General features: G+C 44.3%; 2 protein-coding genes and 2 long non-coding RNA genes across 6 annotated transcripts; 1 reads left to right on the plus strand and 3 right to left on the minus strand.

Moving 5' to 3' along the window:
- Nucleotides 1-34,391: 34,391 nt before the first annotated feature.
- On the minus strand, nucleotides 34,392-44,249 carry ERI1 (exoribonuclease 1). Of its 3 annotated transcripts, none has more exons than XM_082205184.1 (7): nucleotides 44,054-44,249; nucleotides 41,234-41,408; nucleotides 39,474-39,684; nucleotides 38,414-38,497; nucleotides 37,421-37,530; nucleotides 36,361-36,475; nucleotides 34,392-35,591 (listed from the first exon to the last, which is right to left on the minus strand). In XM_082205184.1, exons 2-7 carry the CDS (start codon nucleotides 41,356-41,358, stop codon nucleotides 35,352-35,354), a joined length of 885 nt encoding a protein of 294 aa, XP_082061310.1. In that variant the 5' UTR covers nucleotides 41,359-41,408; nucleotides 44,054-44,249; the 3' UTR covers nucleotides 34,392-35,351. The 3 variants fall into 3 exon arrangements, with proteins under 3 accessions (XP_082061310.1, XP_082061308.1, XP_082061309.1); XM_082205182.1 differs by lacking the exon at nucleotides 44,054-44,249 and adding an exon at nucleotides 43,809-43,935; XM_082205183.1 differs by lacking the exon at nucleotides 44,054-44,249 and adding an exon at nucleotides 42,750-43,019.
- Nucleotides 44,250-45,583: 1,334 nt separating this feature from the next.
- On the minus strand, nucleotides 45,584-49,239 carry LOC309522377. Its single transcript, XR_014215081.1, has 3 exons — nucleotides 48,608-49,239; nucleotides 47,827-47,881; nucleotides 45,584-45,822 (listed from the first exon to the last, which is right to left on the minus strand). It is a non-coding gene; the product is annotated as an uncharacterized lncRNA (long non-coding RNA).
- Nucleotides 49,240-53,528: 4,289 nt separating this feature from the next.
- Nucleotides 53,529-107,757, minus strand: MFHAS1 (multifunctional ROCO family signaling regulator 1). Its single transcript, XM_082204596.1, has 4 exons — nucleotides 104,396-107,757; nucleotides 63,962-64,244; nucleotides 61,739-62,144; nucleotides 53,529-56,656 (listed from the first exon to the last, which is right to left on the minus strand). Exons 1-2 carry the CDS (start codon nucleotides 107,709-107,711, stop codon nucleotides 64,114-64,116), a joined length of 3,447 nt encoding a protein of 1,148 aa, XP_082060722.1. The 5' UTR covers nucleotides 107,712-107,757; the 3' UTR covers nucleotides 53,529-56,656; nucleotides 61,739-62,144; nucleotides 63,962-64,113.
- Nucleotides 87,992-93,978, plus strand: LOC309522104. Its single transcript, XR_014214834.1, has 3 exons — nucleotides 87,992-88,130; nucleotides 88,248-92,046; nucleotides 93,556-93,978. It is a non-coding gene; the product is annotated as an uncharacterized lncRNA (long non-coding RNA).
- Nucleotides 107,758-116,868: the final 9,111 nt, after the last annotated feature.

A 116,868-nucleotide genomic window follows, 5' to 3' on the forward strand; every position in this document is an offset into this window, starting at 1 on the left:
CTGATTCTTAGCAGCTTGTTGGAAGGTTTATGTCGTTCCTTTATTGCTCTCATTTCCTTGAGGTGTATTGAAAGCTACAAAACACCAAAGGCCAAGGAAATGAACGACTTGGAATACGGAGGCAAGTGTTCATCCCCAACCAAGCCTCAACAGTGAGATGGATTTTGTCTTTGAGGCAACAAAGCTTGAGCTACCTTCAGCATCTTTTCAACCATAAAATAAAAACCATTGCAATGGGGATGTTGTGGTGTCATGCAAGTGAATTTATGGCACCATCTTTTGTATGACTAGATTGCTGGTTAAGTGCTGGCTGCTTGTTCTTAGACCTGGTTCTAGAATTAGACCTGGTTCTAGAATGGGTGGCTGCTAGCTCTGGAACCTGTGAGCCAGCTGGTATGATCCTGTTCATATTCTTGACCATTGGGCCTCTCTAAAAGTAAATCCCATTGGTGAAGTGTGCCTCTAATTTTAATTCAGAAAACGTTGGATGCCTCAGGTGTCAATACCCTGTGAAAACACAATGCCCACTCACCCCTTCCCAACAGGTGGGCAGAGTTTGTGACCCCGGGCTGAGCCACCTGGCCAGGTGGCACCCACCAGGTAACTGCAGGCTTGGCCCACTCCCACATGGCAGACCAATGGGCTACCGGTGGGGGTGTGGCCTGGGAATACCTTTAGGGGCCGTTCCTGGGCAAGACTCACTCGTCTTTCTTCTCTTCTAGGATCAGGCCAAAGGGAATTTATTTTCAGGGGCTTGTGCTGTGGAGGGTTGTGTTCAGTTGTAGGCGAGGCCCCTGGGCCTCGGGTGGCGGTTTTGGGCCTTGTTAGATATCCTTTAGTCTATCTTTGAGTGAAAGGGGGTGGCATCTCATGCACCCCCATGCGGCAGCGTTTTTGCAGGGCCCGTTAAAGGGTTTTGTGGGAGTCCCTGGCCCTAGAGCAGCGGCAAGTAGGTCAAACTCCCAATCCGGTGCTGTGTGTGGGCATGCTGTGTAAGTTCACGCTTTGCAGTCCCCTCACACGGCACCTGTCTCCCTGCACATCCTCAGCCCCTCGTGGGGTTGAGAAGGATACCTTCCAAAGCTAAGGCCAGGTTTGCCTACATCTGAAATCTGAATTCCATAAAGTTGTGGCCAATTCGAACCCATACCTTGTTGTCTGGTCTCTTCCTTTGTAGGGGGGGAGGCGCCCGCGAACACTGGTGAATACGTGAAGGTTAAGATATGGGCTGGGAAGGCCTTGCTTTAAATTCTACCTTGGCCATGAATTCACTAGCAGGCTTTAGCTTTGCTTGCCATTTCTATGCCTCAGAAATGTCCCCACTCTGGCAACATACCGATAAGAGTACAGTGGTGCCTCGCAAGACGAAATTAATTCGTTCCGCAAGTTTTTTCTTCTTGCGAGTTTTTCGTCTTGCGAAGCACGGTTTCCCATAGGAATGCATTGAAAATCAATCAATGCGTTCCTATGGAAACCGCCTTCAGACCAGGTCCGGGGACAGTCTGTCCCCCGACCTCTTCTGAAGGCTGGGGGGGGGGACAAGGGCTTTTCTTCCCACCGCCAGCCTTCAGAAGGCTGTTCTGAAGGCTGGCGGTGGGAAGAAAAGCCCTTCTCCCCACCTCCCGCCCCGCAAGCTCCGGGGACAGGAGCGCTTTGCTGCCGACCGCCAGCATTTTAGAAGCCCCCGCTGTCCCGGGGCGATTTAAAAATGCTGGCGGGCGGCAGCGAAGCCTCCGCTGTCCCGGGACGATTTTAAAATGCTGGCGGGCGGCAGGGAAGGGTTCGCTGCCGCCCGCCAGCATTTTAAGATCGCCCGGGACAGTGGAGAAGTCTCCGCTGTCCCGGGAAGGCAGGCGGGGGGGGGAGCAAATACTTTTGCCCCCCGCTGGCCTTCAGAAGAGGTCCAGGACCTCTTCTGAAGGCCGGCGATGGGCGAAAGTCTTTGCTCCCAACCGCCAGCATTTTAAAAGAGGTCCCCGGAGAATTCCCTATGGGCTTTCTTCTTGCGAAGCAAGCCCATAGGGAAATTCGTCTTGCGGAACGACTCAAAAACGGAAAACTCTTTCGTCTTGCGAGTTTTTCGTTTTGCGAGGCGTTCGTCTTGCGAGGCACCACTGTACTGGCCTATTTTACAGGGCTGTGGTAAGGATGGCTGAGAAAATGAAAGCAATTTGAACCTTTTTGCTTGCCTCAGCAGCATGCATGGGGGGCGGGGACACACACACGCCTCAAACCTGAATAATATAAATGTTCATTATTAACAGAAATCTTCTTTTTTAAGTTTTCAGAGAGTGTTTATGCCTAGCTAGGTTATAAGTAAAAGGAGTCATCAGAGAGATGAGCATAGAGTGGTGTCTGAACAGAGAGCCATGCTCTCACCTCATCCCCCCCCCCATCAAAGTTCCCAGGGAGAGGAATGCTTCTGCCACCCAGTTTTTCCCACACCTGCCCCCTCTCAGGTCTCATTCTGACATGCTTAAGTAGGTACGAGTGAACCTGTGGCACTTCTCCAAGCATTGATTGTGGCCTCCCTCACCACAGTAATCCAACGAAGATCACTTCTGTGATACGCACGGACTCAACAATGGCAGTGCTACTGAGTGGTGTGCCGTCACAAGCTGTGGTTGGCAGCCGTCAGTCCCGAGAGACAAGCTAAGACTGCATTAACTGGTTTCTTCTTGCAGTACAGATTGCGTTAAGCTATAGTTCCTGCTGCAGCTTTGGGTGACCTTGATACACCCATTCTGATGAGGGCTACGGTTATTACATTACTAGCCACACACAGACATTTGCCATACATTTCCTCCTCCGTGCTTCCCCTCAGAATGGATTATTTATCCTAGTGGCTTCCAAAGCAAAGATTCTTCTCTCTTTCTCTTACTCAGTAGATTTATTTTCTTTTCTAATTCTTATTCTTATTTTCTAATTTCTTATTCAAATTTAAAACAAAACACATTATCCAGAAACATATCATCCTTATTTCCCCCTTTTTTCCTCCCTCCCCCTCCCTCCCCCCACATAACCCACCCACCCCCACCCCCAACTTCCCTCAGTTCCAGCCTTTGATTTCTCTAAAAATGCTGTTTTCTGCATGTTACACAGTTGTATAGATCCTCAAACTATTTAGCTGATAATTATCAATAAAAAGTTTGTGAATGTTTATTCAAAGCTAGCCAAGGAGTCCAGTTCGCTTTGTTGCGTCTTCAGATACTTTGTAAAGGTTTCCCATTCATCCTTAAAGTCACAGTTATCCTTGTCCCGTAGCTTATATGTCAGTTTTGCCAGTTCTGCATAGTCCATCAATTTTTCTTGCCATGATTTAGTTGGGGTTTCTTCAGTCTTCCATCCTTGTGCTATTAAAACTCTCACGGTTGTTGTTGCATACATGAAGATGTTTTTCAGCTTTTTTGGCAGATCTTCTCTTCTCTTCTCTTCTCTTCTCTTCTCTTCTCTTCTCTTCCCATGCCTTCATTCTTTTCTATCATCACCAATTTGATGTTGCCTCTTCCTGGCTTCATATGCCAAGTGCACCATTAATATATATATATACTCTGTGTGTGTGTGTGTGTGTGTGTATTGGTGCCTAGTGCAAATAACATTGTAGAGGAACAGCCATACAGTCTGTAGCTCTCTGGGTTCATTAACATAGTCAATACATAAGGGCGATATTCATTGTCGACCAGATTTATAATTGGAGGTATGGACGCCTTCCAGAGTAGATGACCTTCTTTTGCTGTTGCACTCTGTGGAGAGCACATTCTTGGTGATGGTATCTCTTCGTCAGCATAATTTGGGACATTATTTATTGTAATTCCAAATGTGGCTTGAAAGGCTCTCATTAACTTGAATGTGGAGGTGGCTCACCGCTCTGGGACTCCCGATGAAAAGATTCATTGTTGATCCAGCAGCCAAATGACTGCTGCGCTGCCCCTACGGTGACTCCAGAACAGGGGTGGTGGTGGAGGCCGGTTTTAACTGCTGGACCAGAAAGCAAGACTGGATCTCTGCCAGGCTTCTCTTAAACCTGATTCCCATGCTAATATCCTTGGGGGTCAAGCTGCTTTTTCAGAAGCATGTGCAAATAGGTTTGAAAACTGTACCTTTTTAATTTTTTTTACCACTCTGACATTTAAACCAGGACTCTGGCTGATAACAGGATTTGGAGTTTTGATCAAATATTTAATTACTGTGTTTAAGATTAATTTAGCATATTTAGTATTTTATCTGTCCTCATCGGTTGACATTACGAAATTCAGGCCATCTTCAATAATTCTTTATTTGCCACCAAAAGAACCAATGACTTTCCTCACCTTTTTGAAAAGAACATATTATTTGAAACATATACCGGTAATTACAAATAGTACTGCTTTTTAAAATACTGTTGAGCTTTTGACAACTTGCTGCTTTGACAATGTGAAATATTGTTTCATTCTCTCACTGTGTTCTTTTAGCTATGCCGGAATTACTTCTTTAATGGGACTGTAATTCTGCTTACTTCATTTATTTTACCAATAATATGTCTCTGAAACATGTCCTTAGTATTTGTGGACATTGCCACCATATGTGCTATCGTAAGTTTTTCCAGCTTGATATCCTTCAGATGTCTTGGGAATACAACTCCCATCAGCTCCAGCCAGCAAGGTCAGTGGCTGGGGATCATGGGCGTTGTGATTCAAAACATCTGGGGACGTTAGGTTGGGAAAGGCTGTGTTATTATGTCTTTCCCTGCATGACTTCATAGGCAGTAAGATGCATCTACATTAGACCATAGCTGTCAACTTTTCCCTTTTCTTGTGAGGAATCCTATTCGGAATAAGGGAATTTCCCTTTAAAAAAGGGAAACGTTGACAGCTATGCATTGGACTGAACGTTCTTCAGCTTCTGTGGTGCAAATAGTATTAGGTTTTTCATACAGAGGGCCTTTTCAAAATCTCCCCATCAGTGTTGCGCAGCACTGCTGTGGTCGGATCCAGAAGGGCTTTTCTTGCAGTACTGCAAACTCGCAAATAGGTGCACAATAAGTTAAATGTTGTTCCTCACTATGATTTTTGTGAGTCACGACTTTGACCTCTCAGCTGTTTTTATACTCCTCCCATTGTCTCTGCTGTTCAGCGTATAGGCTTTCCAGCTGGCGTCATGAGATATTAACTTGTGACCGACTCAGAAACTTTTATAGTGAAGAAAATGCGTCGGGCGTAGGGGAAGCAACAACTCCACCGGTCTGGCCAAAACATGGAAGGGGATATGTTTTTCTAGCCCTGAGTTCCAGGGTGGGACTGGGCTGCCTGGCCTGGCCTGCTCTGGGCTAGAAGCCCATAACCATGAGGAAAACTCCGAAACCAAATTAAGAGCAAGAGCCTGCTAGCATAACAGCATTTTCTACTCCTAGGCAGAAGAAGCCAACAGGATGTGACATTGAGTAGAGGGAAGGAAGAAAACAACAACAACAACAACAACAACAACAACAACAACAACAACAACAAATCCCACAGACTGTGGGAACAAATGTTTCTAGAAGAATTTACAGTCCCTGCTGGCATATAAGTGAATAGATTAGTTAGACCTCTGGGCTACAGAATGCATAAAAAAAGACCTAACACAAAATCCCAGGGAGAAAAAACAGTAGTTGAAGGGCATCTGTCCCTTGTACACATTTAATATGTGTACATGTCCTATTGCCATGTCTGGTAATAAATACAAACCAGTCAGCTTGCAACATTAGAAAACAAATCGATCCTCCAATTTTTCAAAACCGGCAAAGCTTTTTGGTGGCACAGGAGTCAGGGGAGTGTTATAAATTTGTATCGGGCCAGAAAAATAATGTTTGGAACTGGTCCTCTGGCACCCAGTTACCCTGTACAAACCACTTTGGTAAGAAAAAGCAGCCGACTTGATCTGTTTCAGCAGTGAACAGAAAAACCAGACCATATCTGGAAGCCTATTCTGTTTCTGCTAATGCAATCTCTTTGTTGTAGCCAAAAAGCCCCATGGGAATACTTTATATTTTATTTCCTTTCTCTTTCTCTCCATTGCCATGAGCAGAAGTAAAACACAGCACATGATCTTTATATTACTCAGCGTTATTTCGTTATTACCTCAGGCGACACACGCGGTTCTAAATAATATCATAGTACAGTAATGACAAGAATTCGACCTGTCATGTTTGGAAGGCCCAGCCCACTGAAGGCAGCCGAGGCCACCCTGTCTAACTCCGATGTGGTCACTTGATCCAGTGAGCACGTGGATCCCAAATGTGATATTTGGCACTCGTAGACCATCTTACTCTATTGCTACTGCATCAGGCTTGCAGCGTGTCAGGAGGGCTTCGCCTCGTGCAGCCAAGGGGCCGTCAAATAAGTCACAAACCAATTTTAGACTTGGTCTATTGAAAATTAGCAGCCATCGGCCGGTCTGTTATTTGACAACATAGCTCAGCTGCCGAGGAAACCAAGTCCCTTCACAAAGGGCAGCGCTTGGCGCCACTCGGCAGCCCTTTCATTTTAGCAGGTGACCCATGGATTAAAGGACCCTGAGTGGCAGTTGCTTGTGCTTTTGGCTGTAATTTGAAGCACACCCTTAATCAGTACCCACAGCAAGGAGAAAGGTGATAAGTTTTAATGTATCTAATATCTTGTCTCTGGCTTTCTTCTGGCACATCTCATTCCTCTCACCTCTGCACAGGACTTCCTGTTCTCAAACTAGTTCACTTCTCTCATTGTCCATACATGTAATCCTTTTTCTTAGAATCATAGAGTTGGAAGAGACCACAAGGGCCATCGAGTCCAACCCCCTGCCAAGCAGGAAACACCATCAGAGCACTCCTGACATATGGTTGTCAAGCCTCTGCTTAAAGACCTCCAACGAAGGAGCCTCCACCACACTCCTTGGCAGCAAATTCCACTGTCGAACAGCTCTTACTGTCAGGAAGTTCTTCCTAATGTTTAGGTGGAATCTTCTTTCTTGTAGTTTGGATCCATTGCTTCGTGTCCGCTTCTCCGGAGCAGCAGAAAACAACCTTTCTCCCTCCTCTATGTGACATCCTTTTATATATTTGAACATGGCTATCATATCACCCCTTAACCTCCTCTTCTCCAGGCTAAACATGCCCAGCTCCCTTAGCCGTTCCTCATAAGGCATCGTTTCCAGGCCTTTGACCATTCTGGTTGCCCTCCTCTGGACACGTTCCAGTTTGTCCGTGTCCTTCTTGAACTGTGGTGCCCAGAACTGGACACAGTACTCCAGGTGAGGTCTGACCAGAGCAGAATACAGTGGCACTATTACTTCCCTTGATCTAGATGCTATACTCCTATTGATGCAGCCCAGAATTGCATTGGCTTTTTTGGCTGCCGCGTCACACTGTTGGCTCATGTCAAGTTTGTGGTCAACCAAGACTCCTAGATCCTTTTCACATGTACTGCTCTCAAGCCAGGTGTCTTAATTCCCTTCATTGATTTCCTCTTCACTTCTGCATCCAGCACAAACAAAAGTGAACGTGACAGGTCCCGGGAATTATGAAGATTTAAAGACAGTAAACGTTCTTATGCATTATTAAGTCTTAAAAGGAGTAAAAAGAAAAAGAGTGTGAATGAGGAAATGCCTCCATAGCTAATAGGCAGAGAAAGAAGATTACAAATGACAAAAATGGCAGAAGAGAAGGTAAGGTAGGATTGCTACAAACCTCCTAAACAGGCCATTTGTTTTCTAATTTTGTACTTTGCTTTAAAAAGTACAAACAGAGACATACATTATGACTCCAATCCATCAAAATCTGGGCTCATGGTTTGTCTCCCCCAAATTCCCACAAGCCATAAACCAAGAACAAACCTTGGTTACAACTTGAGGTTTCTCTGGAGTGAGGCAAAGCACAAAACCAGGTGTGGATGTCACACTAAGCCAAACCAGGGTTTAGCTTGGAGAAGTGCAGCAAGAGCAGTGCTGGGAGAGGAGTATTTATAGCAGCCGCTATTTTCTCTCTGGGAATCCACACCTTGGCTGATTTGTGCTAAGCCATTGTTCGGCTTAGCATTGCATGTGAATATCTTATTTCCAGCATCTTCACTGCAGCAACCATTCTGGCAGCTGCAGCTCAATCCCTTGTGTTTTTCCTCAGAAGGTAGTCCCACTGACTTTAATAGAATCCCACGTGAACATCAGAATGCAGCTTTAGGGTGCAAACCTATTGGCCTGTTGAGTTCGGTGGGACTTACTTCCAGGCACTGGGAGTTACTCCTCACTGGGTAATAAAGGACTGTAGCCTTAGTTGTTTAGTCAGGATGGGAAACTTCAGCTCCCAGATAGGTCTCTATCTGACCTTTGTTGGACTTTCCCCAGGCTACATCCCCTCTTCTGCTACACCATGTGCCTGCTCTGCTCCTTGAGTACCTTTACTGGGCCAAAATGTGTCCTTGATCATGACTCTTGCTTGCCTGAAGATTAGAGAGGTATGTGTGGATCTAATGGACAAAGGTAAAATTTACCTTTGTGGCCCTATCTATCTTTGCCTCTGGCCCAGCCCACTATCAGCATGTGGCAGAAGGTAAAGGTAAAGGTAAAGGGACCCCTGACCATTAGGTCCAGTCGTGGCCGACTCTGGGGTTGCGGCGCTCATCTCGCTTTATTGGCCGAGGGAGCCAGTGTACAGCTTCCAGGTCATGTGGCCAGCATGACTAAGCCGCTTCTGGCGAACCAGAGCAGCGCACGGAAACGCCGTTTACCTTCCCGCCGGAGCGGTACCTATTTATCTACTTGCACTTTGATGTGCTTTCGAACTGCTAGGTTGGCAGGAGCAGGGACAGAGCAACAGGAGCTCACCCTGTCGCGGGGATTCAAACCGCTGACCTTCTGATCAGCAAGTCCTAGGCTTTGTGGTTTGACCCACAGCGCCACCCGCGTCCCTTTGTGGCAGAAGGTAATGTGGTCCTAATTTGAAAAAGATTCCTTACCATCTTATAGGAAAAAGGCTGAGGTCAGAACTCATAAAATTATTTCCCAACCAGAGTAATGTATCCCTGGCCAGCAAGAGGTTTAATAGGAAAGGCTACTTTCAGGGGAGAATGGGAAATTGTTGACCATACTACCCATCTTCTGAAGTCAACTACTAGCTTGTCCTGTTGCCATAGTCATCACAGTTATCATGTGCCCCACTTTTCGGTGGGTTGAGTACTTCTCAGGAGGACAGATTTGGCTTGGTGGCATGAAAGGACTGGGCACATGCTCACGCCACCCCTCTTTGGCTTAAAAATCTTCAGCGCCTGTGTTAATGAATGGAAATTCTATGATTCCATGAATGCTGAGTCCCAAATGACAAAAGGGACAGTGGCAGTTCCCATGAGTTTGGAAGATCTGGCACTCTTCTGAGTCTCCTGGTGCTTGCACACTTCCCAATAGGAAGAGGAGGAATACATGCAAGAGCACGTGTAACCTGGCTCGCTGCTGAATGTCACCCTGTGGGGATGCCCCAGAGAAGTATTTACTTGGCAGCAACAACAATGGGCCTTTCACAAACTGCAAAAGAAGCAGAGCTCAGACTCGCTTATTATACCGCTGTTTAATGACTCTGCAGCTTGGATAATTAAACAGCATTGCTTTCCTCTGGAACGCTGGTAAGCTTTGCCTCAAGAATCCAGGATCTCTAAAAGGGTAAGTCAGCAGGCCTCTGCAGTTCTCTGGGGCCGCAGAGTTACTGAACCTGGCTTCTAATAATAGGCCAGCAAGACAGTGTCTTTGACCTCAGTGGCCACAACCCAGCAACTTAGTCATCATAATACGCCGGCCCTGCTGAAATCCTGGGAAGTATAAAACATTGGGGGGTGGGGCGGGTAAATGAAATGAATGGTTAAGAATTTAACAAGATCTGCCCTGAATATGTTCTATAATAAAGCTGAAGAAGGGCGTTCAAAATGTGGGTAAGGTTTATCTGAAAATAAAGTCCACAGTGTTTTATCTTTATATACCGTATTTTCCGCCCCATAGGACGCACTTTTTCCCCTCCAAAAATGAAGGGGAAATGTGTGTGTGTCCTATGGGGCGAATGCAGGCTTTCCCTGAAGACTGGAGAGTGAGAGGCGTCGGTGCGCACCGACCCGTCTCGCTCTCTAAGCTTCAGGGAGCTATCCGCAAGCCTTGGGAGCCCGGCGGGAGTTACGTTGTTACATACATAAAACAGCTCAATCATTATTATTTTTTTAAAAGGCTTCTGTCACTATATACCCTAAGATAAGAGCTTCAGAGGTGTTTTGTTTTGTTTTTAGTATACTGTATTTTTTGCTCTATAAGACTCACTTTTTCCCTCCTAAAAAGTAAGGGGAAATGTGTGTGCATCTTATGGAGCGAATGCAGGCTGCACAGCTATCCCTGAAGCCAGAACAGCAAGAGGGATCATTGCTTTTGCTGTGCAGCGAACCCTCTTGCTGTTCTGGCTTCTGGGATTCCAATTTTTTTTTTCTTGTTTTCCTCCTCCAAAAACTAGGTGCGTCTTATGGTCTGGTGCATCTTATAGAGCGAAAAATATGGTAATCACTTTGAACATCTTTTTTAATTGCTTTCGTGGACTTTTTATCCTTGGTTGCAGCATCTTCCTCTGCTTCAGTAAGTCACACAGGTTACCTTAGCAGATGTGCTCCAAATATTGTTGGTCTACAACTTCCACCTACCCTGTCCATTGGCTATGTTTGGTTGAGGGTGAGGGACTCCCAGCAACATCTAGAAAGAACCATATTGACTACTCCTGCCCTAAGGCGATTAGAGAACATGCAGTTAGCAAGAAGAGTGGCTTGCATTATTTAGCCAGTAAGATTTGGCAACACAATTGCATCACTGAGGGCAAATGAAGTCAAACGAGAGAAAGGGCAATATAAACAAACAAACAAACAAACAAACAAACAAACAAACATGAGTGGTGTGTTAGCACTGCAAAGACAGAATATTTTTTCCCTCCAGATTGCAGAAAAACGTTCCTGGGGAAAAAACCTAAGTAGCTGTGGTTTAGCCCTACAATTTAATGTTCATGTCAGTTCTGTTTGGCCAGAACAGGCAGTACATTTTTTGTGGTGATACTGCATGCTCTTGAGCTCTTGCTCATTTGAAAATATGGCCCCAACCACGTCCCTGCAGAAAATCAATTATATGCAATATAAAATTTCCCATGAAGTAACCATTTCAACAAGTCAGTATTGCCATATATAATCATAACAGCTCCAATACGTTCAAGTTTTTAATATCCTCGAACCGACCTCATCTAATTTCATACGTCATTTTAAAGCAACTGATAACAACCCAACATTGCTTCCCTATTTTTAAATTGACTTTTTAAAGTACAGTGGTACCTCAGGTTACATACGCTTCAGATTACATACGCTTCAGGTTACAGACTCCGCTAACCCAGAAATAGTGCTTCAGGTTAAGAACTTTGCTTCAGGATAAGAACAGAAATCGTGCTCTGGCAGCACGGCGGCAGCGGGAGGCCCCATTAGCTAAAGTGGTGCTTCAGGTTAAGAACAGTTTCAGGTTAAGTACGGACCTCCGGAACAAATTAAGTACTTAACCTCAGGTACCACAGTAGTGTTGAGCTTTTGGCAACTTGCTGCTTTGATAATGTGAAATATTGTTTCAATCTCCCGCTGGATTCTTTTAACTATGCCAGAATTACTTCTTTTGTTGTTGTTGTTGTTTAGTCGTGTCCGACTCTTCGTGACCCCCTGGACCAGAGCACGCCAGGCACTCCTGTCTTCCACTGCCTCCCGCAGTTCTTTAATGGGACTGTAATTCTGCTTACTTCATTTATTTTACCAATAATATGTTTCTGAAACACATTCTTAGTATTATTGGACATTGCCACCAAATGTGCTATCCTCAGTTTTTCCAGTTTGATATCCTTCAGATGTCTTGGGAATACAACTCCCATCAGCTCCAGCCAGCAAGGTCAGTGGCTGGGGATCATGGGCGTTGTGATTCAAAACATCTGGGGGCGCTAGGTTGGGAAAGGCTGTGTTGTTATGTCTTTTGTTACGGCTAAAATCTGGGTGCGGGGTTACTCTGCCACCCAGCTCATCGGACTAAGTCCGTGGGTCCCTGCGGAAGAAAATGAGCTCAGCCGGACACAGGAGCAAACTGCAGAAGGTCCAAGTTTATTGCGCAACAGGTTCAAGGCGGGATTGAACAGCCAGAAAGGGGTGACATGAACTTTTGAGATTTCCCTCCATATCCCAGAATACAGTGCATGAAACGTCACGAATACATTATGGGAAGGTTGGGTTTCACAAGTTACATCATGAATATACTTTACACGTCATGAATACATTATGAAAAGGTGGGATTACATTAATTAGCATTTTCGGATGAGGGAGGGGGGATATGCGGAGCGGGAAATATACATAGATACACATTTATTGAGTACCGGTGGTGGCAAGACAATGGGTCAGAGATATGCATCGTCTGCCACCTAATATTGCCCGAAGGAAGGATTTTGCAAGACTATCTGACAGGATTAAGAAGTTCCTGTGTACGTGACCTGCCGCTTCGGGGATTATGGAAGTGGGGATAGCATCATGGAGTCCAAGGGGAACTGAGTTGAATGGCACCGAGAACGAGCAGATCAGAACCACGGCTGATTTTATATCAATTTTTGAAGATTTCAGTGATTTCTAAGCCACTCTGTACTAGAGAGCAAAAGCAGAAACAGAGTGGATACATTGTAACAGGATTTTGACAGTATTACTTGAGAGATTATGGAGGACAGGGGAGGGGTGATGGAGTCCTAGAGAAATTGAGCAAATATATTGTAGTGAAGAAGACATTGCCCCCCCCCCGTTCCGTATCAGTCCCCCATTCGGAGATAGATTTGCATTAAAGTTCTGTAAGAACTTGCAAATCTTTTCTCCGCACCCTAAATCTCGGTGAATGGGATGTGTGGCTTTATGCAAACCTGAAAGGGACTTGCAAGCCATGCCTCTTACGGTCATTTGCAAGTATATCAGTGCAGGTAGCTGCATATAGGGTATTATATAAAGAACACCTCTTGTATTTTGTTGCTAAATTACTTGTGGCATTCTCAGTAGTGTTTTATGCTTTACACCTAGCAGGAAGGTCTAATTGACTGAAAAATGCAGTTGGTGTTTTGTCCTTCGCCATTTTTGTGTATTTCTCAGGTGTCAAGCTAGCTCTTCTGTGGTCTCACACTGACATAGTGCTACAGCAACACATCCTGTCTGTTGAATCCCCTCAGGGCTTTCATTTAACCATGTCGCCTGGCATTCACCATAGCTGGCACAGGTTTGGGCATCTCTGAGGGAGATGTCTTCGCCTTGGCCTTTAGCTATGGGATTTTATTATAGGCTGTGGTTTTGCACGCATGGGGGTTGCTCACTTGCACTTAAAGGACCAAAAGGCTAATTGCAGCCTGGATACACGTGCCCAATTCAAACTGAGTCCAATTTGAATTTATCTTGCCCCATGGTTCTCAACTCTTCAAACCAATCTGTTAAAAGAAAACCATTCTTAACAAGGGCAGTTGTCCAAATAAGTCAATTTAAGTCTATAAGGAATCATTCCTGCTAAACCAAAGCATATCCACCTTCATGTTTCTTAGAAGCTTCTCCTTGGTAAAGCAAGTTTTAGCACATTTTTAAAATGGGTAGGGAAGGTTGGCATAGTGCCAGGTGGGACAACGAATTGTGGTTATCTAAACATTGGACTACACAATAGTGTGAGCTATTAGAAAGTATAAAATGCATGAGAATTCTCCACTGGTGTGTAAGGAATAAGACATTAAACATAAAAACAGTTACACACAATAAATTGCCCCCCTTTGTGGAAATCACACTGTCAGACACATTTCAACATTCTTACATAATAACACATAATACAAAACAAAATAATTAAATATCTGTTGCATATCTTGACACCATTGTGATCTTTTACGTATGTATCTTTTGAATCTTGGAGCAGAGGCTTGAGGTTCAAGTGAAAAAATGTCCTTGCAATTCAACTCCTCCCCTTAGCCATGAGGGGTTGTTGCTGCTTTTCATCATTGCACATCTGTAGAAGTGATATCCTGTAAGGGGCAGGGTTTTGGGGCGACTTAAAAACACAGATAAGGAAGGGGCAAAAGGCAAAAAGGATGTCCTCCAGTTTCCATGGGAAGCTGCAAATAATAACAATCTTAGTGGATTAAACATTTTATTCATTATCACTTTTCCACATAATTACTGTTATTGTCTGCTAAGTTTGTTTGCTTTCCTTTACTTAATTTTTGTTGTTGTTGTTCTTTTCATATTATAAAATAAAAATTACTCCACATGTATAGAAAGAGAACTGTAAAAAATACAAAGGTTAAAAAATAAAAGGAAAGCAAAATTAGATTACCAGTTAGATGAAAATGGACTTGACACAAAGACATCAGATTCAGAAAATAACTATTATTAAATAGTACAAAGATATTATCAAAACCACACATATTACTACTGAACTGAAAAAAAATGGGAAAGCAATGGGGAAAACTTAAAATTCACCATGTGCTATCCAATAAAAGAACTTCATGAGACTGACTTTCAACATGTGATGAACATGTCCCCAAAGTAAAACACAAACACACAAAATGAGCTATGAGGAACCAAAAATAAATAAATGCTAAGACACACAATTAATAAGTAACCTGAAGTAATCTGTTTTGGCATTCTAACATCCCAAATGAAAATAAAAGTGTTTCTTGATGTGACATCAGCTGTAATGTTAATAGTGGAATACTGGGAAATGAGTTAATACCAAGAAAATGAATGGCAATTTAAAGTTGTGCAAGTACCTTGCACTAGCCAAAATGACAGAATTAAGAAATGCTCAGGCAAAAAGGTAAACAAATACCATTCCACAAACAATGTTTGGTTGTGCTTCGATTAATTTCATATATATAATGGAAGAACTGATAAAACGAACTTAATAAAGGAAAACAGATTATTTGTAACCTAAAAAATAATGTCAAAGCCACAAAGAGATAGAAGGAAATCAACTAATATAGCAGGGATTCAGACTTGTTTTGCTGAACAGAAAGAAAGTGACTGTTTGGCTTTAAGGGAAGTAAGACAAAAGGAAAACAAATGCAATTACTTTTTATAGAGTATTTAAATCACTGTTTGCATCCCCTCAGAAAGGACACTCTGTTAAAAGGGAAAATTATTTCATGTGAGAGGTCTGTCAGGAAATGCTGTTCCTAAAATGCATAGGCATATACACATACACACACAAGAAAACTGTTATAAAATTTAAATCCCATGGGGAAACTACTCAAGAGAGGAACTCACAGTGGGAGTGCTTTGATATTTACCTGTGAAAAGAATTTGGCATGTCCAGTACTTAACTCTATTGTCTTAAGTAGCCCTGGAGCAAAACACATTAAGGATGATTTCGCTCAATGGTTCCAAGTTTTACATAAGGAAATTTGTATAGGTTTCACGCTCTCCAAACCTTCTCTCTCCCCCCTCCTTTCTCTCGCTCTCTCTCTTTTTTTTTTTTTTAAAGCTGATCTAGCCTCTGTGCATGTGCAGAGTTCATGTCTCAGCAAACCTTTTATACCATTGAAAATGTTGCATCCTTTGGCTCAATTAGAATAAGGAAGGGAAAGGTAAGGAGTAGATTTTAAAAATAGGGTTAGATTTTAAAACAACAAAAAAGAGAAACTCAGCAATTTAAGTATTCACCAAAGCTAGCAATTTCAGCCCCAGCAACAGGAGTGCTTCCTTTATGTACAGGAAAGGACTATCATTATTGGTCATTTTATCTGGTCATTCGCGGAACAATCAACCGCTCTCTTATTTATGAGTAAAATGGCCAGAGAGTTAGAATTCATATGATTTTTTTTTATTTTTTTTTTAACATTCTCAGCCTTACCATCTGCAGACAAATTTTACTGCCCTTTATTTACAGGATGGATGGTCAAGGCTAATTCTACTTGATTATATGAATTTTTATGTGCTTAAACTTTTAATGGACTTTTAAGTTTGATTTTTTTTTAAAATAATAGACAAAATGATGAACACTGTAATCACTTAAATGCTTGATATTACCAGTTGGGCTTCACCTCTCACCTTTTAAAACTAAAGAGCATAGCTAGGTTGAATTTCAACTCCATCACGTCACCAGAATTTAAGAAGTACCCTCCAATGCTTGCAGACACATGTCCTTCCACACAGCCACAAATCGGGAGAGTTGAAAGGGGACCCTGGGGTCATCTAGTCCAACCCTCCAAAATATAGGGTTCACAGCAAGATTTTGCAGCAAGATTTGTACTACCAAAGAGGCATACACATTTAAGTACAGATTTACAGCTGGGAAAGGAAACATCTATGCTCCTATCATGTACTAAGGAAGAGGAAAATAAAAGTACATAACTTTACACAGAACCCTTTTTGCAGATCTTGAGATAGTTTGAGTGAGTTTGAAATGATATTTAAGGAAGATTGAAGTGAACAGTTTTCGTAAGATAGGGAGAGGATCTCTTATAAAGCACAGTTAAAGCAGCCCTAGATTTGATTTTTTTTTTAAGGGAATACACGAGTGTTGCCCCCCTCCCCTCTTTGCAGTTTCCTTTAAAGGAAGCTTACTCGGGAGTAAATTTACCTGGCACAGAAGTAAGAAGGGGGGAAACAACTGAAAGAGGCAGAGTGAAACAAGGGGGAGGGGGGGCATTTTCTAACAAAAGAGGCCATGAAGTCTTATAGAGACTGATATCAGGAGCCTTACAATAACTCTTCTGTCCAACCAAATCAAAGTTAAAACTGGATTCAAATATTTTTCTTTGAATGAACACCATACTTTCATAGGCATATACTTAATGAAGTACATACACTGCATTTTAGCTTGAGAGAGCAGTTGGCTCAACTAGGCTTTTGCAGCAGAAACATTAGGTTATCAGCACCTTCCAAAATAAGACTGTAGACTCACAATCTCAAAAGTTGGGGCAAAGCAAGAGGTGGGGTAAACATTTGCACACTTCATTCTCAATTTTTTGTCTTATTTAGGACTGCTAAGATCCAGCATGGCTTCCTTAGATTTAAATTTTGAAGCAAGCTTGCAGTTTAAACTATGCACACTTAAGAAAGGCAGTCTGCCAGAGACAGAAGGAACAGACAACACACATAACAGACAACATGTAAACATACATCTTCTCATATATGTATTAACAGACAACACACATAACAGACAACATGTAAACATATATATTCTCATCCTTTAGTTGGTTATTGCAAGGAGTTGGGCCACTACCTTTGGCTTCATTAAGTGAAATTAGTAGGAAGGTCCCACATGGTTTTATGAGCCTCCTTGCCTCTTCAAACACACCACCAGTTAATCAAACTGGTAGGGCTCACAACGCTTGGTTGACTGGGTACCCCTTTATAGATGCATGCGTTGCTGTTGTTGCTTTTTTTGCTTTTTTCTTTTTTTTGGGGGGGGGGTGTCTGGGATAGAGAAGGGGAAAAAGAGGGGTTGATTAGGATTGGTATGTCTAGGGGTTTGGTATGCTTAGTACAGGGACGTATAGTAAAGAGGAGAAGGGGCTTCTAGTTGCCTGGCAACTTCCTTAGTGGGTTTTAGAGAGCTCTAGCTATCCGGTTCCTTGCGTTCCATTTCCTATTTCCTTATTTCCTTATTTCCTGTAACCTGGGGTCTCTTTCCACTCTGCCGGTCCTGCCCAATTCCTCATGGGCTATCCCTCCTGGCAACCTCCTACCTATCGTCACATCTCAGGAAAAGGGGCCCTACTGGACGCCCGCGCCATGCAGTGCCAGATCGGGTGGTCCCTGGATAGAATTTCGGGTCGAAAATCCCCCTTGCTTTCGGAAGCGAGCTTACAGTACACGTGGTATGTAGCTCGACCGGTGCGGCTGGGATTGGGATAGAAAGCAAGACCACTTCCTGCCCCCTAGAAAGGACGCTCGGGAAGATCGGAAAGAGAGCTCCAACCCCTTGCTTTCAACTGGGATGCCCGTTGCAGAGAGTCGGCTATCTTTCAAGTCGGGTCTCTCCGTCTTACTTTCGGGCTCCCAATTGGTGCGGCTGGCTGGAGATTTTAAGGAAAAGGGATAGAGCTCAGAACCCCCCTTTCGGGTTGAGCAGCGGTCCCCGGTCTCTCTCACTAACCGGACCAAGAGAAAGGCAAGAAGGAGCGATAGAGAGGAGGGCAGAGAATTCAGTTGCCAGGAGACTTCCACCCCCTTCCCACCAGTGCACTGGATTTTCCTTTTTCCTTATACTCACGCGTCTTCTATGATGATCCCGGGATCGATGAATAAGCCGGCTGGATCCCTCTTTTGCTCCCCGGCTGAACTCCTAGGGCTTTTGATTACCGCCCAGAAGATGGCTGGGGGTCCAAAAGGATCTTCCCAGGCAAAATGGCCTGGAGCCGGCTGAAGATTTCGGGGCCCCCAGTCAGCAGCTCGGGAGAACCGCAAGCCCCACGTTGGGCAGCCAACTGTTACGGCTAAAATCTGGGTGCGGGGTTACTCTGCCACCCAGCTCATCGGACTAAGTCCGTGGGTCCCTGCGGAAGAAAATGAGCTCAGCCGGACACAGGAGCAAACTGCAGAAGGTCCAAGTTTATTGCGCAACAGGTTCAAGGCGGGATTGAACAGCCAGAAAGGGGTGACATGAACTTTTGAGATTTCCCTCCATATCCCAGAATACAGTGCATGAAACGTCACGAATACATTATGGGAAGGTTGGGTTTCACAAGTTACATCATGAATATACTTTACACGTCATGAATACATTATGAAAAGGTGGGATTACATTAATTAGCATTTTCGGATGAGGGAGGGGGGATATGCGGAGCGGGAAATATACATAGATACACATTTATTGAGTACCGGTGGTGGCAAGACAATGGGTCAGAGATATGCATCGTCTGCCACCTAATATTGCCCGAAGGAAGGATTTTGCAAGACTATCTGACAGGATTAAGAAGTTCCTGTGTACGTGACCTGCCGCTTCGGGGATTATGGAAGTGGGGATAGCATCATGGAGTCCAAGGGGAACTGAGTTGAATGGCACCGAGAACGAGCAGATCAGAACCACGGCTGATTTTATATCAATTTTTGAAGATTTCAGTGATTTCTAAGCCACTCTGTACTAGAGAGCAAAAGCAGAAACAGAGTGGATACATTGTAACAGGATTTTGACAGTATTACTTGAGAGATTATGGAGGACAGGGGAGGGGTGATGGAGTCCTAGAGAAATTGAGCAAATATATTGTAGTGAAGAAGACATTGCCCCCCCCCCGTTCCGTATCACTTTCCTTGCATGACTTCATAGGTAGTAAAATGCATCTACATTAGACTGAACGTTCTTAAGCTTCTGTGGTACAAAATGCCAGCAAACTAATAGTTTATAATTTTCAGGCTAATAATTTAATTCCCTATGTTCATAAATATTGTCATATATTTTCTGAGATAATTTCCCCCCAAACCTTTTCCCCCATCTAGTGCACAAGGAAGTCTTCTTTGCACAGTTTATTTATTTTATATAGCATCTTGTAAAATTTGGAATTGCCAGTTAATTCCTCAGAATTAGCCTGCTCTCTTGAAGGATTTCTGTTACTGTTTTATAAACCCACTGCTGTAATTGAAAGGGCTGATAACAAGGGAGGCAACGGGTTTCATTTAAACTGAGCTTGTAGATCAGATCTCTCTCCACCTAATGATGCCCCAAATCTATTGCCGCACTGTGGTGACAAACCTATATATATATATATATATATATATATATATGCAGGTTTTGGTGTCTTCGGGTGTCTTCCCGTGTAAGAGTCGGGGTGTCTGTGCGACGTTTCGACGAGGTCTCACTCGTCATCTTCAGGCTGGTGCTTTCGGCTTCTTGTTACTGGAACAGAGCAGAGTCTGGTGTTTGAGTTCCTATAAATACTGTTGAGGGGTGTGGTGTATAGCCTCCAACGTTCTGGGTAGAGAGGAAGTTCCTAGATTAGTGTGCCTTTTCTTCTTTTGTTCCTTAATTACTTGAGGGATATCTTGGGTGATTTCATGAGTGATATTCTGAATATCACTGGGTGGGTCATTAATTACTTGAGGGATATCTTGGGTGATTTCATGAGTGATATTCTGAATATCACTGGGTGGGCCATTAAGTGTAGATTAGATTGCTAAAGCTCTCGTGTCTTGACCTCTTGAGCTTGTGAAGAGTTTTTCTGAGAAGATGGCTGTGCTGCATTTAGTTGTGCTCTGGCTTGGCTTCGTGTATAGGGGCGAGCTATGGTTTTGTGCCTTGTGCCAGCCAGATCTGTGTAGGGATTGCAGGGGGGTGCAGCATCCGGAGGTGCCACTATAGTTTGGTTGCTGGATGGAGTCTGTAATATGTCTGTGGAGAGGGTCTGGGTTTGGGTCTGGTGTGGTTGATTGGTGACGGCGTTCTGTGTGCCTCTGGTTCTGGTGTCGGTTTTTGTGGGGAGGGCTAATTTCCAGATGTCTGGCAGGCGGGACGTGTCGTCACGCTTGTTCATGTTGTGAGGGTGTTTCTCTATCTCGATGGCTTCCATGATTATTCTCTTGTGGTGATGTTCCATGTTAAAGAGCAATTTGGAATCTGCAAAATTAATTTCGTGTCCTGTTTCTTTCATGTGTTGGAAAAGAGAGGAAGTTTTTTCTTCTTTTTTGACGGCATTCTTGTGTTCTGCGATACGTGCATTTATTCGTCTGTTTGTTTGTCCAATGTACGTGGCTGGGCAGACTTTGCAGGGTATTTCATAGACCCCTTGGTTTTCCAGCTGGATTTTGTCTTTTGGGTTTCTGAGGATATTGGCTATTTTTTGGTTGGTGCAGAAGGCTGTTTTGATATTGTGTTTATGGAGGATTTTGCTGATTTTGTCTGTAGTGCCCTTGATATAAGGAAGGAGGGCCATGCCATTGTTTTCTTCTGTGTCTTGGTTTTTGGGGGGTGTTTCTTTTTGGATTAGCTTCGTAACCCTGTTTTTCTGGTATCCATTGGCGATTAACACATTTGAGAGATTCTGTAACTCAGTTGTCAAGTGGTCTTTGTCAGCCAGGCGTTTGGTTCTGGAGATGAGAGTCTTGGCTACGGAGTTTATTTGTGCAGGGTGGTGGTGTGATTGTGCATGTAAGTAACGGTTGGTGTGTGTTTTTTTCCGGTAGATAGTGTGTCCTAGGGAGCCATCAGGTTTTTTGTAGATTAGGACGTCAAGAAAGGGGAGTTGGTTGTTGTCTTCTATTTCCATAGTGAATTGTATTTTGGGGTGTAGGCTGTTGAGATGTGTGAGGAAGCTATCTAGTTTTTCTTTTCCGTGTGGCCAAATTACAAAGGTGTCGTCAACATATCTGAGCCAAAGTTTGGGTTTGTGTTCTGACTTGTCTAAAGCATTGGTTTCAAAGTGTTCCATGTACAGATTTGCGATGACCGGTGAGAGGGGTGATCCCATGGGTGCTCCTTCTATATATATATATATAGAATATATATATATATATATGCTTTCGTAGATTTTCACGGGTACAGGAATGCAGGTTTTGGTGTCTTCGGGTGTCTTCCCGTGTAAGAGTCGGGGTGTCTGTGCGACGTTTCGACGAGGTCTCACTCGTCATCTTCAGGCTGGTGCTTTCGGCTTCTTGTTACTGGAACAGAGCAGAGTCTGGTGTTTGAGTTCCTATAAATACTGTTGAGGGGTGTGGTGTATAGCCTCCAACGTTCTGGGCAGAGAGGAAGTTCCTAGATTAGTGTGCCTTTTCTTCTTTTGTTCCTTAATTACTTGAGGGATATCTTGGGTGATTTCATGAGTGATATTCTGAATACCACTGGGTGGGTCATTAAGTGTAGATTAGTTGCTAAAGCTTTCGTGTCTTGACCTCTTGAGCTTGTGAAGAGTTTTTCTGAGAAGATGGCTGTGCTGCATTTAGTTGTGCTCTGGCTTGGCTTCGTGTATAGGGGCGAGCTGTGGTTTTGTGCCTTGTGCCAGCCAGATCTGTGTAGGGATTGCAGGGGGGTGCAGCATCCGGAGGTGCCACTATAGTTTGGCTACTGGATGGAGTCTGTAATATGTCTGTGGAGAGGGTCTGGGTTTGGGTCTGGTGTGGTTGATTGGTGACGGCGTTCTGTGTGCCTCTGGTTCTGGTGTCGGTTTTTGTGGGGAGGGCTAATTTCCAGATGTCTGGCAGGCGGGACGTGTCGTCACGCTTGTTCATGTTGTGAGGGTGTTTCTCTATCTCGATGGCTTCCATGATTATTCTCTTGTGGTGATGTTCCATGTTAAAGAGCAATTTGGAATCTGCAAAATTAATTTCGTGTCCTGTTTCTTTCATGTGTTGGAAAAGAGAGGAAGTTTTTTCTTCTTTTTTGACGGCATTCTTGTGTTCTGCGATACGTGCATTTATTCGTCTGTTTGTTTGTCTGTTTGTTTGTCCAATCATCCAGATGCCCCAAACTCTACGGTCTCCCCAAGATACACAAAGAAGGAACACCACTCAGACCAATAGTCAGCTCCATAGGCTCACCTCTACAAAATCTCGCTAAATTTCTCGCTAAGCAACTTCAGCCCTATGCAGAATCCATCGCTTCACACGTTACTAACTCCTTCCAGTTCATAGAAACAATAAAGAAACAATACCTACATCCCGATGACCTACTTGTGAGCTTCGATGTTGTATCTCTCTTCACTCAAGTGCCCATTAATGAAGCCTTGACAGCCATTCAAAACAAATACAACCCCCCCAAATACATCCTGGACCTGACCAACCACTGCCTAACCAACACGTACTTCATCCACAATGGACAAAGATACAAACAGATAGAAGGAGCACCTATGGGATCACCCCTCTCACCGGTCATCGCAAATTTGTACATGGAACACTTTGAAACCAATGCTTTAGACAAGTCAGAACACAAACCCAAACTTTGGCTCAGATATGTTGACGACACCTTTGTAATTTGGCCACACGGGAAAGAAAAACTAGATAGCTTCCTCACACATCTCAACAGCCTACACCCCAAAATACAATTCACTATGGAAATAGAAGACAACAACCAACTCCCCTTTCTTGACGTCCTAATCTACAAAAAACCTGATGGCTCCCTAGGACACACTATCTACCGGAAAAAAACACACACCAACCGCTACTTACATGCACAATCACACCACCACCCTGCACAAATAAACTCCGTAGCCAAGACTCTCATCTCCAGAACCAAACGCCTGGCTGACAAAGACCACTTGACAACTGAGTTACAGAATCTCTCAAATGTGTTAATCGCCAATGGATACCAGAAAAACAGGGTTACGAAGCTAATCCAAAAAGAAACACCCCCCAAAAACCAAGACACAGAAGAAAACAATGGCATGGCCCTCCTTCCTTATATCAAGGGCACTACAGACAAAATCAGCAAAATCCTCCATAAACACAATATCAAAACAGCCTTCTGCACCAACCAAAAAATAGCCAATATCCTCAGAAACCCAAAAGACAAAATCCAGCTGGAAAACCAAGGGGTCTATGAAATACCCTGCAAAGTCTGCCCAGCCACGTACATTGGACAAACAAACAGACGAATAAATGCACGTATCGCAGAACACAAGAATGCCGTCAAAAAAGAAGAAAAAACTTCCTCTCTTTTCCAACACATGAAAGAAACAGGACACGAAATTAATTTTGCAGATTCCAAATTGCTCTTTAACATGGAACATCACCACAAGAGAATAATCATGGAAGCCATCGAGATAGAGAAACACCCTCACAACATGAACAAGCGTGACGACACGTCCCGCCTGCCAGACATCTGGAAATTAGCCCTCCCCACAAAAACCGACACCAGAACCAGAGGCACACAGAACGCCGTCACCAATCAACCACACCAGACCCAAACCCAGACCCTCTCCACAGACATATTACAGACTCCATCCAGTAGCCAAACTATAGTGGCACCTCCGGATGCTGCACCCCCCTGCAATCCCTACACAGATCTGGCTGGCACAAGGCACAAAACCACAGCTCGCCCCTATACACGAAGCCAAGCCAGAGCACAACTAAATGCAGCACAGCCATCTTCTCAGAAAAACTCTTCACAAGCTCAAGAGGTCAAGACACGAAAGCTTTAGCAACTAATCTACACTTAATGACCCACCCAGTGGTATTCAGAATATCACTCATGAAATCACCCAAGATATCCCTCAAGTAATTAAGGAACAAAAGAAGAAAAGGCACACTAATCTAGGAACTTCCTCTCTGCCCAGAACGTTGGAGGCTATACACCACACCCCTCAACAATATTTATAGGAACTCAAACACCAGACTCTGCTCTGTTCCAGTAACAAGAAGCCGAAAGCACCAGCCTGAAGATGACGAGTGAGACCTCGTCGAAACGTCGCACAGACACCCCGACTCTTACACGGGAAGACACCCGAAGACACCAAAACCTGCATATATATATATATATATATATATATATATATATATATATATACATTTACCTGGACGTAAGCTCCGTTTGTTTGGGCTGACCTCTAAGCAGACATGCTTGTATATGTCTCCAAGTTGAGCCACTTCTGTCAATGAGAAGCAAAAACCATATTTTAGTTAATCTTTGCAAGGGCAAAAAGCAAACATTCAGAAGCGTGCACACAAAAGGAGGGCCTGGCAGCAAAAGCTATTCTCAGGCACTGCTTTGTAAAACAAACAGAAGAGAACTAAACTGTAGGCAGGCGGACCTTGCAACCCCTTTGGCTTGTTGCTGCACAGCAAATAGCAGCTCTGGAACTCTTTTCATTTGGCAAAGTTCTCATCTGCACTTTTGTAGCCTCTCATCCAGAGAGAGGCCTAAATAAACTCGCATCACAATGATGTCTAGAAGGAAGTCTAGACGCTGTGCTTTTCGAAGAAGGAAGTGTGACAAAGCATGATAATGTCTATGCCATGGGCTGGCTGCCCTCCATGGAACCACGTGGGCTGCTTTAAGTCAGCCTTCTACAACCTGGTGCCTTCCAGACACTGTGGACTAAAACTCCCAGCCAGTGGCGTAGCGTGGCGTAGCAGCACCCGGGGCAAGGCAAGTAATTTGCGCCCCCTAACCCGTGGATTTGCGCCCCCTAACCCTAACCCCCAGATGTAGCGCCCGGTGCGGCCGGCCCCCCCTGCACCCCCCACGCTACGCCACTGCTCCCAGCACAGCCATGCGGGCTGGGGCTGTTGGGAGTTGTTATCCAAAACATCTGAGAAAGTTATTCTAAATGATGGAATAGGAAGAAGATGAGATGACAGTGTAGAAGAAGAAGAGTCTGGATTTGATATCCCGCTTTATCACTACCCTAAGGAGTCTCAAGGGACACGGGTGGCACTGTGGGTTAAACCACAGAGCCTAGGGCTTGCCGATCTGAAGGTCGGCGGTTCGAATCCCCGCGACGGGGTGAGCTCCCGTTGCTCGGTCCCTGCTCCTGCCAACCTAGCAGTTCGAAAGCACGTCAAAGTGCAAGTAGATAAATAGGTACCGCTCCAACGGGAAGGTAAACGGTGTTTCCGTGCGCTGCTCTGGTTCACCAGAAGCGGCTTAGTCATGCTGGCCACATGACCCGGAAGCTGTATGCCGGCTCCCTCGGCCAATAAAGCAAGATGACCGCCGCAACCCCAGAGTCGGCCACAACTGGACCTAATGGTCAGGGGTCCCTTTACCTTTAAGGAGTCTCAAAGCGGCTAACATTCTCCTTTCCCTTCCTCCCCCACAACAAACACTCTGTGAGGTGAGTGGGGCTGAGAGACTTCAGAGAAGTGTGACTAGCCCAAGGTCACCCAGCAACTGCATCTGGAGGAGCGGAGACGCAAACCCGGTTCACCAGATTACGAGTCTACCGCTCTTAACCACTACACCATACTGGAAACTATGATTTAGAATGGGGCATGAGTGGCAGATCTTGCGGTGTCATATTTCAGTGGCGCCATGTGCAACGTTAAAATGTGGTGCCCCTCCGCCTCTCACGCCCCATTCTAAATAATAGTTGCGGAGTCCCCAGGGGCACCCCCAAGGCTCTGCACCAGTGCAACCGAACCAGGTGTGCTCCCCTAAATCCTTCTCTGGGCAGTGGAGGTCATGGAAGAGTAGGAGGCGAATTGAAGCAGAGAAGGCCGGGAAAAAATCCCTAGAAACAAGATGGGGGGCATAAAAGTTAACCAATACTGAACCCTCCCCCCTAAAAAATATTATACAGTAATAAAATAGTTCTGCTTTGTGCTTGTGGAGCCAACAAACACACCAGGAGAGGCTGCCAGCAGTCGAGGGACTATGTCTGGTCCCTGGTAACTTCTAATCGGGCTACTGGCGTCCGTCTCCCCATAATGCAACTCAGTGGATTGTTTCCAAGCTATGAACAGCAGCAGAGGCTCTGGCAGAGTTCTCCCTTATTTCTGCACCCCAACTGCTGACACAACAGAGAGTAACTGACAGATCTCCATCAAAGCCTGAAGTTAGCATAGACCAGGGGTCAGCAAACTTTTTCAGCAGGGGGCCGGTCCACTGTCCCTCAGACCTTGTGGGGGGCCAGACTATATGTTGAAAAATAATAATGAACCAATTCCTATGCCCCACAAATAACCCAGAGATGCATTTTAAATAAAAGGACACATTCTACTCATGTAAAAACACACTGATTCCCGGAACCATCAGCGGGCCAGGTTTTGAAGGCGATTGGGCCAGATCCGGCCCCTGGCCTTAGGTTGCCTACCCATGGCATATATACAACGCAGCACTAGATCAGGGGTTGTCAACCTGGTCCCTACTGCCCACTAGTGGGCGTTTCAGGATTCTAGGTGGGCGGTGGGGGGCTCTACGGCACAAGCTGAATCTTCCTTCCATCGAGTACTGGTGGGCAGTAAGGAAATTTTACCATCAAGAAAGATGCATTAGTGGGCGGTAGGTATAAAAAGGTTGACTACCCATGCACTAGATCAGGGGTCTGCAACCCGCAGCTCCGGAGCCGCATGTGGCTCTTTTACACCTTTGCCGCGGCTCCAGGGCGGATACTAGCGAAGGGAGGAGGCGCATTGTGCGCCCCGACACTCCCCACTGTGGCGGGCGCTGTACTGGCTGTGACATCACATGGGGGCAGTGCGTGCGTTAGTCACGCACCGTCCCAACGTCACCTTCCCGCCCACCCGCCCGCTACATTGTAAGGGGCATGTATGCTGGTCACTGCATTGAAAGGGGGCATGTACGCTGGTCACTGTTTTGAAGGGGAGTGAACACACACACACAAAAAGGGAACTTGTTAATTTAACGTTTATTTCTATGAGGAGGAGTAATTCTGAGGGGTCAAACAAAGAAATAATAAAAAAGTGACAAAAAAGTTATTTTTATAATGACGAGTTTTGCGGCTCCCAGTTTTTGTTTTTTCCCCGGAAACGGGTCCAAGTGGCTCTTTTTGTCTTAAAGGTTGCAGACCCCTGCACTAGACGGACCATTGGTCTGGCTTCGTATAAGGCAGTCTTCTATGTTCCCACATTAGTAATCTCTCCTGTTCCCTCTCCGTAATCCTTAGCTGCTGCTGTCCTGGGCAGACTGCAATATGCTCAGCTACGCCCCATAACGGGAGGTTTCCTGAAATATACTCAGAGTCGCAAAGTGATTTCATGCTCTTTATTCAGCTCATAGTGGTGAGGAGGAATGAATGAATGTCCCCTCAAAGTATCTGCTTTATATACATTATTTACACAATGGGCTGCACATGATTGGTTAATTCTGGAATACTACTGTAAGCCAATCAGGTTGTGGATTCACTTATATCTGGAGCATGATTGGGTGGTTCCTGCCAACCAATTATACTGCTGCATTGTTCTTGGACCAATCAGACTGCTGCATTCTGAATCCTATTGTTCTAGGACCAATCAGACTGCTGCAATTTGGATCCTATTGTTCTAGGACCAATCAGACTGCTGCAGTTTGGATCCTATTCAACTCAGTACATAACATTTCCCATACAGCTATCGAAAGGCCTGCTCCTCTTCATGTAGGCATGCAGCCTTAATCACATTCCTCCTGGCAGTAGCTTGTACACTAAGATTTAAGAGGCAGCGTTGTCCATGGTGGCTTGGAACAAGACAGTGTCTAAGGCTCAACACTGCCCTGCCTAGTTGTGAAATAGGAAGGTGCAACAGTCTGATGCCTCCACAGATGTAGCCCACGTGTGTAGGAATGGGTGAATCACACCCTAAATTTACTCAGTATAATCATGCTAAAAAAAGGAATCGCTTAACACTTTTACGAAATAAAGTGATGCAACTTTCTGTATGAAACTCCTGCTAGATCAAACATGGATTTACCAACCATAGATCTTTTGCTTATGCAACCAAGGTTGTTGTGAGGGCAGCTGGGCCATGACACTGGTCAACCTATTGATCGCCAGGGCTGATTTGGCTGCTCTGGCTGGCTAGGTGGGCGCACTCTCCCTCCTTGTGTGTCCCTCCTGGAGCGGCATACCTGGTGGAAAACTATCTCGGACAGGATAAGATGGTTTTAAATTGTGCTATGTTTAGCTTTTGGGGGGGATTTGATTTGCTATTGTAGTTTTGCCGCTTTGTGGCTTGAATGCCTGGATATAGATCATGGGTAGGCAAACTAAGGCCTAGGGGCCAGATCCGGCCCAATCGCCTTCTAAATCTGGTCTGCGGACGGTTCTGGGAATCAGCATGTTTTTACATGAGTAGAGTGGCTGGGGAAACTCAGCCAGATGGGCGGGGTATAAATAATAAATTATTATTATTATTATTATTATTATTATTATTATTATTATTAAGTTTTTAATGACTGTTTTACTATGTTTTTATATGTGCTGTATGCCAGCCAGAGTGGCTGGGGAAACCTAGCCAGATGGGTGGGGTATAACAACAACAACTCACGTGAAGAGAGATCTATGAATACAGCACAGTTCTCAAGAAGCAGAATAAAAGAATTCCTTCCAGTAGCACCTTAAAGACCAACTAAGTTCTTGGTATGAGCTTTTGTGTGCATGCACACTTCTTCAGATACACTGAAACAGAAGTTGCCAGATCCTTCTATATAGTGTGAAGGTGGGGAGGGGTATTACTCAGAAGGGTGGTGGGAATGGGAGATTGGCAGATAGCTGAGATGAGCCTGTTGACGACTCTTAACGACTGTAAGACCTTCTCACTATATAGAAGGATCTGGCAACTTCTGTTTCAGTGTATCTGAAGAAGTGGCCCCCCTTGCTTCAAAAGAGGGGACAGAGCGGCGCTTCCCCTCTGTCCCCGGACGGTCTCCATAGGAACGCATTGATTGATTTTCAATGCATTCCTATGGGAAACCGTGCTTCGCAAGACGAAAAACTCGCAAGAAGAAAAAACTTGCGGAACGAATTAATTTCGTCTTGCGAGGCACCACTGTACTGAGTTAAATGGCATCCCCCTTCTAGGACTAATATTAGGATATTATTCTTCGACACTAGACAAAAAGTCTTCCAAACTGACATGGAGGAAAACTTCCTAGACAAAGTGGCATGGCCATTTAATTGCCAAGCTGATGCAGATATCAATGTGTTTATTGGCTTTCCAATGTTATTAACGCCACTGTATTGCTGCAGCCATCGTTTTGTTACATCTCTCAGTTGGGCAAATGGGCGTTAACACCGCAAGTACAGTTTCATGTAAGCAAGTGAGTTATGATATATTAGGCAAGTTTATGAGTTTCGCAGCATTCTTCCTCAGACATGGTGAGAAAAATATACGTGCAGTGCGTGTGGCTACAGTGTAGGTCATAAGATGTTGTTTTCCTGTTTCCTGTTTCCTATGCAGACAAGATTGTGCAGATCTCAGACAGATAACAGGTTGGGCTAGAATGAAGCACTGAAGATAACAGACTGTGAAAATATGGAAATCAACAATAATCATAATCTGTCTCTCATTGCTTCTGTTTAATTAGCCCTTCCATGTACAGTGGTACCTCAGGTTAAGAACTTAATTCGTTCTGGAGGTCTGTTCTTAACCTGAAACTGTTCTTAACCTGAAGCACCACTTTAGCTAATGGGGCCTCCTGCTGCTGCTGCACCGCCACTGCACAATTTCTGTTCTCATCCTGAAGCAAAGTTCTTAACCCAAGGTAATATTTCTGGGTTAGCAGAGTCTGTAAACTGAAGCGTATGTAACCTGAGGTTACATACTGTATATGCACCATAATTAATATAGTGACTTTATTATACTTTGTTTTATATCCAGCCCTTTTCCTAATAATTTCTAACACTGAAATGGTTTCAGTTTTGATCATGTAATTTAAGGTTCTCTTCCCTGGATTGGTTAAAGCCAATTTAGATCTGGATAACGTACTTTTTTTTTATTTGTGGCACTGTACCTTACAGAATATCAGTGACCCAAAACAGGCAGTTTCGTTGCACTGTGGAATGCCCTTCTATTTGCAACGCATTGTGTCAGACATCTTGTAATGACATATTCTCCCCCAACCTATCAGATTGGACCGTATTATTATTGAATTCTTGACTTTTATCTGTTTTTTTTCTAATGCCATTGTACTGGTTATTATGATGTATCTGTTTTTATTATACTGTTTTTATGTTGTATTTTTGTATACTGCTTCGAGTTTTTTAAAAAAATGTATTAAGTGGTTTAGAATGCTTTAAAACAAATAAGCAGCACAGTTAAAATTAGCAGTGGTGAATCATACTTTATTAATTTTGTAATAGAGGTCAGAACATGGTATTCAGTGGAATTGTTTGCGTTGCATTGGCTATTGAGTAACCTGGCTACTAGGACTTTGCTACTGCAGTGGTAAAGTAAATAAATCAGGTAAGAGACAAAATAAGCATAAAAGCAACCACACTTCTTAAAGAGCTTTAAAGGGAGTGTGTTTTAAAGAGTCCCAGGAGTGAAATAGAAGCCGTGCTCAAGCTACAGTCATGGGCCACTGGTAATGGTGCCAGTTACAAATCTCCATTTGCATCCACAGATGCATCAGATCAGCAGACATGACTACTGCTATTTCAATGGGGATGTGCGTTCAGTTTATTGGCATTTGGACCTGGAGATGTGACTCAATGGCCTGGTTTGCTTATCACTTTACACCAATTAAGTTCAACTAGGACTTCATTGTGACTGTGTAATGTGCTGCTGAACAGGAAGAAAACTGTGGCCACTCCTGGTGCTACCACACTAGTGTAAACTAAGCCATGGGTTGGCTTAGCTTTATATCCCAATGGGGCTTGTAATAAACCACAACCAGTAACCATGGTTTGTTCTTGACAAACCATGAGCCTAGGCTCAGACATAATACTAAACCAAACCATGACTTAGCACCTTGTAGTGCAGCAGCTGGAGCGGAGCGGGGACAAAGTGACTGCAATTTCAGCAGCATGCACTATCACACTGGGCATTCACCTTGAAACCACAGTTAAGTTGAAACCATGGTTTTAAGTGAAGTGTGAATGAGACCATTGACTCATGTTTGTGGCTCTATTGAAAATTTAGGACACATTCCCAACAAAGTTAGGCATTTTTATATCCTTCTAGATGCCCTCATTCACTGAAGCCAGTGGGACTTAAATGCTTAACTTTGGCTGGATCAGAACCCAAAAGATAAGAATTTTGCAACAGATTACATAAAGACTACCCTGTGGCAAGAGTTCTTTTTTTAGCCTTTATCCCATAAACCTTCCGCAGGCAGGTGTTCACATTGGCAGTCTATTACCTTGTTTACCGAAGTTTGAGAACTTTGTGCTTACCCTGAACATAATTTATTGGGAATGTCTGATAATTCCCAGTTGGCAGTCTTGTTCTCTTGTTCCTCCTGCCTTAATACTGTATGTTGCCATGCGTCACTTGAAAAAAATTAAGTCCCCTTCATGCAAGAATGTTCAAGTGAACATCAGGGGCTTTACACTGTAAACATAAGAACTCAAGGACATAAGTAGGGTCTTGCTAGAGCAGTTCAAAAGTCTAGTCTAGCATTCCACAGTGGCCAACTAGATTCTTCCAAGACCACAAACAGGGCATAAAAGCAATAGCTATCTTCTATATTAATGAATTCATTATCTGAGTTCGATCCTAGCTAAAACAATGCCATTCATGCACAGGAGGGAGGTATCAAGTATTTAAAAAATGGCGGAGAAACCCTGGTGGGGGAAATCCCAGGAACAGCCTAATGAGGACTGTGCATGCTTAGTGGGAATGGGATGCTAATACTGGGATGGGGGGAAATCAGAAAGTCAGGAAGAGGGCAATGGCTGGCTGGGGCACTAAACAGGAACACTGCACTATATTTTGTTGCTGGTCCCCCTTCTCATGCCTAATAGCCAGTATGTCTATCTCTCCCGTTAAAAGCCATTTAACCTAGAGGGCATCACCACATTTTGTGGCATGAAATGTACAGTGGTACCTCGGGTTACAGACACTTCAGGTTACAGACTCCGCTAACCCAGAAATAGTTGTTGTTGTTTAGTCGTTTAGTCGTGTCCGCCTCTTCATGACACCATGGACCAGAGCACGCCAGGCACTCCCGTCTTCCACTGCCTCCCGCAGTTTGGTCAAACTCATGTTTGTAGCTTCGAAAACACTGTCCAACCATCTCGTCCTCTGTCGTCCCCTTCTCCTTGTGCCCTCCATCTTTCCCAACATCAGGGTCTTTTCCAGGGAGTCTTCTCTTCTCACGAGGTGGCCAGAGTATTGGAGCCTCAGCTTCAGGATCTGTCCTTCCAGTGAGCACTCAGGGCTGATTTCCTTCAGAATGTAGAGGTTTGATCTTCTTGCAGTACATACCTTGGGTTAAGAACTTTGCTTCAGGATGATAATAGAAATTGCGTGGCGGCGGCAGGAGGCCCCATTTGCTAAAGTGGTACCTCAGGTTAAGAACAGTTTCAGGTTAAGAACGGACCTCCAGAATGAATTAAGTTCTTAACCCGAGGTACCACTGTAATGTGAAAAGAAATATTTGCTGGAGCAATAGCAGACAAGCTTCTTTGAATCAATTTATCAACATCAAAAGTCAATAGCTGGTAGTGTGATGCATCTTTAATGATTTTAGGGCTTGAGATGGGTTTTTATTTTATCGGCTTACCAATGTCAGTGTTAGCTATCATATTTGATCTGCAACTCAAGGTAACATACGCCTCTCATGAAGTGGACAGCAAACCAGGACAGCTTATGCCATAATAAATTGGGCTAGTCTTTAAGGTGCCACAAGACTCTGTTGTCTATGAATTCATAGCAGATGATGAGTACCATATTTTCCCGTGTATAAGATGAGGTTTTTTGACTCAAAAATCATGTCAAAAAACTGGGGTCATCCTATACACGGATAGTGGGGGCAGGGAGCTGCACGCCGCCAGCCTGCAGGTTGGTGTGCATGCAACTCCACCCCATGCTGCTGCGGGAGGTGCGCGCTCTAGGGAGCGTTTCCCGCAGCAGTGTGGAAGGGAATCTGCGCACAGCCAGACAGCCTGTTGGGGGCCCGCACCCCGTTTCCCGCCCACAGTGGGGTGGGGAGGGGGGGGAATAATGGCTGCCCACTTTGCCAACCCTCCGCAACGGCCCTGTTGGGGTGATGGCACACATGCAATTACCCTAAAAAAGCTCAACAACTTTGGGGCAGCTCTCCTCATTTTCTTTAAATTTAGTCCCCCAAGATACGGGGCGTCTTATGTACGGGGGCATCTTATACACAGAAAAATACAGTATTTATGGTATTACTGTGACTATGATTTAGCTTAGAGTTTATTTGAGGACTTTTATGTATTTTGCACAAGAAGATAGTTATAGCCCAGTAATATTTTGTACAGGATATGCATTATCTTTTGTTTTGGCGTACAGTAATCTTGCAACTTATGCACGTTTAACTTGGGCACATTCAGCTTTATGTGTTTGGTAATCAATCAATCAATCAATCAATCAATCGCTAGCTAGCAGGCAGAAAAGAGCGGGCATCCAGGAAAAGACTTTGGCAATCCCATCTGCTATTGAACCCATTATTTTTTTACTACACACAATCTTTGCTTTAGACATTACCCCTGGAATGTGACCCACATGTAAGTTGCGGGCTTACTGTATTTTATTGCTTTGGATGGTCTTTCTAATTTTCTTGAAGTATTAAACAAATACCATAGACTGTTAAACATTATTGTGAGTTTATCTACATGTAGAACCAAAAACCCACTGCAGGGGAATGGATAAGTGTTGGAAACTGAAGATATGGGTTTGAATTCATGCTCAGCCCTGAAGAGCCTTATGAAATCTGAGCTACTCAAACACTCTTTCTGGGTTGTTTTGAAGATAAAATAGAGCAACGTGCATATAAGCAAATCAGAGCTACTTGAGAAGGGGAGGATAGTTCAAAAGACAAGCATCCACTCATCAACACAAGATAAAAAAGATGTGCACTTTTATGTAATATTTTATGTACCAATAGAAACTTGACTTGTATTTATTATGTCAACATCAAAGCAAAGCTTTATACACTTTGCAGGCTGTTTGGCATAGTTATATATGTAAGAGTTTGTCTTTGGTCATAGAAATAAACTTATGCAATAATCACATCAAATCCAGATCTTATTAAAATATTGTGGAAATAAGCTTCTCCACTGATCCTTTTACAACAGAGGTAGAGTAGTCGAGTAATCAAACCAAACTATTTGATTCATAATGGAAGGAAGAAAAATAAACAGAAACCTATTCCAGCCAAAATCAAGCCCTTTCTAGTTCCACTTATTTAAATGGGAGAGCATAAAGCCAACAATTTAAGGTGTCTAAAAAGTGCTTAATTTTGGCCAATTAAAGGCCTAAACATTTCTGAAAACGAAAAAGAAAAACGTTTGTTATTACTGTATGAAATTGCTATTACTTGGGCTAAAGCCAGGCAAACTTAAAAACTGAATCTCCCTCTCCTGGAGCAAGACTTGCAAAAAGTAACAGGTAAGTTATGAAATATGAGCAGAAGGTAAAGTCAATTTGGCCACTGTTTCACAAAGTCAAGCAGACCCTTGTATGCTACAAAAGAGGTACAGCACATTCAATGGTGTTGTTCAACAGTGTTGCAATTACCTATTTCATATTGAAGGAGAAAAGAACGGTATTACACCTGTGGACTCAATTCTATGCTTCTAGTTTTGACTTTACATTTTACAGAAAGCCATCTTAACTACCTGGATATTTTATACCAAACCTAGCACAACGAACCGAGGCGGCCATAAAAAAAACCCAACATTAACACCAGTGGTTTTGTGACAAATTGTAAATTCCAGTGAGTTGTTAAACTGGGAAACAGATACCAGTTTTTAAGCTCCTTGGAAGTCTTTTGAAGTCCTAGCGTTCTTGGGTATGGTCCTCAATGTAATGTAACTCAATGTTTAATTTTTATCGTAAACTTGGCATTAGTGGTACAGGAGCTCCCTCTATTGGGACAGTGGAGGAGACAGTCAGTAACAGCCCACCATGCAATCTTTCATTCACCCGAAGCTCACAACCATCTTGAAGCATACGTATTGCTATGCGTGCAATGTTCTTAGAGTCATCAAGCCCACTGTGAGGCCGTCCATCATAGTCCATTCCCAGCTTTTCAAGCATGGTTGAAAGTCTAATTTGGCTTCTTGGAACCTGATAAAGAAAATAAAAGATACTAAAGCAGGAGGAGGTAGGAAAGAGAACCAATATGTATATACCCACCTACATTATTATTGTTGTTGTTGCTGTTATTAAATTGTTCAGTTGCCTAATGCCACAATACAAACAAACAAAGGGTTATATTCAACTAAATTCTATTGATAGTAGACCAACTGAAGATAATAGGCCTAAATCAGCCATATGCATTCATTTCAATGGGTCTACTCTGGGTATGACAAATATCAATACAACCCAAAATAACGAAGATTATACCCTTCTCAACCAATTTAGAAGAGCTAAAGGCACAGTAGGCAACAGTTACAGGCTGTTCCCACAAATTTTGAAGCCATGGAGATAGAAATGTGGGGTTTTGGGGGGGGGGGTAATTTGAAATATATGCAACACTTATTTTCTGAGAAAGTAATAAACTTACATTTAGAGCTTAAGAACATAAAATGCTTCCTAGCTATAATACTGAAAAAGGCATATTTTTGTTTTTGCAGAGAGGAAAAAATAAATATTGAAAACACAAATCATCATCATTGCAGGAAACAAAAGTTATCCCTACAGGGATAACTGTAACAGCAAAACAAAAACAAAAAAACTAGCAAGGAATGCTCCCTCTTTTAAACAAACTTAAACAAATTCTCTGAACAAAAAATGATGTATGTCAGATCATATTGATAATATAAGTCTACAATATACTTAAATTTTAAATACCTAGCATTGAGTTTCAGGCAATGTAAGTGACAGAGACACAAACCTTGTAGAAGTTCCCATAGGATTTGCGAATATTGATCCACTTCTTAGCAAAAGAAGGATATTTCAGACGGCTAATGCGACACTGGATATTCAAAAATTTACTCATATCCCAAGATCTTAAAAAAAGAAAAAATATGCATAGTATCTTAAGAGTGAGTTAGGTGTCCCTTTCATGCTAATAGGACCAACACATGAGGATCTCCCCTGTGTCTCTGATTACATGAACTTTGGAGGTCATCTTCTGGGCACCTTCAGAGGCTGGACAGGTGGCAACCGGTCTTCTCCCCTTTCCTTTTATAGAAGGTGGGGGAAACCCCTAGAACAGATTTATTGGGTATGCAGTGAGGAGAGGGGGAGAGTATTTCACTGCACAAGGATAAATCCTTGCACTGGCAAAACTCCTTTTAACCAATGAGTTTTGAGGCCAGGTAAAACCAGTTCTATTTGCCTGATCTTTTAATTTAACAGTGAGATAAAAATTGCATTTATGCGCTGATGTTTTATGTGACTCTGCTGGATTTTTAAAATTTCTGTCACTGTATTAACTAACTTTGTTTTTGTAACTGTGCAATGGTGTTTGACATTACTTTATATAGAATCAGTCTTGCTAAAATTAAAGAGGTGGGACTCAAATAGCAAAATTGCAACTTTTATGCAGAAGAGTTTTTTTGCTATACTAATTATGGGTAGGAACATAATTCTGGATATGGATAGGAACATAATGGAGCATGGTTGCGACCAGCACACTAGCTGTAAGAACCACTTGGATTAAATACTTACATATGAATACTAACATGCTTGAAATAGTTACACATATTATGCCCACTGAATTCAACTTTGTTTGGAAGTCCTTTTACAGAACTATTCATCATGACATGCTATTCAGATAAAAATGCAAAAACAGCTTCAGTTACCTGAATAATTCCAAAGATGCAACATAAAACAATAGCACAGAGTTAAGATTATCAATTTGGCTTAATTTTTACAATATATGTTTCTTGATTGGAAATTAATGGTTTTGCAATGTTAAAAATATTATTTTTAAGCAATTGAATACATACCCATCAGTTAATATGGAATAGCTATATTTGCTTCCCAGTTCTTTCTGTTTCATCCAGTCCACAGCATATTGCAGAACCTTTGGAAATTCATCTGCTTTATCTACAAGGTCCTGAAAATATGTAACAACAGCAATGAGCAAAAATAAAAATATTGTACAAGGTATGATCTAAAAAAACATTGTGCAAGAAACTGTGAAAAGCAAGATTAACACAAATTGGGACTTGGATAAGATAAATCTTTAAAAGCTTGCTAGCAAGTCTACAACAGATTTACAAAAAACAAAACGTAACTAAAAACATTATTGTTTTCTATTGCATTCAGTGGATAGTAACTACTTTCAAACAATCCCTGCACAACAGACTGACAACATTAGATGGAGCTGCATTCCTAACACTTATACTGGAAAAACAAACTTTAAATCAATCCATCAACATAATCCCCATAGAATTTAAAATAGTAGCACAATCTGAATATACCCTATAGCTGGAGCAATACATTTCCCTTTTTATCTCCCAGAACAATGCTCTTTAACTTTCTTTTAAACCTCTGTCTGCATAGAAACCATTATACACCTGCTGATTAACTCTTACTTTGAGGCACAGTCTAGAATATTCTGAACACCATCCAGGGACAGTTTCCAGCACATTGTGTGGGGAAATTCAGAATGATACAATATCATTCAAGCTACCTTTTAGGGAATCCTATCTTCCATCAACGATATTATTGAGAAAACCCTGATAAGGACCTGAAGGAGCTTTAGGAATCCCAAGAACACAGGCTGAAAATCATGGACACATAATTAATGTACTTGAAATATTGATTTTAGAAATTTTTTGGAAACAGGAAAGGAAGGGGGACATTGTTGTCCTAAGCACACTTAATTAATCATCAACATACCCAATAAATATGCTTGGAACTAGGAGCCAAGACTATTATAACAAGCACTTGCTTCATTTACACTCATAACTGTGGTCAGCTGCAGAGAATGTTACCTGAGAGATTCCTGTCAAATTAATGCAGAATTCTGAAAGCTGAGGATTAATCTCTGGTTTCACATACTGTTGAAATGTGTCCTCCTATAATATTAAAACATAGTTCACTTGGCAACAATGCAAAAGAATCACAGAAAATGTATAATGTTTTAGAAGAAAAGAGTAATAATTAAGGTATTAACTAGCATGCAAGCAGTCAACATCCAAGCTTTTTTATATTTGAACACAAGCAGTGAAATGGCAGCATTTTATGAAAGAGAAAACCTGACTCTCATTTTCTTGTGGACAGGGACATTCTCAACAGCCTCCACTTTGGGTATCTTTGCCGGCTGATATGTAGTGCTGAGACCTGTTTAACATACAGTAGCTGTTAAAGAACTATGGACACATCATCAGAGCCACTGAACACGTGTACAGATGTGATTTTTTGCACTATTGAGGACAAACTTACATATGTGTAATGAAGCTCAACAGATCTTTGAAAAATGAAAAGCAGGATACTGCAGTTTTTAATATAGGAGTGGCAGTGTAATAACATTTTTCTTGCTGGCTGCTTTTCCACAAAAAAAAACCTGAAGGTTCTAGTTACCTTTGTTGCAGGAACAAACATGTGATTACTTTTAAATTCCTGTAAAAAGCTTTTAAACTGAAAGCTGAACAAAAACCAAAAGTTATTTTTAAGAGGTTAAACAATATCTGTAAGAAAAGGATATACAGTGGTACCTCGGGTTATCCCTCTGGATACGTACTCTTCGGGTTGCGAATGCGGCAAACCCAGAAGTGTATACTTCCTGTTTTGCCACCCGCACATGCGCAGAAGTGATCTACACGCAGAAGCGATCTGCACGTCACGTGAGTGTGCTGAAATGCTCAATTGCGCCGCGCACGTGCCCAGAAGGGCGCCTCCGGTTACAGAGTTTTGGGGATACAGCCGGGCCTCCGGAACAGAGCCCGTCTATAACCAGAGGTACCACTGTATTGCCCAAATTCTCTTTTACAAAACACACTGTATCTAATGTTTGCTACCCATAAAAAAGTAAGAAGAAACAGGGTCACTTACAATTTCTAATGTCCGAGTGTTTAACAAGACAATAGGAAATTCAATGATTTCATGTGTAGATTCAGGAGGATTTCCTTCTTCACAAGTTGCTTCAAAGTCAATAACACAGATGTAATCGTAGTAATTATCTGCATTCATAGTCTGGTTTTGCATTAACTTTTCTTTCTTATAGTAGTTTTTCAGTCTCTTTTTCAAAACATCTTTCACTCCTCTGCCAAAGGAAAAAAATATATCAGTGCTTGACCATCACCTAAGATTTATTCAGCAAAGTGCTGAGTGTGGAAATGCCATGGTATTTGTAGAATACAAAGTGTAGAAATCTCATGGTCTATTTGTTGGTTGGCTCCCTCTGCAAACTTTAGCCCTGCCTCTTGTAAATGCCAATGCCTAAAAGGTATTACAATGAGCTGTTCTGATCCACAGGCCACACAAAGCAGTTGCTCCTACAGTACAGTCTTCTCTTGAGAAAGGAATAACCACCTTAAAGCAAGTCCAAAAATCTCTCTAGAAGAATCAGAAAAATCGCAAGTCTTAGAAAATGGAAAGACCACCTTATTCAGAGTTACCCCAGTTCTTTACAAAGGAAGTCAGCAGTGAAATGGAAACACTTAAAAAAATAACAATCATTTGATTCATGATTCATATAAGCTTAAGCATATCCAGGCAAGCTGCAGTGATAGATAGATGATAGGACAGGAATTAATCGCAAAACAGGAATAGTACCAATTATGTACACAGCTAAGAAGTTTATTTCAGCTAAGCATAGCTCATTAACCAATTTAGGGTTTGGCTATAATGCTAAACCACCAATCCCATCCTAGTGCCGTCCAGATCCTTTGGATCAGCTCCAGCTAGCATGGGTAGTATAGCGGAGGAGCATGCAATTCTGAGACTTGTGCCCACAACGGCAAACTGTTTATAATTACATCCAAACCATCCTATTGAGTTTCTTCCTAGCTGTCATTCTCCCTTCAATTCCCTTTTCTTACCAGGTTAACCTTTCAGGAAGGCTATATGGAACTTCTCTTACATGTTCCTTTTGCTGCATAACTGAAGAATATACAGACTTATAACTTATATTGCAAACTCTAGAATTACAAATTATGCAACAAGTCATGTGTTCAGAAATTACATCACCAGTAGCAGCTGTAACTATCAAATCCTCAGTTTCTCCACAAGTCTTCAGTTCCATTCCATTTATAATGTACTCTAAATAACTAACAAATGACAAACTTTCCCTCTAATTTCACTTACTCTTCAGGCTGTAAAAAGCTTGTAGCTTGCATAATAGGTGACCATACCAGTCTCATTCCAGCCCTGCTCAGGGTAGTTTTTAATGGTTGATGTTTCGTTTTGTTTTTAAATACAGTTGTACCTCGGAAGTCGAATGGAATCCGTTCTGGAAGTCCATTCAACTTCTGAAATGTTTGGAAACCAAAGTGCGGCCTCTGATTGGCTGCAGGAAGCTCCTACAGCTAATAGGAAACCCCATCAGATGTTCGGCTTCCAAAAGAACGTTTGAAAACCGAAACACTCACTTCCGGATTTCGATTGTTTGGGAGCCAGAACGTTCAACTCCCAAGGCGTTCGGGAGCAGAGGTCCGACTGTATTTTGTTAGAAGCCACCCACATTGGCTAGGACTAGGGCAACCCAGTCAGATGAACGTCATATGAATAATAAAATTATTATTATTACTTACATATGAAATCAGAAATGCATATGTATCCTCAAAAAAGACAAACACCTGACAAATGCTTACCTGGTGTCAAGCTTGAATTCAGCAAGTTTAGCTCTAAGTTCATCTCGGCTCATTCGGTTGATATGGCCATTCGTCAGAGAAATCTCTTTGTAAACTGGGTCGCTGAAGTCACTTGAACCAGACATGGTTTTCTTTTCTTGACAATAATATATATAATGCCACTTACTCTGGAAGGCTATGTGATAATGATACAAAACAATCAAGTTTTTATCAGTCGACCTCAACTTCCAAAGCTTAAAATAAGTATTTTATTCAACACATTCCTGTTGATTTGCTGATCCATATATAAACTAATAACACTTTTTACCTGATCCAGGGCATTATATAAAGAAAACCCCAGAGTTGTAATAGTCTGGAACCTCTCTCCCCCTCACAGATATGTAACTTTTGAAGGAAATGAAGGAAATGATGGTCAATATTGCTTTGTGGGTCGGATTTAGTCTACCAGTCAATAGTCTGAGATCTGCTGGGGAGTTCTTGCTGATAGTTCCACTGTGGCTGGTGCCACAATATCATAGCAGAACCTTCTTGGTCACAGTACCCAAACTTGCAAATATCAGATAGGCTTAGGATTTAAATATGTAATGTGATGAATTAATATGTTTAATGCCAAATTTGAAAGAAAGAAAGATGATAAGTAATGAAGTAATGAAGTTCATGTTATAAGAATATTGGTTTTGGAAAACTGTTAAAATGATATACACTGAAATTCAACCAGGGGGATACGAAGAAGTCACTTAACAATGTTACTAAGATGGGTTTAAATACAGCTGAGATTTATGTTTGTTTGAAAAATCTTTTGGAAAACTAATAATAATAATTTGGAAAAAATAATAGACCATTCAACAAAATTGGGGGGAGGGGGGAATGCTACCAAAAACACACACACCTTGCCACACACAAGCAGCACCAGAGTCTACAATTGTAGCCTTTTCAGGTTTTGCCCTCGGGTGGGAAGAGAATTGTGCCCGGGACAGGGAAACGGGAGTCAAACAGACACTCAAGGGATAATTTTCAGAGAAAAAGCTTTATTTCTACCATCCAGGCTTGGTAGAAGGAGCTAGTGTGATAATTTCACAAACAAGCACCAGTTCACAGCCATTTGCACAGAGCATATATTCCCCTCCAGTTCCCTCCCCTTTCTCCTCCTGCCCCATGATGAGTTTCCTGAGCATGAATAGAAAGCTCCTGTCTTTGGGACTCTTGGCGCCCTTCCCAGGAAAGGGGGATGAGAAGCCAAGGGGGTCGAGGAGCCTTGCGGTGGTCCAGTGTCCAAGATGTGTTGCAACTAGAGTGAGATAAGACTCAGTTCCCAGGCTTGCTTTATGCTTGGCATTGACAGAGCCTCTTCATTAGCCTTTTTGAAGCTCTCTCATACTGATAAAAGTAACATTTCGCCTATGCAACGGCATCTTGTGAGAAAGCAGAGAAAAGCTGTTTTAGAAGAGAGAAAGGGAATTTTGGACAGTTTGAGGCTTAGGGTGACTTCCGGCCTAGCTGGGGCACCTGTCCTCACCTCCTTCACAAGAAACATGCACGCTGCTCCACCCACCTCACCCCATATTTGTTTAACCTCCAGCCTGACAAGGAGCTCTGGAGAACCCGAAACCTTGCGGGATATGCTGTGGCATTTTGGCGGACTTCATAACGGTGCTGCTCTCACAAGTATTAATGGAAGCACAACCCTTTCAAATGTGTTGTGGGAGTGGTTATGGGTTTGCTTTTATTATTTTGTGTGGGATTTGTCCTACGGCATTTTTATGTTGTGAACCGCTCTGAGAATAATAATAATAATTCCAAAATAAAAAAAATTCCTTCCAGTAGCACCTTAAAGACCAACTAAGTTAGTTCTTGGTATGAGCTTTCGTGTGCATGCACACTTCTTCAGATGCATGCACACGAAAGCTCATACCAAGAACTAACTTAGTTGGTCTTTAAGGTGCTACTGGAAGGATTTTTTTTAATTTTGACTATGGCAGACCAACACGGCTACCTATCTACTACAATAATAATTCCAGTTACAGATAGGTAGCCATGTTGGTCTGCCATAGTCAAAAATAAAAAAAATAAAAAAATAAAAAAACTTAAAACCATGGAGAGACCTGGTTTGAACAAAGACATTGGATTCTTATCCCATTATACATGACTAAGCCATTTCTCACCTTTTCACCCCTTGCCTTTTCCTGTAAGACCTATTGCAGTCGTTAAGAGTCGTCAACAGGCTCATCTCAGCTATCTGCCAATCTCCCATTCCCACCACCCTTCTGAGTAATACCCCTCCCCACCTTCTCACTATATAGAAGGGTCTGGCAACTTCTGTTTCAGTGTATCTGAAGAAGTGTGCATGCACACGAAAGCTCATACCAAGAGCTAACTTAGTTGGTCTTTAAGGTGCTACTGGAAGGGATTTTTTAATAATAATAATAATAATAATAATAATAATAATAATAATAATAAAATAATAATAATAATAATAATAATGATAAAATAATAATAATAATGATAAAATAATAATAATAATAATATAATAAAATAATAATAATAATAAAATAATAATAATAATAATGTGAAGCACCACAAGTCTGGCCCGGGGTGGTGGGGGTGATTTGAGACCGTTAAACAGGCCCGTTCTCCTCCTCCCCTCCCCTCCCCCCTCTCGCGCGCGAGCGCCATTCCTCCTTCAAACGGCTAATGCCGCCTCACGTGACGTGACTTTCGCCGGGCGCCGCGCGCGAGCTGGACCAATGACGCCACAGTGGGGGGGGAGGAGGAGGAGGGAGGGCGAGTCCCATTCCGAAGCCTCTCCGCGGCAACGCTCACCCGCAAGCCGGCTTCTGTCACTCCTCCGTTCTCTTCTAGCGCTAGCGGCTGCTGCTGCTGCTGCGACGTCGGCACGTTCGCGTTCCGCCGCTCCCTCCTTCTCTTCCGCTGTAGCGCGGCAGGCGCGGGCGGGCGCCAGAAGATCAAAAGCAGCAGCGGCGTCACAAAAGGGGGCGGGATAAGTGACGCAAGCTGGCCGCAGAGCCTCTGCTCGCACGGCTCCGCCCACCCGACCCTGACGATTGACGCGTAGGCGGGACCTAGGATAGGAACGCCCCTCCCCTGATCTTAACAACTCTTAAGACTGAGAGGTCCTGGAGGGGGAAGTGCGCGTGCGCGCCGCCGCTGCCGCGCGTCTTTGTCCGGCGCCCCGCCTCTCTTTTCCTCCCGCCCATTTCAGAACGGAAAGCGCCCGTTTGGCGGCTCCTCCTCCAATCCGCGGCCCGTCTAGTGTCACGTGGAGAACTCCCGCTCTCAGTGTTTAGGCAATGCGCCTCGACGTCAGGGGGCGGGGCCTTCCTCTCAGACTCCCGCTTTGCCCCGCCCTCTGCCCGGGCTCGGAGTTAGAGTGGTTGCAGGCAGTTCCCCCGCACAGGGCGCAAAATAATAATGTATCAATGACAATATCAATAAAACCAATATTTACACGAAAATACCCATTAAAATATATACATCGAATATATCTTTATTAATTTTACTTCCTTTCCAAAACTTGGTGCCCAAAATCCTTAATAACAGCAAGTACAGTCATACCTAGGGTTACTGAAATATACTCGGAGTCAAGAGTGGATTTCATGCTCTTTATTCAGCTCATAGTAGTGAGGAGGAATGAATGTTCCCCCAGAATGTCTGCTTTATATACATTATTTACACAATGGGCTGCACGTGATTGGCTAATTACGGGATTCTCCTGTAGGCCAATCAGGTTGTGAATTCACTTCCACCTGGAGCTGGATTGGATGGCTCCTGCGGACCAATCATACTGCTGCATTGTTCTAGGAGCAATCAGACTGCTGCATTCTGAATCCTATTGTTCTAGGACCAATTAGACTGCTGCATTTTGGATCCTATTGTTCTAGGACCAATCAGACTGCTGCATTTTGGATCCTATTCAACTCAGTACATAACAGTTACAGACACTTCAGGCTGCGTGTTTTTGTGTTGCGCACTGCGCCAAACCCGGAAGTACCAGAATGGGTTACTTTCGGGTTTCGGTGCATGCGCAGAAGCACTAAATTGTGCTTTGCGCATGCACAGAAACGCCAGCTTGTGACCCGCGTGTGCGCAGATGCGGTGCTGCGGGTTGAAAACGCTGTGGGTTGTGAACGTGCTTCCTGCACGGATCACGTTCGCAACCTGAGTGTCCACTGTATGAAGACCAAGCAGAACTGTTTGTTTACATTTCTTGCGTCATGTCAATACTCCTCTAGTACTGTCATGCTGTCCACACAAGAGGATTGCTGATCTTATGTGTACAAACTTCAGAAAACCTATAGCTGCCTAGGAGAGCTTTCGAAGTATGGCACTGACTTCTTTTTTATTTCCATTTTTAATGTGGCAATATCAAATATAGTTTCTATTTCATCACATTCTCATAATTACAGTAGGGTACAAAGCGAGAATCTGGAAATGTCATCTTTCCTTCTGTGGCTTGTGCCTTCAGTTTTTGCACTGGTAAGCAATGTACTTTTGGTAGCTGGAATGGTTAAACCGTTTCCACTTTGGAGTGCTGCATATCGTGGATGATTTTTTTCGTCCTGTCTCTTCACCTGTTGAGAAGTTACATAATTTGTTATGACTTCCTTGAAAATAAACATGTCCACTGATCTGCTCTTAAACAGATCCATAAAATTTAAATAAATGCATGTTACCATGTTGATACTTATAAACCAATAATTTTTGCATTGCTGGACATTAACATCCTCTAGCAATTGGAAGACTGCTTCGAGTAAGTGGGTGAATGTAGGCTTTTTTCTTAATATATCAATGATGCTCCTTTTGATAGTTCCTTTGGAGCATGGGTAGGCAAACTAAGGCCCGGGGGCCGGATCCAGCCCAAACGCCTTCTAAATCCGGCCCGCAGACAGTCCAGGAATCAGCGTGTTTTTAGTAGAATGTGTCCTTTTATTTAAAATGCATCTCTGGGTTATTTGTGGGGCCTGCCTGGTGTTTTTACATGAGTAGAATGTGTGCTTTTATTTAAAATGAATCTCTGGGTTATTTGTGGGGCATAGGAATTTGTTCATTCCCCACCCCCCATTATAGTCCGGCCTCCCACAAGGTCTGAGGGCCTGCTGGGAAAGTTTGCTGACCCCTGCTTTGGAGAAAGTGGTTTCCCGCAGGCAGGCTGTGGCTTTGTGCCTGCATTGGAAAAATCCTTAAGAAATATCAGTGTTTTAAAACATAATGGCTAAGCCACAGCACGTGAGCCGTATCTGACACCCTTGGAGTGTTTTGTGGCCTGCAAGTCCTTTTTCCTAATTTGAAAGGATCTTTCAGGTTGGTTGGTTGAAGATATTGACTGATTCTATAGGTCCCCTGCTGTAATACCATGGGGACAGTTTTTTGTGATTCCCCGAGGGCCCCTGCAAAATTTTGTAATTTTAAAAATAATATGTAGATTTCTTGCTGTGATTTCAAGAGGTGTTTTCTCTGACGAGTCAAGGTTCCACACATCCTCCCATTTTCAGATTTAAATATGCAATACTGGCTGCTCCTGCGGGCGCTATGACAAAAGGTTTTTGTGTCACCACCTTGTCTCACCAAAATGTTGCCTATGAAAAGAAAGTTTTTGCCACATCAACTTTGAGACGCAGCCTTCAGTGAGGTCACCATGGAGCATTTTGTCCCCCAAAAGTAATGTACAACGTAATAATAAAATAGTAAATAAAAGATAAAGTGGTCAAAGAATAGGAATTGTAAGGCAGAGCTAAAACACGGTGGGCAGTGCTTTTCACCTCAGTAGTTCACATTCCTCATGTGGGTTACCTTCTGCCAGTGGTGGCTGGGGTCAGAGGCAACAGAACTGAGAAGTAAGATAAATTCTAGCCATGCAAAAGCCAGAGGTTTTTACGCATATGTGCATGAACACACCAAAAAAATCCTCCAGGCTAACAGGATACATACATGCTAGGCAGGGGGTTGGACTCAATGGCCCTTGTGGTCTCTTCCAACTCTATGATTCTATGATTCTAAGACGCATTCCAGCCAGGTAAAAGCCCCCCAAGGAGGACGTAGAATCAGGTCAACAAGTACAGTAGTGGGTGACTGGGGCTTATGGGGAGAAAAGGTATTAAGATATGGGGAAGTGGGGCATGGCCCGGGGTAATCTTGAGGGTCACTTTTGGCTCCTGGGTCTGAGGATCCCCACTTTGTAGTGCATTAACTAGATAACAACAATCTAGCAAACTGGCCTGTGTTTGTTGTGTGTGTGTGTGTGTTTTCACTTTGCTTCATCAGATTTATTAAGTGTTATCCTCAGTTGGCTGGTGTGTGTATGAAATATTAAACAGAGAAAGTATAAACATAGGTGAAATGGCTGTGGAATGCAAAGAGAGTCTGAAACAATTTATGTACATTTTAAAATGAACATATTCAGGCCACTTCCTGCTCTTAATATTTCCCCCCTTCTTGCCACCAGAGGGCAAGCAGTGCAGCACATTCCGGGTATGAAGAATTGCTCATGCATTACTGTACTTCTTAACATTTATAATAAAAGGGTTTCAAAGGAAATGTGAAACCAATCATTTTTCTTCTCAAAGAGTGCCACTTACTTCTGAGTGCTGAGTGAAACATCTGGTTTTGGCTTCAGGGTGGCAGCATAAGTATCTGCAGAAAACGTGAACACGGAGCATAGATGTTGTATTTAGGCTGCAGTGTCATTTAATGCCTCGTTGTCCTAGTTTTGCTCTGTACGTTCTAGTGGTAACTTGGTGTGGCACCACTCTCTGAACTGAAGGGAAGGGCACCGTAGGCTCTGCCACCAACCTGAGGACCAAGAGACAGCACCCTGGCTCTCAAAGGAGAATATTGTGGCGATATGGAGACCAACACGGCCCCCATCCGTTGGCTAGAAAAGGAGCAGATGCAAGGAACGCCCTTCTCCCTTCCTTGCCAGAAAGTACTGTACACTGGGTTCCAGCTGCCAGTTGCTCTGAGACTGCAAAACTGAAGAGAAGCCATCAGTCAGGAAACTAGTAAGAACTGCTGGATTGTGTGTGTGCTTAAAAGAGAGGGAGGGCCACACGTCCAGGACAGATGATACTGCTGAGATGATGTAACTTCAATAATTAGTGCCTGGACTCGTTTACTTCCCTCTTCCCTCCCTATTCTTGTCTCCTCTAGTCTCTCCTTGACTTTTAGATTGAGTGCCTGCAGGCAGGGACTGTCCTGTCCTTTAATTTCCGTACAGCACCTATAAATATTTAGGTGCTTCGTAAGTGACAAACGACAGCAACTTATTCATTAAGACACTCATTTCAAAGCAATTTTTAATCAAGTGCCATTTTTGTCTGGGGCGAAATATTTCCCAGGCAAAACAAGCGGACCGCTTACCTCTGGCGATAGGAGTCGACCTTGAAAGATAGTGGCATACAGAGTGTTTGATCTCCTTTGGGATGCCATTGAATGGATGTGTCAACTCCAAATCCAACCTGTCCCTGAGCCCCTGAAGAAATAGGCATGGTTTCCTCATTGGAGATAGTAAAGAAACAGAAATGTCTCAGCTAGATCTGTCCATACCAAATACCTTGACGTTTTCCATTTTTTGTCCCTGTTGCTCTTTCCGCACACGTTGGATTTGCCAAGTAGAGTTTAGAGTTTATCTTTCTTCTGGCTCCAGTGGCTGCTTGTGGTCTTGTTTGTTGTGGTAGCCAAGGGAACAGTGACTCGCTTGCAAGCAACACACCCACACCGCAAGCATTTTTCAGTCCAAAAATCTTCAGCTACCAAGGAAGCTAAATCCGTTATTTTAACTCTTCTAAACTTCACTGCACAGAAGGAAATTCTGTTTTCGTTTTATTTTTCGTTCTCAAGAGATAATTTCCTATGGCAATCCCCATTACATTTGCTCATGTGCGTTCCTAAAACAGTCCATGGCAGTGGCAAATCAGGAAGATAATAGCACTTCTTTGATTGGCTAATGTGTCTCTGCATCTGCTTGTAATTGCAGAGCGCGAGTTAAGAAATAAAGCACATTCTTGACATTACACAAGGAATGGAATCCAGTGATAATGGTGCCCATAGCAACAAGTATAGGCAAACCCATCTCTCCTCCCCTCCCCACCCAGCGGCCCTTATTTTATTTCTTTAAACACTTTGATCCCTTGCAGGCATTGTGTGGAAGATCGTATCTCCCTTCACAAGTAGTTATTAGAGCCAGTTTACGCAAGCAGAATCAAATCCTGTTCTGTGTAGCATGTAGGCGGCAGAGGTGCCCACAAGGGGAATTGTGTGTTGGAATAAACCCCCTTCCCAAACCTGCCAGTGGGAAAGGGAGAAGGCTAATCATCCATCACCTGATAAGATATTAAGCTTCCACTGGAAAAATGTTTACTACACCACCATTACAGCAGTAGGTGAGTGGAAGGCTTTAGGTAACCTTTATGCATGTGAATGTATCCTGGCTTTGGAAAACCCACAGCTGCGGGAACCAGCTTTCCCCACCCTTCTAGGAACAACACTGCTACAACTGTCAGTTGTCCTGAAAAGACAAGGGGAAATAACCATTTGTTTCTCCACTACCGCCACTGTCTAGTTGCCAGGTGTTATGTACTGAAGTTCTCACCCTGGGCCAGCGGGGGGATACTGTAGATAGTTCAGGTCCACATATGTAAATAAGGGATTGAAAGTGACGTTCAGTGATTGGCTAGTTACAGAAAATGGTTACTGTTGCGTTCTAGTGGAGCTCTATATAAGCAGGCTGGCTGAACCCTTCAGTTCAGTTCTGTTCTGGCCTGAGAATAAACAAGAGCTGCTTGAAGAATCGCTGTGTTGTCTGATATGTCCACCCACAACTTAACACCAGTGTCCTGCCAAACTTGGAATATGCATACCTGCTGCAAAAAGTAAGGCAAGAACTGTTTTGGCTGACAGAAATGTTAGAAAAATGCTGCGAGTGCATGTCTTCCCATGTTTTCTTTTCCTTGTAGAACATATTAAGAACCTCCTCAAAACATTCCCAGCAGGGTATTTAAATGCACTGCCCTGTGCTCCTTTCCTTCGGGAGCAGAATTATTTCAGTGCTTAATGTGCAAGCTTACTGGAGCAATCCAATTATTTTCCTTTTGAGAAAAGCACCACCTGCCTCATAACTTGACTCCCTTCCAGTATCTGAGCAAAAAGCCGAGTGACTGTGTGCTTTTGCAAGCGGGGTTGGGCTGAGGGGAAATGGCTTGCCTAAAGTCACCTAGGGAGGTCATGGAAGAAATGGGGACTTACTGATTCCTGGTTTGTGGCTCAGGCTCTGTCGTTCTCTGCCTGCAACATCTCTGTCTTAACTGTTCCTCCAGGCCTTCTGGAAAATGCCAGAAATTTTTCTGGGTGGGTTTGCTGTGGGGAGGGGAAATTGCTGCTCAGCAAGAAATTTGTTGATTGGGCCCCAGAACTCTTATAAGAACATGGAGAGAGCCTTGCAGTTGGGTCAAGGTGATGTATGGAAGTGAGAGCTGGACCATAAAGAAGGCTGATCGCTGAAGAATGGATGCTTTTAAATTATGGTGCTGGAGGAGACTCTTGAGAGTCCCATGGACTGCAAGAAGATCAAACCGATCCATTCTGAAGGAAATCAGCCCTGAGTGCTCACTGGAAGGACAGATCCTGAAGCTGAGACTCCAATACTTTGGCCACCTTATGAGAAGAGAAGACTCCCTGGAAAAGACCCTGATGTTGGGAAGGATGGAGGGCACAAGGAGAAGGGGACGACAGAGGAAGAGATGGTTGGACAGTGTTCTCGAAGCTACCAGCATGAGTTTGACCGAACTGCAGGAGGCAGTGGAAGACAGGAGTGCCTGGCGTGCTCTGGTCCATGGGGTCACGAAGAGTCGGACACGACTAAACAACAACAAATGGGCCTATATTGTACAGCACTCTGTTCTTATAGGGAGTCAGCCAAATGCCTCTGGCAAGTCAGGACCTGAGTGCAACAGCATTTAACAGAGGAGGCAGAACATAGGCATCATGGCTGGTAACCATTGTTAGCCTTCCCATCCATGAATTTGTCTGTTCTCTTGAAACATCAGTTCTAGCTGGTAACCTCTTAAGCAGTGAGAGAGAAAAATATAAGCAGTGATAAAAATGCCGTTGATGGACAGGAGTCTAGATTACGAAGTGATAAAACCAGGTGAACAATGACATGTCTGGTTTCTCTAGCAACAGGTTTTTACTTTGCCAAGGCAACCATGATTGCCAATGTCATTTGCTAAAATGACCTCAAATAGCTGAAGAGATTTTAGCAGTTATTGGCTGGTGTGGAATCAGAGATTTCCTCTTGAGGTGCAAAGGTATAACCAGTTCATAAAACACAAAGAGCTTGTGTTTTAGAAAGGTTAAGAGTGTAGCGACTTTATACACTTTGCTGTATAATGCAGAAAAACCCTGCTTGTTTTTTTTATCTCACCATCAATTTATAACCCGTAAATGTAATAGCTTTCCCACTAGATGCTTCTTTTAAAAATTTATGTTAGTATTGCTTGGGGTCATGTTTTTCATCAGTTTGTAGAAGATCTGCAATGTAGGGAATTTAATTCCATCTTTCCTGTCCAAACCGACAGGGTTGTCTGCATAAGGCTCTGATCACAAAAAATCTGGAGGGCATATGATGGTATTTGGGAATCTCGTGGAAGGGATGCATGCAACAGCCCTGCGATTTGGATTCATATTTATGCAAGCCAAAAACAGTAGTAGCAGGGCATTTCTCCAACTTCAGGAAAATCTAAACTGTCTCTCATTATTCAGTGGAGTCATTCTCCTCAGATTTACTGGTGGAAGTCTCTTGAAAACCACGTTTTGTAATGTGGATGTTTGCCTCCACAAAATTAATTTTTCCGTTCTGGATTTGTCCCATCACTTCCTGTAGGCAACAAGGGAAACCTTGATCTCTAGAATGCAATTAAAGGGCAGCTATCTACTTTAAAGTTCAGTAGCGACCTGCCCAAGACTGAAGGCCTTCTGGGAAATGATCTATAATGAGTTAAAAAAGGTGTTTAAGTACACCTTTCCCAAGAAACCAGAGGCCTTCCTTCTGGGCATTGTCGGCCAGAAGGTGTCTAAAAAGGATAGAACTTTTTTTATGTACGCTACAACAGCAGCAAGAATTCTTATCGCTAAGCATTGGAAGACCCAAGATTTGCCCACACTGGAGGACTGGCACACGCAATTGATGAACTACATGGAATTAGCCGAGATGACTGCAAGGATTCGAGACTTGGGAGAAGAAGCAATGGAGGAGGACTGGAAAAAATTTAAAAACTATTTGCAAAAGTATTATAAGTTATATGAAACATAAGATGTCGTGTGATTGGGAATCTAGCCCCAGTAACAAAACTTAATTATTTATGAAATTTGACAAGATTTATGAAAGAATTAAGGTTTAAATGGGTAAAAATGATATTATGGTATATTGTTCAGAGTATATATTGATCAAGAGATTTAAATTTAAACTGTAATTGAAAATTGAAAGAAACATATGAAATAAGGATATAATTTGCTGATAAACTTATTGTTAAGAAATGCATTCTGCGAGGGATGGGGGAAGTCCAATGGAAATTTGAAATGAGTTATCGAAATGGTTGTGTTTTTCTTTTTCCTTTTTTTCTGGTCTTTTTTTTTTTTTTTTTTTCTTCTTACTTTTTGATCTCTTTGTTATTTCTGTAAAAAATGTAATAAAAATTATTATAAAAAAAAAAAAAAAAAATAAAGTTCAGTAGCGACCGCTTCCTACAAAATTACATTTTCCATATGCGTTTTCCTAGAGAGACATCTGAATCACTGCTGGTTTTTGTATTTTCAAAGGGAATTTCAGCCATTGCTTCTTTGCCCTGGCAGGACTTGTGCTGCAATCTGTGATCTTTCTGCACAGAGTATAACCTAAACTAGTGCAAGTCTCCACAATGCCTCAGGCATTCCAACAGCCAACTTTGCGTCATGCCCATCATTTCTTTTGGTTAACGTGCGGCCAAAACAAGAGTTCAGCTTGAAGTCAAAAGCTTGCTTACTACTATGGCTTTTAAATTAATCCCCCAGTAAAGGTATTATGGTACTGGTCGTTTTATTCTAATTTTATTGTGCACACTGCCTAAGAGTTTTACAATTAAGCCATCTGTAAACCTTCCTTAATAAATAAAAAGTACTGCTGTTCACATTTTGCAATGCAAATTTGGAAAGTGGGGAAAAAGAAGCCTGCTTCAACTTATTTATCTGTGGCCTGCACAGGCAAAAATACAAATCACAGTTCTGTCAATAAATAGTCAGAGAAAACTCAAGTTGTAATATTACTTTTATTCTCAGGTTTTCGTCTTGGTGAGAATATTTTTTCTTCTTTTTTTCTTTTTTCTTGTAAAAAAAGAAGTCTGTGCTGTAATATGGAGAATTAACAGGTAAGCTATAAGTATAGCCGCCGCGCCCCCCCCATGCCCCTTGCTGAACAATCACCACCCATGTTACACCAAACACCCCTTTTTTTTTGGCCTTCCAGAAGTGAATCAAAGATGGGTCAAAGGGAAGAGAATCTTTTGAGGAATTAAAAACAGCACACGTTTTCTTTGGCAGCACTGCGGTGCATATCCAGGAAACAGCTTTTCCTGTCATGGAACCTAGGAATAGAAAACGTGACTGATTCCAAGGGCAATTCTCCAGCAGTTTTAAGAGGAATAGCTTGATTGATTTTTTTTGTGCCTCACAGAGCAAAACCTCGCCCTCTTCCCAGAAAAGCTGGCAGAAGTCTTCCGCCGATACTACCACAACAGGATCTTGTCAAGACACTCTGCCAGCCAAAATATCTTTGTCTGGCTGCAGTGTCTGTATTGAAATGTCCTGCATAGCAAAAAAATGATTTTTTAAAAAATTATATTTGCTCTTAAAAGTTCTCAGACAACCACAGCAAGTGTTTCGCCTCAGCCGCTCCAGTGCGATGTTGCTGAGCATTTTTAGCAAATAGCCTGAAAAACATGAATGACTGAACGCCACCCATGTTTAGGCTGACATCAGGAAAGAGTCAATCTCCCATTGCTGGCAAAGATCTACTTTAACAGGTGCAAAAAAAACCCCTTCATTTTGGCCTTGAGAGGGAAAACTCATGTCAAGTTGTGCTCCTCCTTACAGAAGTCAGAGCTACCTAGAAAGTTGCACTGAAGAATGAAGGTACACTTAGAAAACTCAACTAGTATTTGCCAGAAATTCAGTGGTGCTGAAGCCTGGTTCAGCACTGCTGTTTTGGCACTTTCCCACAGAATGACCAAGTTTTGCTCAAGCCTACTTAAGGCAAAAATAAACAATACATTTCTGAAGCCCAAACTATTTTACTAGGTGATGTGGCACCGAAATCTGCTTGGGAACGTCTTCTTAGCACATGCCCCTGATGCGCTAAGGTAATTAAGATCTGGGAATGTTCCACTTAAATTCACACTAGACCTGAAATGGCCCACAAGACCCAAAATACAACAGAAAACTGCAGCTAATCCCCCAGTTAACCTTCTTGTACACAACAGTTGTCGAATGGAGTGACTCTGAAGCGGGGGGGGGGGGGGGACATCTTTCAACACACACCAACAAAAATTAGCCACTGGGACTCAAAAGCTCACTCGTAACACCAGACACATTTGTTGATTAATGTCTCCTTTTCAACCACTTTTCAAATGAGGTATATTTTTTCCTCAGCTAAACTTAAAATTCAACAGCTGTTTTTATGATTTCCCCATGGAAATCCACCTCCAAGTTGCATGTTAAAATGCCCCAACATTTTTTAAAATGTGATGTTTACTTGTAAGAGTGGATATTACAGATTGTTGGCTGCATTCTTCAAACAAGGGAATAATCTTGAGGTCCGAGAAGTGTGGTTTCCTCTGCTCTGTGGCTTTCCTGAACCATTCCAGTAACACCAAAATCTTCCATCGATGCGCTGAAGGTAGACTGTGTTGCAGGTTTGGATGGTGGTGTCGTAATTAAGTTTCCTAATCTAGCAAATGTGGCACAAATGCTGCTCTAACCATATGGGCAGAAGGCGCTACCATTATCAGAATGGCTTAAAGTGTAGTGCCATAACTATACATAACTCAGGCGATGTTTAAAGTGGGGCCCAGACTAATACATTCTTTTGAAAACAAACCACGTTTTGTAGGACACTGAACCAATCCCCACCCCAGCATGAGGGACATTATGAATAAAGCCAGCGTGATCCATAGTCGAGAAAAGAAAATTCTGGAACTGAGGTGGTCAACTTCGTTGCAACATGATCTGCATTTTAGCTGCTGGTATTCCAAGTGCTTAATTTCAATACACCGAAGGTAAACCGGGTCTAGCAATAAAGCCCAATCTTTGTGGCACATTGTCACCAATAGTTGAATTGCTTTCTCTTGGCTCCCAAGTGGCTGGAGGACTGAGGTGTGTCCATCTCCACGCTGCTCTTTGCTCCTTGTCAATCATGTCTACCTCAATTCAATTATTCCATTTCCCCCCCTGGTCAATTATTCTTGGCATTGTTTAGGGATGAATGATTCCTGGCTTACTTCACGGCTGTCCACTCTGCATACTCCACAAAAAAAGTTTAACTAAAGCTGTCTTCCCCTTCTCCACCACGTTGACATGTTCCACGCAAAAGAGGGAGAAAACTCTGAACCACATTCGCTTCTTTCAAGTACGGCTTCAACTGCTGCGTGGAGGCAGAGGCATTCCCAGAAGAATCTGTGCTAGTGTTTATTTAGGTGGATTTATTTAGGTGGATTTTACCATGAAACTGCAGTGAAATTGAAGATTGTGTGTTTGTGTGTGTATCTGTGTGTGTGCGTGATGTGTGTGTATGTGCACAAACCAGGTGTTTAAACAATAGAAACCTACATGCATTCTTTTGACATCACATCCAGAACCCAGCAACTGATTTAGCACAATCTCCATGCTGACCTTGGTACCCAGTGTCAAATTAATTCTAAACTGCATAGATAATTAAAAACTTAGAAAAATAAAGATTAACACTTAAAAAAAACCACACAAACAAATTGCTGAACAGCAGTGAACTTCAGCAGTGATCTTCTTTCACATTTGACAGACTTGGAAACAGAGTGCCCCCGATACTGCTGTCGTCAACGGCAGCTGCGGCTTTTAAACTGCACATTGAACATAATCCCTGAGAAGTTTTTCATCCTACTCTGTTGGCAAGCAGCTCTTCGCTAGAGAATGATCCTGAGGCTGAGGGTCGAGTGATGAATCCTTTAGTCCACCATTCATCTGCAACTTAATATATTACTTTAAAAACCATTTCACTTCTGGGGTTAAGTTATATGCTCAGTCCCTGGGAAAGCATCCATCTGAAGAGGTATTTTCCAGTTTTGATTTTGCGTCCTTTTCCACAGCACATTACAGCCACAGAATTATGAGTTTCTTCCTATGGGGAAACTAAAAGAAAGAACAAGAGGAAGTTTATATACAAGAAGCAAGTCATAAACATTCCACATATTCATAATTGTCTTCAGGGCTGTCTTTAGCAGATGTGGCGCTGGGGTGCAAATATCCACTCAGAGCCCCCAAATTACCACAGATAGTGTTGGGGTGGCCGTAGCTGCGCACTGTCAGCAATGGGGGGGGGGCGCGCAACGCTCTCCCATGCCTCTGTGGGAGAGTGATCCCCACAGAGGCTTGGGAGTGAAGTTGCGCCTCTCCCAGGCCTCCTCGGGAGGACAGCGATCCATGCAGAGGCTTGGGAAGGAAGCTGCACGCCCGCCAGCCTTATGGTTGGCGGGGCGCAGCTGGCAGGCGTGCAGGGAAAGGGGAGGTCCCCGGCAAAGTCACGCAGCTCCCCCACTTGCTGGGGTGCCCCTGAGAGGCCGGCGCCCTGGCGCAACGCACCACTAAGCCCTATGGGAAAGACGGCTCTGATTGTCATAAGCAGAGCATTGCCTTTGAAGAGCAAAACTTCTCACATTATACAGTGGTGCCTCGCAAGACGAAAAGAATCCGTTCTGTGATTCTCTTCGTCTAGCGGTTTTTTCGTCTTGCGAAGCAAGTCCATTGAAGGATTAGCGGATTAGCGCTATTAGCGGCTTTTAGCGGCTTATCTGCTGATCGGATCAGCTGATAAGCGGCTTAGAAAAAGGGGGGGGGGAAACCAGCAGGAACTCGCAAGACATTGTCGTCTTGCAAAGCAAGCCCATAGGAAATTCGTTTTGCGAAGCACCTCCAAAACGGAAAACTCTTTCCTCTAGCGAGTTTTCCGTCTTGCGAGGCATTCGTCTTGCGGGGCACCACTGTACTTCTCAAAGAAATTAGGGGGTCTATCCATCAGACAAGGCTAATGTCCCCATTTGTACAAACTTGGGAAGTTACCAGGAAGACTTAGGCAAACACTCCTATTACAGTTCCTACAAAACAGTGTTAAGGAGATGTAAAACCAATTCAAAACACACACACACACACCTCTCCAAAACCACTTTTTTGTTTTTAGCATTCTCAGATAATGCTCACAGATCCCAGTTGCAGTCTCAGCTAAGGGTGCGTAGGGTTGACCATCTTAAGTTTTAAAATAAGCCCTGTAATGCTCTTCCGCCTGTTTGTGGCTGGTTATCAATAGCTGGAGTGCAACTCACTTGCTGCTGGTAGATAGCGATGAATTCTCTGCCAGGTCTGGGATGACCAAGTCCTTTAGTAAACCACTGGCATATCTAGTTTCTGCTATCTTGGTAACCAATGTTTCCTGGATTTCCACATAGCTCAGCAGTCTTGTTAGTGCTGAGCTGCTGACTCAAGGAAGTTCCGAACAAAACGGACGGAGGGCCCAATAAAGACTATTCTCAGCGAAGCAGCAAAAAGAGAAGAAGTCATCGTTTGCTCCCCAGGCCTCTAAAGGACGGCCAAACAGAACCCACCCAACAGGAGGAAGGAAGAACGCTTCTTGTCTGCACAGCATCTAGCCTACATTCCATAGCAAGCCTTTTCCTTTCTCCAAAGAAGCTCAAGGGGCTTTTAGGAGCTTATAATCAATATCCAGCTGATCCCTGATCCAGACCTTCTTATCCAGATTTTGTGGTGTTATAACTCTGCCTTGCTGAGATTTACTCGACTCCCTCCCTCCCTGCGGCCTCCAACACATTGAAGACAGCAAGCAGATGGAAGCCAGCCTTCAAATTTGCCTCCAAAGCAAACCGAAAGGAAACATAATTTGTGCAGGAAGAGATTGTTCCCTTCAGATTAAACCAAAGACAGGAGCATGTTTTTTAATAGGGGAAAAGGCTGTTCATACAGTTGAAGATACCTGAATATGAAGCATATAGTGTGTGGCTAGCTGAAGCTCACAAACTGGGATACAGATTGGTCCCCACTCCTGCTCACCAGGTCATAGAGTTGGAAGGGGTCCCGAGGGTCACTTAGTCCAACCCCCTGCAATGAAGGAATCTCAACTAGATGACACATGACAGATGACCACCCAACCATCATGTATCGGCAGATATGGCGAGCCTGTGGTGCTCCCAAGTATTGTTGAACTACAGCTCCCATCTTCCCCGTCCATTTGCCATGCTTGCTGGAACTAATGGGAGTTGCAGTTCAGCAAATATCTAGTGGGCCAAAGATCCCCCAGCCCTGCTCTCCTGTCACCCATTTCCCTCTGCTTCAGGAAATCAACTTACCGTAATTTTCACTCTATAAGACGCACCAGACCACAAGACGCATCTAGTTTTTGGAGGAGGAAAACAAGAAAAAATATATTCTGAATCTCAGAAGCCAGAACAGCAAGAGGGATCGCTGCGCAGTGGAAGCAGCAATCCCTCTCACTGTTCTGGCTTCTGGGATAGCTGTGCAGCCTGCATTCGCTCCATAAGACGCACACACATTTCCCCTTACTTTTTAGGAGGGAAAAAGTGAGTCTCATAGAACAAAAAATACGGTAAGTATTTCTGTTCCAAATAATTTATGAAGGAGGGAGGGATGCAATTTATATACAAATATTACTTTCTTCTTCTTCTTGCTGCTATGTGATATTAGTGTGTTGGTTTTATATTTGATTGGATTTAGCCGATTACGCTCGTGTGATTTTATATCTCCTCCTCTGGCAACCTGCACAGAATTTTGTTTAATCGGTTGCCATCAATTTGATTTTAACTAATTTTTATAATGAAATATTTTTAGAATGTGTTATTATTTGATTGTTTATTTGATTGTTGTTAGCCGCCCTGAGCCCAGCTCTGCTGGGGAGGGCGGGATATAAATAAAATTTATTATTATTATTATTATTATTATTATTATTATTATTAGCACTTTAATCTACCGTAGAACCTTTTTAAAGGCAGAAGGGCAGGGTGCAATTTTACCATTGTTATGGTTGAGAACCACATCAGTATGTGCAAGTACATGCTTAGAGAAAGGGCACGGTTATTGTTCAACATGCAAAACTAAGCAGGAAAATCTGCATTTGTTGTGTTTCGGTGAATTGATGTCAAGCATTTATTAGTGAGAATTTTCTCCCCAACTCACCTGCCAGCTCCACCGCCCTCCCCACAAACGAAGCCAGGATATACGAAACATTGAAATTATTCTCGAGGACAAAAGAGATCCACTTCTGTCTGCAGACAACAAAGGTTTCTGATCCCCAAGCCTGAGCAGAACCCAGACCTATACCAGGCTAACAAGACAAACTAAGCTTGCAGCTAAACTAGCCAGATAAGTATCTGCACACAAGCGCAGAATAAAAAGGCTGAGTAGACTACTGACATTTTTCCTTTCCTTTCATGTGAGCAATTTCATTACACAGTAATGAATTTTTCTCCACCGCAGTCATTTCCCCGCCCTCAATTGTACTGGTTATAAAGCCAGCGTCTAACTTTCAGATAATAATTAGGAATTATTATAGGTAGGGTTGTAAAGTTGTATCCATCTCACTTAATCAACAAATGCTTTAATTAGTAGGTGGCAATTTTAAGCGAAAGGGGCGGCACATTTTAAATGGATGGGGACGCCTATTAGGAAAACTGTGTAGAGGTCATTTTGCTTTTGGCATTGCTGTCATACGGATGCTCTTTCTTTTCAACACTTAATAGCTTTTGCTTCTTTAATCCTACTTTTTTTTTACTTCATTATCTCAAAAAGCACTTAGTGAAGTTTCAGTAGTATACAAAATTAGTTAAATGTACTAGATTGTAAGTTTGTGGGCAGGGCTTGCCTTTTGTTTTTAATTTTTGTACACTACCTTTGTACATAGTATTATTATTAAATTGGTGACCTAAGCAGCTGGTCATTAGAAGGCAGACATTTAAACAACTAAAATGCTGGAATCTGTGAGATGGAGGATGTGGCATTCAACAATATGTTGGTTTTCTGTCCATTTTGAAATAAAAAGGAGAAAATTTTAATCAAACTGTGCCCCAAATTGAGCTGTTTTATGGAATGAAATGTCATTTCTCCCTTTTACCTCAACCAGTAATATATTTGTAATAAGCAGCAAGCCATGACAGTATCAAAACAAAAGACAATCGTTTAATTTAGCTAAGAAAGATTAATTTGGGAACAGATTTTTTGTTCTGCTGCTACTTAAAGAGTTACTACAATAATCAATGTTATCCCTAACTGTAGAATTTGCCAAGGAATAAATGTTATGACCAGCAAAGGTATTCCTCAAGGAAATACCAAGAGCTTGTGAGCAAACCAAAGAAAGCAATCACTAACATTGCTAGAGAGAAAAATTAACTGAAAAGCCAGAGCCAGTTAAACTGTGGTAACTTTGGACCCCAATCATTATCCGACAGAATATTTTATCTCCGCCTTGTTCACACATCCACGTATTATCACCTGGACTCTTATATGACTCTTTAGTTAAAATCATGAATGGACTATTTCCACTGAAAAGTACTTTTAGAGTTGACAATGGTAACATGACAATTTCTACCTGCAATTATTATCTCCAAGAGCTCACACACACAAATAAACAAGTGTTCTTTCTATGTTGTATGTAAACTTGCCCTGGAAATGAAGTGCAACCCTTAAACCCAGTGGCATAGTGGGAGGGGGGGCAGAGGGACAGTTGTCCCAGGCGCAAAATTGTTAGGGGTGCAAAATTTCAACACCCTGTGCTAGCTCCATACAGCTGTGTGCTTCCATTGCTGGGCTCTGTTGAAAACAGCTTCTCCGTGTGAACCAGGAAGTGACCTTTCCAGACAACGGGAATGACTCTTCTTTTCTTATCTCTGTGGTTGTAATCTCCTGGGTGGCGCTGTTAGGCAGTTGAATGTGCATGCATACTCTGTCCGCTTCCCTCCCTCCCCCACCCACTCTGTGTGGCCCCGGGCACTGGCAACCCACGCTACACCACCACTGCTTAAGCCATCTTTCATATTGCTTTAATGGCAATCAAGAGATCAGTAGAGAAACTAAGGATACTGTCATTGCAAGAATGGCAGGTCTCTTCCCTGCAGAAAAGGCCAACTGGAGGTGCCTTGCCCTTGCAAACCCAGAGTAAGCCCTGAGGAACACAATGACAAAGTCAAAACTTACCCGAGTTACCAACAGTGCCTTTTCAGCAGATATATCTTTCAGCTGCAGCTGAACAGTGACCACACCGAGAACAATCTTACATTCACCAATGGGTCCAAACAAGTGCACAATACAGGTCCACAGAGTTCTCAATCCCAGCGCATCGCCGTCAGTCAACAATGCTCTTGTTTCCGTGCTTACGAAGCAATTAAAACCACCCAGAGTTTTCAGACTGTCGTGTATAAAAGTTCCAAGAGCAGCACAGGATGAGCATGCTTTGCTGTGTTTCTTGCTTCAATAAGCCTCTGGACAAAGTTCTTGGAAACACACCACTCCAACCCCAGCCGATGTAAGGATCAATTCAGGCAGGCTACAGATTTGTGTCCACCCCAGCGCATAGCCTTTCAGCACACCTGCTCCCGTTAATCTGCGTGTTTGAAGAAGACAAAACATAAAGTCTCAAGGTTCGTGGCGCTAAGGATCCACCTTCTCTGTACCATAATATACTTATCCTGCATCTGTACATGTCTATCATCTTCATCTAATACTTTCTTTGTTGCTTTATCTAGCCCGGGGCAACCCAAAGTGACTTACAACCAGACAGACAGATAATAGACCCTACATAAAGGTAAAGGGTAAAGGGAGCCCTGACCATTAGGTCCAGTCGTGACCGACTCTGGGGTTGCGGGGCTCATCTCGCTTTACTGGCCGAGGGAGCCGGAGTACAGCTTCTGGGTCATGTGGCCAGCATGACTAAGCCGCTTCTGGCGAACCAGAGCAGCGCACGGAAATGCCGTTTACCTTCCTGCCGGAGCAGTACCTATTTATCTACTTGCACTTGACGTGCTTTCGAACTGCTAGGTTGGCAGGAGCAGGGACCGAGCAACAGGAGCTCACCCCGTCGCGGGGATTTGAACCGCCGACCTTCTGATCGGCAAGTCCTAGGCTCTGTGGTTTAACCCACAGTGCCACCCGCGTCCCAGACCCTACATAGATTCATTAAAAAAACGAGAGGAAAGAGAAATACATTAAAAACATCCCGCCCACTTCTAGAAGACCACAGACAGTTAAGGGACAGAGGCCTGGTCATACAAGAAGGTTTTTAGGAAAGTATTTAGGAAAGCTGTTTGTTTGCTATGCATCTGGACATGCCTTTAGATACTGCCAACCAAATTTTGCATCGTGGTTTCTGAGCTCAAGGAGTATGCTTCTGCCTGTTTGGATATAATTGGACACCATTTTGAATAAAGATTGTGGGCTGGACCTTTCAAAACTGCACTGATTTTTTGCTTTCTTAAAATTTCTGAGCAATTCCAGGTACGAGGTTGCTAGTGTCAAAATGTATTTGACAGGCAAATCTACCGTGAATCTCAGCGGAGGTTGTCTGAAGAATAACAGGACAATGTATTGGTTGATTTTATTAAAACCCAACCTTACTTAAGCTTATTAAAATCTAAATGTGCACAAAGCCATTCCATAATGTTGCAATTTGAATAATGATCAACCATCAAGTTGCAACATTATTTTTTAAATTCATAGATAATTTTATTAGGAGGATCTTGTGGCTTGGTGCATCGAAAACACAGGACACTAGTAGGATCTTTGGACTTATTGACAGTTAAAACTGAATGTAAATCACCTAGAGACAGCTCTGTGTTAGGCAATGACCAAACTTATTATTTACTTAACAATGGCTTCATAATTTATTTAATAATGGCTTTAATAGCTTAATAAGTCCTGGTACGTTATGGGAATGAACAAACATTTATTATAAATGAGCAGTTGAAGCAAACAAACCTACGTTTGCTTTGGAAGATATTTCGAAACCGTTCGCAGAACTGCAACTTGCTTAATCCCAATCTAATCTAAACTGGACGCTACTCGTCTGCTCTGTGTATTACTGACATAGTTCTTTCATGCACATGTCAGCAGAGCAGTGTGGGCGCTGGTTCTCATGCAAAAATAAACCATGTGCCGCTAACTGCGAGATGCTCCTTAGTGAGGCTTTTTTTCTGCCGTGGTTGATGTTTGCCCAGAACAGGAGTTGCAAGTGGATTTCAAAAACACAGACAAACGGAAGCTTTTAAGGTGTACATTCTGCAACATAAATAAATAAGCAAAACAAGGAACCCTCGTAAAATACTCACCCTCCACCAAAATTCAGCTTTGCTGTAGCAATCTAGCCTAAAAACCCAACACTGCAAATACCTTCCCATTCACTAAAGGAAAACAACATAGCTGTACCTTTATTTCCCAAACTGTGTTGTCCAGGTCCCACCAGTAATCAGAAACATCTCTGGGCTGTACATTTCCAAAAATGCTTAGGAAGGGCTTGTTCGATTAAGGGGTGTTTGGTGTGTCCTTATATGGGGGCAAAGGCAGGTGTCTTCCAGAAGTTACTTGGAACAAGGGCTGATCACTGTCGGCGTAGGGGGGTAAACCAGAGCCACATTCACTCGCTCGTTACCGTTCTTCGGACAGATGATCTCAGTCACTCCCTCTGGCCTGGGCTGACTCAGCAATTCTCCTGCGGAAAACAAGGTAGAGGGTGTTAAGACAGCCACGACACATCTTGCTTCAGGTCTTGAGTCACAAGAAGGGTAAGTTTCCAAGCGTGGATAAGGAAAACACAACTCAAGAGATCACTAACTGCTTGAAGAGACGTAGCGTAATGCAAAAATGTCAGCCGACACAATTATCGTATTGACAAACTGAACGTCAGAAGGATTATAAGCAAGACAAAAGCAAGCAGCTGTCATCGCTTTCCCTCTCCAATCACCTGCACCACCAGACAGACGGACTCTAGAGATCTTTATCTAGAATCTGAACATTTAATGCATGCACTCCCAGAGTCTAATGAAAGAAAGAGAAAAAGAGAGATTGCCATTAGGATTTAGGGGTAGATGGGCTCTGACTCAATGAAGGCTTTAATAAATGAATTAAACTATACCTGCCATGAGCAGAATTGCTAAGAGCCAGACACACAGTCACACTTTAAACCCCTGCCTAGGTATGTTCCAGTGCAGGGGTGCACTGAATTCAGTCTTCCTTCTCAACGGCCTCGGAAGAGGGCCGTGGAAAGGGAGAGAGGCCCTCCAGAGACCCTCTGCAATTGCACATGCCTTTGGATGCAAGCACTTTTCCTAAATTCTTCTAGGGATCAGACATTTGTAATTTCCCCTAGGAAATTATCTATTTTCAGCCCAGACCTTTCTGTGCTAATGGCTTGCAACCATTTCACCTTCTCAAATTATTGTTTCTTCAGTGCAAACACAGAGTAAATAAAAAAAAAGGCAGTTGCCTGTTTCTAAGGAGCTGTTGAGCAGCTTTCAACGGTGTGGGAAGATAACAAGAGGGGAAAATAAATGAGAGAGTCTATGGTAACAGGATAGGTGAGCAAATGCAGACAGAGAGGTGACTGTTGATGAGGAGGTTTTCCCAGGTAGGCCTGGTATCCAGATGCTGACATTTCCCTCCTTTAGATATTTAATAATCCAAGGTCTTGATCTAAATACCCCCAATAACTGTAGGCTCTCATTAATGCATTCCAAATCTTTTGTTGTATCAGTTCTCCTCTGGAGTCTCTTTAGTTTCTTTGGGTTGCATCCAACACTGTTGTTACCTGTACACCCTCAAAATCTGCTCCAGAGGGCACAGGAAGAGGAGAGAATTAACACAACAACTCTTCAAATCTTACAAATGTATTTCAAATAATGTTATATAAAAAATACAGTAGCCAATTAGTCTTATTAGCTGATAATGAGTCAACATTTAGATCAGCTAACAATAACATCAGAATACAGTATGTGTACAATGCTTCCAAGTGTACATGGCACTTTATAAAATAACGCCAGCAAAGAAAAAGGGGGATTATGACCCAATAGCTCAGAGTTATGGGTTTGAATCCCATGTTGGGCAAACGTTTCCTGCATTGCAGAGGGTTGGACAAGATGACCCTTGTGCTCTCTTCCAATTCTACGGTTCTATGGAAGTGAGAGCTGGACCATAAAGAAGGCTGATCGCCAAAGAATTGATGCTTTTGAATTATGGTGCTGGAGGAGACTCTTGAGAGTCCCATGGACTGCAAGAAGATAAAACCTCTCCGTTCTGAAGGAAATCAGCCCTGAGTGCTCACTGGAAGGACAGATCCTGAAGCTGAGGCTCCAATACTTTGGCCACCTCATGAGAAGAGAAGACTCCCTGGAAAAGACCCGGATGTTGGGAAAGATGGAGGGCACAAGGAGAAGGGGACGACAGAGGACGAGATGGTTGGACAGTGTTCTCGAAGCTACAAACATGAGTCTGACCAAACTGCGGGAGGCAGTGGAAGACAGGAGTGCCTGGTGTGCTCTGGTCCATGGGGTCACGAAGAGTCGGACACGACTAAACAACAACAACATGATTCTATGACCTAATGAGCTTACAACCTGAAGTACCGTATTGGTGAATACAATGAAGGGAGAAGGGAATACAAATTAATGTGTCAGACGTCAAGTGGGGGAGACTCAAGTTCAAATCCCAGCTTTGACCATGAATCTCACTTGATGTTTTTGGGGTCAGTCAATGTCTCTCTGACTAACTTACATCACAGAGTGCCATGGGTGTAAGTGAGGAGTGGGATGTTGGGTGGGGGGGAGAACATGCCATGTACACTGTGTTGTGTTTGTTAGAGCAAGGGTGGGACACAATAGCATTAAATAGCACTGTTACAAGAAGGGGGGGGAAATCCTCCTCCCTTATTCCCCTAGGAAAGAAAACAATAAAGACAGCAATATTCAGAGTTTGAAGATTCTTTAGTTTAAAGGATGGAAGTTGCCGTTCACACAATTTCATCTGATGTCCTGTGCTAAACAGGCCAGAACAACATCCTCAGCAATTCCTGCATCCAGCCCCACAACTTCCAGGCTGTGGAAACTTTTTTTTTTTTAAATTGAAGAACACAAACAGCAATTTAAAGATTTCAAAGGATGGAAAATCCTTCCACCTAATTTTCCCTCCAGGAGTTAATTACTAATTTGTTGAGACTACTGTGACATTTTGTTTCATGAAGCAATAACTAGCTTTATGTAGGGTTTGTTATTGCATTTCGCCACTTCTGAATAATTCCCCCACCCCACCCCACCTCATAAAACGGACATGCTTATCCAAGGCAATATGAACGTTAACAGGTTGTAGACACAGCCTGCACTTTGGAGTCCCCATGAATAGGCGAGAGTAAAGAGTTCGATGAGGAGCATTTGTCCTTAAAATGGCAAGCACATGAAATCCTAAAGGAGGATGTTACACATAATAATAATAATAATAATAATAATAATAATAATAATAAAAATAAATTATTTATACCCCACCTTCCCCGGCCAGAGCCGGGCTCAGGGCGGCTAACACCAGTAAAATTACAATAAAAACATAATGGGGGGGCAGTTTAAAATACAGGTTAAAAATACAATTTAAAATGCAGCCTCATTTTAAATGTAGCCCATAGATCAAAACCATAAGGGGAGGGAAACATAAGGGTCAGACTGAGTCCAAACCAAAGGCCAGGTGGAACAGCTCTGTCTTGCAGGCCCTGCGGAAAGATGTCATGTCCTGCAGGGCCCTAGTCTCTTGTGACAGAGCGTTCCACCAAGTTGGGGCCAGTACTGAAAAGGCTCTGGCCCTAGTTGAGACCAAGGCTCAAAAGAAAACTTGAAGCGGGTGGGGACAGTTGTGGCAAGTCATAGATATTAACATGGTATGTGGCCACAACTTTCCCCACATGCAGCAGTCACCACTGGAATTTATAATCTGTCTTTCCTACTGGGGAGCTCTGGCTTGCTCTCCCTCTTCTGCATTTGCAGCCTCTCTTTTTTTCTTGCTCATGTTACTGACATAAGCTGGCCTTGCAAAGAAGCCCAGAGAAGCGACAAGCCAACAGAAATTTTAAAAATCACGGAAGTCTCTACGTTGCCTGAGTTCAGGGCTGTGTGTGTGTGTGTGTGTGTGTGTGTGTGTGTGTGTGTGTGATGGTAAGATCCCACAGGAATGCAAAGGGGGAAGCACAAAAAATGGCGTTGGGTGCACAACTTGGCTTCTCGCGACACTCAGCAACAACACCCCAAATTCCCAGGCCTTGCAGATGTAAAGATATGCTTGAAAGTGGTCCCTCTTCCAACTCTACAATTCTGTGATTGCGCACGCATGCACACACACAACCTTTCCAAAGGTCATATTAATCTCAGGGTTGGGAAGGTCACATCACTTTGGGTGGGGCAAGGCTTGTGTTTTGACAAGATGATCAAGGGCCCTCTGAGCTCTCTCTCCCTCTTAATTAAAAGAAAAATAAACTGCAGCTTCAAGTCGCTGATTGGCTGTACTCAGAAGCCTGGCTGCCTTTCTTTCAAAAATGTGGGACAATAGGAACAATGGTAGGTGAGGATATTGCATTTTTTTTTTGGGGGGGGGGAGATGGCTGCCCCACCCCCTGGCCACTTTGTCAAAAGGTACGTCTCCCCTCCCAAAAGTGGAATTTAATTTACCAGCCCACCCTCCCAAGTCTCTGATAATCTCTTCCACTAACAGCTTGGAGAATAACAAATGGTCTTATGAAAGAGTGATGGTGGTTTGTGATTATCCTCCGTTTCTCTGAGCAAGATTTTCCATAGTTAATGTAGTAGACTCACCCTCATCCCTACTTGCAGAAGCAGAATAATATATTGATTCATTTCCGCAAACAAGTTTTAAAATGCATAATAAATTAAGCAAAATCAATAGTGTGAATCTGCCCAATCTGCATCATTTATACTGGGAACCTGTGGCACTCCAGATGTTGCCTCATGCTGGCTGAGGCTGATGGGAGTTGCAGCTCAACATTTGGAGGGGTATAGCTTTCCCACTCCCAATTCGCACAGACCACAGAAATCCATTTCTAATTTGCAGGATTTTTATATTTGCAGCACGGAATACTCATAACCCCGCCTACCTTTATATTATGCCTAATAAATGACCCCTGACAGTTAAGTCCAGTTGCAAACGACTCTGGGGTTGTGGCGCTCATCTCACGTTACTGGCCAAGGGAGCCGACATTTGTCAGCAGACAGTTTTCCCAGCATGACTAAACCGCTTCTGGCGAAACCAGAGCAGTGCACGGAAACGCTGTTTACATTCCCACCAGAGCGGTATCTATTTATCTACTTGCACTTTGACACGCTTTCAAACTGCTAGGTTGGCAGGAGCAGAGACTGAGCAAGGGGAGCTCACCCTGTCGCGGGGATTTGAACCGCCAACCTTCCGATCGGCAAGCCCAAGCCTAATAGTTTATACCTATTAGTGTTACATATAATCTGTGGTATGAAGAGAACACGGGTGCAGATTCTTCTCCTGCTGCCATGTTTTTGCATTATTTTTTCTTCTATTTCCCTTGCAATTCTGAAAAGTACACTTGGCACCTTGGCCAGAGTTTGTTTGCTTATTTGATTTTCATACTGCCACTCCTCTCAACTGGGAATCCGGAGATGTCAGTGACCTCTATGCTGAGGATGATGATATGGTCTGGTGGCGGACGCCACATACAATTTAAGACGAGTTTAATAACAGCCGCAGCAGCAGTGGCGTCTGGGATGACGACCACAATGATTACATTTCTGAGTACACGCAGCACCCTTATTTGTTTCTCTGTGGACCATTCCCCCAATCACATTATCAAGCCTACCACATGCCCGAGTAATCAGTGCCAAGCATTATATAAACTCATCCTTTAAGGGGGGGGGGGAATAACAATTTTCCTGTTCTGCTGAATTAAGCCCCAGTGGAGTCCAAGAGGAATTAGAAATGTTCTGCAGATCAAAGTCAAGAAAGGTCACATTGCCAGAAGGAACTCTTGGCTCCTTTTTCCTCTCATTGCATTAAGGGAAAGCAGGGGGACAGGGCAGGAAAGAGAGAAGGTAGCACACACACACACACACACACACACACACACACACACCACACACAAATCCCTCCAGCTTTTTTCATCGACTAGACCTTTCGCAACCCGTCTTTGTTTGGATAGTACATTCTTTCTGAGGCATGTCACACACAATTGGAAACCCCAGCTCCTGACGGCAAGCCGTTTCATAAAAATGAGAGATAATACAGAAAGTGAAGGAACTCTTATATTGCCAAGAAATAGCCTCCTTCTAACCCACCCACAAAAACACCCCAAGAACCCAGAGGTACAGACTGAAATTTTATTTTTGCTCTTTCAACACTGGGATGCCAAATTGTTTTACTGCTTTTATTTTTGCATGTGGAATTATATTGAACTTTTAAACTGCTGTGCCTCTTGTAAGAAAGGAGGGGACAGAAAGAAGTATTACAGTAAGTCAGGGTTTCCTAAAAGCGGTCAATACTGATCCCCTGGGGTTGATGGGACTGTGCAGGGGATGATTAAAGATCTGGGGCTGACAAAGGCTGAGGGGTGGAAAAGAAGTTTACGAGGTATACTGCAAAAAAATTAATTAGAGATTATGAACCTCGGGCATGTACAGAGTTCCTTCTCAACGAGGAACCTCTGTATTTCATAAGATGATTCCACAAAACAACCGCATCAGACCATTCTGCTTTGCCGCTAAAAATTGTTTACACAGGTTCACTTTTACTTTTTATTATCCTATCTCACTTTTTTAACATTTTATGATTCCTAGTGATGTCAACTGGAGATTAGTAAATGTTGATTACCGTATTTTTCTGAGTATAAGACTAGGTTTTGTTCTTTAAAAATTATGTTAAGAAAAGGGGGACGTCTTATACATGGGGCAATTTCCTCCCATTTTCTTAATTTGGAGTCCCCAAAATAGGGGGCGTCTTATACACGGGGAAATACGGTATATACTGATATTCCTTGACTTTATTCCATTTGCATTCCTAAGATTCTGGGTAAAGGATGACTTTATCAACTCATCAAGGGGTCCATGAACTCAAAAGCTTGGGAAACCCAGTTATAAACAAACAAAACAGGTGAGCCACTTCAGTGACTGAGCCAGTTCGTACATCCATATTCAATACCTGTCTTACCAGCGTGAATGAGCTCATTGCAAATCCATTGCCACAAACAGGGCTTCTGTAGCATCGCAGACACAGTACTTTCTCAATGATATTAAAAGACATTTCAGTCCCTATCAACTTTTCTGGGTGTGGGTCAGAATATCTGCACTAAGGCCAACCACATTATATGGAGCACTGAGAAAATGAGTGTCTGAAGTGCATGGCTGCAGCCAATACTGAGGGCTGTTTCAACTAACTTGTGGAGATTCAGAATATGGAATGGAAAGGGCCTGTTGCTGGTTATATATAATACAGCAGAAGAGTGTCTGTACAGGAATTATAACTTAGAATCATAGAATCATAGAGTTGGAAGAGACCAAAAGGGCCATCGAGTCCAATCCCCTGCCAAGCAGGAAACACCATCAGAGCACTCCTGACATATGTTTGTCAAGCCTCTGCTTAAAGACCTCCAAAGTAGGAGACTCCACCACACTCCTTGGCAGCAAATTCCACTGTCGAGCAGCTCTTACTGTCAGGAAGTTCTTCCTAATGTTTAGGTGGAATCTTCTTTCTTGTAGTTTGGATCCATTGCTCCGTGTCCACTTCTCCGGAGCAGCAGAAAACAACCTTTCTCCCTCCTCTGTATGACATCCTTTTATATATTTGAACATGGCTATCATATCACCCCTTAACCTCCTCTTCTCCAGGCTAAACATGCCCAGCTCCCTTAGCCGTTCCTCATAAGGCATCGTTTCCAGGCCTTTGACCATTTTGGTTGCCCTCCTCTGGACATGTTCCAGTTTGTCAATGTCCTTCTTGAACTGTGGTGCCCAGAACTGGACACAGTACTCCAGATGAGGTCTGACCAGAGCAGAATACAGTGGCACTATTACTTCCCTTGATCTAGATCTAGACTTACACACATAAGCACACAGTCCACTATGACCGTCCTCTCCACCACACACACATTGCACTGCAAAATTATTACATTTTACAACTAGTAAACAGAGGCAGGGCAATCAGGCTGCCTCAAACCGTACTGCTTGTACCCACTTAACCCAGCATGCGAAAATGCCTTATCCCAAGGGAAAATGCTGTTTGAAAAGCTCTAGGCTGGACTTAAGGTAATTGCCAGGCCACGCAATTTTGCCAATGTTGATAATGTATTATGTAACTGATTTAGAAAGCACTTATTGCTGATGACTGAGCAAGGTCATCAGACTCTTCAGCTGAGCTGCTTCTGTCCTGCAAGAATGTCCATACAGAGATTGGAAAACAAGATAGAAATGAATTATGGGGAATATAAAATTAATGCAAAGAGGATAGAGATGCAATTATATTATCCACCCACTTATACAACAGGAACTCCACAAGTGCAATGAGACGTTTTCTCTCCTCTACCTCCTGCACTCTCCCCTGGCCCAAAAAGCGAACCAAAATTTAAAAAAAAACCTGCTTCAGAGGTGCCCAAAGCAAAAGGTGCTCATTAACGACCATAATAACAGTTAATAATTTTACTAAGATCATAAGCTATTAATAATTGTGCACCTATTTAAATATATGTTTTTAGATGCTGGAAGCTGCCCAGAGTGTCTGGGGCAAGAAACCCAGTCAGATGGGCAGGGTAGAAATAATAATTTATTTTTATTTTTATTAGTTCAAGATGGTGCTGACCTCCCCATGCAGTTTGAAGGAATTGCGCTGACAGATGAAAGCCAGGGGTAGGGGGTATATTGTTTTACATCATGAATATTACCTCGGTGTATGATCAATTACTGCTCAGTGTCAGACAGGTGGGTCAAACCGAGGCGATCAGGGCCGGTTCCACTGTCCAAATCAGTGACATCTGGAACAGACTGGGCTGCCATCTTGACTCAAAAGGCTGTCCAACGTTACCGAAATGCAGACAAAAAATGCTCCTGTTTCTTCTCTCCTCCTACTCTATCTGCAGTCCCAGGTTTAGGTCTCCTCTTCCTGCCTTAGGACCTCTGTAGTCTTGGCCTCACCCTTTTCAATCCTCAGATGCACCTTGTTTCCACAAATTTAAGTTCCCAAAGCTACAGATGAAGAGTATGTAGTTAAAGCAATTATCATTTCAGGAATCTTTACGGGCCCATTCAAGAACACAGTCTAGGGTCCAGTAGAACTCATCTCTCTGAGCATCTCGCTTTTCATTTGTTTTGAAAGTTATCTTTTATGGCTGCACAGATATGCCTCCAGGTGAAACCAGACTACAGCTGATGAAAATTTCAAGTGAGTTTGGGCAACAGGGGCTTCAGTGCTCCTGCAAAACTGCTTACTCATCCTCATGTCTAGCAGCAGAAGAATTATTCTACAACTTTTACCATTTTGCATAAGTTAAGAAGGCTGATCGCCAAAGAATTGATGCTTTTGAATTATGGTGCTGGAGGAGACTCTTGAGGGTCCCATGGACTGCAAGAAGATCAAACCTCTCCATTCTTAAGGAAATCAGCCCTGAGTGCTCACTGGAAGGACAGATCCTGAAGCTGAGGCTCCAATACTTTGGCCACCTCATGAGAAGAGAAGACTCCCTGGAAAAGACCCTGATGTTGGGAAAGATGGAGGGCACAAGGAGAAGGGGACGACAGAGGACGAGATGGTTGGACAGTGTTCTCGAAGCTACCAGCATGAGTTTGACCAAACTGCGGGAGGCAGTAGAAGATGGGAGTGCCTGGCGTGCTCTGGTCCATGGAGTCACGAAGAGGCGGACACAACTAAACGACTAAACAACAACATACTAAAAGCATGCATACTTGGTGTAATTTATTCAGAAGTCAGCTTTCCGCCTTGCCTTAATTAACACATATATATGTAAATTACAGAGAATGCACGGGCCAGAAGGAATTTTTGCTGCACTGGACGGAGCAACAAGAAAGCATTCTGGCACCCAGGGCAGAAATTCCAAACCACCATTTTGCCACAGTGGTAAAAAAATAAAATCTAAATAAATGTTTTGTTGGCATTTAAAGGGTACCCCAAAATATCTGTCTGCAGCAGGTCCCTCCTCACTCTGCCTAAAGATGTGATTGGTACAGCGTAGAGCAAAACATTGAAAGGAACTGTAGGAAAACAGGCAGCTCTTCCTCCCCACCAAATCTCACAGATTGTCTTTGCTATCTCTAGCTACAGCATCACTGAAACAAGTAACATCTGGAAACTAAATCAATGTGTCAGGGAACCTGTTTGTGTCCAGGGGCACAGCTGCCCCTTCCAGTTTCAGCAAGTCATGGCAAGTTATCGTCAGACATTCATCACTTATGACCAAAGTCGCTTTCATACTGCCTCACCAGCTGTAATGTTATCACTGAAGATGAACTGGAAGGGCACAATACGAGAGAGGGAGAGGATTCTGAGACCAAGCAAAATAAAAGTGGAAGGACCCACTGGACCTCACAGGGAGAAAATAGGTTCTAAGAGAAATCAAGGATGGGTTGCTCACAGCCAAACACACCACTTTGACCACTGCTGCTTGCCTGTATGCAACCAGTAAAACCAGTGGCGTAGCGTGGGGGGTGCCAGGGGTGCCGGCCGCACCGGGCGCAACATTTTGGGGGGGCGCGCTCGCTGCCTCCGGAGTCGCCGAAGAGCCTCGGGCGCAGGCTGTAGCGGAGCCGCATGTCTCGCGGAACCGACGAGCTGTGCGCGCGTCCGGGCTGAAGGTGCCCGGCAGGCAGCGGCTCTCAGCGCTCGCCGCGGAGGACGCGCCAGGCAGCCCCTCCTCACAGCCCCGCCTCCGCCGGTGCTGCTGCAGCTGCTGGGCTGTTGCATTTTCCTCGCCTCTCTGCCCCCCTCCTCCTCCGGGCAAGCGGCGTCGTTTGGGCGGCAGCGGGGGGCGCAAATTACTTGCGTTGCCCCGGGTGCTGACAACTCACGCTACGCCGCTGAGTAAAACATCTATCTAACGAGCACTCACATAAAAAGGCAGTGTAAACAGAAGAGTCCATTTTGAAGCTATTTAAAAATTGTTTTTATCATTTGATGTCCTTGGAAAAAGAGGACATTTTATGCCCCCTTTCATAAGAGCTAATTTTGCTTTCCTTGAAGTAGTACTAAGAACTTCCAGCCTTTAAAGGATTTCTGCATCTTAGACAAGACTATAGGTGACCTGAGAACAGGGGTGTGGCAGGGGATGTTAGGGGCATTGAACAGAGGGGATGTTCATTGTTTCAAAAGCACTGGGGCAAATTTATACTTTATATGAAAGAAAATTGAAAACGTTTGTAGGTTTAAGTTGAAATGTTTAGTAATGGGAAATTAAGGAGCTGATTTACTTATAAGAAGGTGATTGCTAAAAGATTGATATAAGGTAAAAAAGTGAATATAGGAATGTGAAGAAATTGGTTAAGTGATATGGAAGTCTGTTAGAGGGAGGGAAGGAGGTCGATGCTTTATTTAAGTAATGCTTTAAGTTATGAATTTTTTGATTTTTTTTATACTGAAATTTTTCATACTGAAATGTAATGTAATGAAATATGGAAAACTTAACAAAAATATATTAAAAAGAAAAAGAACAGAGGGGATGTTCAGTGCTGGGAAAGGGGTGGCTGTCAGTATCTCAGCTCTCAGTCAGAGGTAACTGGCCTCCCCCGGGCAACCGACTGAGATACTTGTTGACCTTCCAATCTGCGTCTACCGGCAGGATACAGGCAAGGCCATAAATCGGCGATCCTCCTCTCGTGAGAAGAACACACCATCCTCCCTCCTCCCTGCTTCCCCCAGGGAGGGGAAAAGAGACAGACAGGAGTCTATTTACATGTCTTTTATTCCTGTCATTCAGCAGTACAGAGAAACGTGACTGCACTCTCCAGACTCCAGCAGTAGAGTCACAACTCCACCCCTGTACTTCCAGTACAGGTCAGATGACACTCTGAGCTAACATCCGGTGCTCAGTACAGAGAATGGACTGCCCCTTTTTCCCACCAGTACAGTTCCAGACAACAACATCCTGTTTTGCATTCCAGCCACCTGCTGCTGGCTTTTGCATTGCTGCTTTTATCCAACAGTGGGGTGGGGGAGAAGAGGGAGACAGATTCATCACACCTGGGGCTCTTATCCACAAACTAAATCAGGAATTCATTCCAAAGTCTCCCTCTCTTCTCTTGGACGTCACCGCGGTTCAATCAAGGAGGACACAACTACAGTAGGGATTGAATTCTGCTTCCTAATCTTTCAACCTCTGTTGTCCAAGGTGAAAACCATCACCAAGGTGATGATTAGCACTGGATCCTTGACTACGCCACACAGTTACCAAGAGACAAGATCTGTGCTCACCAAGACTCCAGAAATTGTTCTAAAGCTCATTATCTCGGAGAGTGACACTGGCATTGCAGGCCCCAGATGACATTTTCATGAGTTCTCCAGACATAAAGGAGGACTTGCATGACCACACCCATGTCTTTAAAGGTAACGGAAGCAGCAGCCCTGAATATGAATGGCAGATCAACTTTCTCCTCCAACTACCCTTTCATAACACGAGACACAATCTAACCTGCAGCACAACCATGCTACACAACTTTTATGAGGCAGTACAGTGTTACCTCGGGTTACATACACTTCAGGTTACATACGCTTCAGGTTACAGACTCCGCTAACCCAGAAATAGTACCTCAGGTTAAGAACTTTGCTTCAGGATGAGAACAGAAATCGTGCGGCGGCAGCAGAAGGAGGCCCCATTAGCTAAAGTGGTGCTTCAGGTTAAGAACAGTTTCAGGTTAAGAACGGACCTCCGGAACGACTTAAGTACTTAACCCAGGTACCACTGTACTGCTTCAGATGACAGAGGACAAGATGGTTGGACAGTGCTCTCGAAGCTACTAACATGAATTTGACCAAACTGCGGGAGGCAGTGGAAGACAGGAGTGCCGAAGAGTCGGACACGACTAAACGACTAAACAACAACAACAACAACTGCTTCAGACTGCAGATGGGGGATGCTGGATCCAAAATCCACCTTGGAAAACCAGCAAGTCATTGCCCAACCCCCCTACAAACCCAAATGCCAGCCTGTGATTTCAGAACAAAGGGCAGCTCATAAATCATTTTCTATACAGATGAATGAAGCAGTATTTTGCAATACACATGGATGATGCATTCTTAGGGAGGCCGGGAAGAGAGACATTATGAAGGGCAGGAGTGTTTTTCAAAATTATTTACCATCTCACATGCACTTCCTATAACAGCCAACCTTAACCTGGTGCCCATCAGATATTTTGGACTACAACTCTCATCAGCCCTAGCCAGAATGGCTAATGGTCAGTGATGATGGGATCTGTAATCCAAAACGAATGGAAGGCACTATGACAAGGAAGATTGCTCTATACATAATGCAATCAATGCTGCTGCAGAAATAAGCACCACTATGCTTCTGCATTAGTGTTAGAGGACTGGCCAAATGCATGCAATAATATTGCCACTTAAAGGCCTTTCACATTTCACATTGAGTTAAGTGCTCTCTCCCCCTTTTCTCTGTACAGTCAAGTTAATGGAGCAGCTCTGTATTCTCTCTCCGTACCATCTCTGTATCCTTTTGTACTCTGCACTGAATTCAAAGACTACAAGTTGGATGATGGAATTATCATTGAAAGTGCTAACTCTTTGGTAACTCTCCAAGGATCCGTGGATTCCCTAGAACAGAGTTTGAAGAGTCCCTGTTCTATCATACTCTGGAAAGTCGGCATAGTTCCCACTGAGGAGGTAAAACCAGTACAGTTGTACTTCGGAAGTCGAACGGAATCCGTTCTGGAAGTCTCTTTGACTTCTAAAATGTTTGGAAACCAAAGAGCGGCTTCCAATTGGTTTCCAATTGCACAGGTGTGCCAGAGACAATAGGGGAAGCTGCGCCGGATGTTCAGCTTCCCAAAAAACGTTTGACAACTGGAACACTCGCTTCCGGTTTTCAATCATTCGGGAGCTGGAACATTCGACTCCCAAGGCGTTCGGGAGCCAAGGTATGACTGTATCTGTTCTGTACCACTTGCAGAGACCTGCTCTCCCCGACGCAAACCCCTGCACAGAAAGCTAAAATTGTTTTGTATGGAGGCTCATTCAGAATGATTCTACACCCCACTCCAAACTGGAAACTAGGAATTAATGTCTGGTACTCTATTTGAGAGTGGCTACATCTGAATCAAAGATGGAGAAGCTCTATACAGTCAGCAAAAAAGATGCAGCCAAAGATGGAGAAGCTCTATACAGTCAGCAAAAACAAGACCTGGAGCTGACTGTGGCTCAGATCATCAGCTCCTTATAGCAAAATTCAAGCTTAAACTGAAGAAAGTAGGAAAAACCACTGGACAGGTAAGATACAATCTAAACCAAATCCCTTATGAATACACAGTGGAAGTGAGGAACAGGTTTAAGGATTTAGATTTGCTGGACAGAGTGCCTGAAGAACTATGGGTGGAGGCTCGCAACATTATACAGGAGGCAGCAACTAAAACCATCCCAATGAAAAAGAAATGCAAGAAAGCAAAGTGGCTGTCCAACGAGGCCTTACAAATAGCGGGGGAGAGAAGGCAAGCAAAATGCGAGGGAGATAGTGAAAGATACAGGAAATTGAATGCAGATTTCCAAAGAACAGCAAGGAGAGACAAGAAGGCCTTCTTAAACGAGCAATGCAAAGAAATAGAGGAAAGCAACAGAATGGGAAGAACCAGAGATCTGTTCAAGAAAATCGGAAATATGAAAGGAACATTTCGTACAAAGATTACCATAATAAAGGACAAAAGTGGTAAAGATCTAACTGAAGCAGAAGACAACAAGAAGAGGTGGCAAGAATACACAGAGGAATTATACCAGAAAGATATGGATGTCTCGTACACCCCAGATAGTGTGGTTGCTGACCTTGAGCCAGACATCCTGGAGAGTGAAGTCAAATGGGCCTTAGAAAGCACTGCAAATAACAAGGCCAGTGGAAGTGATGGTATTCCAGCTGAACTGTTTAAAATTTTAAAAGATGATGCTGTTAAGGTGCTACACTCAATATGCCAGCAAGTTTGGAAAACTCAGCAGTGCCCAGAGGATTGGAGAAGATCAGTCTACATCCCAATCCCAAAGAAAGGCAGTGCCAAAGAATGCTCCAACTACCGCACAATTTCACTCATTTCACATGCTAGCAAGGTTATGCTTAAAATTCTACAAGGAAGGCTCAAGCAGTATGTGGACCGAGAACTCCCAGAAGTGCAAGCTGGATTTAGAAGAGGCAGAGGAACCAGAGACCAAATTAGAAACATGCGCTGGATTATGGAGAAAGCTAGAGAGTTCCAGAAAGACATCTACTTCTGCTTCATTGACTATGCAAAAGCCTTTGACTGTGTTGACCACAGCAAACTATGGCAAGTTCTTAAAGAAATGGGAGTGCCTGATCACCTCATCTGTCTCCTGCGAAATCTCTATGTGGGACAAGAAGCTACAGTTAGAACTGGATATGGAACAACTGATTGGTTCCAAATTGGGAAAGGAGTACGGCAAGGCTGTATATTGTCTCCCTGCTTATTTAACTTATATGCAGAATTCATCATGCGAAAGGCTGGGCTGGATGAATCCCAAGCCGGAATTAAGATTGCCGGAAGAAATATCAACAACCTCAGATATGCAGATGACACAACCTTGATGGCAGAAAGTGAAGAGGAATTAAAGAACCTTTTAATGAGGGTGAAAGAGGAGAGCGCAAAATATGGTCTGAAGCTCAACATCAAAAAAACGAAGATCATGGCCACTGGGCCCATCACCTCCTGGCAAATAGATGGGGAAGAAATGGAGGCAGTGAGAGATTTTACTTTCTTGGGCTCCATGATCAGTGCAGATGGTGACAGCAGTCACGAAATTAAAAGACGCCTGCTCCTTGGGAGAAAGGCGATGGCAAACCTAGACAACATCTTAAAAAGCAGAGACATCACCTTGCCTACAAAGGTCCGTATAGTAAAAGCCATGGTTTTCCCAGTAGTGATGTATGGAAGTGAGAGCTGGACCATAAAGAAGGCTGATCGCCGAAGAATTGATGCTTTTGAATTATGGTGCTGGAGGAGACTCTTGAGAGTCCCATGGACTGCAAGAAGATCAAACCTCTCCATTCTGAAGGAAATTAGCTCTGAGTGCTCACTGGAAGGACAGATTGTGAAGCTGAGGCTCCAATACTTTGGCCACCTCATGAGAAGAGAAGACTCCCTGGAAAAGACCCTGATGTTGGGAAAGATGGAGGGCACAAGGAGAAGGGGACGACAGAGAATGAGATGGTTGGATGGTGTCCTTGAAGCTACTAGCATGAGTTTGATCAAACTGCGGGAGGCAGTGGAGGACAGAAGTGCCTGGCGTGCTCTGGTCCATGGGGTCACGAAGAGTCGGACACGACTAAACGACTAAACAACAACAACAACAACATCTGAATCCCTTCCTTGCCATCTCAGGCCACCTGAAGCAAAACGAGAAGCAAATAAAATAACTGAGCCCTGAATCTTCCAATTACCGGCAACGCTCTACATACCCAATAATGAAAAACATTGTGCACCATTCGTTAATTATGGGTGAAGTACACAACTATTTCCACCTCTCTCTATTGTGGGAATGGAAAGGGAGAGAGGGAGTGCAGAAAAAAGCTTGCTCTTCAGTCACCTGTGAGGTAGCAAGTGATACTCCTAATAGGCCTTGAAAGTTCACACACAGATCTTTAAACTTTAATAGAACGGTTACTTAAGCACAGGTAACATACACCTGCCTCAGCGGTTACATTTCACTTTCTTCAGGAAGCTAATGGATAATAAGAACTCTGTAATATTTCCTGTAAATGAGAGGGAATTGAAGAGCATGGAAGGGAAGGATGTGGGCATAACTCAGGACGTGCTGGTAGTTTTTCACGCTACAATTACTGTTTTACGACTGGGATTTTTAATATTGTATTTTATTATTTGACGTTCGCAAAGTGCCCAGAGAATCATGCTACTGGGCAGCTTACATAAATATCACAAATAAATAAATCAAGGCACCTTACAAATACAGGGATGAACCCTGACCCCGCCTTTCCAGGGATGGGAGGCAGGTTTTGGCATTGTGCTTGCCTCAGAAAAGATCTGAATTAAACACCGGTTGCATTCATATGAACGTATCTCATCTGAATAAGCCAAGATATGTATGAGTGCTTTTGCCACACAAACAGTCCTTTCACTTCTCCCTTCATACAAGCAAGTAGACAAATAAGCCAGAAGTTGCCCAACCAACTTCTGAAACCATTAACCTGTTTAGGGAAAAACAGAAAGCTATAGTTTATGGAAGATTTCTCAGTTTGCATGAAGGGCCTGGACTAAGCTCCCTTTGAGAAAGAAACACGAAAAGCTGCTCATTTTATCCACATTTGGTTATTATTACTCAGCTTTGAAGACAAACATCATTTTTCTCCAGACAGTTTCAAGGAAAGAGTTCTGCTTATGGCATGTATATTTCTCTCGCTTTTGCCTGTGGTAATCAGGTCTGGCAAGTTTCTGAACTGTTTCGATACGGACGTTTCATGTTGCCTCTGATAGACACCACGAGAAACAATGCCTCTCTCAAATTACTTTGAATTCTCTTTTAAAAAACTACTCAACTGTCTCTAGTAATAAATATAAGGTGAGATGTTCATGGTGGAATCAAGTGACAGATCTGTTTTGACAATATAATACTGTGAGGAAGGAGAAGGTAAGAATCTAAAAAGATGCTCGTACAACTTATCAGATCACCATTTTCAGATTCTTGCTCTCAATGTATTCAATATGCTAGGAGCACTAATTCCAACTGCCTAATCTCCAACTGATCCTGAAGCTGAGGCTCCAATACTTTGGCCACATCATGAGAAGAGAAGACTCCCTGGAAAAGACCCTGATGTTGGGAAAGATGGAGGGCACAAGGAGAAGGGGACGACGGAGGACGAGGTGGTTGGACAGTGTTCTCGAAGCTACGAACATGAGTTTGACCAAACTGCGGGAGGCAGTGGAAGACAGGAGTGCCTGGCATGCTCTGGTCCATGGAGTCACGAAGAGTCAGACACGACTAAACGACTAAGCAACAACAAAATCTCCAACTATGGAATATGGTCTTGAATAATTATTACAGAAGAGAAACACCAGCTGCTTATTGTGGGTATTCAACCCACCACATGTGACCAATACACACTGCGTCCCAAGTAACAAGAGACACAAAACTCAAACCATCTTATTTACAAAATGTGACAGTCATGCTGCATTCTAAACCTCTTCATCGTTCTCATATGGAATCAAGATCAGCTTAGCTCACAGATGGGGGCCAATCTTAATTAATGATGCTTGGCATTGTTCTATTATGTTTTATCACGTTACTGTTATTTATTGTTTGTAAGCCGCTTCGGGATTCATTTGAACAAAAGTGGCACAGAAATATAACAAACCAAGTCAAACATTTATAAGAGTGCTTTTGCATGGCTCCAAGTTTTCCTTCACATATTTTAGAAAACATTACAATAGGGGTAAGTCTGATCTCTAGACCACGGAAAGGGGGCTGTGACTGAGAGAGAGGAGCTTGTCTAGGGGTCAACTCAATGAAATCTGAACCAGATATTTCCTGGCTCCCAACTCAGTCTCTCAGCCCCCAAACTGCCCTAGTTCTCTGAAACAGCAACAGTGCTAATAGCAGTCCCAACAGAAGAAATCTGCTTCTCATTACATATGTTTGAATGGTTTTTGCAAAGGAATGTAAAGGGACAGAGCAGGCAAAGAGGTAGCGCTTGTCACCTACGGCATTTCAGTTTCATCATAAAGAGCAGCTTAACATTAATTAATGCAATTGCAAAGACGACAGATTCCGTGGGTGGGACCCAGTGTTTTTCTCCATGTGTTTAAGGATCTCCTTATCTCTGAATGTAACTCTCCTTTGATGAACTGAGGTAGGAGATAATGCCATATGCCTGCAATAGATGTTTTGCTTTTTTAAACAACATTGTGACTTCCTAATGAATGTTGATTGCTGGGGAAGAGCTTTGATTCCCCCCACCCTTGTAAGCAGCAAGGGAGTGTTTCTTCCCAGAGAATGCTTAGAAGGCACATGACGGAAATCTACTGCTGAAGCTAAGCAGGACTTGTCCCATATGCTGCCCGGATGGGAGACCACCTGGGGTGCTGCATGCATGCAAGGCACTTTCTGAGCTGTTCAAACATGGGCAGGGGTTGAGAAGTAGCATAAATAAAGGCAGTTCCAAGTATACAGAACCAAAATAATTGTGTAGGAAGTCTTCCAAAGTGATACTTATTGGAATGAGATCAACATTACTTTTGTCATTGCATTTCCACCTCCATCTGCCGACGGAAAATGTAGTGTGTTGCCTGGGCTTTCACAGATGGGCTTTTAGAGAAATGCTAGCAAGCAAGAAATCAGTGAATCTTAAAATAGGGAGGAGTGTGTGCATAATCTAAAAGGGACGCGGGTGGCGCTGTGGGTTAAACCACAGAGCCTAGGACTTGCTGATCAGAAGGTCAGCAGTTCGAATCCCCACGACGGGGTGAGCTCCCGTTGCTCGGTCCCTACTCCTGCCAACCTAGCAGTTCGAAAGCACATCAAAGTGCAAGCAGATAAATAGGTACCGCTCCGGCGGGAAGGTAAATGCCGTTTCCGTGCGCTGCTCTGGTTTGCCAGAAGCGGCTTAGTCATGCTGGCCACATGACCCGGAAGCTGTACGCCGGCTCCCTCGGCCAATAAAGCGAGATGAGCTTTATGAACCCCAGAGTTGGTCACGACTGGACCTAATGGTTAGGGGTCCCTTTACCTTCTTATGTGCATAATCTAGTACGAATGAGCAGAATGCAGGTTTAGATGAGACCGCAAAATTTAGAGGTAGCATAGAACAGTAGACATGAACATCCCACATGAAGTTGGATGCCCCTGGCCTGCACATTTAGTTTCAGTCAATGCCTTCGTCTCCCCACCACATAAAACCAACAGGCACTGGGGAGGTCTAAAAGGGGAGTTGAGATTTAAAAGTGATTTAGAAGTTTACAATGAAAAAGTGGCAAGTAATAGGAGGCATTTCAGAAAATGGCATTAGAGAGAACAAAACTGAGCATAGTAATACAAGGGTTTCATGTTTGTTTTTTAAATGACTACTGCCCTCTCATCATTGTGGTATTATTGGTAAGGGTAACCTCGTTCCTTTATATTTGAATAAGCATTTAAGAGTCTGCCCCACGAAGCCCCATAAAAATGAAAGTAATCTATATGAAATGCTTTGAGCAGCAGCAAAAAAAAAAAAAAAAAAAAGCAATATAAATGCCATCGCCTCTCATGTGAAGCTTTAAAAGTATTATGACTGCTGACTACTATTTTAACCTATTTTGGTTTATTTATTCAGGTTTATTAACTTGTCACTCTCTCTCCTCTCTCTGAGACAGTGTCAGCAACAACCATTTTGGAATACGAAAATCATGACATTTAAAATACATATTCTATTATTTATACATCCCAGTGTCTTCAATCTTTTCATTCATATATATGTCTCTCTGTGTAGAATTTTTCAAAAAATTTAATTGAAGTTTTCACAATACAATTAAAAGAACTAACCTACAAGAAATACAGAAAAGAAACTAAAAACTATTTTCCCCCTGTTTATATATTACAATGCTATAATTAAAACATCTTGCATCATTTCCAGAAAATACCAAGCTCAGATATTGGCTAACTTCCAGAGACAATGAACTGAGAGCCGAGCAACAGCCACTAGGGACACTTATATGCCTCATGATTCTTATTCGCTGTATAAGAATCGCCTACAAAAGGAGAGGAGAGGTTTCTTTGCTATAAAGATTCAGGTTTCTTCAAGTCTTTGCAAGGTCAAAACCTGCAGTCTTAAATCATAGCCAGAACAGATCCTATAATCTACTGAAGCAGCGGCAGGAGACCATCTTTCAGACTGAGGGCTTGTCCTCTCATCTGTGAAATGTCAGGGGACTACATGTCAACATGGGGCAAGGCCAGGGGCAAAAGTTAGGAGAGCACCAAATGGAAAATTGTACATTTGTACTACAGTCTACTTTCTACACAGACTCACACACCCCTCTCTTATATTCCATCCAGGCAAGCAAGTACAGTGGTACCTCGGGTTACATACGCTTCAGGTTACATACGCTTAGGTTACAGACTCAGCTAACCCAGAAATAGTACCTTGGGTTAAGAACTTTGCTTCAGGATAAGAACAGAAATTGTGCTCCGGCGGCGCGGCGGCAGCAGGTGGCCCCATTAGCTAAAGTGGTGCTTCAGGCTAAGAACAGTTTCAGCAAATTCCTTTAAAATTAATGCATTTGATTAGGAGAATTTTAATTCTACTGGCAATGGCAAACAGATTAATGATGTCATGCATTACACAACTGTGGTTACAGCAGGGTAAAAACCATATCCAAAGCAATTTCACACGGTCTTTCACCTCTAACTGCTTTCCTGTAAAATAACAGCCCAACTTCAGAGATGTTTATCTGGAAAGTAACTTTACACATTTGCCCACCTAGCAGTTCGAAAGCACCCCCGGGGGCAAGTAGATAAATAGGTACCGCTTACCAGCGGGAAGGTAAACGGCGTTCCGTGTGCGGCTCTGGCTCGCCAGAGCAGCGATGTCACGCTGGCCACGTGACCCGGAAGTGTCCCCGGACAGCGCTGGCCCCCGGCCAATAGATGTGAGATGGGCGCACAAACCCCACAGTCTGTCAAGACTGGCCCGTTCGGGCAGGGGTACCTTTACCTTTTTAACTTTACACATTGTGCTAAGATTCATCCGGTTTTGCAAGTTACAATAATTATGCAATCATGTCATGGCGGTTAAAGTTAAGACAGAGATAGAAGAGAGAAAAGAGCACTTAACTTTAAACCACACAAGGCATTCTTAAGCATCAAACACTGAGGTTTTTAATCTTCAGAGTGAAATGAAATTTCTTCTGTAATTAGTGGAGCTGTACATCTATTTCAGTCACTCCAAACCCTTCCCATCCACCAACCAGGTATTATATTTCAACAAAGCAATTTTCAAGGGAAAGGCGGCCAGTATGCTACAAACAGGAGTAATGATTTAAAATTAACCACCACTTTCTTTCTTTTTAAGCCAGCTTTTTTTAAAAACAAGAACCCAGGCTTCATTCATTCTATCATAGAATGTTATGTATACATAGGAGTGAGAAGCAACTGCTGTCCTTTCCAACTGTACCCCAGATTACTTTTCCAACTGTACAGCCCATTTACTTTGCTCCATAGAATTCAATGGGGGCCACTGAGATCCAAGCCAGCCCCTCTTCCTATAATCTTTCCCTTATTTCCTGTGCAGGTCATGTTCCTGTAATTTGTACTCCATGAGATTTGGGTGGATTACAAATTCAGTTCCCTTGTCTTTCCAGAATGTTTTAATTTGGAAAGAAAATACTCATTTCCCATCAAAGCCCTGAAGTGACCCCCTGTCAAAAATAAAGACATTTGCAGCCACTGTATTAATGCTGCAAGGGACTTTTTTATGTGTGGTTATGACCTACTGGTGGCGGAAGGAGCGAGCCACATTCCAGTGAGTGAGCCTGTCCGTGGCTATAGTACTGGTGTTAGCCCTCTCACTGGTCAGAGCTGAAGGAGTTAAGGGGCAGAGGGATTAGGAGAGGGAGGCTGGGAAGATGAAACAGGTTTGAAAAGGCAACTGAAACCAGCTTAGGTTAGATGCTTTTGAAAACTATTGGGAATTTTTTATAGAGTAAATGAAGGGATTTCACTGCTGAAATTCATCATTTACAACTTCAAAGGGGACACGGGTAATTTTAACCTGTGATCTCTTTCGTGGTTGATTATAAATACTGTGCGCATATATCTTAATCAGGCGTTTGTCCCTAAAAAGTGTTAGGAGAGACATTCAATTTTAAACTAAAAGGAAACTGAAGGAAAATAGAAGATCAAAGAAGACTTAATCCTAATAACACACGGACAGTAAATTGTAGACATATGATGGATCTTGAGGAAGTCCCCCCAAAACGAGTTTAGCCAAGCAAAATTTAAACTGAAAACTCAGAAAAATGCCAAGATGGATCAAGAAATCCATCGAGAAAATTAAAAATGGATAAACCAAGAGAAAATGAAGATAAATGAAGGAATGTGAAGGAGGGGAAATCAAGTTTTATTTACCTTTCAAATTAATTAGTCTTTGGATGAAAAGAGGAAGCACATGAAACGGTACATGGATATGAAGTCCGCTTAAAGAAGATGGAAGATGAGTAGGGAAAATAGAAGGCTTTTCTTTTAAAAGGCAACTAGAGAAGTCATTTCACGAAGGGAAAATTTGGTGGTTTTATTGCTGAAGCTAGAAATGTGCAGGTGGGGAAAAAAGAAGACAGGGCGAGCTCAAAACCGTTCCTTCTAATTTCATGGGGGCTCAGGTTGCCTTGGAAGGAGAGAAAGACAGGTAAGTTAAAAACTTGCTGAAAAGGCAAATAAAGCATTCTGAGGATGAACCTGCTGGTGGCGACTGGAGAGTGACTGCTCAGGGACATGGCAAGTCCAGGATCCTGGGGGAAAGTGCTTTCTCCAAAGGAAGTTCCTGAGAGGCTAGAGTGCTGGATTAGGACCTGGGAGACTTGAGTTCAAATCCTCACTCTGCCATGAAGCGCTCTCTCTCTCAGCCTAACCTACCTCACAGGGTTGTTGTGAGGATCCAATGAGGAAGCAGACTAGAACATCAACTCCACTAAGCCTTTCCAGCAGAACCGGCAAGATTACGAAAAGATATGGGAAATGGAGCACAAAAGGTAACTATGAAACAGGCCAGGCAAGATTACCCCTGATGCGTAACATGGCTCTCTGGTGATAATAACCAAGGTTTTTGCTGAAGGGGAGCTGCGCAGAGAGGGAAAGCTGCGCAGGGCCCTTCAGCGAAGCGGCAGGAGAAACGGAACCATTTTTTTTCTTGTTCTCCTCCTCTAGAACAAGGTGTGTCTTATGGTCGGGTGTGTCTTATTGAGCGAAAAATACGGTATATTGTCTTCCTTCTGCAACTCTTTGTGCAAAGACTTTTTCAGGTCACAGGAGAAGGACGATCACACCGCCATGAACTCACTGGAGAAAAGGTAGGTTACTTATGTAATAATACATAAAATATACAAGTTCCTAAGGAGCTTGCACTTGGCAACATTGGTCATTCAGTCATTTTTTTCAGATGAGCTGGGAACTGAAGACGCCAGGTGGCCGCCATTCCTGTTTCCAAGGGAACTTCTACTGTTGAGATGTCACTGCAGAGAAGGCCTTTTCCTGTGTCGGTCCACAGTGAGGTACACTTGCGGGTGGGACAACACTCTTTCTTTTGTTCCAGATCTTCTGTTTTACAGACGTCGCAGAGTTCACTGTGTCTGAGGCAGAACTGTTTTGTTAACTCCCAAGATGCAAAGTGAGTAAGAGCTCTTGATACATCAAGTAAAAACCAGCAGTGTATTATTGAGAGAAACATGCATTTTGATTGCGTGGCTTTAGGTAACGTGCTGTTTTTGGTCTTCTGTTTCTGTAGGAGAGAGAAAAGGTGCTGAAGACCCCAGTCTCTTCCAGGTGCGTCTCATCGACACCCTCTCTTTACAGTTGTGTCTGAGGAACCCACAACACTCAGAGGAAGCCACCTCTTCCTGCAGAGTCACAGAAGTCATGGTGGACGTATTTTACAAACAAACAAACAAAAACTGAGAAAAATACCAAGATGGAGATTTTAAAGAGAATCAAGAAAATCGAAAATACTTAACAAGAAAAGCCAAGAGAAAATGAAGATGAAGGAAACTTCAAACTAAGGAGACTTTGGATGAAAAGAAGGAGCACATGAAAGGGTACATGGATATGAAGTCCGCTTAAAGAAGAGGGAAAACGAGTAGGAAAAATAGAAGGCTTTCTTTTAAAAGACAACTAGAGAAGTCATTTCATGAAGGGAAAGTTTGAGTTTTTTGTTGCTGAAGCTAGAAATGTGCATATGGGGGGGGGGGCAAAGAAGACAAGGAGAGCACAAAGCCATTCCTTCTAATTTCATGGGGGCTCAGGTTGCCTTGGAAGGAGAGAAAGACAGGTAAGTTGTAAACTTGCTGAAAAGGCAAATAAAGCATTTTGAGGATGAACCTTCTGATGGCGACTGGAGAGTGACTGCTCAGGGACATGGCCAGTCCAGGATCCTGGGGGAAAGTGCTTTCTCCAAAGGAAGTTCCTGAGAGTGGCTAGAGTGCTGGATTAGGACCTGGGAGACTTGAGTTCAAATCCTCACTCTGCCATGAAGCGCTCTCTCTCTCAGCCTAACGTACCTCTCAGGGTTGTTGTGAGGATCCAATGAGGAAGCAGACTAGAACATCAACTCCACTAAGCCTTTCCAGCAGAACCGGCAAGATTACGAAAAGAAATGGGAAATGGAGCACAAAAGGTAACTATGGAACAGGCCAGGCAAGATTACCCCTGATGTGTAACATGGCTCTCTGGTGATAATAACCAAGGTTTTTGCTGAAGGGGAGCTGCGCAGAGAGGGAAAACTGCGCAGGGCCCTTCAGCGAAGCGGCAGGAGAAACGGAGCCCCTTCCATTTCCTGCCGCTTTGGTGGAGAGGCGCCGCGCAGAGAAAGAGAGAACATTTTTTTTCTTGTTCTCCTCTAGAACAAGGTGTGTCTTATGGTCAGGTGTGTCTTATTGAGCGAAAAATACGGTATATTGTCTTCCTTCTGCAACTCTTTGTGCAAAGACTTTTTCAGGTCACAGGAGAAGGACGATCACACCGCCATGAACTCACTGGAGAAAAGGTAGGTTACTTATGTAATAATACATAAAATATACAAGTTCCTAAGGAGCTTGCACTTGGCAACATTGGTCATTCAGTCATTTTTTTCAGATGAGCTGGGAACTGAAGACGCCAGGTGGCCGCCATTCCTGTTTCCAAGGGAACTTCTACTGTTGAGATGTCACTGCAGAGAAGGCCTTTTCCTGTGTCGGTCCACAGTGAGGTACACTTGCGGGTGGGACAACACTCTTTCTTTTGTTCCAGATCTTCTGTTTTACAGACGTCACAGAGTTCACTGTGTCTGAGGCAGAACTGTTTTGTTAACTCCCAAGATGCAAAGTGAGTAAGAGCTCTTGATACATCAAGTAAAAACCAGCAGTGTATTATTGAGAGAAACATGCATTTTGATTGCGCGGCTTTAGGTAACGTGCTGTTTTTGGTCTTCTGTTTCTGTAGGAGAGAGAAAAGGTGCTGAAGACCCCAGTCTCTTCCAGGTGCGTCTCATTGACACCCTCTCTTTACAGTTGTGTCTGAGGAACCCACAACACTCAGAGGAAGCCACCTCTTCCTGCAGAGTCACAGAAGTCATGGTGGACGTATTTTACAAACAAAAACTGAGAAAAATACCAAGATGGAGATTTTAAAGAGAATCAAGAAAACTGAAAATACTTAACTGGAAAAGCCAAGAGAAAATGAAGATGAAGGAAACTTCAAACTAAGGAGACTTTGGATGAAAAGAAGGAGCACATGAAAGGGTACATGGATATGAAGTCCGCTTAAAGAAGAGGGAAAACGAGTAGGAAAAATAGAAGGCTTTTCTTTTAAAAGGCAACTAGAGAAGTCATTTCATGAAGGGAAAGTTTGAGTTTTTTGTTGCTGAAGCTAGAAATGTGCATATGGGGGGGGGGGCAAAGAAGAGAAGGAGAGCACAAAGCCATTCCTTCTGATTTCATGGGGGCTCAGGTTGCCTTGGAAGGAGAGAAAGACAGGTAAGTTAAAAACTTGCTGAAAAGGCAAATAAAGCATTTTGAGGATGAACCTGCTGATAGCGACTGGAGAGTGACTGCTCAGGGACATGGCAAGTCCAGGATCCTGGGGGAAAGTGCTTTCTCGAAAGGAAGTTCCTGAGAGTGGCTAGAGTGCTGGATTAGGACCTGGGAGATTTGAGTTCAAATCCTCACTCTGCCATGAAGCGCTCTATCTCTCAGCCTAACCCACCTCTCAGGGTGGTTGTGAGGATCCAATGAGGAAGCAGACTAGAACATCAACTCCACTAAGCCTTTCCAGCAGAACCGGCAAGATTACGAAAAGAAATGGAAAATGGAGCTCAATAGGCAACTATGAAACAGGCCAGGCAAGATTACCCCTGATGCATAACGTGGCTCTCTGGTGGTAATAACCAAGGTTTTCGGATTTTATTTTATTTTTTTGCCTAGCTCAGACAACACAAAGTGTTGACTCTACACAAAAAAACTTGGTTCCTCCAGCACTGAAGGTAATGCATTTAAAATGCCAATTTTAAAACCTGGCCTAGCAGTCAGCTTCCTTTGCCAGTAACTTCACACCTGGAAATTAGTTCTGCAGTTGAAGGAAGGTAACTATTAAATACTTTTGACTTTTCAAAAGGTGGTGGCTTCTAGGTGAGTATCTCGTGTTTCGCTGGAGAGAAAATCTCTTTTCCACCGGCAATTCTTGTGCTAAGGCACTTTAAAGTCTAAAAGTTTTGTTTACCTTACAAACTAACTAGTCTTTGGATGAAGACAACTCAGTGATCTTTTTCAGTGCAATGCTTTTGTACTGGTCTCGCCTTTTTAATCTCTTCATCCGCTTCTTAAAAAATGACTGTCAAAATGGCACTCTTTGACTGAAACACATCTAGGTGAGTATCCCTTGCTTGACTAGGGAGGAAATATGTAGTCAAAATGGTACTCTGTGATTCCTCATTCGTTTTAAGGTTGCGGCAAGACGGTTTGCGACTTTTTACAGCAAAGGAATCTTCTGTATATGTCAGAAGAGGCCCTATTCTGTGTCACCACATTGAGGCTCACCTGCTGGTAGGATAAACTAGTGACTTTAGATTGCACACCAACAGAAGGAGCTGCCAGACACATGAAGTCAAATGGACAAACAAAAGGGTGAGCATTGAGCAATCTTTCCTCTTTACACATACCAAGCTTAATGGCAGAGATTGAAGTCTGAATTTTACCTCTCTTTTGTGCCCCTCTAGATCAATGGCCTGAAGCTGAGGCTCCAATACTTTGGCCACCTCATGAGAAGAGAAGACTCCCTGGAAAAGACCCTGATGTTGTGAAAGATGGAGGGCACAAGGAGAAGGGGACGACAGAGGACGAGATGGCTGGATAGTGTTCGTGAAGCTACCAGCATGAGTTTGACCAAACTGCGGGAGGCAGTGGAAGTCAGGAGTGCCTGGCATGCTCTGGTCCAGGGGGTCACGAAGAGTCGGACACGACTAAACGACTAAACAACAACAACAAAGATCAATGGCTCATCCAGCTTCAGACAAAAATGGCAGTCAAAATGGTATTCCATTGTTCAAGGATATTTAGGTCAGTACCCCTTGCTTGACTAGGGAAGAAATCTCTTATCGTGTTCCATCTGCAACATTTTGCACTAACATTGTTTTCTGCTAAGACTCTTTCAGGTTGCAGTCTCTGACTCGTCAGAGGTGGAAGCCCTTTGCAGCAGATTTCTTCATAACTCTTAAGGTTTTTCTTTTTCCTGAGAGAACATTCACAGAATGTTCTCTCAGGTTTTGCTTTTCCCCTTGTTGCATTGCTCAAAAAAAAAGCAAAAGGCACTGGTGGTCGGCGCTCCTGGTTCCCAGGACGGGGTTCAAATCCCTGCGGTGTCCATGCTTACTTCCAATGCAACTGCTATCGCTCTCTATCCCTCTCTCTCTATGTTCCTCTGTTCCTCTCTGTCTCTTTCTCCTTCTCTATCTCTCTATGTCTCTCTATCCCTCTCTATCCCCCTCTCTCTCTCTTTATCCCACACTGCCCAAATAACAATTGGCTCCCTTTTTCTTAAGCCAAAGTATTAGCATGGGAGGGTGGTGACTTCAGTGACTGAGCTTGATTCTTAACTCCACCATTGCACCAAAGGACCATTTCAAGCACCACCTTCAAGGTTTCCAGGTCAGGGTTCGGTCCTCGCTAACTTCTAATGCAACCATTATGCCCCTCTATTTTCCCCTATATCCCTCACTTCCCAAAGTATTAGCATGGGAGTGTTTTTGTGTGGGGATTTCAGTGAATAAGCTTGGTTCTGAACTCCGCCATGGCATCTAAAGACCAGTTCAAGCAACCTTTGCCCTGTGCCTGCTGCTCTAATGATGCTCCCCTGATGCATTTCCAGGTGTGTCTAGATAGGCTGGATCATGTGGGTGCTTCCTATCCTAGCATTTCCAGGCACTAAGGAGTACTACTCCCCTAGTACTTTTTTAAAGAGAGTCTAATTTCACATCTATGTTTGTTTAGGAAACAACACGCACTCCCAAAAATGCAACCTTTTTAAATTATGTGGGAAATGGACAAGGTCTCAATGACAGAGCAACTGGTACCACATGCACACATTAGCAGAACAAGCAGGGCAAAGACAGGGTGGTCAGTGTCCTCCTTTGGAGAAGACTTGTGGCCATTTGAAGGGCTATCAGAAGTTTAGGATAAGGAGAGGTGGCAGAATAAGGACTGGTGGCAGTTCTCTGTATGATGTCCTCTGTTTGAATGGCTGTCCATTCCAAATCTGGGTTAAAAGTAAAGGAAACCAGGGGCCCAGGAACTGCCAATCAGAAGCCAGCACCTTGGCAGAAGACTGAGCACATGCACACAGGCCCTGGTTCTCCCCGCTACAGTGAGATGTATTGCATTCCTCTATAAAAAGTATAGGGTGATATCTAACATTAGTCATGCATTAAAATCATGCATCCAGCCAATTCAGACTCAGATTCACCGAAACCAATGGGTCTACTTTGTATGACTCAGTAGGGTATTAATCATTTTTACATGTGCATCTATATACAGCATTTGCAAATTAGTCTCCTCTTTCTTCCTTTTTAGCCATGTGTCAGTGGCTACTACAAGCCAAGAGGCCAATTTCTGCAATTCAGAGAATCTAGCTGGATGCTGAAGGGCAACAAAGTTTAGTGAGCAGGAAGAACCTGTGGAAGAAAGCAGTTCAGACTCCAAGGCTGAAGCAGAGGAGGGGCGTCAAGAGACTGCTGAGGAATCCAGGGAGTCTCCCTCTCCTGCTGCGACAAGCTCCCCTCCAGCCTTGTCTCCAAGAACGCACAGAATAATGAGGAGAGTGGAACAGAGGCCAGAGATCCTCAGATGCTGTTTGAGACTGCTTGGGAGAGGAGGAGCCTTAGAAGGCAGGGACCTCAGTCCTGACAACTGCTCCACAGGGGCAAGACCTACTGGGAAGTGTCGCTGAGTTGTATGTTCATTTCCTTGAATAAAAAGTTGGCTGAGCGCTGACAACTGGCCTTGCTTCTTTGTGCTGACCTGCATCTGACTCCAGCCCTGGCAGCCTGGCCCTTTGTTTTCCCCCTGACCATGGGAAGTGCAGTTTGCCCCTAACTCTGCTTAGAAGGAAGTCCCAGTGATCCGGCCAGTGTGCTTTGGGGGCACAGCTATAACACAGTGGTGGAGTGTGTGTGTTGTATGGAGGAGGTAACAGATTTCCAGATTTGGCTGCTGGAGGAAATCCTTAGAGAGACACTGTCAGTCACTGATACAAAGCCAGATGGGAGCACTGGCCTAATTCAGCTACAAGGCAGCTTCCTTTGTTCCTGTGCTTAGGGTTGCAGCCATGAAGCTCAATTCCACGGATGAATTGGGTGGAGCTTCCTCCCAAGGAAGCATACACAAGATAGAAGCTTTACGCTTGCAGTCTAGGAGTAGCCACAGTGGCATCATTCATAGAATTGCAGAGTTGGAAGGGACCCCGAGGGTCATCTAGTCCAACCCCCTGCGATGCAGGAATCTCAACTAAAACATCCATGACAGGTGGCCATCCAACCTCTGCTTCCAAACCTCCAAGGAAGGAGAGTCCACCACCCTCCTAGAGAGTCTGTTCCACTGCCTAACAGCTCTTACGGTCAGAAGGTTCTTCCTACACTTTGTCGGAAAGGCCTCTATGGGCATATATGGGCATTGTTGGCAACCGATGCCACACAGCATGGCACTATCCTGGTCCCCTACTCTAAGTAAGTTGATTTTGGAGCAACAAAAAACAGGACATAAAAACATGCTTGCTCCTGGTTTATTTCACTAACTACAGTGAAACCAGATATCTCTGAGTGTGGATGTCATGGGAAACTGTGGTTAGTTTTAAAACCAAATCACGTCTTTCTGATCTCTTCCAGTGGCATGCAAATGAAGTGAAGCATACACGCCTGACACTTGTGCAGACTCATTCACATTATTGAAAAATGAGATGTTTTTAACAGCTGAAGATGGAGTAGGTGCACTAGAGTTAAGCTGCAACAGCTAGCCAGTGCAGTTTTGGTTGGGAAGGGATTAACAGGGAACATGCTGTCTCCCAGCTTCCTGCTGAAACTTACAAATGATCAACAATGCAACTGCTTGACCCAGCAACCGTGAACAGACGCTATTCTGTCACACAAGGCTGGTTACACTCTCCCCACTAGACATGTTTGGGAGCACAAATGTAAACGTGAGCTCATTAAGTATTGCAAATATGTGACGGCATTTGCAAATTTCTTTAGGGTCTTTTGTTTTAAAGTGGAAGGCTGGAGTATGATTTCCTTCTAACTGATACCATGCCACAAGCAAAACACTTGAGAAAGTCCTAAGAGCAGGGGGAACACGGGGGGTCTGGGATTGCTCCTGGGGAAGTCTTCCAGTGGCTCAAACATTACTAGTAAGGGCACCAGGGATTTTGAGTTGCAAAGAATTAATCTTACAAGAGTACTTGCAGCAGGTAGTGAGTGGTGTGCAACCTTACAAATGTAAACAAACACTTTTTCAAAGATCAAAACTTGGGTTTAAAAAACACTGTGATGGCTGCATTCCTAGACACATTTACTTGGGATTAAATACTACTGGACTGACTTCCAGGATTGTGTTGTGTTTATCACTTTAAAGTAAACATGGAAGTTGATGTTCTAAATTGGGGGAAATTATGCTAAAATGTTTTTAATACTGAATTTAATATTTAAAAAAGCTATAATACCTTTTAATCTAGTCTTCTTCGTGACACTGTAGTTTGTGTAGGATCAATTATTTTGACATACCGTATTTTTCGCTCTATAAGACACACTTTTCCCCTCCTAAAAAGTAAGGGGAAATGTGTGTGCGTCTTATGGAGCAAATGCAGGCTGTGCAACTTTCACTGAAGCCAGGAGAGCAAGAGGGATTGGTGAGCACTGATCCCTCTTGCACTTCTGGCTTCGCTTCGCTGGAGAGGCGCTGTGCAGTTTTCCCTCTCTGTGCAGCGCCCCTTCAGTGAAGCGGGAGGAGAAATGGAAGGGGCTCAGTTTCTCCTGCCGCTTCGCTGAAGGGGCGCTGCGCATAGAGGTAGAGAATAATTTTTTTCTTGTTCTCCTCCTCTAAAACTAGGTGTGTCTTATGGTTGGGTGCGTCTTACAGAGCAAAAAATACGGTACCTTTTTCTGAGAGGACTGTACCATGTGTTATTTGGAATGTAGATTAGACTCTTGAAAACGAAGAGATTTTCTTATCAGTATAGTTCAGTGTCAGCTTTAGGCCTCAAAGCAGCATCTTTAACATTACAGGACCAGCATTCTCCTAGATATTTTTAGTCCTCAGCATCCATCTGCATGGCACTTCGTACCACTGGACCTCTTCTCCTTTCACTCATAGTGGTATTTGCCTATTATGGAGGCTCTCTGGAGAGGTTTAGTTCTTCTGCCGTGCCATGCCTCTTCCATGAGAGGCAGCAAAACACTTTCGAAGAATATGTTTCTTGTATTTCATAGTCAGCTCTCTGATGCAATGGCTGGATTCTTGAGTTCTGAAGATTGAGATGAGCTATTTAGTATGAACAACTTCATTGATTGCTTTCATTTGGGAGAAAACAGACGTAGCTTCTCCTAAAGATGCAGTTCCTCATAAATTTAACAAACAAAGAAGCTTCATAAAGGCCAATGCTGTCTCCCCACCCCTCCACTGCTGTTGTATCTGAACAAATCGTGAGCACAATGCTCTAATTCAGAAACAATCACAACTGTTGACAATAATGTCTCTATCTCTCAACAATCCTATAACTTTGCACCTCAAACCTGCATGTTTGATACCTCTGCGTGTTGTTTTGATACCTGCCCAGGAACCTTTTTTTGCATGTAGAAAAACAATTCAGGTTGAAGGTTAGGCTAGAACCTTTCTTCCTTATGAGGTAGTTTTCTAACAATCAGATCTCATTCACGTTTACTCAAGAAAACTTCACTGATTTCAGAAGGGTTTATCACCAAATAAGCATGCATAGGACAGCAACACAAATTCAGGGAATTGTTTACAGAAAATTTTATTAGAGTCTCAACAGAGCCAAACCACATAAGCATACACTAGAAAACGATCTGCATATTTCAAGAGGGGTGTTCACAAGATTGCATGACTTTAGCACAAATTAATTAATCTGGAAGAAACATAAACCCTAAATCCTACCCTTTTAGTCACTAAATGGGATTAGGACCATAATAACCATTCCACACTTTACAGAACTTTCTCAAAAACCACTTAACCAATCAGTTAATTCCTTAACACACTCCTCTTCCCATAATCCGGGTGACTGGGGAGATCCTGGAAGCCGCACTCTTTGCATCATTTAGTGACTCAGACAGCATGCATTAGATTCTTTAGTCTAGAATATATTCAGAGGCACAATGAGACAATTGTAAAAAGACAGCAATGCAAATCCTCAATGGGGTATCCAAGAGAGTCTCTGAAATGTGCTTATCTCATCGGTAATCTTCTGCATGCTCCTTTATTGTCACATCACGCTGTCTGGTGTTCTTAAATTCACAAGGGATACCTAAAACCAGAACCCAAAGCTCAACATAAAAAGCTCAGGCCTTAAATAAACGCTAAGTTAGGTGGTCTTTTTAACATAGAAGATCATTCTTAATCAGGGTGCTCAAAATAATTTTTGTAACCGTTTCCTAAAATCTACACACACACCCTGCCCCTGGTCCCATTGGCGAACATTCCAGTTGGCAAATATGCTTTCCCCCGCAGTGACCTATCATGTAACACTGTTCCTATAGGGCAGTGCTAACTAACCTGTGGCTATCCTGTGGCTATTGGACTCCAACTCCCATAAACCCCAGCCAGTATGGCTAACACATCAGGGATAGTGGGAAATAGAGTTCAACAACACTAGAGGGCCATCAGTGTTTAAAATTCATTTTGCAGGTGGCTATTGGCCGCTTGTGACCAAGCGAAGATGCCCATTCACCAGGATGGCACATGGCGTCACCATCTGCAGGTGCATGCCTGGGGATCCTTGGATTTTGACTCTTTTCACATACTAGCAATGCATCCTGTAAAAATTATATTTTATCTGCACAGAGTAAATTTCAGGAACCAAGAAGTCATATTGAAAAATGAGACTTTTGAGCTGTCTGGTCCCCAAATGGCAACCAGGCATTCCATTTGGGCAACTGCAACCCTGGTTTAACAAGCCATTTGGTGCCTAACTTCTATATCTGAGTTTCTAGCGCTGTTAGCCACTCCCTGCTCTAGGGTTTTCTATACTGCAACACTCCAATGCCACGTAATAACGGCTCCCCAGAAAACAGTTTTTAAATGCAGCACCAGCTTTGAAAATGCAAGGCTCCTCTCCAAGTGATTTCCCTTGCCTCTTTCCCCGTGTCAGACTTAACCGAGATTTAAAGTCACCAATCCAAGCACTACCCTTAATATAAACTATGGTTCTACCATAAACCTGAAACAGAAACCATGACTTTAAGTGGATTTGTAAACCACGGTTGGCACTAACTGTTGGTGTCAGGGAACTGCCATCAAAGGCACGGGAGAAGGAGAGGGTCTCTGATTCTGCAGGAGAAGGTCCTAGCGCTAGAGGGAGACTCAGCTGGGAAGAAGGGGAAGAGAATGAGTGTAACATCAGAGATCCAGGAGAGCAACTGGGACAGGGAGGTGCAGGGGCTCCAGGACTCTTCGTTGGAAGTTAGCGAGGAGAGCCCAAGCACCCCGCTGCCCACGCCCACCCTGCGCAGGAGACTCCCGCGCAGTGAGAGGCGGAAACGATTGGGCGTCAAACAACTATTATGTTGGCAACGCTTTAAGAAACGCCCACAGACAGATTCTACGAGTGACTAAGGGCAGCCACGCTGACATGGGCTGTGCAGTCTGGAGGGTTTACCCAGGCAATCTAATGCTCAAACGGAGCAGGATTACGCACGAGTAACTCCCAACCCATTATAGTTGGGCTTCACTACAACCAACTGCAAGTAATAGGTAGTCATGCACTGAAACATATTTTTTCTTCCTTCTTTTGAAAAGGAAAGAGGAACTCATTTCCAAACAGGGTGAGAAATTCAGAATGAAACAAAGGGTGTCTCACCAGCTGAACTATTTAGGCCTGGACCAAACATATATGAACTTCACCAGTCTCTTCCCAGGAAGGAGTTCCTCTGACCCTGCAATCTGTAACCCTTGAGGAAGGGCTTTAGCTCACTGGCAGAACATGCACTTTGCATTTTAAAAGCCCTAGGATTCAATCTCCAGCATTTCCAGGTAAGGTAGGAAATGTTTCCTGCCTGAAACCCAGGGAAGCTGTCTATGTCGACAGCACTGAACTAGATGTCCAGTGGTTTGAGTTGGCATAAGATGGCTTCATCTGTATGTTTTTAATCCAATGATGAAGGTGACCTGAAAATAGCAGAGCCTTTAATCAGTATCCTCTGGGCTCAGAGGGCTCATCTTGTCCTTGAATGATTGCAGTGTGGTTCACATTTTCAGTAGTTCGCATATACTTAAAACTAAAATATTGTTTAGCAGTTATCTGCAGAATCCAGTGCCTGGATGCAATTTTTGTATCTATCAACAGAAAGCCAAATTGGAGGGGGCGCCCATTTCGAAAAAGCACTTTAGAGAGGGATAATGAACTTTGCTCACAAACAGATGCTCATTTTCTTTATGGGATGATTGGCTTGGTTAACAAGATACTATAAATTTAAGAATGGCAGGAACATAGCATTGGGCTGAAGGGATTCTTAACTGTGTTTTCTCAGTTATTGCCCCTCATTATCATTGATGTCTCTGTCACAGTCAATACAGTGGTACCTTGGGTTAAATACTTAATTCGTTCCGGAGGTCCGTTCTTAACCTGAAGCACCACTTTAGCTAATGTGGCCTCCTGCTGCCGCCGTGCTGCCAGAGAACAATTTCTGTTCTCATCCTGAAGCAAAGTTCTTAATCCGCGGCACTATTTCTGGGTTAGCGGAGTCTGTAACCTGAAGCGTATGTAACCTGAAGCGTATGTAACCTGAGGTACCACTGTACTCAGATTGTGACCACCCTGAGGGCAAAGAACTGTCATTACAGTTATACCTCATGTTACGTTTGCTTCATGTTACGTTCTTTCAGGTTGCGTCCTGCGGCAACCTGGAAGTACCAGAAAAGGTTACTTCCGGGTTTCACTGCTCGCGCAGAATCGCTAAATCGCGTTTTGCGCAGGCGCACAAGCACCAAATCGTGCCGCGCACCTGTGCAGATATGACGCTTCAGGTTGCGCTCTTTTCATGTTGCGAATGGGCCTCTGGAACGGATCCTGTTCACAACCAGAGGTACCACTGTATTGCTCTCTAAAGCACCCAGTACACTGATTAAAGGTAAAGGTAAAGGGACCCCTGACCATTAGGTCCAGTCGTGACCATCTCTGGGGTTGCGGCACTCATCTCGCTTTATTGGCCGAGGGAGCCAGTGTACAGCGTCCGGGTCATGTGGCCAGCATGACTAAGCCACTTCTGGCGAACCAGAGCAGCACAGGGAAACGCCGTTTACCTTCCCGCCAGAGCGGTACCTATTTATCTACTTGCACTCTGACGTGCTTTTGAACTACTAGGTTGGCAGGAGCAGGGACCGAGCAACGGGAGCTCACCCCGTTGCGGGGATTCGAACCGCCGACCTTCTGATCAGCAAGTCCCTGATCAGACCCTGTTATGTTGACAGCAGAAACTCTAACCTAAGAGCTTCACCCTGCAAATCAACAAGGGCCTAGTGCATTAACAGATGCAGGAAAGAGCAAGCTTTATGTCATGAATCTGACCACTGCGTCCTCTGAAATGACTTCTACTGGCGCTTACTTCCAGGTATGTAGAAGCAGCAGCAGCAAGCCAGGTCAAAAACTAACCACAGTCTAAGAAAAACGCAAACGAGCCAAAACACACATTTGAATAAGAGCGAAATTAACTCATCCCCCCTCCCTCCATCTTTATGAAGTACATTCCCAAGTACTTTGTTGAAAGAAAAGTCCCATAAACACATTGCTTATTAAGGTCAGAAGTTTGACTTGATTTTATGCCAACATACGCTCCTCCTGCCAAAAATACTCTTCCGGCGTTCTGACTCAAGTCTGCATTACTAAAGCAGGAAAGTATCAACTGGTTACAGACAAGTAATGAATTCAAAACAAACCATCACCAGAAAGTCTCCAGCTATCACACTGAAGAGAAGCTGTGAGTCACCACCGCAACCACAATCTCTTTGTGTTGGCTGTCCCCTCGCCTGCTCCCACAACTGAAACCTAGACTAGGGGAGGAGAGCGAGGCAGTCATTTTGCAACTCTCTCTTGCAGTGAGTGACTCAGAATCACTCCTTGCTGGGGCTCAGAGGGGACCACAACAGTGGAAGTAGCTTTCATAATTAAGGAAGAAATCATTCCAGCAAACCAGTGCATCGTTTTTTCCCTTAATTGCCTCTCTGCATAAAGGTCATTTGCAGTGATGCAAACTTTCCGGAAAAAAGCTTGAATTGGGAGACTTTTCCTAGGGCGACGTGCACTATAAAATTTTCAGTTTTCACCCCAAAAAATTCAGATGTCCCTAGATAGTGTGTTCATGTTTATTTTTCCTGCATTTAGGAAACAAAACTGAAAACTAAGAAACTGTCAAGTTTCAAATACTGTATTTTCAAATGTTGTGTTTTCATTTGACATCCATTCATTGCTACTAATTTGTTATTTTTCTTATTGTTTATTTTTCCTGCATTTAGTAAACAAAACGGAAAAATTTGGAACCGTCACGTTTCACATATTGTATTTTCAAATATTCTATTATCAGCTGACATCCATTCACTGCTGCTAATTGACTTATGAAATAGACATTTTTCCATGGAAGTCTGCTGGGGTTTTTTTCTGCTCCACATCACTGGCTAGTGTCATAGCGGGGGAAAAGAACCCCGGACAAGTTTATCCAAAGAGGGCCTGAGTGACTTATCAGTGGCTCCCTTTGAATTCTATGGGGATAAAGCAAGCTAGGACACAGTTAAAAGGAGACTAAACCTGAATAGTTTTCAGGATTGCCGGTGTATGGCTGCAAAATAGCTTGGGAGGAATTCCATGTTGTTGTCCGTATAGTAAAAGCTATGGTTTTCCCAGTAGTGATGTATGGAAGTGAGAGCTGGACCATAAAGAAAGCTGATCGCCGAAGTATTGATGCTTTTGAATTATGGTGCTGGAGGAGACTCTTGAGAGTCCCATGGACTGCAAGAAGATCCAAACTCTCCATTCTTAAGGAAATCAGCCCTGAGTGCTCACTGGAAGGACAGATCCTGAAGCTGAGGCTCCAATATTTTGGCCACCTCATGAGAAGAAAAGACTCGCTGGAAAAGACCCTGATGTTGGGAAAGATGGAGGGCACAAGGAGAAGGGGACGACAGAGGACAAGATGGTTAGATAGTGTTCTCGAAGCTACCAGCATGAGTTTGACCAAACTGCGGGAGGTAATGGAAGACAGAAGTGCCTGGCGTGCTCTGGTCCATGGGGTCACGAAGAGTCGGACGCGACTAAACGACTAAACAACAACAACAACAACAAAATGGCTCCACCAGTGCAAACATTTCAGCTCGCCCAGCAGACCAATCTCCCCTCTCTGTCCTCCATGCTGTTCTAGGAGTTCTGCAGACACCCCAGAGCTGATCTGGGATGGCACCCAGGGGTTGGAGGGAGCCCTGTTTCACTAGGGCAAGGTGATCCAACACTTAACCTTCGAGGCCTTTTTGGTGGCCCTTTGCAACATTTGATGCCCCTTGTACCACCTTCCCAAAGCCGGGTAAGCGATATGCTGGGCTTTGGGAAGCGGTCAAATTTTCACCTTGTTGGGGGGAGCATGACATGGCAAAGTGTAGCCCTTTGGTTCCATACTCTTGCGGCCCACTTGGTATGAAATGTTGGACCGCCCTGCACTAGCAGAAATGTGTCGCCCTGGCTCCCACGAGCACACCTACATAGCTGGATCCGGCCCATTATCTTTAAGATAACGGATGCGGTTTGAGAGAGGGCACAGCTTCCCATATATCGCCTCTGGTCAACATTTGTATTGAAACAACACAGAAACCTACCAGACTTGAGGGGAAAGGGGGGTGAATTTACATGCTGTATGCAGTAATCCTTCTTGTTGGCCACTGTCAACTTTAAGAAACCAAAAAAGCAATCACCTCCACCTAACGTTCCCCCCCCCCTTTACAGGCAATTTTGACGAAAATTCTAACATCAGATATTATTTGGGGTTTTTCATCTTAAAAGCCAACGATTGAAACACCATCCCCTAAATCAATTTGCTTTGCAAGTATTCCAAAGTATTAAGAATACATCCACATACTATTCATCAAGTCTGCACAACGCATAGGCCCACCAACCATCTTTTGTGGCTTTCCCAAGCTCCCCCCCACCCTTTCAATACTCAGCATTTAGTCGCAGGCAGGGGCGGGAGTAGGCGGGCAGGGAGAATGCCAAACACTTGGCTGGCCGCAATATATGGTTGCTTTTGGAGGCTTGTTAAGATTCAGAGCCTCAACATATGTGAGCACACACATGCCGCACACATAGGAAGTTGCCAACCTGACTGAAGGAAGAACAGAATACGGAATCTAATGAAGAAACAAACATGAACTCTCTATGAAAACACGTACAGGAGCCAGCAGAAGTAAATCAGTTCCTTTGGCTGTTTTGTACATCAGAATATGCAAAAGGGAGACAGAGAGGGATTTTTTCACAATAACGCCTGCTAAACACAGCAATGGGTGGGAACAGATGATCCTTTGACCAAGTGATATAATTGTGACAAGGGTGCATGCTGCTGGCAAAGTGAGGCTATAAAAATACGCCAGGTATCACTGTTATCCGGGCAAGATGCAGACAGCCATTTTAACCACGTATCTGTACCTGATGTTCACAAAACACCAACTTATCACTTGACTGGAAAATACGGATGACTAATATGCTTCACGGCAACAGAGTTCGCTGGGGGTGTATTCTGTATGGACTTATTTGCACCACCATAGTAAGAATTTCACCGCCTACGTCAAAGCGCAGGTGAATCCTGTATTGTTCTGCTAAGCGCCGAGGGAGAATTTGACATTTTCAACCCTGACCAGAAATCTGGGGGGAACAGAGAAGTGCAAAGATTCCTCGCTGCTTGGCAGGATGGAACACGGAGCACATACAGGTAAGCAAACCTATCCTGGGGTAACCTCTCTCACCTGGCAGTAGTCAGGTTTCCAGGTGAGATTACCTGCATCATCTTGCAACGCGGCAAGCAGCTGCAGAAAGACAGATTACATCTATCTACCACCCGCTTACGAGGCAATTACATGTGCACACTCGATATTAACCCAGTAGCGCACGCGCGCACACACACACAAAAGAAACACCTGAGCATTAAAATATTCTTACCTGGGAAAGTATGCGGGTGGGGCGACCCTCTTTTAAGGCACTTGGAACAGAGGACATGCACAGTATAGTACAGGCCTGGCCATTCTTGAAGCAAGACATTCAGTTCTTCCACTAGTGGGGTTATGGCTTGCCAGGCTGTCCATATATTTGGTAAGGATGCATGACTAGCGATAGACAAAGTATCTGGCTGCTGGGTGCCTTTGGCAGGTCTATAACTTACTACGACAGGTACCTTCCCCCTGTAGGCATAGATCTGGTATTTCCCATCAGACCGCTGAACCACGTGGCTGTTGATCTGGACGCTGTAGCGGGCAAAGAGCCCCGGGGGGAAGATGAAGGGGAAGCTGTACTCAATCTGCAGCTGTTCAGCGACAAAGGACTGCCCACCCAGGTTGGAGCCGTTGATCCACGCCTCTGCGTGGGGCATCTCGTTCTTCACATAGCAAGGGAACTTGTACCATGCCGTCGCCCCGTTCAAGGGCTTGGACTTGGGCTTGTTGACGCAGTAGCAGAGACCCATCTTCTCCAACAGCTCCAGGATCAGCTGCAGGTCCTCTCTGCTCTGAATGTGGGGTTTGAGGAGCAGCCGAATGACATGAGCGGGGAGAAGCCCGTGGAGCAAAAAGCCTTCCACATAGTGGTGGAGCTGCGTGGCCTTCAGCTCGTCCACGTGGGCACTGCCAAGCAGTTTCTGGAGCAAGACCGCGGCATCCCGTTGGCAGAAGACGTTGAGGATGTCAATGAGCCTGGGCAAGTTGTGGAAAACGTATTCCCGAAGGGTGAGGTGCTCCTCAAAGTAGAGCAGCTTGCCGCTTTCGTGCAAGTAGGAAAGAGCACTCTGGAGACGGTCCTCCGTCAGCCCTGCCTGCAGGCCCAGCCGAGCCGAGTCCCACCAGCTGAGCCACAGCTGCTGACCCTGCGGTTGGAAGTGCAGCTCCTCCAGCACCTGCCAGGACCTTGGCAGCACTCGGTGCAAATTGGGAAAGATGTCTCTATGCTCGGCTACCGAAAGGAGCTTCTCTCGCAAGCGGCGTACCTGGCAGCAATCCCAGCAGCTGATAGGCAGCACCGGGGAAAGGATTTGGGGGCGGTGGTTGAGCAGATACTGGAACTGAGCTTTCTTCCGCCGCAGGTTCTTGTCCGACACCCCGTAGAAGGCGACGTGGGGGCTGGAGCAGCGCAGGTCGAAATCCTGCCCCAGGGCTTCGTCTACCTGCTGGGCCAGACTCTGGAGGCCCTCGTAGTCGCACTTCTCCTGCCGGGAGATCTGGCGGTGGATGTCTAAACACTTCTCTTCCACCTCCCGTTCAGCGCACAGGTCAGCGTGGGTGCCAACCATGCACACCACGGCATGGGGCACCTTTGCCCCCAGCCAGTGAAGGAAGTGCCCCACGGAGGGATAGAAACACTGCGGCACATAAGTGCTCAGGTTCACCACCAGCACATAGAGGGCTCCCGGAGAGAGGAAGAAGGGCTGGATCACGTCGTAACTTGGGTCTCCCGCCAGCTCGTACACAATGAAAGTCAGGCCCCTTTCCACGTCTGCAGTCCAGTCGGTCACCTCTATGCCTTTGCTGCTGCCTGGCAACCCGGCTGCGTAGGGAGCTGGGGACATAATGGGCCGTAGGGGAGGGTAATATCCTAAGTGCGCCTCCCCATTTATTTTTGGTGACGGGGCCAGCGGAGCATCGTCCTGCCGCTCAGCAGCAAAACATCCCACCTGGGTCTGCCCAGCAGCTTTCGGGGAAGGGTAAAAGAGCATGTCCCACTGCTCACTGGAGATACATCCCAAATGGGAACATTTCAGGGTCGAAGCTGGCAAAGGGGAAGCCTCTGGCTGCTCGACAATGGGGCAACGGCGTGGCTGTGCTTTGGGGGAAAGAGGCTGAGGGGGCAGGTCTCTGAGGGTCTGCATGAAGCACCCCTTGGCCCGAGCTCTCCCAGCGTCCTTGCAAGCTGCAGCGAAGGACAGCTCTCCACGCGCTTGTCCCTCGTCCTCCACGAGGCACTTCCGCAGCAGCGTCTTGCCTGCGTTTTTCAGGCCCATCAGGACCAGCTTGAGCCGGGGCTTGAGGGCAGGCTGGGAGTGGGCCAGCTCCTGCTGGTAGGCCGCGATGTAAGGGATGCCCTTCATGCAGACCTCGTAGGGTGGCTGAATCAGAGGGTTGTCTTTGATCTTCCAGAGGCTGATGCGGTTGAGTTGGCCAAAGCCCTCGGGCAGGATGGCGATCTGGTTGCCCTGCAGGACCAGCTCCTCCAGATGATGCAGCTGGACGATGGAGTCGGGCAGGTAGCGGATGCGGTTGTTGTCCAGCCACAGGGTCCGCAGCTGGCCCAGCTGGCACAGCCCAGCGGGCAGCAGGGTGAGCTGGTTGCGGCTCAGGTACAGCTCTTCCAAGCCAGGCAAGGCCAGCACAGCTGCGGGGAAGTCCGCCAGCCGGTTGGAGGAGAGGTTCAACATCTTGAGGCGCTGCAGGCCGCCAAATCCGGAGGGCAGGCCTCTCAAATGGTTCCCGTCCAGCATGAGGCTTTCCAGGGCCCCCAGCTGGCACAAGCCTTCCGGCAGGGCCGCCAAGCCTGTGCCGCTGAGCCACAAGATCTTCAGGCGCCGCAGGGCGGCGATGCCCTCGGGCAGGGCCCGCAGGTGCCGGTTGCCGGAGCAGTCCAGCTCCTCCAGGGAGCCCAGCGCCAGCAGCGCCGGAGGGAAGGCGGGAAGCTGGTTGTGGTCCACGTCGAGGGCGCGCAGCTGCTGCAGGCGGGCCAGGGCCTGGCCGGGCAGGCGGCTGAGGCGGTTGAAGCTCAAGTCCAGCTCCTCCAGCTGCCGCAGCTCGCCCAAGGCGTCGGGCAGCGCTCCGTCGCCGCCGGCGCCCAGCTGGTTGTGGCTGAGGCTGAGCTTGCGCAGCCCGCGCAGGAGCGCCAGCGCCGGGCCGTCGTCGCGCAGGGAGCGCAGGCGGTTGTGGCTCAGGTCGAGCTCGGCCAGGCGGCCCAGGTGCCCCAGGGCGGCGGCCGAGGGCAGCCTCGCCAGCCGGTTCCTGCGCATCGAGAGCGCGCTCAGGCTGCTGCCCACGGCGGCGCACAAGCCCTCGGGCAGCTCCTCCAAGCCGCGCCCGCTCAGGTTCAGCGTCTCCAGCGGCGACGGCGGCTCCTGCTCTTGCTGCAGCAGCAGCGCGGTCTTGGGCTCCGGCTCTGCCTGCGGGCCGCTCTCCTCCCGGGAGCCCAGCTCCAGCTGCCCGAGCTCGCTCCGCAGCTTGCCGGCGCGCAGGGCGGCGTCTCGCCACAGCCGGGCCGCTTCCTCCGGCCGCTCCGTCTCGGCCATAGCGCCGCCGCAGTCCTTAGGGCGCACCGAGGCGAGAGGAAAGATGGGCCCGGGCACCAGCGCCGCCCCCGCCGCCGCCGGGCTCCCTGCCGCAAGCCGGGCCTCGCCGCTGCAACGTAGCGCGGGGCTTCGCCATGGAGGAGGCTGCGCGCGTCTTGCGCTAGGCAAGGCTGCCGGCCGCAGGGATGATGTCCCGCCCGCCGCGCCTCTTCCTCCGCCGCCGCGCCCGGAGGAGCATCCTTTCTCCTGGGCGGCCGCTCCCAGCAAGGCGGCGGCGCCGGCCGATTCCCGAACCGGGACTTGAGGGGAGGGAACTGGAGGAGGTGCCCGTGGCGGCAGCGGCGGCAACAGCAGCGCCGCCCCTCGGCGCGTCAGGGCACGCCTGGTCGGAGCCGCCCTTGCAGGAGGAAAGGGCGCGCCAGCATTTTCCTCGCTTCCCTTTGCTGCCGGCTCACATCCCTGAACGAGGCTCGTCCTCCTCACCCAAAGGAGGCAACTCCGAGGGGCCAAGGTCCCTTAGCACCCCCCCATAAAATATTTGAGGGGGGCCAGGCCCCCCAGTTGATGGTCATTGCCATTCAAATGGAGTGTGCCTGCCCGAGCCAGGATTTATGTTGGGAGGGCAGGCTTTATGGGGGGGCAGAACCTCAGTTAAGTATTTTTATTGATTTATGGGGGCAACTGCCCCCCTTCTCCCCTGGCTATGCCCTTGCGTGTCCTATGATTGATTAGGTGGGGTGGGGCTTATCTCCCCCCCCCATATTTTATTCAAGTTGGCATTCCTGACGTCCCCTAAGGTTCAGAGCTGCAGGAAGCCAGTGTGTTCCAGGGACAGGTGTGCTGCAGTGTGAAAGCTCCATCTGTGTAAAAAAGATGCTAATTAAGGTAAAGGTAAAGGGACCCCTGACCATTAGGTCCAGTCGTGGCCGACTCTGGGGTTGCGGCGCTCATCTCGCTTTATTGGCCGAAGGAGCTGGCATACAGCTTTCGGGTCATGTGGCCAGCATGAGTAAGCCGCTTCTGGCGAACCAGAGCAGCGCACGGAAACGCCGTTTACCTTCCCGCCGGAGCGGTACCTATTTATCCACTTGCTCTTTGACGTGCTTTCGAACTGCTAGGTTGGCAGGATCAGGGACCAAGCAACGGGAGCTCACCCCGTCGGGGGATTCGAACCACCGACCTTCTGATCGGCAAGTCCTAGGCTCTGTGGTTTAACTCACAGCGCCACCCATTCACACATGCAAGGCAGAGCCAACCATTTAGTAGAAGTTGAGAGCTTTTAAATTCATTTTGGGGAGCGCTCCATACCTCTGTGTGTATGTGTGTGTGTTTATGAACTGGTTCAATCCATGAGGGAAATTCTCAGGAACAATACTTAACTGCCAATGTGGGGAAACCTTTGGCCTGCTTAGTGTTGCTGAAGTACAGCTCCCATCAGCCCCGGTATGTGCAGTGACCAGTGATGATGGGAACTGAAGTTCAGCAACATCGGGCAGCCCAAAGGTCCCCAACACCAGCACTACTGAAATAAATGAGAGCAACATGGGATCACTACTGCAGTTAGACAATGGTCTTGCCTCCTTGTCCTTCTCTACACTGCCCAACCCAAGCTTCTTGAGTTCTATTCCCACTTCCTTGTGGAGGAAGAAAAGATAGCAGTTAACTATTAGAGACCAAGGTTCACACAGGAGTCTGATTATTTACTTTTCGCTTTTGCTTTTGCTAATCTTTCCTCCAAGGAGCTCACAATCTACCTCACCCCAGCAGCCTTGTGAGGTTACCGTAGATCAGGTTGAGATATGTCTGTGATCATCCCCTGATGATCCGCTGTGATCCTTGAATAGGGGAAATAATAACCTTTTATTTAGACTGGAAAGGGTTTCCGGTCTTCCTTAAAATATTCTAAATTTGTATGTTTTAACAGTGCCATCCATTTTGCCATCTCTGCAATATGCCAAGATTTTCATCGGGTAATCATATGAAAGGATATTGTGAGTTGGACCCACCCGTACCTGGAGATGCTAGAAACTGAACCCAGGTCCTTCTAAATGCTAAGCATGTGCTCTGCCCACTGAGCTACAGCCTTCCTTTATGGTGGACAACTACCAGGACACCCGGGGCCTTGACCAATAATCTCTCCTGCCTAAGTAAAGTTAGGGTCAAACTGCACTTCCCACGATCAGGGGGGAAACAAAGGGCCAGGCTGCCAGGGCTGGAGTCAGATGCAGGTCAGCACAAAGAAGCAAGGCCAGTTGTCAGCGCTCAGTCAACTTTTTATTCAAGGGAATGAACATACAACTCAGCGACACTTCCCAGTAGGTCTTGCCCCTGTGGAGCAGTTGTCAGGACTGAGGTCCCTGCCTTTTAAGGCTCCTCCTCTCCCAAGCAGTCACAGAGGCCTTTCCGACTAAGTGTAAGGAATAACTTTCTGACAGTAAGAGCTGTTAGGCAGTGGAAGAGACTCTCTAGGAGGGTGGTGGACTCTCCTTCCTTGGAGGTTTTGAAGCAGAGGTTGGATGGCCACCTGTCATGGATGTTTTAGTTGAGATTCCTGCATCTCAGGAGGGTTGGACTAGATGACCCTCGGGGTTCTCTCAGGAAAAAGAAAAACCTTAAGAGTTCAGAAACTTCCTTTGGAGAAAGCACTTTTCCTCAGGATCCTGGACTTGCCATGTCCCTGAGCAGTCACTCTCCAGTCGCCATCAGCAGGTTCATCCTCAAAATGCTTTATTTGCCTTTTCAGCAACTGTCCTGTCTTTCTCTCCTTCCAAGGCAACCTGAGCCAACATGAAATTAGAAGGAACGGCTTTGTCCTCTCCTTGTCTTCTTTCTTTTTCCCCCACCTGCACATTTTCAGCTTCAGTAACAAAAACCCCCAACTTTCCCTTCATGAAATGGCTTCTCTGGTTGCCTTTTAAAAGAAATGCCTTCTATTTTCCCTACTCATCTTCCCTCTTCTTTAAGCAAACGTCATATTCATGTGCCCTTTCATGTACTTCCACTTTTCATCCTTCATTTATCTTCATTTTCTCTTGGCTTTTCCATTTAAGTATTTTTGATTTTCTTGATTCTCTTTAAAATCTCCATCTTGGTATTTTTCTGAGTTTTCAATTTAAATTTTGCTTGGCTAAACTCTTTTTTGGGGGGACTTTCTCAAGGTCCATCATCTGTCTACAATTTACTGTCCCTGTGTTATTAGGATTAAGTCTTCTTTGATCTTCTATTTACCTTCAGTTTCCTTTTAATCTGAAATTTAATGCCTCTCCTAACACCTTTTAGGGACAGATACCTGATGTGTGCAGTATTTGAAATCAACCACGAAAGAGATCACAGGTTAAAATTACCTGTGTCCCTTTTTAAAGTTGTAAATGATTAATTTCAGCAGTGAAATCCCTTCATTTACTCTATAAAAAATTCCCAATAGTTTTGAAAAGCAATCTAACTTGAGCTGGTTTCAGTTGCCTTTTCAAACCTGTTTCATCTTCCCAGCCTCCCTCTCCTAATCCCTCTGCCCCTTAACTCCTTCAGCTCTGACCAGTGAGAGGGCTAAAACCAGTACTATAGCCAGGGACAGGCTCACTCACTGGAATGTGGCTCGCTCCTTCCGCCACCTGTCATAATGACACATAAAAAAGTCCCTTGCAGCATCAATACAGTGGCTGCAAATGTCTTTATTTTTGACAGGGGGTCACTTCAGGGCTTTTATGGGAAATGAGTATTTTCTTTCCAAATTAAAACATTCTGGAAAGACAAGGGAACTGAATTTGTAATCCACCCAAATCTCATGGAGTACAAATTACAGGAACATCACCTGCACAGGAGAATAAGGGAAAGACTATAGGAAGAGGGGCTGGCTTGGATCTCAGTAGTGGCCCCCATTGAATTCTATGGAGCAAAGTAAATGGGCTGTACAGTTGGAAAAGTAATATGGGGTACAGCTGGAAAGGACAGCAGTTGCTTCTCACTCCTATGTATACATAACATTCTATGATAGAATGAATGAAGCCTGGGGGCTTGTTTTTAAAAAAAGTTAGCTTAAAAAGAAAGAAAGTGGTGGTTAATTTTAAATCATTACTCCTGTTTGTAGCATACTGGCCGTCTTTCCCTTGAAAATTGCTTTGTTGAAATATAATACCTGGTTGGTGGGTGGAAAACGTTTGAAGGACGCCATTGACCAACCGTCTCTCCTGCCTGCCCCCATAAGCACTCTTATTTTAGTCAAGCAAGCGATATTCTCAGAGAATATGCCTGAGCGGTTCAAGGAACAGATTTAGAAGTGATGAAAAGGAAGATATGATTTAAGCTAGTCCCCCTTCTTGGAACTGAAGGCCTCAACATAATTAGCAGTGATGATTGAAAGCAAAGCCCTATATGGACATTCTGTTTGCTTTCAGAGATCACTGCAGTTCAGGTTATACTGACTGGGGAAAGGTTTGAACTCGACCAGTGAATGCATTTTAAAGCCACAAGTCGTCCCTCCTGCTTGTTTGGTAGGAGTTACCTCAAGAAAAAGTTGTCTTGAGTCCTGTGCCTTTTAATAGTTGAACAGATTTTCTCTCCCCTACATAGCAAGCTTTACCAATCAGAATGCCTTCTTCTGTTCTACTATTAAGGAACACTGTCCTCTGCAATTCATCCTAGCGTATTGGTTTAAAATGTAAAGTATAGCATTGCTGACATACGGCCTTCCACAGCCCAGCTTTTCCATTCAGACTTGGTGGGTATGCAGCCTAACCCATCTGTAGCACAAAATATGTTGTTGTTGTTTAGTCGTTTAGTCGTGTCCGAATCTTCATGACCCCATGGACCAGAGCACGCCAGGCACTCCTGTCTTCCACTGCCTCCCACAGTTTGGTCAAACTCATGCTGGTAGCTTCGGGAACACTGTCCAACCATCTCGTCCTCTGTCATCCCCTTCTCCTTGTGTCCTCCATCTTTCCCAACATCAGGGTCTTTTCCAGGGAGTCTTCTCTTCTCACGAGGTGGCCAAAGTATTGGAGCTTCAGCTTCAGGATTTGTCCTTCCAGTGAGCACTCAGGGCTGATTTCCTTCAGAATGGAGAGGTTTGATCTTCTTGCAGTCCATGGGACTCTCAGGAGTCTCCTCCAGCACCATAATTCAAAGCATCAATTCTTCGCTATCAGCCTTCTTTATGGTCCAGCTCTCACTTCATTACATCACTACTGGGAAAACCATGGCTTTAAATACACGGACCTTTGTTGGCAAGGTGATGTCTCTGCTTTTTAAGATGTTGTCTAGGTTTGTCATTGCTTTTCTCCCAAGAAGCAGGCGTCTTTTAATTTTATGACTGCTGTCACCATCTGCAGTGATCATGGAGCCCAAGAAAGTAAAATCTCTCACTGACTCCATTTCTTCCCCTTCTATTTGCCAGGAGGTGATGGGCCCAGTGGCCATGATCTTCATTTTTTTGATGTTGAGCTTCAGACCATATTTTGCGCTCTCCTCTTTCACCCTCATTAAAAGGTTCTTCTCTCCTCTTTCACCCTCATTAAAAGGTTCTTAAAATCTACAAAAGATGTAGATTTTCCCAATCTGGAATCATTCATGCTCATCCCCAACATGCTGCTTTCAATTTAGAGTGTTTCTAGATTCTGCTATTCATGAGGTTGGATGTGCCTACTTGTTATGTGTTTGAAAACCCTCCTCTTCTTTTGGATATCCACATGTTTCCCTCCCTGCACATGGTCCAAGTGAACGAAGAAGGAAGTGGTGCTTGTAATCTTGATATACACCCACTCACAGCATCATTGGGCAGATGTGGATGTGCACACCCACACAGAAATTGTCAGGACTGCCGACAACTGTTTTCAAATGGACACACTGCAGGGGAATAAAAAAATCAATCTGCAATGAGCTTTCAATTTTGGAATGAAACGAGTGTTTTCACTGTGTACGCACTATACATTTACAGATGTTCAAAACATATTCCTCCAAAAAAATTCCCTGCATTGCAAGCGGTTGGACTAGATAATAATAATAATAAATAATAAATTTTATTTATATCCCGTCCACCCCAGCCGAAGCCGGGCTTAGGGCGGCTAACAACAATCAAATAATCAAACAGTAAAATAGTCACACAATCTAAAAATATTTCATTATAAAAATTAATTAAATCAAACTGATGATCACCCTTGTGGTCCCTTCCAACTCTATGATTATAACCCTTAACAAACTACAGTGCCCAGAATTCCTTGAGGGAAACAATGTGCTTTGAAGGCACAGGGCAGGTATCACTTAATGAGTCCCATCAGCAGAAGACCTGCACTAGGAGTAGCCACAATGGCATCATTAATAGAATTTTAGGATTGCGGAGTTGGAAGGGACCCTGAGGGTCATCTAGTCCAACCCCCTGTAAGTCAGGAATCTTTTGCCCAATGTGAGGCTCAAAACCACAACTCAGAGATTAAGAGTCTCATGCTCAGCTGACTGAGCTATTTGCCCTGGCGTTTCCATGACCTAGATGATAGAGAGGGCATCACTTCGGTCCCGCTAGCGCAGCTGTGTGACTTCACCCCTGGAGGTGCACTCCATTGTTTCTTGAGACAGAAAGATGCCAACAACTCTTGGAAGCCTTGACAAACTACAGTTCCCACGATTCCTTGAGGGAAGCCATGACTATAATGGTAAAGGTAAAGGGACCCCTGACCATTAGGTCCAGTCGTGACCATCTCTGGGGTTGCGGCGCTCATCTCGCTTTATTGGCCAAGGGAGCTGGCGTACAGCTTCCGGGTCATGTGGCCAGCATGACTAAGCCACTTCTGGCAAACCAAAGCAGCGCACGGAAACGCCGTTTACCTTCCCGCCGGAGCGGTACCTATTTATGTACTTGCACTCTGACGTGCTTTTGAACTGCTAGGTTGGCAGGAGCAGGGACCGAGCAACGGGAACTCACCCCGTCACGGGGATTCGAACTGCCGACCTTCAGATCGGCAAGTCCTAGGCTCTGTGGTTTAACCCACAGCGCCACCCGCATCCCTTGACTATAATGGTATGATACTGCTTTAAGTGTACAGTGCAGGTGGGGCTTTAGTTGGATACAACTCTTGAGTTTATTCATTTGGTTTGCTCATATGACATTTATGCAGCATATTTAAATAACCAAGATGGTAGGCTGGTCACTTATGCCAACTCATTTGCACTGCAAGGATGGCGCTCCACTGGGGCAATCCTTAGCAAGCCCTAAGGAGCAACACATTTTCTGGCTGTAGTCTTGAAGTCAAAATGCAGAGGCATAGTTGTGTTGAAGAAAAACAGCAGAGAACGTTGTGGTACTTTCAAGATGAAAACAAATGCATCTATGCAACTCGTCTGCCCAATTTGGTATGGTGTCCATCTGCTTTCAGTTGGGGGGAAAAGGAGAAAGAAAGAAAGAAAAAAGCTGTAGCTGGCTACAAAGAAACAATCCCAAAGCACAATTCAAAGTGTTGGTGTTGACCTTTAAAGCCCTAAACGGCCTCAGTCCTGTACACCTGAAGGAGCATCTCCACCCCCATCGTTCAGCCCGGACACTGAGATCCAGCGCCGAGGGCCTTCTGGCGGTTCCCTCACTGTGAGAAGTGAGGTTACAGGGAACCAGGCACAGGGCCTTCTTGGTAGTGGCGCCCACCCTGTGGAACACCGTCCCTTCAGATGTGAAGGAAATAAGCAACTATCCTATCTTTAAAAGACATCTGAAGGCAGCCCTGTTCAGGGAAGTTTTTAATATTTAACGCTGTACTGTTTTTAACACTTGATTGGGAGCCGCCCAGAGTGGCTGGGGAAACTCAGCCAGATGGGCGGGGTATAATTTATTATTATTATTATTATTATTATTATTATTATTATTATTATTCCTATTCCTAGCATCAGCTGGGAGCAGGGGTGCGAACTTGAATAAAATATTGGGGAGCCCAGGTAACTGATCACATAACATTGCACATGCACACCATTTGACTGGCAACGCCCATCAACTTGGGAGGGTGAGATGGCCCCCTCAAATATTTTATTGGGTGGTGGGCGGAACAGACCTCGGCCCCTAGGCTGGGATTGGTTTTAATTAACACAGCTCTCTCAATCCTGAGTGAGGACGGATTTGGCAGGGGGACATGGGAACGGCTGCCTCAGTAACAACTCCAACGCAAATAATCATCAGTGTGATCTGAGCTTGCAAATGCACCCAAGAGTTGTTACGATGAATGGCTCACACACACTGATATAAACGGATCTCTTTATCCCTCCTCCTCTCTCCCTCCTCTCTTTCCCTGCCTAATGAGCAAACAGTTTGCTGCAGTACACCGGTAGGATTTCCTCTCTCCTCCCCGTCCCCTTGGGAGTCTGCTGAGTGCTGCAGAACTGAGACAGTTGTGTATATATTATTCATGCCTCTCTGAAACGCAAAAGTAGGTGAGCGCTTGCACAGAACACATAAATACCACAAAGCGTTCCCCTTTTCCTGAAGACAGGAATGGAAGAGATTCTTGGGGACATTATTCTCTTGCTATCTGCAGCAAAAGTAAAGCCCATCAGAAAAATTCTTTCGTCCTCATGCCCAACTTAAGTACAGATTTAATTGTATTTTTTCCTGTTCATCCTGTCTTACTCTCTCTCCCCCCCCCATTTCCTTTCCTCCTGTTTTCACCCACTGTGGCAATTCAGCTCAGAAGTTCCTCAGGACACACAAACACACACACCTTGTTGTTGTTGTTGTTTAGTCGTGTCCGACTCTTCGTGACCCCATGGACCAGAGCACGCCAGGCACTCCTGACTTCCACTGCCTCCCGCAGTTTGGTCAAACTGATGCTGGTAGCTTCGAGAACACTCTCCAACCATCTCGTCCTCTGTCGTCCCCTTCTCCTTGTGCCCTCCATCTTTCCCAACATCAGGGTCTTTTCCAGGGAGTCTTCTCTTCTCATGAGGTGGCCAAAGTCTTGGAGTCTCAGCTTCACCTCTCAATAAAGCACCATATGCATGGAAGGCACTGAGTCAGCCGGTAGATTTATTATCTTGTTCAGTATTTAAATAATAATTTTAATACAATTCATTGATAAATGGCAATTAGTGACTACTATTGCATCAAACTGAATGAATTATTGCCCTGAGTTGCAGGTACAAATACACACACGAGGGAGGGAGGATGTAACGAGCAGTAGACATTCAC

The sequence above is a fragment of the Podarcis vaucheri genome (assembly GCF_965113315.1).
Source record: "Podarcis vaucheri genome assembly, chromosome: 17".
NCBI classification, from domain to species: Eukaryota; Metazoa; Chordata; class Lepidosauria; order Squamata; family Lacertidae; genus Podarcis; species Podarcis vaucheri.

Coding starts and splice junctions, on each gene's coding strand:
- ERI1 (XM_082205184.1), bottom strand. CDS start 41,358: ATGTCTGGTTCAAGTGACTTCAGCGACCCAGTTTACAAAGAGATTTCT. Junction 38,498..39,473: donor ACACTCGGACATTAGAAATT/GTAAGTGACCCT, acceptor TTAATATTATAG/GAGGACACATTTCAACAGTA. Junction 36,476..37,420: donor TATTCCATATTAACTGATGG/GTATGTATTCAA, acceptor TCTTTTTTTAAG/ATCTTGGGATATGAGTAAAT.
- MFHAS1 (XM_082204596.1), bottom strand. CDS start 107,711: ATGGCCGAGACGGAGCGGCCGGAGGAAGCGGCCCGGCTGTGGCGAGAC. Junction 64,245..104,395: donor CCACCCGCATACTTTCCCAG/GTAAGAATATTT, acceptor TGTTTTCCGCAG/GAGAATTGCTGAGTCAGCCC.